The 110,450-nt window shown below is 32.2% G+C and overlaps 17 protein-coding genes and 1 pseudogene across 21 annotated transcripts; 9 read left to right on the top strand and 9 right to left on the bottom strand.

Annotated features, from left to right (window-relative positions):
• Positions 1–863: 863 nt before the first annotated feature.
• LOC128398012 (WD repeat and FYVE domain-containing protein 3-like) lies at positions 864–13,160 on the top strand. The gene is made up of 8 exons (XM_053358818.1): positions 864–1,404; positions 1,506–2,965; positions 3,030–3,816; positions 3,891–9,902; positions 9,967–10,522; positions 10,600–10,707; positions 10,812–12,783; positions 12,885–13,160. Exons 1-8 carry the CDS (start codon positions 1,225–1,227, stop codon positions 12,982–12,984), a joined length of 11,175 nt encoding a protein of 3,724 aa, XP_053214793.1. The 5' UTR covers positions 864–1,224; the 3' UTR covers positions 12,985–13,160.
• Positions 13,161–16,525: 3,365 nt separating this feature from the next.
• Positions 16,526–18,074, top strand: LOC128398014 (homeobox protein rough-like). The gene is made up of 4 exons (XM_053358821.1): positions 16,526–16,654; positions 16,955–17,422; positions 17,500–17,594; positions 17,936–18,074. Exons 1-4 carry the CDS (start codon positions 16,619–16,621, stop codon positions 18,042–18,044), a joined length of 708 nt encoding a protein of 235 aa, XP_053214796.1. The 5' UTR covers positions 16,526–16,618; the 3' UTR covers positions 18,045–18,074.
• A 2-nt stretch (positions 18,075–18,076) lies between these two features.
• Positions 18,077–20,560, bottom strand: LOC128398013 (coiled-coil domain-containing protein 22 homolog). Its single transcript, XM_053358819.1, has 4 exons — positions 20,383–20,560; positions 18,932–20,294; positions 18,461–18,595; positions 18,077–18,360 (listed from the first exon to the last, which is right to left on the bottom strand). The coding sequence occupies exons 1-4, from the start codon at positions 20,430–20,432 to the stop codon at positions 18,247–18,249; spliced, it is 1,662 nt and encodes a 553-aa protein (XP_053214794.1). The 5' UTR covers positions 20,433–20,560; the 3' UTR covers positions 18,077–18,246.
• Positions 20,561–21,573: 1,013 nt separating this feature from the next.
• LOC128397720 (ATP-binding cassette sub-family C member 2-like) lies at positions 21,574–27,299 on the top strand (annotated as a pseudogene).
• LOC128397723 (uncharacterized) lies at positions 26,974–28,033 on the bottom strand. The gene is made up of 5 exons (XM_053358469.1): positions 27,862–28,033; positions 27,593–27,802; positions 27,278–27,530; positions 27,176–27,218; positions 26,974–27,112 (listed from the first exon to the last, which is right to left on the bottom strand). The coding sequence occupies exons 1-5, from the start codon at positions 28,031–28,033 to the stop codon at positions 27,071–27,073; spliced, it is 720 nt and encodes a 239-aa protein (XP_053214444.1). The 3' UTR covers positions 26,974–27,070.
• Positions 28,034–28,146: 113 nt separating this feature from the next.
• Positions 28,147–31,782, bottom strand: LOC128397722 (leucine-rich PPR motif-containing protein, mitochondrial-like). Its single transcript, XM_053358468.1, has one exon. The coding sequence runs from the start codon at positions 31,653–31,655 to the stop codon at positions 28,311–28,313; it is 3,345 nt and encodes a 1,114-aa protein (XP_053214443.1). The 5' UTR covers positions 31,656–31,782; the 3' UTR covers positions 28,147–28,310.
• Positions 31,783–31,840: 58 nt separating this feature from the next.
• Positions 31,841–33,328, bottom strand: LOC128397907 (Ig-like V-type domain-containing protein FAM187A). The gene is made up of 6 exons (XM_053358681.1): positions 33,225–33,328; positions 32,864–33,156; positions 32,699–32,796; positions 32,294–32,628; positions 32,086–32,238; positions 31,841–32,018 (listed from the first exon to the last, which is right to left on the bottom strand). Exons 1-6 carry the CDS (start codon positions 33,326–33,328, stop codon positions 31,850–31,852), a joined length of 1,152 nt encoding a protein of 383 aa, XP_053214656.1. The 3' UTR covers positions 31,841–31,849.
• Positions 33,329–33,615: 287 nt separating this feature from the next.
• Positions 33,616–36,455, top strand: LOC128397947 (epidermal growth factor receptor substrate 15-like 1). Its single transcript, XM_053358744.1, is given in 7 exon segments — positions 33,616–33,773; positions 33,860–34,110; positions 34,210–34,534; positions 34,537–34,677; positions 34,748–34,887; positions 34,975–35,319; positions 36,002–36,455. Coding segments are annotated over 6 exon segments (1,281 nt in total). The 5' UTR covers positions 33,616–33,773; positions 33,860–33,921; the 3' UTR covers positions 36,143–36,455.
• On the top strand, positions 36,360–37,540 carry LOC128397946 (uncharacterized). Of its 2 annotated transcripts, XM_053358743.1 has the most exons (3): positions 36,360–36,485; positions 36,622–36,742; positions 36,967–37,540. In XM_053358743.1, the coding sequence occupies exons 2-3, from the start codon at positions 36,650–36,652 to the stop codon at positions 37,321–37,323; spliced, it is 450 nt and encodes a 149-aa protein (XP_053214718.1). In that variant the 5' UTR covers positions 36,360–36,485; positions 36,622–36,649; the 3' UTR covers positions 37,324–37,540. The 2 variants fall into 2 exon arrangements, with proteins under 2 accessions (XP_053214718.1, XP_053214717.1); XM_053358742.1 differs by lacking the exon at positions 36,360–36,485 and having other exon boundaries at positions 36,609–36,742.
• Positions 37,541–37,772: 232 nt separating this feature from the next.
• Positions 37,773–46,772, top strand: LOC128397945 (intersectin-1-like). 3 transcript variants are annotated; one of them, XM_053358738.1, is made up of 8 exons: positions 37,774–40,507; positions 40,571–40,633; positions 40,724–40,801; positions 41,218–41,497; positions 41,834–42,025; positions 44,620–45,894; positions 45,972–46,301; positions 46,380–46,772. In XM_053358738.1, exons 1-8 carry the CDS (start codon positions 37,952–37,954, stop codon positions 46,544–46,546), a joined length of 4,941 nt encoding a protein of 1,646 aa, XP_053214713.1. In that variant the 5' UTR covers positions 37,774–37,951; the 3' UTR covers positions 46,547–46,772. The 3 variants fall into 3 exon arrangements, with proteins under 3 accessions (XP_053214716.1, XP_053214713.1, XP_053214714.1); XM_053358741.1 differs by lacking the exon at positions 41,834–42,025 and having other exon boundaries at positions 37,773–40,507; XM_053358739.1 differs by lacking the exon at positions 40,724–40,801 and having other exon boundaries at positions 37,775–40,507.
• Positions 46,773–56,410: 9,638 nt separating this feature from the next.
• Positions 56,411–59,060, top strand: LOC128397735 (LIM domain only protein 3-like). The gene is made up of 3 exons (XM_053358483.1): positions 56,411–57,078; positions 57,167–57,292; positions 58,356–59,060. Exons 1-3 carry the CDS (start codon positions 56,846–56,848, stop codon positions 58,723–58,725), a joined length of 729 nt encoding a protein of 242 aa, XP_053214458.1. The 5' UTR covers positions 56,411–56,845; the 3' UTR covers positions 58,726–59,060.
• A 6,489-nt stretch (positions 59,061–65,549) lies between these two features.
• Positions 65,550–70,160, top strand: LOC128397734 (vitamin K-dependent gamma-carboxylase-like). The gene is given in 7 exon segments (XM_053358482.1): positions 65,550–67,781; positions 67,857–68,022; positions 68,092–68,283; positions 68,517–69,241; positions 69,244–69,558; positions 69,622–69,928; positions 70,009–70,160. Coding segments are annotated over 7 exon segments (2,079 nt in total). The 5' UTR covers positions 65,550–67,504; the 3' UTR covers positions 70,106–70,160.
• A 109-nt stretch (positions 70,161–70,269) lies between these two features.
• LOC128397736 (histone H2A.V) lies at positions 70,270–71,586 on the bottom strand. Its single transcript, XM_053358484.1, has 5 exons — positions 71,426–71,586; positions 71,042–71,119; positions 70,853–70,966; positions 70,641–70,770; positions 70,270–70,456 (listed from the first exon to the last, which is right to left on the bottom strand). Exons 1-5 carry the CDS (start codon positions 71,426–71,428, stop codon positions 70,389–70,391), a joined length of 393 nt encoding a protein of 130 aa, XP_053214459.1. The 5' UTR covers positions 71,429–71,586; the 3' UTR covers positions 70,270–70,388.
• A 5,156-nt stretch (positions 71,587–76,742) lies between these two features.
• Positions 76,743–77,667, bottom strand: LOC128397996 (ubiquitin-conjugating enzyme E2-17 kDa). The gene has a single exon (XM_053358799.1). The coding sequence runs from the start codon at positions 77,519–77,521 to the stop codon at positions 77,078–77,080; it is 444 nt and encodes a 147-aa protein (XP_053214774.1). The 5' UTR covers positions 77,522–77,667; the 3' UTR covers positions 76,743–77,077.
• A 346-nt stretch (positions 77,668–78,013) lies between these two features.
• On the bottom strand, positions 78,014–79,059 carry LOC128397997 (ubiquitin-conjugating enzyme E2-17 kDa). Its single transcript, XM_053358800.1, has one exon. The coding sequence runs from the start codon at positions 78,722–78,724 to the stop codon at positions 78,281–78,283; it is 444 nt and encodes a 147-aa protein (XP_053214775.1). The 5' UTR covers positions 78,725–79,059; the 3' UTR covers positions 78,014–78,280.
• Positions 79,060–79,179: 120 nt separating this feature from the next.
• LOC128397994 (beclin-1-like) lies at positions 79,180–82,700 on the top strand. Its single transcript, XM_053358796.1, has 6 exons — positions 79,180–79,897; positions 79,962–80,213; positions 80,287–80,511; positions 80,589–80,720; positions 80,839–80,892; positions 82,294–82,700. The coding sequence occupies exons 1-6, from the start codon at positions 79,344–79,346 to the stop codon at positions 82,382–82,384; spliced, it is 1,308 nt and encodes a 435-aa protein (XP_053214771.1). The 5' UTR covers positions 79,180–79,343; the 3' UTR covers positions 82,385–82,700.
• LOC128397995 (protein Wnt-1-like) lies at positions 82,455–93,771 on the bottom strand. 2 transcript variants are annotated; one of them, XM_053358798.1, is made up of 4 exons: positions 93,265–93,771; positions 92,711–92,984; positions 91,793–92,061; positions 82,455–83,263 (listed from the first exon to the last, which is right to left on the bottom strand). In XM_053358798.1, the coding sequence occupies exons 1-4, from the start codon at positions 93,307–93,309 to the stop codon at positions 82,802–82,804; spliced, it is 1,050 nt and encodes a 349-aa protein (XP_053214773.1). In that variant the 5' UTR covers positions 93,310–93,771; the 3' UTR covers positions 82,455–82,801. The 2 variants fall into 2 exon arrangements, with proteins under 2 accessions (XP_053214773.1, XP_053214772.1); XM_053358797.1 differs by lacking the exons at positions 91,793–92,061; positions 92,711–92,984; positions 93,265–93,771 and adding exons at positions 83,521–83,840; positions 84,372–84,589; positions 88,800–89,243.
• Positions 93,772–97,098: 3,327 nt separating this feature from the next.
• On the bottom strand, positions 97,099–103,089 carry LOC128397814 (uncharacterized). Its single transcript, XM_053358568.1, has 4 exons — positions 102,556–103,089; positions 101,112–101,267; positions 99,530–99,902; positions 97,099–99,410 (listed from the first exon to the last, which is right to left on the bottom strand). The coding sequence occupies exons 1-4, from the start codon at positions 102,598–102,600 to the stop codon at positions 97,960–97,962; spliced, it is 2,025 nt and encodes a 674-aa protein (XP_053214543.1). The 5' UTR covers positions 102,601–103,089; the 3' UTR covers positions 97,099–97,959.
• Positions 103,090–110,450: the final 7,361 nt, after the last annotated feature.

Below are 110,450 nucleotides of genomic sequence, written 5' to 3'. Positions count from 1 at the left end.
TGATGATAATGATGATAACCAAGGTCTGATTGCCTAATAGCAATACCATCATCTTCATCATCTTCATCATCACTTATGTAATTAGTTTTCAATTGAAAAACTAATAATTTCTGTTGATCAAATGGCGATTAATTTTGATTGGGTTAACAGGTTGATGACATTTGATAGACGAGAGAAACCAATTAGTTGAACCAGCAATTAAGATTGTTAATTGTTGTTATTTAGTATTGGTATCGACAAATAAGCTGCTTAATTAACCTTTAATTAACTTGATTATTAAAAGCACAAGGGTAAATCGAGAGGAAATTGTGTAATCATGTTGATAGGAATCGATAATAAATGAAACAGTTTCACAATCATGTTTCATATTGATAGTAACTTATTATGGAAATGGTGAAAATCAAATTAGTTAAATCACAAATCTAATTGTAATCAAAATTTTTAAAACATGATAAACTAATGAAATCAACAATTAAGCTCAAAAAAAGGTCATGATTATTTACTCTTCCTGAATGAAAATCTATTAATTGCACTATTTTGTCTATTTAGGATTTTTCTTCAGTTCTCTGATAACCAAATTCAGTCATTCAGTTAATTTCAATTCGAAAACCGTGAGGATTAATTGTTGATTGTTCTGTTTGTAAAAAAGAGCGAAAAATGAACAAGAAAATGATTAATCGAAACTCGGTTATCTTACTGATTAATGTGGCGCATTCTCACATTTCAGAACTTCATCACGAATTACTTGTGGAATTGTCGAACATCGAAAATGGCTTAGAACCATTTCGCGCGAACTCAGTAGACTTTGTTTATTCTCTTGGAGTAAAGTTTATGAATGAATCGATATTTGGGTTGATGCTTCGATGAAAAGACTACAAATGGTTTGTGTTCACCTTTTACTCAATGGAAAAATGGAATAATATCAATGTTTCGAATTTTAGTTAATTACAAACAGTTACAGAGATCAAATGATGAATTATAATGTGAAAAGAAATTTCAACTCATCAGTTTTAATTTATTCTTTTAATGTGATAAAAGTACAGTGTATATTTTTCACCATCGAATTTGCTTTTCAGTTGAATCGCTATTCTCAGTTTATTTTTAGAATTTATCTGATATTGTTTAAGTTATTATTTAAACAGAAAATGATACAATTTCAATGCTGAATTAAAGCAGTTACGTTGTTTAAATTATATAAATTTGGAGGTTTGTTACTCTAATGTGATGCAGTCTAGTGACCATAAATTATCATTATCTCATTTCCATAAACTATTCGATGAGATTAAGATTAATCAATATGCTTCTCGAGACACAACTCGACCATCTAAATATGACATCCGAGCTCATGAAGCAATTAATGAATATGAAGCGAAAATATATCGTTTATTACCTTTATTTCTCAAGGTAAGTTATAGTTATATTATCATGAGAGTTTAACTGACATGGTGATAATATTGCATCTTCAATATCCATGAATTAATGGACATTATTTTGCATATTCTTAGGTCTATGGTTCATCAACTACTCCTGTGTCACCCGCAGCCAAACCCTCCAGCGATCTGTTGAAATTTGATGATCTTAAAACACTGGCCAGTATTGTCTCTCGATTAATGGTCACTGAAATAAGACGCCGTGCGAGCAATAAAACGACAGAACAAGCAAGTGAAACGATTGTCAATTTCTTGGAGATTTCCTGTGAAGAGATGAATACCTCAGCTTTTTCTCAAGTTGCAGAAACACCAGACCAAGAGAAAGCATTTCAATCCGATTCGCAAAGTAACCAATCGAAAGATGACCACAAGGGATGGCTACTTTTGTCCACTCTCAATCTTTTGGTTTGTCATGGAGATGAATCATTAATATCCATCATGGCTGCTAATTCCCTACCTTCGACTTTAGTTAGATGTCTTTATCTTTTCTATGATTTACCTCAACCTTTACATACAACTACAACCCGAGAATGCTCAGCCACATATACAGTTGAATCTATCTCCAGGAAATTGACCCGAACACAATTCGCAGCGAAAGATTTATCCAATATATCTGAACCTATCGAATATTTGAATCACACTGAGAAAAGATTATTATTACATCGCACTTTTGGCTCTCTTTTAACTCGACTTTGCGCTCATCCAGCTTCGCTTCACGAACTCACTCGAAAAGACGATTTGGCTCTTCTATTCAACGCAGCCACTTCTTGGTGTATTTCACACAATTGTCTTTGGAGAGAAACAGCAGCCCAAGTTATTCTAATCATGGTCAAGCGTAATTGTATCAATACAAGTTATCTACACGAGAAATCGTGCCTATCAGTTTCCATAGAAAATATTTCCCGGATGTGTGAACTTTCAAAAGCTTCAGATGATGAAATTGCTGAAATGTTGGAAGTTATCATTAATTTCATAACTGAAGTTTACTATGCTCATCCGTCTTCCGTGAGCGTTTTGCTTGATGATTTCGCCAAAAATCATGGTTACACTTTAATTGTTGACTTTGTTCTTAAAATGGAACATGATATAAATCTTTATGGCAATAATATAAGGAAAATAATCTCATTGGTTACGTTGTTATGTAAAATTGGAACAGCGGAAATTAAACCAAGGCCACTTAGTGTTAATCAGCTGTTCATCATGGAGGAATTCACTTGGCCCAAACCTAATCCGAAACATTCAGTAAAAAATTTGAGTGCTTTCAATGTTGTACAATCTTTATGGTTCAAATGTAAATCAACTTTCGTCCAGGAATTGATTCTCGCTGGACTTTTTTCACTTTATCGTGATGACAGAGCAAATTATTTTATCCTTGATTCTCAAAATACTTTACCACAGTTTGCAGAGCGACTTCACCTACGAAGTGTCTCGGTTCAAGAGAGGTTCTTTACTATTCTGGAATACATTATATTCGAGATGAAATATGTACCCGTTAAAGAGCTGATAAGTGCGAGTCTAATTATCAAAGCGAAAATGTAAGTTTGTTGAACTTTAAACGCTCGAAAAATACTCATGATTTTATATTTTTTTCCTTTACAGATCAACCCAAAGTCTTTTATTGAGCTTGAAAAGTTTACTCTCGATAATCAAATTTAACACAATATTTCCCGATGTATTTCGAGAAGTTGGATTATTAGATATAATAACATATCTTTTCATTGAACAGAGTAAAAATATTTTGATGCCAACCAGTCCTATAGATGATTCTGATTTAACCGTTCTCGAAATCATTATGGATCTAATTTATAACATGTTGAACGGACCAAATAATCAGAATTGTGCTTTATTCAACGAAGCTTCGGGATTCAAGAACATATTATATTTTCTTCCAATAACCTCCTCCAGAATATCAAAACAAATTCGTAAATTTTGTTTCCAAATTATTCAACAGTTAATTTTATCAAATAATGGAGATGAAACTCTAGCGAATCTACTCTCTATGCTTCGAACCTCAGGAAGTGTTGATGGATTGCCCGATATTGATAAACCTGAGTTGACCTTGCAACAAGAAATATACTTGAAATCGTCAATTCTTAAAGGTTTACTTCAAGTGATTCGAGATAGTCATCGGTGTCGAGCACTTTTCAGGAAGGTCGGAGGCTTTATTTATGTCATGTCAGTGCTGGTCGATATGGAAGGGTGTCTTGCAGATAATCATCAGCTACCAGATGAGTGTGTGAAAAAAGCTCAGATGACCGAAAATAAGATCACTCGATGGTCAACGATTGAGAAGAGAAAGATTTGGAATCTGTTGAGACACGTGTTTACTATCTTAGCATCGGCAATGAGATATGAACCTGCGAATGCGCGTTTTTTTGCTAATGAGGTAATTAACTTATTCATTCAATACTTTCATGTATTAAGTAAATTGATTAACCTTTTTTGCCTTTCAATTCACAGATTTGTCCTGTCAGCCTTACTGATTCCTTGCGTCTTCTGGGCTGCTTTACACATGATGATCAGTTAAAGCCGAAAAAATCATTTTCTGAGTCCTCGAATAGTGATAATAACGAATGTGATGATTCAATCAATTCAATATCATCTGTTGCCAACTTTCAAGAAGTTTTCTATTGCTCTTTAAACACATTACCTCCTAAACAAAGTATGAACTGCCTTGAATCGTGTACGCTCATCATGAGGCTATTATTAGACATGGCCTTAGATTTAATCGACAAGTCTCCTAAACATCATCCACTAGCGGCCAATCATATCACAGAAAAAAATAATTTACTTGTTGAATCAGAGAGGAAACTGTCAACATATTCACAAAAAGTAACTACAAATCCAGAATCATCTAAAACAAAATCATCTTCACCAATGCAAACACAAGCAAATACCATTAAAAGGCCGCCAAAACAATTAACCTTGACTGGTGACAATTCAGTTAATAATCAACCTGTGATAATTCATTCTAGTGTAATAATTGTTATGTTTCATCTGATCCCCTCAATTCCCAGTGAGCCACTGCAACTTTTTATAACCCAAGTACTGAGTTTACTCATGAAATTGGAACGCAATCAGCAAGTTATGTGCGAAGCTAAATTGCTGAGTGAAATTTTGAGTAGCAAGTTGAACATTTCAATTACGAACCAATATCATCATCTCCATAGTCCAATGCAATACATTTTGGAGAGACTTTCGGCCCAAAGTATTTCGCCCAAGGAACTGAGAAGTTTTCTTCGTCTTAACAATCCATTTAACTGTTTATCTTCTGACGATAAATTATACAAAGCAAATGGTCAAGAAGATCATGATAGAGTTAAGGCCGGTGAACCGATAGCTTTATCCCAAGTTAAAACACTGGTATCAATGACCACTCCAAGAGATACTGAGGTCACCAACTTGTTGGAACCTCCATTCGTTGAATTTGACATGAGCCAGGAAGGTTTTAGCTGTTTATTTATCTCTTCAATCGCTCCTTTCTCTTCTGAAAGTGGGACATCCGCCGCGACGAACATCCTTACTGGGACCATAACAGCATCAAATGATAGCAATAATTCAAGTTCTACCTGTAATGGTGGTGTCAATGGTGGAATCGGAACTGGAGAGCGACCTTTTCCTCCTCAGGCTGGTCTTACATTTCTCACTTGGATTTGTGTCCAAAAGTTTTCTTCTTACGAAGATGAGTCTCATAATATCAGACTATTTACCGTTACTCGAGGTGTTACCTCAGGTAAAGAATATGCTTGCTTTCAGTTACAAATTTCGTCTCGAGATCGTGCCCTTATAATCTCAACCCAAGAGATTCCAATTTTTGGTGACGATGACACCGCATTCGACCCTTCTCATGTTAGTCTTGAGATGGATTATAATCTACGAGTTTGGTCACCTGAACTGTTGAGGGAAAATCAATGGCATCAGATTGTTGTCGTTATGAATAGAGGTTTGCTCAAGAATAGTTCAGTTACCGTTTACGTTGATGGTCAACTAATCACTAGTCAAAAGCTTCACTACATTAATACTACTTCTTCTGTCGGATCAGTTTCCAATAATTGTCAATGTTTTGTAAATGGTTTCATTGGTACTCCGCCACAGTGTAGGAAACAATCAAGACTTATCTGGAAACAAGGCCCTTGTCAATTTCTGGAAGAGCCGTTGACCGCTGCTCATGTAATGTTTATACACTCATTGGGACACAATTACATTGGATCATTTCAAGGGACATCGATCCAAAGTGAATTGGGCTCCATCAGCTCAAACATACAGCAAATACCCGAGGATAAGGTCGTTTTCGGGCTCTCTGCTCGTGCCATATCAATAATGACGCTTGCACAAATGAAAAGAGTTTACTCTCGATTTGATTGTCGCATGATTAGTAAGATAATTGGTCTTTCACTCAACGAAAATGCTACACCAATTTACGTGCTTCACAATTCAGCTGGTCATCTCTGTGGACCAAGTCGTAGTCTAGGAGCAATACTTATTGGTTACATTGGTGCTCGTTGCTTCATTCCTCAACCTGTTTCGGTAACGATACAATATATCGGAGGCTGTGCCATTTTACTTGGTCTTGTTGCCAATTCTCAAAACGCTGAGAGTCTTTATGCTTCAGTTAAAGTGCTCGTTTGTGTGCTCAAGGTAAACAAAGAGATGGTCAATGAGATGGATCGAATCAAAGGATATCAGACACTTGCGATGCTTTTAAGGCGAAAACGCAACTACTTAAATTCGCATACATTATCTTTAATTTTCGACTTTGTCGTTACTTTTGAAAATCGAATGAATGAAAATAGTTCACTAGAAATTAAACGAGAGAAAGCGTTTAAAGATCTATTGTGTAACCAAATTGACCTGTGGTCTCAAAGTGATCTACTTAAACCATTATTGGAACACTTTAGTGAACTTCTTCACGAATCAAAGCCCGAAAATAATCCAAAGGCAGAAAACAAGTTGAAAAACCTTCGAATCCTTAGAGATTTGAATCTATCATGTCATCTTCTTGAACTTCTCTGGAACCATCGAACATTGGAACCAAGAGTGGTCCAAGATATCGGTATTCTAATCACAGCACTTCTCAATCAAACTCATCGACACAATGATTTATTATACTTCGGTCAGTTCCTGGCCTCTTTGTTGCCCCACGTTGAATCTGAAAGGTCAACTGAAGTGATCGAGATTCGCAATCTATTGCTCAAGGTTGTTCTTAAATTGATGACTCGTTGTTCCAAAGTTCAGGTCAATCATCTTTTCCAAGAAGAAATTGTTCGAACTCTTGGATTCGACTGGTTCCTATTATTTCTACAGGGTGCAGAGCTTAATAAAGATACAGTTGCTATTGGACTTGTAAACTTAATGGTGCTACTGAGTAACCCGAATAATAATGTCAAATTCAAAGAAGGATCTCTCAACGGTGGTTGGATCAAAGATGCGAAGTCGGACTTCTTGAACCGATCTAATTTTCATCTTCTTGGTTTCAACATACCGTCACCATCGCCTACACCTTCAGCCTCTTCATCATCTGCACCAACCTTTTTTTCATCCGCACATAAACAGACCACTGCCGAGAAAGCGATTCGTGAAGATATACTTACCATTCCTGGTTTTCAGCATTTATCGTGGTTAATGAATAATCATCTCGATAAACCTCAAGTTTATCTCATTTTATTTCAAGGATTAGTGGGACAATTTGTACAACTTTCTCCTTCGGTGATTGGTGCGATTGAAGCTTTCGATGATCTTACATTGGATAGTTTATGGAATTGCCTTTTCGACAGTCGAAAAAACTCATCTCGAACCGTTAAAAGTAAATTAACTTGCCCTGATCTTACGTTGACCTTATTGGGTATGATTCATTCCCTTGTCTGGCTGGAAAATATTGAAAAACGCAGAGCGGAATCTTTTAGCGTTACATTGGTACAATTTCTGGTGCTTCTCTATCAAAATCGAAAAGATTTCCAAACTTATTGTCACACAAATATTGATTTCGTTAATAGTCTATGTCGTGTTGTAATTCGAGACAAAGAAAAAAGCACCAAAACCATGTTAACTTCCAACGAAGCGGTCAAGCACGTTATGGACTTCATCAGATTGATCATTGTTGACGCAATGATCTGTGCCTCAGGTCCAGACTCTAAAACAATCGCAGTAACCGAAGCTTTTCTTGCAGCACTGAGTAACTCCAAAATAGCCCAGACTGAATTGATTAAATCTCTGATGGATCATCTTGACTCCCTAACCACTGTCATGTCCCAGCAGCAGCATTTTGAAGGTTCATGTGACAGTAATCAAATCAATCAACTTCAACAACAAACAATCTCTAATATCGTTACATTTTCCAGCATTTTATCCGATAAAATTTGGCAGGAGTGTTATCTTCGTGATCGCAAAGAAATATTAAGTTTCCAGTTAAATCTACTGAACAAATTGTCCTTTACAAGTCAATCGAACAAAGGTTCACGAAGTGTTGTCAACAGCGAATTGGCTCTGCTTTATCGATCTATCAATAGAACTGTTCTATTTCTCCTTTCACGTCCAATCGATACAATACCCGATCGTATGATGGTACTAGAATCACTGCAACGGGTTCATAATTATCGACAGAACATTTTGTCTTCCCCGAACAATAATAATCCGTCTTTCTTTGCTTGTTTGACTTACTGTTTACTGAAACTTGTTGACGAGAAGAAAAATTGTTTAACCGCCAAGAAACGAGTACCATCATGGCATTCAGCTGAATCTTCCGAGAAAGACATGATAGTACAGCCTGATGAAGGTGCTCTGTTGATCGCTTCTGTGGCTCGAAAAATTTGGAACGAAATTTATTTAAGCAAGAAAATGCTTCTTGAAGAAACTCTGAAAATCAACTTAGCTCACAATCTCTCTAGTTTTGGAATAATTTCAGAAATACCTGATTTAGTTTCTCTTGGAGATTCTCTTTTAGATATAACTCAGAAATTTTGGAACGAATATCAAGAGTCGGAAAATTTGCGACAAAAAAGAAATAAAACCAATCTGATAAACATCTCGATAGATTCGCCGTTTTCACCGACAACCACAATGTTAATATCGGAGAAACTTGGTAACATCAATAAGTTGACGCAAGTTGTAAATTCTGGAGGTGGACTTATGTCAAAAATAGTTGTTGGCACCACGGGAGCGGTTTCTGGTGCTATATCAAACGCGGTTGGTTCAACAATCAAGAAAGAAATTTTCAAATCATCTCTCTCAACGGAATCAGTGTTGGCCAAATGCCAAGTTCCAACTTGGACATCGTTGTCTCAAGACGAAGTTACATCTTGCACCTTGGATCATATCTGGTTAATCTCTGATCTTGTTGATTCACAATTGAAACAAAAGATTCAAAGTGATATTCATCTGCAGAAATATGTTTACGATGATTGGATCGCCTCCGAAAATGAACTGTTTCTAAGAGAAAAGGCTATTTGGGGACCTGAACATGGATCGAAACGTTTAGATAAATGGAAACTTGATATGACTGAAGGTCCACATCGAGTGAGAAAGAAAATGGTCAAAAACAATCTTTTCTATGTCCATTATCCTTACCGACCTGAGATCGACTCATCGAAAAATAGTACGAGAAAAAAGGGCAAATACAATCCTCCGATCAGTTTTCACTCTTATGAATACTTTAAACGGAATAGCCAGGAAGTCCATATTCTACTCGAACGAGAATCAAACTCTTCAACGGAAGCGGAAAAAGATGATGAAAGTTTTTTAGAGGGCAGAATTTCAGAGGAAAGAGAAAACTCATTCGAAGGGATAAAAACATCATCTTATCTTTCGGTCAAAACTCCATCTACTGACCAAGACGATTCTGATATAGAAATGGCCTCAGATGCATCGGTACATGTCAGTGAAGGTTTGATCGAGAACGGTGATTGGGAACAAGTTGAAGCTCAGACAGTTCTTCGTTTACTCAATGACGGAGAAAAAATATCTCACATGTTTCGTTGTGCTCGAATTTTAGGTCTAGACACTTTCGAAGGCTTATTATTATTCGGCAAGGAGCATTTCTATTTGATCGACGGGTTCACTCTTCTCAAAACTCGAGAGATACGTGACATTGACTCACTTCCACCCGATATGCATGATCCAATTGTTCCGACAACATCAACACCTCGAAGCTCTATTGCATCAAGAGTAAAGAAAAGTTCAACTGAAAAGATTTGTATGAAATTCGCTTATGAGGATATCAAAGAAGTCCACAAAAGACGGTACCTTTTACAGCCTATCGCTCTCGAAATTTTCTCAATGGACGGACGCAATTCTTTAATCGTTTTCCCGAGAAAGTTACGAAACAAGGTTTTCTCCCGTTATATGTCCGTGGCCACACATATCACTGATAACGCTCAAGATTCACTTTCCGGTCAAAAAAGAAATGTTAATGTCGAGAGTGGAACTGGAATATTCAGTAGTCTTATTGGTGACACTTCCGTTACCCAGAGATGGGTTGTAAGTTATTCATCGAATAGCAATTTACATTTGAGATTAATTTGATTTCTTTTCATTTCATCAGAGAGACGAAATCAGTAATTTTCAATATCTAATGCATCTCAATACTCTTGCTGGGCGTTCATATAATGATCTTATGCAATATCCTGTCTTTCCCTGGATTTTGGCTGATTATTCATCACCAGAACTCGATCTCTCGGATCCTCTTTCATTTCGTGATTTATCAAAGCCAATGGGAGCACAAACACCCGATAGATTAGAACAATTTCGTAAGCGATACATTGAATGGGACGATTTGCACGGCGAAACACCACCTTACCATTATGGAACCTTTTACTCGTCGGCCATGATTGTAGCATCTTATTTAGTTCGAATGGAACCTTTCACACAACATTTCCTTCATCTTCAAGGAGGCCATTTTGATCTTGCCGACCGGATGTTCCATTCAATTGGCGATGCCTACATGTCAGCAGCTAAAAACAACATGGCTGATGTGAAAGAATTGATTCCAGAGTTTTTCAATCTACCCGAATTTCTTGTTAACCATAATGCTTATGATCTTGGTGTCAAACAGAATGGAGTCCGTTTAGGTGATGTTATCTTACCTCCTTGGGCGAAAGGTAATTATTACTTAATTTTGGTCAGTTTTTACTTGTCAATAATATCTTTTAATGTTGATGATATTTCATCATATTAGGCGATGCTCGTGAGTTCATACGTATGCACCGAGAAGCCTTAGAATGTGATTACGTTTCGGCAAATATTCACAAGTGGATAGATCTTATTTTTGGTTATAAGCAACAGGGTAAGAATTTAGAACAATTTGTATCAAACCTTATTGAGAATATCAATTTACTTGTGTGATAATCACAATCCATCTCGATGTAATTTATTCATATTCATTTGTAGGATCTGCTGCTGTTGAGGCCGTTAACGTTTTCCATCATTTGTTTTATGAGGGCAACGTTGATATTTATACAATTGAAGATCCGTTGAAGAAAAATGCAACCATTGGCTTTATCAACAATTTCGGGCAAATACCAAAACAGTTATTCAAGAAAGCGCACCCGGCGAAGAAAGTTCACCACTCGAGTGGTGCACCGTTAACGCCGATATTACCGACAGTTGGATTGCATAATGTTCTATTACATGGAGGTCAAGACAAGTTGATTATTCATAATCTCGAAAATTTGAGACCTTCTTTACATCCAGTTAAAGAATTGAAAGGGGCCGTGGGTCAGATTATTCAACAGGAAAAAACTTTACTTGCGGTCGAACAGAATAAAGTTCTGATTGCGCCAACATTCAGTCGGTATGTTGCTTGGGGATTTGCAGACCATTCCATTCGTATCGGACCCTATGAAAGTGATCGGGCTTTGTACATTTTTGAATCGGATTTTCTACCTTCCAATGGCGAAATACTTTGTGCAACTGTTCCCAATCCAAGGTTACTCATAACCGCAGGTACTAATTCAGTGATTACAGCGTGGAGGTTGAAGGGTAAAAACAATTCTCTCCAGCTAGTAACTCATCTCTATGGGCATAAAGAGGCCATTACATGCTTGACTTCGTCTGCTGCTTACGGTATTATCGTAAGTGGTTCCCGTGATCGCACTTGTATCATTTGGGACTTGAACCGGTTAATTAGCGTGAGACAACTTGGTAGCGGCTTCGAACCTGATTTACACCATCCTTCACCAATTGCTGCTGTTTCAATAAACGATTTGACCGGAGACATTGCTACATGCTCAGGTAATTGGCTATTTCTTTGGTCAATAAATGGTGATCTTTTAGCCAGTGTTAACACGAGTGCCGCTAGTCCAGCAATTGAAATAAATGGTCCAGAAGCTAAACAGCCTATTAATGCTTCATCAACTCAAATACTATGCGCAGCGTTTTCCCTCAATAACGAGTGGGATCTCGACAATATAATTATAACAGGATCGAGTGATGGAGTTGTTCGTATGTGGTCCGTTCAGTACTATCAAGTCCCAATTGACGAGCCAACTGTTGATAATGGTACATGCAGTTCATCCGATTCATCTAAAGCATCAACTCCACAAGAACTTGATAAAGCCGTTAGTCATTTAGTTGGTCCATCTTCTGGAGAGGAAATTGTTCGTCGGATGAGTATAGCATCAGTGAAAGCTGAAGAAAGTATCGCAGACGAAGATGATTTTCAAGATAAAGAGTATTGCAACTCATCGCGCTACGAATCAACTCCGAATAAGTTAGATTCCTGCATATCATCAAAACAAAAAACGTCCTTACAAAATAAACCAGAGCCGAGCCAGACCAATAATAACATATCAGTAGCCACGATAACTCATTCAAAATCAATCGCAACCGATCTTCCCCTGGTAAATATTGTTGGTAGTGACGAAAACAATGAAAATTGTAATCCTGGTGAATCGACTTTACAACTAGTTGAAAGCACAAGTAACACCGATAAAATGACTAGAAAGAAAATTCCGGCTCCGTTAGAAATACCGAAAATTAGGGCTTCGAAATCAGATACATCTCTGATCGATTCAACCCTTACAGGGTGTAATATGATTGATTCTATTTTAAAACCAGGTCATAAATGGTCCATGAAACTTTACTTTAGATGCAAGCTCACAATGCACACTGCATTTGAATGCAAAGATAACCCTGAACCCGCTGCGGTGACCGCAATTACTATTTCAAAGGATAACAAGACCATTTTCGTTGGAGATGCTCGAGGCAGAATATACAGTTGGAGTTTTTCTGATGGACGGGGTTTTGGTAACCATTGGGGAAAAGAGGAAAATGTCGATTATTGTTCCAAGTGTAACGTCAAATTTACAACCACAGGACATAAAAATCAATGTCGTTATTGTGACCTTTCATTCTGTTCAAAGTAAGTTTCTCGATATTGATAAATTATAATGATAAAAATGTAAATGTCATAAATTTTGAATCTGAAAATTTACTAATCAATTTTACTCTATTTTCCATCAGATGTATTAAAAATGTTGAAGCTATGAAAAGACCAAATGACCAGAACAAAAAACCAGTTCAAGTTTGTAATAATTGCTTCATGATTCTGCAAAAGAAATGATTTATAGCAATCATCATATTGGTAAATCGACACTAACTTTCAATGTAACGGATTGTATATGTATATTAAACTTGTAAAATGATGAATAATAGTTATCACTCGAATGATCATGTAGTGACTTAAGAAAAACCCTCAACTACCGTTTGTTAAATAAAGAAGATCTAAGATATATCAAATAAACAATCAAAAGCTGACGAGAATTGAATCGATCGACAATTAATCAAATGAAATTAGCATTCGCAATGGTAATTATTATGGAAATGATGAAAATCATTAGCAATTAAACTAATTGTTGAGAAAATAGAAACTAGACTAAAATGAAATGTACTGAAACCTAATCAAATTTCCTGGTGATTACTAAATTGCTTCATTAACTTGTCCTTGGATTAATAATCTTTGGATATGAATAATAAACTCCTTAGGCATTGGAAGACAAGATTGATGATAATGATGATAACCAAGGTCTGATTGCCTAATAGCAATACCATCATCTTCATCGTCTTCATCATCACTTATGTAATTAGTTTTCAATTGAAAAACTAATAATTTCTGTTGATCAAATGGTGATTAATTTTGATTGGGTTAACAGGTTGATGACATTTGATAGACGAGAGTAACCAATTAGTTGAACCAGCAATTAAGATTGTTAATTGTTGTTATTTAGTTTTGGTATCGACAAATAGGCTGTTTAATTAACCTTTAATTAACTTGATTATTAAAAGCACAAGGGTAAATCGAGAGGAAATTGTGTAATCATGTTGATAGGAATCGATAATAAATGAAATAGTTTCACAATCATGTTTCATATTGATAGTAACTTTTTATCATCATTTATCTTCCACTTTCTTTCTGTCTCTCTTTTTGGCATCCACATTTACTATCATTATGCTTTTGCAATACAATGATGATAAATACTTGAAATCATTCACATCATCAGCATGATCATCATACAGAATAATCTGAATCCATTTGGTTATTTATGCTGTCATGTTGCAATTAAGACTCACTCTTTCATCTTCCTCATCATCTTATCCCTCTTTTTTTCTTACTTTCTTCTCTTTCTTTATCTTCCATGTTCAATCATCGTCATCATCATTATCATCATGAATTTCGACATATTCTTACCTTATCTTTTTTTTTCTTCGTCTTTTTTTAGTAATTTTCCTTTTTTCTTTCTTCCTCCTTCATGTTATTATCTCTATTCAGATCTACCTGATAATTCATATTTATCGTCATTGGAATCAGATCATGAGTATCATCATCATGATCCAATGAACGATTGATTCCATTGGGTTTTTTCGTGTTCTCGTTTCGTTCATTGGTTTATTGCCTTTCAGATTATCATCTTTATCTGATTCCCTACATGTATGATTCAGTTAATCATTGATCACCTATTTTAATTATCTCTTGATTGTTATTGATTTTTTTCTGCAGCAGTTATTAGATATTAGTTATTAAATTTAATCGGATTATATTTACTTGGGTTAATTCAGTCAAATGTCAATTTTAATCTGATTTAACTGTTGATAGTGAATTACATGTATATTAATAGTTGTCTTATGTCTTTTTCTATGATCATGATTGTGATCAATTGATTGTTAAATGGTTATTATTGATTATGAGATTTTCAAATTTCTCTAGCAATTAAAATTAACATTTAACCAACTGAATTTTATTACAATCGATTTAAGTTTTTATCATCAACTTGATTAACTTTGGTTTATTTATACCATTGAATTGATTTTGAACAATTTACTCAGTGATCAATTTTGTGCTTAAATTGAAACGTTACAATTTAATTTATTATTACATAAACTCAGCAATTTAGGTAAACAGAAAGTGATTTAGAAAACTACAATTTATTGATTCAACAATTTGTATCCATTGATTATAATCCATAAAAATTTAACGGGATTAAATTCACTCGGATCAAATTATTTATTAATAATCCCAATAGGGATCAGTAAATCAATTTAAGTTTTGATTGTAAATTAATCAAAATTTTTTATGAATTTAATAAAATTTACAATTTAAATCGTGAGAATGATTTAATAATAATCAATCATTTAATTGAGACAAAATGGTAAAAAGGTTTTCATTTAAATCTTCAATTGATTTACTTGATTTTTCATGATTATGAAACTGATTAAGTATTAATTGCAAACATGACAAAGTTACAGTTTTTTACAATTAAAGTTTTAATTTAGTTTTTGTTCAGTGAATTGCATGAGAAGTGAAACTAACTGAATTAAATTAACATGACCAATCAATTGACAAATCATGAAAGTTTGGTTGATAAAAAATAACAAATCGTTACAAGTTAATTAGCGAGAAATGAAAAGAAAAACAATTAACTATTTGTGATGGAAATAGGAAAAGGAAATGAAGAGGAAAAGATGATGATGAAAGGGAAGATGATAAATTGATGATGAAGATGATGAAGATGTAATTGTTAATGGGTTGACATATGGAGCGATTCACAAAAGAGACAAAAATCAATCTGAAAGATGTTGATTGTAATCAAATGATCAACAATGTAACATAATTGTTTTGTAATGATTAAGTTATTAACTGAATAAGAAATAGTAATGATCAAGGTTAAAGATTAACAACTGATTTTATTGTTTTTATTTGATGATATATTAAAAAAGACATAGAGTAACAATCAACTTAATCGGTTAACTAATGGTAACAATTTACAAAGAAAACATTATAACTGAATAACATGAATTAAAAGGTTATTGTCTAATTTTTTTTCTCTCGTTTTCTTTGTTAATATTAAATTACTTGGTGTTAATTTATTGATTGCAATGATTAGAGTGATGATGATGATAATGGTTAACAATTGAATGACAATTTATTCATTGATTGTTTGTTAATGGTCACGATATTACCTCGAAAGTGAGTAAAACTTTCAGATTGAGTTGTAACCTTTTTCATTTTTGCTGCTTTGTTTTCACTTAATTTGATTGCGGTTAATCAATGATAATGTTGTTGATTGTTGGATGTACATTAAGATGGATAAAAATCATTGTTGGAAGCTGTTGATTTTCACACGAATTGATGAAGATGCTAAAGTATTGGGGCGGAGAGGAAGGTGATGAAGGAGGAGGAAGAGAGGGTGGAGATGATGATGACCATTCTCAAGACAATCATGTTAGTTAATTGTAACTCTTGACCATTATTATTATCGAAATTTTTCTTCTTCTTCTTCATCAGAATCATTCGTTTTTCTTTTTTTCTTTTTTCGCACTATCATCAGCTCTCTTTTATCTATTCCAATGGTCATCGCAATAAACTCGTTGCTGTTAGTTATCCATTTGGTGGTCAACATTTGATGATACAATCAAAGTTTATGTGTGAGAATGATGATGATAATGATGAGGAAGATAAAGGTAGGCCAATATTACATCTTTGTTACTTTAAATGTGTCTGGACACATGACTTGACCATAGATTAGTGAAACAATGTTGACTAGTCTTCGCGATCTATTAACTGTTAATATGATCGAATACAAATTTCACCAACAATTATAATCATTTTCTTAAAAGTTGATTAACTTCAACAGAATCTTTTGTATTATTGTGTCAATCGTTTTGCGTAAATTTTGTGTGTCCATCATATTAATCACCAAATGACCTCCTCGCTGACCATTGAAAATTCACTTAAGGTAATAATGAAATAACAGAGAAAAAGAGAATCAAATAATAACAATGATAATTAAGAGAAAAAGTAAACAAATCAAATCATGGAAACTTTTTCTTCGCAATTATTTGTGACTTTTTCTTTTTCTTTTGTTTTTGTTTAATTAATTTCATCATCATCATCATCATCTACCTTGCATCTTCCTCTTCCTCCTCCTACTCTTTCACAAAGTTTTAATCAAAACAAAGTGAAAAATAGTAAACAAAGTTTTCTTGTTTTTCCATTTTGTTTTTGTCAAACTTTTCTCAATTGTTTGATTGTTTAGTTTTCAATTGATCGCATCATTGGTGATCCCGAAGATGCTGAAATTAAATATGATAAAAAAGTTACTGAAAATGATGATAAAAACTCTGGTGACCCTAATTCATGGTACCATGTTAATCAAGTCTCATGGGAAACAACTTACCAAGCATATCGGAATATCCTTGAAACATATTCAACTTACCAACAGAATCAATGTTATCATCATAATAATAGTCACCACCTTCACAATCAACAACAATCAAGTCTCCTTGAGCCTGGGATAATTGGTTGTGGTCTTGTAATCAATGGAAATGATGAAACATCTTCATCTTCATTTGTTCATCATCACTCTTATCATCATCTTCATCATCATCATCATCCTGGTAGCAATTTAAATCAACCAAAGAAACACCGTAAACCAAGCACTGAGCGTCGACCAAGACAAGCTTATTCAGCGAAACAGTTAGAAAAACTTGAGAATGAATTTCAAGTAAGTAAATTAATCATCAATTCTAATTACAATTAATGTAAGTTTTTTCTCTTTTTTTCTCACAATTAACCAATCAGATTGATAAATATTTAAATGTTAGTAAACGTATGGAATTGGCGGTGACACTTAATTTAACTGAGGTGCAGATAAAAACTTGGTTTCAAAATAGAAGGTAGGAGATAAATTGTTCAATTAAATTAATTGAATTAATTTATTATCGCTGTTTTCATGTTATTTCACCATAACACAAATTGATTGATTTACTGTTTCATAAGTTAATTATATTTGATAAATATTTTCTCATGACATAAGAAACACATGATAATATTATTGCTTTATCGTCATAAGAAGATATTAAATTTGTGTCCAATCGTAATATTGAATTAAAAGTAATAACAATAATACTAATTGTGGATAAGTTTTCTTTATGTTTCCTCATCTTTTTTTATGTTATTTCCTTTTTCCTGTTTATCATTTTCAATTGATTCTTATTCATCTCTTATCATATTTCAGGACCAAGTGGAAGAAGCAAATATCAGCGGCTTGGCATTTAAATAATCACCACCATCAGAATTATCATCAATCAGGGGAATTGCAACTTGCAGTTAAAAGATATTCCTGATTAATCAGCTAATCAACAGGAAAATTGAAACGTACGATCAAAATGAAGAAAAATTTATTCTTCTAGATGGAAACAAATAATTTCCATGAGTTGATAGAAGTAAAAAAATAGTTGAAGGATTTTTGACTTTTTGCTTGGTCCTTTTGTTTCAACAATTAAGTTAATTACATAGTCAGAAAATTTCCTAATGATTGAGGGCTCGTTAATTTGATCCTCTATTGCTCATCCCCAGGTGATTCTCGATCTTTAATTGTTCCAAATCTTTCTGAATACGGTCCAAATTGGCGATGGATTCATTGTGTCTCTCATTTTCAATCTACAAGCAAAACAATTAAGGAAAAAGTGAACAATTAATTGTGACCAATTTTGATATACAACGATGAAAGAACAATAAATTATCTAAACAATCAAATTACCGTCTCTTCTAATTGCAATGTCTCTCTACGAATAGTTCCTATGGCGTTAACACAATCCAACAGTGTATCGTAATTTTTGTGCATCGTTGCGAGTAATTTGTAACATTTACGATTCCATTCACTGTTTTTTGCATCCTGTCATTAAGAAAGAGATAGAAAATATAATTAATCGTCAACACTAAATCATGTTTACCATTATGTTTGCCTGGGAAATATACACAGAGTAATTAAGCGATTAAATTGTAAACAAGAAAAGGCAGATTATGTTTTGGGAGCTTAAAGTTTACGCAATTCAGCAAATTGCGAAATAGTTAAATTGTAACACAATTTAACGAGTTTACGTTCATCAGATTAACTTGAACAATTTCACCTTGGATTCAATGTTGAGAAATATTGAATTAATTTCCCTCAAAGGAAAGGATTAAATCATAACAACGAGTTCGAGTTGGAAAAGAGGTCAAATCAGATTACCCTGAAAATTGTTTCGTCCGTTATTGTGTAAGCCCTTTGAACTTTTCCAGAGACAATGTTTATATCTTTTTGTAGTTTCCTCGTTTCGAGAAGGATTTTCTTGGTCTCTTCGTTTTGTTTCTTTACGTTATTTACAAGTTCCATGATCCGTTGGGTATATGATGATCTGTTCGGCGGTAAAGGTTTTCTACTTTTTTCTTGAAGTTCGCTAATCAATTCGTCCTTTCCAGATAATTCCTTCAATTTTATTCGACTTGTTTTCTTTAGTTTATGAATCTCTTTGATCATTTGATTCCTTCGTTGGCTGGCTATTGATTTCTCTTCCTTGATCGAATCTATTTTACCAGTTAATTGGTCGCTAATCACTTTCCATTGCTCTTGGAATGAAGCTAGTTCTTCTTTCACATAGGCCACTTCATCGGCTAAATCGGAAACTGTTTTATCACTTGTTCGCATGCTGATCAGTTTATCTGATTGATTTTTAAGCTTTTCTTCAGATTTTTCAATCGATTGGACTTGTTCATTCAAAATGGTTTCCATTTCAACTAAACGGCTTTTAGCTTCTTCTATGGCCTCTTCGAGTGTTGCGATTTCACTTTTTAATGCTTCTTCTTGATTCAATTCTTCCGTCACGTTAGCATGGAATGGCGACTCTGGTGATGAGACGAGATTATCTCTAACCGAATCTTCAGAAGAATCTTCATGACCAAAGAAACTTTTTCTCCCGATAAATTCAATATTCTCAATCATTTTTCTCCTTGAATTTGTTAGACGAATATAAGTTGGATCTAATGAGGCTGAATTCCATTCCAAAATCGATGCAATATCGTTGATCGGTATTCTGGCATAATTGTCGTAATAATTTCTTTTAGAAGGAGCAATTCGATTACCAGCAATACTCTGTGAGTTAAGAATACCGGTAAGAGGTTTCGTTTTCCAGGTAAGATTGGGCAATGATGATTCTAGATGTTGACATGAAGGAACCACAGGAGGTGTCCAGCTAATGGAAATTGGCTTTTTACAAATTTTCTCTACAAAAGTATCACCGGTCAAATTGATTGTCGTAATATCCTGAGTTTCGTCTTTAGGAATCTTTTCCAATAAGAATAGAAATAATCTCCTTAAATCAGCATCATTACAATAAAGAAAAGTCTGATAACCAAGATCCCCTTTGAATCCTAATTCAACACAAATATCAGCTAATGAAGTACAGAGTTTGTATTTAGAAGCCATATTGGATTGTGGAGCGATGGATAAACCATTGGTTAGTTCAGGATCAATCAGAGAAATACAACTAATTAAACACTTCATTATCGTATTGTAATCAAGCTCTCGCAAAGAGGTGTGTTCCTCATCGAAATCACTGCAAGAGAAAAAGTGAAAATTGAATTAGAGAAAAATGAAGAAAAAAATGAAAAATGAAAAAATCGAAATCGGATTAAATTTCTTACCCTTGGATCTGTTTCAGTTGGTGAATGATGATTGAATCTACTTCCTCCATGGTTAATCACTAATAAGAATTGATATTTACAATTAGTAAATTAAACTAATTGTCAACCAAATAGATTCTCAACGGAATCAAAGTGAAAGATAACTCATCATATGGAAAGAGGTGGATTCAGGTTTTGTTTACAATCGGCGAGCGAAAAGGCGGTAAAAAGAATCGATTCAAATTCAAATTACAAAATTTTCGAAATTTTTTTTTAATTATTAATTAATAATAAAATTAATAATAATTCTTAATAATTAAGAGAATTGTTTTACTGTTTCCGTTGGAATTTAATCAATTGTATAAATAGAAATGATAATTTTCTTACAGATTATATTTTCTTCCTATTGATACACGATAAACACTGTTTGGAATCGTTTCAAATCACAATCAACATCTAATCATCTTGAACACTTCACAATTGTAGACAATCAACTTGAATAGACAATTGTAATAAATTTTATGGAAACAATTAACTTGAACAAGTTTAAATATCAACAATTAAAGGTTAACAATCGTTGACTGTTTGATATTTTAAACATTTTTCCGTCATAAACAATCAGATTAATTTACAATCATAATAATAAAATGAGGTTTCCCTTAATTAGTAACATTAATAAGATCAAGTTTGAAACAATTAATAATTATCCGAACTGTACTAAATGATTAAGCTTATCAACCGCAAATTGAACAGTTAACTATTTGGACGTTATTAATTGTCTAGTTAAGATTGATGGTAATAAGATAATTAAAAATTTTCTAAATAATTTATTTCACATTTCTAATTACAAGGGTTGTATAGTTATATCAGAATAATTAAATTCATTGAATAATTTGTTTAAAAGGCCAAAGATTGAGAGTGGAAACAATTAATCATGAGTAGTTACAATTAAGAGACATTGACAGCAATAAAGTACAAGGGTCCAGTGGTTAATTGTCATAACAATTAACTGAAACATTGGGTAACAATCAACTTATCCAACGGTCCAGAGATCTAATTAAATGAATAGATAAAGTTAATTTGTTAGTTAACCCAAATAGAGAGGATAATTAAAATGTAGAGTTGTAAATTAATTGTGAACAGATTAGGATTCGTATTTAATCATGGTGTAAATTGTAGGCTGATTGTAAACATAACAGTAAATTGTGATTGAAAGCAAAGATAAAACTTTGATTATGATAAAATAACAATTGAAGTAGCAAGTGAAATCAATTAGTGTAACAATTACAACTAATTGAACAACGACAATTAAACCGACGTGAAAATTTAATTCAATGGATTTGGACAGTTTATGTGGTCATACATTTTGGGTTAGTACAATTAAATTTAATTTCTTTTCTATTTCTAATCAATGATAACTTTCAGATTGCTTTTGAAACTTTTTCTTTGTTAAACCGATAATTTAATCGTGATATCGTTTAATTGTTAATCACAATCAAGGATGAACAAATTTCTTGGAACAGTTCAACTCCAGTTCTGTCACCATGTTTCAGTGAAATCGGATTACTTTGGACTTCATCACTATTCTTGTGGATATTATCACCGATCGCAATTTACTTGACAATTAAAAGTCCAAAACCTGGTTTAATTTGGACATGGAGACTTTACTTGCGATTGGTAATCAACTGATTTGGCTCCTTAATTGTCCACTTGATTTTAATTGTTTCTCTTTTCACAGTTTCTATCCTTAATTCTGATCGGTGTCACAATCTACGAGGTGGTTAAATTGTTCATTGGAACCGATGATCAAATTATTTATCCTTATCAATATGTTTCACCAATCGTCCGATTGATTTCATTTGTAAGTACTGACTGGTTTCTAACAATTAACTGTTGACTAAATTAACTTTTATTTCCACAATTTAGTTGATTGCTACCAATTTATTGCTCTTGTACAAATCAAAAGGATCTCAAACTTCAGGATTACTTTCTGTTTATTGGTTATTAATGGTTATCCAATCAGCAATTAACTACTGGACTTTAATTGATTCATTAAAAAACCCGGTGTGTGTAACAATTAAGATAATTAACTAGACTTTTGATTAACTCTTTTATTTTTCGTTAATAGTATTATCGAGATTGGACTTTCAACCAAACTGATCTAATTGTTAAATCTTTTCAATTAACATCGATCGTGTTGATTTGTATTCTCAATTGTTTCGCTGACACAATAAGTGACGATGATTCAAGGAAAGTTAAAGTTAGTAAATCAATTGATTTTAAAGTAAACAATAGCAATGGAAAATCACAACAATTAACTGATTGTTCTTTTCTCCCTTTAATTGTTAGACTTCGGGAAACTTTGTATCATCTTCGTTTTTCTCTCGACTTTTCTTCCTTTGGTACGACTCGATGGCTTATCTCGGCTTTAAAAAGACACTTGTACAGTCCGATCTCTGGGATTTACCTGAAGAAAGTCAAACTTCAAAGGTTCATGACCAATTTTCAGCCCAGTTATCGAAGGCTCAAGAACGGATTAAATTAATTAACAGTAGAAAATCAAGTGGATCAAAGCCAAAGAGTAACTTGTTCAGTACGGTTCTCAAAGGCTTCTGGCCTTGGTTAACCGCTTGTCTTATTATGAAGTTGACCTCGAGTTTCTTAGCATTTGCAAGTCCACAGTTACTCGATTTGCTATTAACTTTCATTCGGTCTAATGATCCAATTTGGAAAGGATACATTTTGGCCTTTGGGATGTTCTCAGCGGCATTGATTCAATCGCTTGTTGATTCTCAACATGAATTCTGGATTCAGTCAACATCCATGAGAATGAGATCAGCTCTTATTTCAGCAATTTTTCATAAGGTAAATTTCTTACAATTAACTTTGGCAAACAATTTGTATGGATAGTTTATCAAAGATAAATTTCGATTTTGTATTAAAACTTTTTCAAGAGTTTACGACTTTCTGGTTTGGGTCGACGTGATTATACCAGTGGTGAGATTGTAAATTTAATGGCCGTTGATACTCAAAGGATTATTGATTATGTGAACACAATTAACGTTCTCTGGTCAGCACCAGTTCAAATCGCTCTTTCAGTGGTTCTTCTTTGGGTACAATTAGGAGCTGCTTCGATTGCTGGATTAATTTTCATGCTTACTTTGGTTCCACTTAATAGTTTGATTAGAACTGCGATCAAAAATTATCAAACCAAAGTAATGAAGGAAAAAGATAAACGAGCCAAGATGATGTCCGAAGTTCTCAACGGGATGAAAGTACTCAAACTTTATGCTTGGGAAGGTGCGTTCGAGGATATGATTATGTCCATTCGAGCCAATGAGATAAAATATCTGAAAAAACAAGCACTTTGGACTGCGGTCACGAACTTCATTGCCAATTTTGCACCTTTCGGGGTAAGTGGTCAACTTGATCAAATGATATCGTATTCTAATTGTTGTTGATTACTTGAAAACCTCAAAGGTCTCGTTGGTTTGTTTTGCCACTTACATTTTAATGGATCCAAACAATTCACTTGATGCTAACAAGGCTTTCGTTTCAATCTCGTTGATCAATTTGTTGAGAACTCCGCTGATTCAATTGCCAATGGTTGTTACTTATGGTGCTAATGTAAGTACGAAGTTAATGTAAATCGAAAATTTTGAAGAGATTTGACAAATGATATATTCGATTTTCAGTGCGCTATATCGATGAGACGAATCGATAAATATCTTCAAGGAGATGAAATTGATTCGAAGGCTGTTTCTCATCAAGTCAATGATAAAGTTCCGATAAAAATTTCCAACGCAACGTTCAGTTGGTCTCAAGATGAAGATGTTGTGTTGAAAGATATTAACATTAGCGTTGAACGGAATAAATTGATCGCGATTGTTGGAACTGTTGGAAGTGGTAAATCGTCCCTTTTATCTGCTCTTCTTGGTGACCTCTACAAACGATCGGGCTCTGTGAATGTTCATGGACGAGTGGCTTATGTACCTCAATCAGCTTGGCTTCAAAATGCCACAGTCCGTCAGAATATTGTGTTCGGTGAATTTTTCCGTAAAGAAAAATACGATCGAGTGATTGACTCTTGTGCTTTGACTCCTGATTTTAAAATACTTCCGGGTGGTGATTCAACTGAAATTGGAGAAAGAGGAATCAATCTAAGTGGAGGTCAAAAGCAACGGATCAGTATCGCTCGAGCTGTTTATTCAAATTCTGACGTTTATCTTATGGACGACCCGCTATCAGCTGTTGATGCTCATGTCGCTGCTCAACTTTTTGACAAAGTCATTGGTCCTAATGGACTTTTGAAAAATAAAACTAGACTTTTGGTGACACATCGAATCACATTTTTACCTCAAGTCGATGAAATTATCGTTATTAAAGATGGAAAAGTTCATGAAAGCGGAACTTACAATGAGCTGATGGCCAAAAAAGGTGAATTTTCCGACTTTATTATTCAATATTTGGCCGATGATGAGGCCGAAGATGAAATTACTGATGAAGATCCGATCATGATAGAAGCCATGAAAGCTTCAATCAAACCCGAATTGGAACTGAGAAGATCATTGAACAGAATGGATTCGATTGGTACTCTAAGTAGAAGACGAACTTTAAGTCGAATGGGCAGCAAAATGTCGACCACCAGCCTCACTAAAGATAATCAAAAAGCCGATAAAAGTAAAGACGACACAGCTGATTACAACATTGTCGCCATCGAAAAAGCCGAGACTGGTTCAGTTAAATTTAGCGTTTATCTTGAGTTTTTCCAAGCGATTGGAATACTGGCCTTTGTCGTGACGATGATCTTATACGTGGCTTCGAGTGCTTTAAGCTTTGGTTCTACTTTATGGCTAACCGAATGGTCGGAAGACGCTAATGATCCGAATACTAAAATGATACAGGTCTTCGTGTCTATCGACTTGTGGTCTACGGTGTCTTAGGTACTGGAAGTTCATTGATGATCTTAATCAACGCCGCAATCATAGCGATGGCGTTTTTAAATGGTGCCACTTGGATTCACAATCAAATGCTCAACAAAATTATTCGATCCCCAATGTCCTTTTTTGATACAACTCCAATGGGGCGAATACTTAATCGCTTTACAAAAGACATTGACAACGCCGATACAACGATAACTTTGAACTTTCGAGCTTTTTTCATCCAAGGTTTTCGAGCTGCTGTTTCAATCATTGGTATTTGTACCGAAACTGGTTACCTTGCATTTGGAATTTTGATTATTGGAGTTTTCTACGTTCTAATTCAAAAGTTTTATATCGCTTCGTCTCGACAATTACGAAGAATCGAATCAATCACCCGATCTCCAATTTACTCTCACTTCTCTGAGACCATTTCCGGAACAACCTCGATTCGAGCCTATGGTGCCACCGAACGTTTCATTCAGGATTGTTATCAAAAAGTTGATATTAACCATTCATCTTTCTTCCTGAACATTGGTGCCAATCGATGGCTTTCAATTCGCCTCGAATTCTTTGGTAACTTGATCGTTACTTGTGCCGCATTTACGGCTGTCGCTACACGAAGCTCGTCAACTTCTGGTTCCACTGGACTAGCGCTTAGTTATGCTCTTCAAATCACTCAAATTCTCAGCATGTGGATTCGATCTGTTTCGAATATCGAGAATAACATCGTTTCCATCGAACGTTGTTTGGAATATACAAAAATCGAATCAGAGGTAAGAAGTTCGAATGCGAACATATCAAAATTTTCTATTCTAATCGCAAATCTTTTCCTCAACCTGCGATCAATAGGCTCTTTGGGTGGATTATCACAATCGTCCTCGACCTAATTGGCCTGAATCAGGTAAAATTGTCCTGAAAAATTATTCTACTCGATATCGAGATGGTCTCGATTTGGTCTTGAAACATATATTTTGTACCATTCAGCCTAATGAGAAGGTCGGAATTGTGGGACGAACTGGAGCTGGTAAATCGTCTCTAACATTGGCCTTATTCCGTCTAATAGAACCAGCCCAAGGAATGATAACAATAGACGACCAAGATATTAGTAAATTTGGACTACATGATCTTCGTGAACGACTAACAATCATCCCACAAGATCCAGTTCTATTTTCCGCCTCTTTCCGTGCCAATTTTGATCCTTTCGGTAAATACTCTGACAACGAGATCTGGAGAGCACTAGAACAGGCCAATTTAAAAGAGTTCATGTCAAGTCTAGAATCAGGACTCGACTATCAAATCGCCGAAGGCGGAGAGAACCTAAGTGTAGGCCAACGTCAATTGGTCTGTTTGACTCGGGCACTTTTGCGAAAGACTAAAGTCCTAGTTCTAGATGAGGCCACGGCGGCCGTTGACGTCGAAACCGATGAGTTGATCCAACAAACAATTAGACGGGAATTCGCTGATTGTACAATCGTCACAATCGCTCATCGTCTAAACACAATCATGGATTACGACAAGATAATGGTTATGGATAAGGGAAAGATTGTTGAATATGATTCTCCAAACAATTTACTAATCAACGTTAATTCAATATTTTATTCAATGGCCAAAGAAGCGAAACTTGTTTAGATGAAGTTAGTTGATTAACTTTAATCATCACTTTTACAATTACAAAGATTTAATTGATTTACATTAATGGTTGTTAATCAGTTGATCAGTTGCGGTAATTAAAGCAGTAAAACCATTGCCAATGTTAATTAGTTAATTATCTTGTTTATTCATGACTTTCATTCTTGACTTTCATCTGAATCATAATTAATTCTGACAACCTGAATAAGAAAAAGAGATTGATTATTGACTAATTGTTGACAATTAAAATAAAACGAGTTTACCTTTGGTCCACTGACTGGATCAGAAGCAGCTGTAAATTTGAACCTAAATTAGAGGTAATTAAAGATTAGATTAAATTTTGATTATAATTTAAATCAACTCACTGATTGATTTGTCTTGAAACTCTGATTCGTCCTCCGATAATTGAATCGTTGATCGGAATTGAATCAATTGTTGTTGGAAATTTAAATACATCTTCATGTTTAGTTGAATCTGACTTTGTTTCTGATTGTAATAATCGCTCCTGTCGTAATTTAATTGTTGAATATAATTTAACTGAATGATGAACGATACAAAAATAATAAACACTTTCAAGAAAAGTCATTAAAATAACTCCATTAATCTCTTGGTCAAAATCTGAGGTGAAATTAATAAGAGAACCGATTAAGACTAATTAAAAATGGATCAAGTTAATTTACCTTTGGGGACATTGATAAATCTATCGATTAATTCATAACAATTGAAAGAAACTAATCCAAAGTTAATTAAAATGGTCACAATTAACAAAAACAAATAACCTCTTTCAACTGCTAATTGGGTAAGATAACCATTGATAATCATTACGATTCCCTCGAGAAAATTATTGAACAATGAAATTTGGTCAGGAACTGAGTTTCTCATTGATTCGTCTATTAAAATGTTCAATTAGTTAATTGCTGTAACCTGAGATTTTCCGTTCAATACTTACCACCCCTCAGAGTGACCAAAGCAAGAGTCGTAATTGCAACGTAAAGTGACCCGAGGCTAATTTGTAATGCGACCAATATATTAATCATTCTCCGAGAGGTTAAATCAATTCCTTTAGATGATTTTACCGTTGGTTTAACTATTGTTTTAGCAGTTGATTCACCGAGCTGCATGTTGACAATTTAACACAATGGATAATACAAAATGATTAGGAAAATTGGACCAATCAACTTTTTGACTATTAGAAATCACAAATTGTATTTGACAATCAATCGAAATGAGCTGATTAGGTTGACAATCATTAACTTTAATATAATATTAACTTTGATACATTTTTATGACAAAAAAAGTTGTTATCCTTACAATTAATCTAACTAATTAGATTTAAATTGATTTGTAAGCTAATAAACTATTACTATCAAAAAAGAGGATTTGAGAGGATATTGTAATTTAGAGATTTCCAATTGATTGATTATCTTCTCTATTGGATGATGTTGATGGTCGGAGATTTGTTGTCTTCTCGGGCAGTTCAAATTTGGGATTTTCGCCAATATTGTTTCTCACTGAATGGTAAAGTCGAACTATAATATCGTAATTTAGATCAGATAAAGTTAATTGATTCTCTTTATCTTTATTAACTTCTAATCCATCTAATAGTAATTGTTGGGCTTCTTTAACCATATTCCGTTCCAGGAGAGCGTAAATCATTGCATCGTAAACGGCACCTTTCGCTTTGGCATTAAGATCAGTTTTGTTTAATTGGTCGATCAAATTATATCCTAACATTAGATTCTTATTTCTTTTGATATCAAAGAGTAAAGTTTTGAAGACGAGGGTATCTTTAAAATCGGGTATAGAATGGAAAAGTTTCTTTGCCTCATCGAATCGATTTGTTTTCATCAATCGAAGCCAGATTATGTTTCGAGGACTGTTGGTTCCACGGGCTGCTGATAATTCTTCTAAAGTGTCGAAAATTTGATTCTCGAATTTAGGGAAAGCGTCGAGAAGCTCCAAAATACTAGCGAAAGGAAAAGGTTTAAGAGAAGGTAATAGTTTCAGTAGTGAACTAATGTCGGGACTTTTTGAATGCGAGTAGGCCAAAATAACGGTGTCAGAGAACCAGGAAGTCTCTTTTAATGGGATTGGCAGGGAGTCAATCATTTCACCGATTTCACGGAAAAGTCCGTCTTGGGCCATTTTCTCAAGAAGTGCTTTGTATACTCGAGGAGCTGGAAATCGACCTCCAGCCATCACATTTTTCGTTAGTCTTAGGGCTTTGTCAATCTGATTAGAACGAATAAATCGATCAATTAACAGACACTCATCTCCCAGTGTCAATGGAGATGAAGTGCTTGATTTGAATCGATTTTTAAGAGAAAATGCTTTGTCAAATTGTCCACTTCGAATTAAACCATGAAATTGATCTCGAACAAATTTCGCATCTTCACTGGCGACAATTTCTTCTCCTTCTTTGATTTCATCTTGGTACTTGAAAGGAACTTCCATATTTTTATCCTTCAAAAAACGGGAAAGTCGACTCATAATTCGAGGCGATGGGATAAGATTTTCTTCTTGCATTTGTGTCCAAAGTTCGAGAGCTTTGTGTGGCTTATCATTCTGTATAAATGAATCTAAAAGAGTGTAATACAATTTTTCTCTATCAACTCCAGGAATATCTTTGGTTATACCAATGAACCTTTCGAGGGAATCGATCTCATTTTGTCTTGAAAGTATAGAAATGATTCGTTGACTTCCCATCTCATAGCGTTGAAAATTTGGCCTGGTAAGAATCTTCAATGCCTGTTTGTCTTTCTTGGCTCGAATGAAGGCAAGAATTAGGTTAATCAGTGTTTCTTTTTCACCAATTCGGCTCATACAAATATCAGTGACTTTTTGTAGATTTTCAGTATCTTCAGCTTCGATTAACTTCTGTAACATGATTGATTTACAAGGAATTTGATCGTAAATCTTGACACAATCAAGCCATTCCTGTAGTGCTGTGTCTTTATCACTGTTTTGGATGATTTTTGTGTATACAGGAAGAAGTATTCTGTTAGTTACTGGTAATTGTGTTTCCTTTAAGATAAATTTTAACATTTCTTTGGCAAGAGATCCATTAGAGACGATGGCTACAATATTTTGAAGGAATCGAGCCACATCTTGGTCACTTATATTTCGAGGAAGTGATTTCTTGTTAAGGACATCGGTGAAATTGATAAAATTTCCTTCATTTTGAACACTATCGGCTAAGGTTGCTAGTAAAAGCTTTGAATCGAAACCCATCTTGACACATTTTGAAATAAAATCATGTTGGTCAGTCTTGATTCGAGGCCAAACATAATATTTAAAAGTTTCCAGCATCGCTTGGATTCCGAAGGCTTGTTGAAAAGGTAAAAGCTCTTCTTTCAAGATTTTCAGCATATCATCGTTGGTTTTCATTCGGCAAATCAATGGCCAAATGAAATGAGGTCGAGTCAATCCAGTTCGATCTTGAAAGTTTTTCAAATATTTGCGAACCAATTCAATATCTTCTAGATTATAGAGAGCAGCTTCGGTTGATCTCCAATAGGTCCATTCGTTGGCACCACTGGTTTCGAGAGCTTCACAAGCTCGTATCACTTCATCATAATCGGTTCCACTTTTGACAAGGTGATAGATGAAAAATCCTCCCATACTATTGAAATTATCACCAGCTCTGGACATTTTAGAGACTAGTTTCAATCCTAAATCAATTTTACGTTTGTAAGCAGATTTAATGACCAATTTGGATAGAGCTGAGTTATATCCTGCTTGTTTAGGTAAAAGTTCAATCAAATCATCAATTAGGGGGCTTTTATCATCACTATCAGCAATTGCTTCAATAGTATTGATAAACTGGTCAAAAGTGAAACTGATTTCATAGTTTTTCACCATTTGAATAATATTTTGAATCTTTTCTTGAATACCAGGCTTATCCAAATGAAGAGCATACGATTTAATTAAAGTTGCATATGTCTCAGCTGTTGGATCAATTTGATTGCTTCTCATTATCTCCAAGACACTTTCACCGGCTTCAATGTCACCCGATTTCATGTTACCATAAATCAAAGAATTGAAAACACCTTCATGAACCGGTAAATCATTAGACTTCATTTCAAGTAGAACCTTTTGAGCTCCTTCAAGATTACCAACTTGACAATAGAGATGAAGTAAACGATGATAGGTAACTCGATTCGGTTTGATTCCTCTTTGTGACATTAGCTCTAAAAATTTAGATGGATCTATTGAATATTCATTGTCGATATAAACATTGAGCAGAGCATTGTAGTGACTTATGTCCAATGGAGCTGATTTGGATTCCAACAAACTCCAAACTGTGTCAATTAATCGATTCCTATCTTCCTTTGTGGATTCCAAAAGGTAACTTCCACAGCATCTGATTGCCAGTAAACTCTCTGAACTTTTGATTGATCGGGAAGATTTCAGCTCATCAATGAATCTCGTCAGTTTATTTAGTGAAATCTTACGATCAGAAATGATATTTGCTTCTATCATTTGGTATGTACGATCTCGTCCATTTTGGATGGAATTTAGGTTTGAAGAAGATGAGGCTGATGATGATGGTTGGGAAGATGAATATTCGTAATTTGCTGCTGAAAGAGATGCTCCTCTAGTAACAATTAAGTCGGATTTGTGGACATTTAATTTTTTTGGTATTTTTGAACTGCAAACATTAGTTGGTCCATAGAAAGATCGACACGACGGTGACAATCCGAGACGAAAAGAGGTGACCAGTTTCCGGGCGTTGAACATCATCAAAAGAAGACGAATAATTGTAAAAATTACAAAATACTATTCACAACAATTAAGAATCAAGTTAAATCATTAATGAGAAAACAATTCAATCCAAACATGTGTTACTTTCCATTCACGTTTTGGAGAGAAAAAAGCGACATCTGTTGTCGAATGAAACAACTAAGAAGAAAAAAATTCTAATCGTTTTTTTGGAATCAGAATTTTCTGAATCGATTTTTATAAATGGAACTTGCAATTAGGAAAATTCCAATTGCTAGCACATAAAACTGAATATATTTGTATATTTTCGGAGAAATGACGTTAAGTTCAACAAGAACGACATTTAAAAAAACTGTTCCAATTTTTTTTCCATGACTTCGACAGCTAATGAAGAAAAAGTAATTAGCAAATGAAATTGTTCATCGAAATTGAATTAGAATAATTAATCTACCTGTAAACTTGAGAATCGTAAGTTTCAAGTCTCCTAATATGAAGACGATAATGAAAGTCAACCTTAACTCGGCCTAAAGTCCGTTCATTGACTCGAATGGGACTTAGAAAACGCGAATTGTTAAACCATTGGATTGGTTGATTTCCTCGCCGTCTATTGATTGTAAATTCACCAATTAGATTGATTAATGGATTGAAATGGTTCTTACCCTGGACAAACCATCAATATCGACGAGCCCGCATTTCGATTGATGGCCTTATGTGGTAAAGTTTCAGAGAACGAAGGTAAAGGTTGATTAACAGAGTAAATGTCGATCGACTTATCGATGAAATCGATAACTTTTCCACTCGAATGATCCTTGATCAGTTCAATTCCTTGCGAACAATTAGTTGAACACAAACGATAAATGATCTTATCTCCAAATTTCTTAACAACATCCGAGATAAAAGTTGGTACTAAAAAAGATCGACACGGGATCGAACCATTTTGATAAAATAAGAATTGCAAAATGGGGTTTTTGATCAAATCAGGAATATCAACGGGCTTTGGATAGAAATAATAAATGATCAGCAATCAGTTGATTATCATAGAACAATTAAGTTAAAATATTAACCTTAATATGACAGAATCCAATTTGTTTGGACAGTCCAACGGAACCACATCGATCACAAAGACTCCAATCAGTTTTTCGCCACCAAATCGAAAATGATTTTGGTTAATTTCTGACAAATTGAATTTGTAGTTTTAATTGTTGACGAACAAAATTAACTTGTGTTACCTTCATTTTCAAATCCCATTTTCGCAATTGAAATCTGTCGCTGTTGATTCTTGACAATCGTGATTGCAAACGCTGCAATTAACTCGGACTCGGACTTCTTTGGACGGAAACAATAATAAGTTCCAGTGTCGTTAACTGACCCTTCGAGAATAATAAAATTCAAATGGTTATCGATGTGATAACGACCGTCGGAAAAATCGATCTGTCTAATGAGTCCAGTTCCTTTTGGATTAAACCTCCAATGGTTCCTCAAATATGTTTCGGTTACTCGACCCTTTCGATCCAATCGAGGACTGAAAATCAAAGAGTTAATTTAGACGATGGAGTTAAAACAATTTCTAAATTGTTGACAATCGATTACCAAAGAGTCGGACAAATGAGTGTAATTGTATCTCCTTCGTTCGCTATGCCGATATGATAATTTTCTCGAGAATATTGACCTTCGCCGATGGAATCTTTTGACATGTGACAACCTGCAATCGTAGAATTTTGTATATTTTCTCTAATTTCCTCTAAATTAGCAAGACTAATTAAGTAAATTGTGAAATTAGTAAACTCATTTTCCAACCAAAATCAAAATCATTACCTATGGACATTAATGAAGTTACTTTTTCCAATTGGTAAAATCATTGAGATTACCAGAAGTATTTCAATCATCACCATGATAATTCAATCTTGAATAGTTAATTGTACTTTAAATTGATCGAATGATTAACAATTGATCAGTTGGTTTTATTTTTTTCCTTTCAGAAAATAATTAATTGGAAATTGCCGCTTACTTGGATAGTTATGGTTTCGCATGGTAACCAAGGCTCATTTTGTTCATTTGAGATCTGGAAATTGAGTTGTGATTGTCAATCGAAGACCAAATTGATTAAGGTGATTAACTAATTTGTTCACATTGTTTTAGGTAAGTTGATTGCTCTCAATATGTTGATTGTTTAATCGAAAATGTTAACTAACCTTAAATTTTGTCTCTTCTCTTTGTCCCCACAGAGTAGCGACAATTGTTACTCTCAGATTGTTTGTTTACATTTGTTGTCTATCAATAGGTTACCATGTATGCGATTTCCAATCCAACGGTTCCTGAGGAAATCTCAGTTAATCAATTGGAAATTAATATTCGTTTAAAGCAGAGTGAGATTAAAATTCTGCAAAATGAATTGGAAACACTTTACCAAATGATCAAACAATTAGAGAATCAAAAATTGGAGGCCAAGAAAAGGTTGGATGATATGAGTAACCAGGTTTGTCTTTTTCACTTTAATTTATCCTTTGAACTTGGGACAAACAATTTTGATTTATCAATTTCGATTTCAATTGATTTAATCCAATTTGACCTTTAGGTTGAATGTCTTAGAACCCAAATTGATGAGCTGAAGGATAAAATAGAGGTTCAGGAAACTGAACTTAGCACCAAAAAACGTGAATTGGATGAACTCAGATCAGAAGAACAGCAATTACAAAGCAAATTAACCGAAGCAAAAAAGACAGTTGATTCTTTATCTGGAAATTTAACCAACAATCAACTACAAATTAGTCAGTATAAAGTGAAACTTGTTCATCTTGAAGAGTACGAAAAACGCCTGGAGAATGGTAATAGCGAATTAGAATCCTCCATAAATGCCAAGGATATCGACAAGTTGAATGGTATCATTGGAGACCAATAACACCGAATGAAATTATCTCAGAATTTTCTGAAAACAAAGATGACTTTGAGTCGGGATCATTCATGGACAAAGATGCCGGTTTCATGTCACTTGGAAACGAATTTCAAACTGACCCATTCGCAGGAGAAGATCCTTTTAACGATGGTAAAGTTAAGACTCTAATCTCTGGGTAGAATTAATTTCTCACAATCATTTCTCTTGATTTCTATTTTAGATGATCCATTCAAAAAGGATAATTTAGCAAGTGACAATTTCTTTGCAAACGACAATTTTACTTCACCTCTTGATGCTTCCGGGATAAAATCCTCAGCTTTTGATTCCGCTTTCAACAATTCATCTTTCAACAATCGCAATGTATGTACAACACAAATGAACCAATTTGATTTCCATTTTAATTCCAACACAATTAATGTTTTCATTTTAATTTTCTCCCTGTAACAGATTTCGGTGACTGATCCTTTCGGAGCTGATCCATTTTCTAGCATCCATGCACCAACCTCACGATCTGAAAGTCCTGCACCCGAATTACCACCAAAGAAAAGCAAAGCACCACCACCAAGACCTGCGCCACCTAAACCCGGAAATAAAGCACCACCTCCAAGACCCGCACCACCATCGGGATTGATTGACCTTGCAGCCGATCCCTTCAAGAAATCAGGTGACCCTTGGGGCTCGGCGGTTGATGACCCATTCGCATCCAATGCCGATACAACCAATTCCTCGTCAACCAGTAATTTTGACGCTTTTGGCTCTAATAATTTCGCTGATTTTGCTAATTTTGATCAGGTACAGTAAATCATCTAGTAACTGAAGCGGTAAAAATATTACATTGATCTAATTGCTTCGGTTAATTGAGTCATTTACTTAATTCGAGGAGAGAAACAAACAAAAAATTCAACTTGAAATGTCAAATTGTAAACATCAATTTGCGACCTTTTTGTTTATTGTAATTAGTATATCAACCGATTGTGTATCGAGTGAAACTAATTCTTTGTGATTTAATTTTACCTCAAAATGTCCCAATTGAAATAGTTAATCCTAATCACCTCCATAATTTAAATCTTTCTGTTAGTGATTGTACAACTTTAGTCTATTCTAATTAATTGATTATTACTGTTGCTTTATTTCATTTCTATTTTCCCTTCTAATACTTTCTCTTAATTGTCTGCAATCAACCACCACCATCAATACTAATAAACTAATTACAATTGCTTACTCGCTAAACAAAAACCTTTGCTTAACCACCTTAATTGTCCCTATTTAATTATAATCATCTAACAAATGCTTTTACGCCTCCATTGTTGATCAATTGCTGTTAATCAAACGTGTTCAACTAATCATCTGCTTCACTCACCACCAACTTAATCATCTTGATCATCCGAGTATAATTCAGATAAGATGAATTAATTTTTCACTAATATGATTGAATAATTTATCCCAAATTAATTATTTTCTTGAAACAATTCAGGTCGAAATGCCGAAACCAGTGGATCCTTATGCAACCTTAGCATCAATTGCAAGAATGAGCTCATCATCAAGACAGGGAACTGATTTCGGACAATCAACTGGACAATCACCGTTTCATTCACAATTTGATGCCTTCAATTAAATTGCTGATCTCATCTGAACACTTTGACATCATTTACCTAATTGCCAAATCCTAAATTTACCACAAAAAGTTACAACAATTTATTATTTTTAACAAAAGTCAAGCCAATAATTATATTATTATTAATCCTTGTTGATTGAAATTATATCCAGACAATTAACTGTATCATGTTGACACTTTTAATCAATTGCACAGAAATTGCACTTTTGCCATAAAACAAAAACAAACGAAAATTATGTTTATTAACCAACTTGATTGTTGGAACAAATTACCGAACACAATTAAAGCTTCTTTCATTTTCAATCAACAATAACGACAATTAGCTTTTTCTAACCTGATTAAGGTGAACATTTAAAAGGAAAAGAAGAAGCTTTTTCTTTTTAATTTTAATCTTCGTTTTGTCCCAATCACTTGTTTCTGTTTTGTTTACATTTTAATTGTCAACAATATTTTTAAATTCTACTTTTAATTGTTAATAGTTTCAATTTATTCGTTAATTGTATCAACATGAACTTCATGGGAGGAGGACGAAGAGCAATGAAAGCAATGGAAAAGGAAAATGATCAAGATAAAGAGAAAGTGATTAACTACATTCAAAAGGTGAGAAGCTTTTTCTTCAAATAGTAATCGAAACAATTTCGTTAATTGGTTAACATGAAACAATTTAACTTTAAACATTCGATTGTTGATGTTTGACTGTCACCGACAATCACTCTTTAAGTTGTTTGTGTTAATTGTCTGCTAATTGTTTTGTTTTGTTATCACTTTTTGCTCATCTGATTTGTTTTGTTTTCGTTTCATTTTGTTTTGATTTTTGTTTACAGAAAATGGACGAAAAAACCGAATTGGAATCAAATGGACAATCAATTTTCAAAGCGAATGATAAAGAAGTTGTTTCTCGAAGCCAGGATGTAATTAAAGCCCAAGTGATTAAAAAAATTTACGCCAAACAAAAGCAAAATCAGCCGATTGTTGTTCGTCATGTTTTGATGGAAAAGCCTTCGTTTACCTTGGACGGAGTTGCGACCATTCATTCAAACCCTTTTTTCAAAGCTCATCGGAAATCCATGAATTGGGAAAATCGTCTCTTCAAGACAATTAAAATTGAAAAAAAAGGTCGATCAGAAAATGAAAATCAAATCAATCGAAAGCAATCAAAAAGCATCCCGATGAGCGTTTAAAAATGATCCATGAATGGATGACCAAAGGTGACAATCCTTTTGCCACAAGTCAAACTTACATTCGAACCTACGTTTAAATGAAACAATCAAATTCCCAAATATACTCACCCAATCAAATCAACAATGAAAATTGAAAAATTCAACTAATCATCAATCCAATTAACCAAATCAAAGCTAAAATGGTTCAATGAGCTTTTCTTATCCAAAATCAAATGTATCAATTATTTCCCATGAATTCCTAATCAATGAAACTGATGAGCTTTACCAAATTGTAATTTCACATGAAAAGAATAATTTTCATTCCATTAATCGTAATCAAAGAAGAGAAATTAAATTTTCCATTTAACTGTAAACTTAATTTTCTTTTTCAATTTGGCGCTTTTTTTGAAAGAAGTAAAAGAGAACAAAATTAAAGAAGTAAATTTGTCTCTTTCTTTTTCTGTCTCTCTTTATGTTCTCATCGTGATGAATCATCATTGATTGATTGTTGTTCAGTTTGATTATTAACCATTATCCCAGTTGATTTATCATCAATTAGGTTAATTCCTTTTATTGGTGAACCTTTTCTTTCATTTGAACCTTTTCTTTACTTTATTCTGTTATCCTAACAATTGTTATCTCATTTAGTATGATCATCGATTGGTCAATCCCTTTACCAACTCGTGCAAAATATACACAACTATTTAATAAAACTGACACAGGACGAACTGGTTTTATCTCCGGTGCTCAAGCGAGAGATATTTTACTTCAATCTGGTCTATCTCAGCAGTTATTAGCTAATATTTGGGGTTTAGCTGATGTAGATGTTGATGGACGTCTTACTCTTGAAGAATTTATCCTTGCAAATCATCTAATAGAATGTGTTCAGCGGGGTGAACAGTTGCCTATTACATTACCTCCTGATCTTGTTCCCCCAAGTCAAAGGAAACCCAGTGCTGTTACTACTCCAGTGCTTACCGAATGGGCCATTCCACAACCTTCAAAATTGAAGTATACCCAATTATTTAACTATCATGATCGTACTAGAACAGGCTACCTTACGGGAGCCCAAGCTAGAAATATCCTTCTTCAATCAGGTCTTCCGCAAGCAATGTTAGCTAATATTTGGGCCTTAGCGGATGTTGATGTTGATGGTAGATTAACATGTGATGAATTTGTCCTGGCGACGCATCTTATTGATATGGTTAAAGCCGGTACCCCATTGCCTAATGTACTACCTCCAGAGTTGATCCCACCCAGTTTACGAAGGCGATCATCTAGTGGGTCACAATCAACACTTGCTGCTGTTGGACCTGCTACGTCGGTTGATTTAATTGGAGCTCTCGACGAGGAGAGTTCTGCTCCCAATAGTCGAAAGGGTAGCATTACTACTTTTGAAGATAAAAGAAGAGAGAATTTTGAAAAAGGGCAAGCCGAGTTAGACAGACGTCGTCAAATGTTATTGGAACAGCAAAGGAGACAACAAGAGGAGAGAGAACGTAAAGAGAGAGAAGAGTTTGAGAAAAGGGAAAAAATTCGTTTGGAACAAGAGAAACGGAAACAGTTAGAGATGGAAAGACAACTGCAAAAACAAAGAGAAGTGGAAGCTGCAAAGGAGGAAGAGCGTCGTAAACAATTGGAACTAAGAGAAGCGGCAAGAAGAGAAATGGAACGTCAGAGAATGATTGAATGGGAGAATCAACGAAAACAAGAGATGCTTAATCAAGAACAAGAAACTGCTGCCCAATTAAAGAATAAGAAGAAGAGTTTGATGATAGATTATGAACAAGTTTGTAATCAATTTAACCAACTGCAAGAGCAAGTTAATGATACAAGGAAAAAAGTGACCGATTCAAAATCTGACATTGACAAAATGAGGACTGAACGAGATGTCAAATTGAAAGAGATTAATTTCCTTAAAGCACAAATGAAAACCTTACAAGATCGTCAACTTTTGATTGAACAAGATAAAATTACTCTTTCTGCTCAGTTGAAAGATTTAACCATGAACAATGTCACAGGTATCACTGACTCTGCTCAGTTTGCCCTACAAAATAAGAAGATCAAGATTTGTCAACTTAAAACACAGATTGAAGAATGTGAGAAGGAGAGAGAAGCCAAAATCCAGGACATGCAGCATAAAAGTGCTGAATTTAAGGAATTGAAGGAAAAATTTGAAGCGTTATTAAGCAAAGTGAAAATTTTACAAGAAGGTTATGATCGCAAACTGGAGACGGCGAAAGAAATTGTTGCGAAAGGTGTTCCAGAAAGAAAAGTTTTGGAAAATGCTTGGAATGACCAAGGAGACGCTTGGAATAGCGTCAGTGATAGTGCTTGGCCAACCACCGATACCAATTCTAATTTCGATGCTTTCCCGACCGACTTTTCTGCAAGTTTCCCTGCAACAACAACATCCACTACAAACTCAGACAGTGGTACAAAATATCGTGTAGTTTTTGCTTTCGAAGCTCGATCTCAAGATGAGTTGACAATTCAAGATGGTGACATAATCATTGTTAGACCAGATCCAAGTGCGGCACCAGGTTGGCTTCAAGGTGAATTAAATGGCAAAATTGGTTGGTTTCCTGAAGCTTATGTTGAACCTCTCGAATCTGGTTTTGTATCCACGTCTAATGATTTCCCAACCTCTCAACTGGCAACTGATAATGGATTCGGAAATCAATCTAATTTATTTGATACTACAAAACCGACAGATTTAACCACAGGCTTTGCTGATCTGACTCCACAAATTACCACAACCACAACTACAACCACAACCGCAACCACATCAGAACCTTACATTGACATTAGTGCACGAAGTTTCCCCGTAAATGCCGTTGTGTTGTATCAATGGTCTGCAACAGAACCTAATCACTTGACAATCAACAAAGGAGATATAATCAGTGTTAAACAGCATAAAGATGATTGGTTATTAGGAGAAATTGTTGACAGAAGGGGTTGGCTTCCTAAATCATTTGTTAAACCAATTACAGGAAATGTTGCATCGGAAACCGATTTAGAGCCTATTTATCATGTAGCAATGTATCCGTTCCAGTCACAAGAACCTGGTGATCTTGCATTCGAAGGTGGTGAGATAATCAAAGTAGTTAAAAAAGAAGGAGATTGGTGGACAGGAGAAATTATTCCTAATCGAATTGGAATATTTCCTTCTAATTATGTCCGAGAAGCTACGGTTGAAGAATTGGTAAGTTAATCTAATCACAATAGATGAAATTTAATAATCTCTCGTTAATTTCCTTCTCTTCAGCCTTTACCATCAGGATTTGCTCCTCAACTCGCCCCACCGATGACAAAGAACATGAGTTTAGAGGTAAAACAATTGATTAATTAATTTTCCATCGTCTTCTCGATTTACTAACCATTTAATTTTCAATTTCTTCAATTGCTTACCACAATTCAGAGGAAGGATTCAGATGCTCCTTCACGGTTTGATCTTGGGGCTAGTCCAGCTCGTTCAGTGGACAGTCCCAGACTAAAGGTCAATTCTAATCATTAACTTTCATGATTATGCTCAATTTTCAACTAATTAACCTAACCATTTGAATGCCATTTATTTTTCTTATTTACCTTTTAAACTTGAATGATTTGTTTTTAGAAGCCTTTTTCTCTTTCCAATGATGTTAATAGTATTTAATTTAAACAAGCTAAATAATCTAATAGTTGGATGCAGCCTTAAATGAAACCTTTCTATGCTATTGTAAATATCAGAAGGGCGTTAATGATAAACATTAATTTAATTGTTTGGTTTTTATTTACTAATTTAGATTGTATTTTATCTGAATGTAACTATTCACCATGTTAAAATTTGTTTAACTCCCTCTTATTGATAGTTTTTGTTTTTTCATTTAAATTAACATTACTTTTTATCGTCTCTTTTTACTCTCATATTTACAGAAGGGTAAACTGAAAAAGCCGGAAATCGTTCGTGTCATAGCTCCTTATAAAGCTACTGGTCCGGAGCAATTAAGTTTAGAAAAGGATCAATTGATTCAAGTTCGTAAAAAGAACACTTCTGGTTGGTGGGAAGGAGAAACTCAGGTTAAAGGTCAAAAACGTCAAGTTGGCTGGTTCCCTGCATCGTATGTCAAATCATTATCTGGTTCTGGTGCAGGTTCTGGAGGAAGTTCAGCTCGTTCAACACCGGATCCTAATAGAGCTGAAAATGAAGCAATTGGTATTTAATTTACCCCCTGTTACAATATCTATAGCTGCTAAAATTATGGCTTTTCCTACTTCTACTAAACTCTACTAACTGTCCGACTTTCACGTCTTAAATTCCCATCCTTAAATTATCCTAATTATCTCTACTAATTACCTTTAGCTAATCATTTAATTCACCATGTTTGTTCACCTTCCTTTCTATCTCATTGAATTTAAAGGTTTCTTTCACTATCTCTAGTCTAAAGTTCTCAATTCCTGTCATGTTTCATTTTAATCCTAATTTTATAATTTTATTCATTTAACCTAATTTTATGCTTTCCGATTCCCCTCCTTGAATTATCAACTTCAGAGAAAGTCATATCTTTGTACCCGTTCGCGGCTCAACAAGATGATGAACTTAGTTTTCAAGCTAACGAAGTGATTAAAGTACTTTCTAAAGACGATCCTACTTGGTGGAAAGGGCAATTAGAATCAACCAATACAATCGGAGTTTTCCCATCCAATTATGTTCAAAGCTTGGCTGATGCAAATTTTAGTAGATGTAAGTTAATTGTTGATAAATGTTATTCAATAATATTCAATTGGCATCTTTGTTTACATTTTAGTTTTCCATAGATTTTCGTTGATCAAGAATAATTAGTTTTCTCTTTTTAATTAAGTTTTATTTCTTAATTTGTCTATCTTAGCATCAACAGTTGAGTGTTTTCGTTTTCGTTTCTGTTTTGTTGTTTATTTGTTTGTCGTTCCCTTTAAACTGAATGCTAAGATAGTCATTACCTCTCTACCTTTCCCCTTAATAATTGCAATTAATTGCTGCTCTTCTAGAAGTTGATTAATATTCTAAAGCGGATTTTTTCCTTCTCCATATTTTAGGAGGATCTTTAGCGATTAAGAAAATTGACACACAATAGAGGCTCTAGAGGCAATAATTAACGGGAACGAGAGAGACCCACTAGTCACACAATTCATGGCCATAATCTTTGACTTCTTTGCTGGAAAAAAATATATGGACACAACCATTAATTATCACAACTTTTAATTTCATCTCTCCCAAAAACAATGATGATTATGAAGATGATTTATGAATCAACTACCAGATCTTTTATTCCCTTTTTTTTTGCTGATCGTTAAGTGATGTGTGTGCGAGTGTCTTGTATCCTCTCTGGAAAAGAAAACTAGATCATCACCTGTATTTATCAAATCCAATTCTGTCTATACATTTATATATACATATTTATCTCCCTCTCTCTCTCACACACACTCTATCTGTCATTTTCTATCTTTCTCTTGCATATCTTAGTTTTTCTTGTGTTTTGAATTTCGTTTTGCTTCCATTGACAAGAAGTTGTTTTGATTTTCTTGCCAAATTTTGAATAATAGTTTACCAGGAAGTTATACCTTACTTAACACACAATCCAACCATAAATCACCATCTTCTCTCTTCCCTGCCTCCTTCCACTCTCCCTATTCCCTATTGCTCTTTAAGCCCGTTTGCCACCGCTTCTAGTCTTCGTTTCTCTTGAGCTAAAATCTTTTTCTTTGCCATTAAGTTTTTGTAACTTTGTTTCTGTCATCAGTATATACAAGTATCTTCAAGTCAGTTGAGTATTTATTAGAAATATTTCCATCAAAAATTCAACTATTATTACTATTTGTTTATCAACAGAAAATGCATATAACTTTTAAATTACTTCTAACTTTAAGTTCACCTTGTAATACTTGTGATGTGCCATAGATGAAGGAAATGCAATCCTTTGTAATTTTTGTTTTCTGTTCTAGTGACAAAACAAACCATAGAGATTAATTTTATTTAGCCGTTTATTTCAACACAATCATCAACCTCCTCCAGTGTTAATTACCCCAAATGTTTATCTCCATAATTACCATCAATGGTGATAATAATGATTGAATTACACCATGTCTTTAGTTGTTTTATCCCTTCCATTCAAAGTTATCCCTGGTATTTCAATGCTCTTCTCATTGCCCCTACTTATGACCAAATTTGACCCTTTGTTATCCATTTCTATTGCTCTTTCCAAATATTTTTATTTTCTCATCTCCTTCCCGCTAATTGTTACACCTCAGGCTCACCTTGTTCTTTCTCTCTCAATTCGTCTCATATCATTTGTACGTCTACAATTTTCGTTTCCCGTAACACCCAAAGAATCACCTTATTTCTCAATCGCAATTTACCCTCCCTCATACAAATAATCCGAAAAAAAAACACCTCTGGAATTACAATTAACAGAAACACTTCAATGTGCTGGCTTGTTATTTAAAGTAATTATAATTAATGATTAGTTGTTTTCCCTTTTCTCCTTTTTTTTTTTGCTGATTCTAACTAATTTGATTGTTTGATTGTTGATCAGTGGGTCTCTCCTTCCTCATGTTTAATTGTTATTTTTGTTTTCTATCACTTTTAATTTACCTCTCAATCAAAACAACTCACCTTCCCAAAAACATTAACGTAATTTAGTCAATCATGAAAAAAGCAACTGTGGTAAAGTGAATCTCTGAATCCTCTCAATCACAATTAACACACACATACACACAATGATTAATATTAATAGAAAACAAATTTCAATGTTAAATTTGACTTTAAGTAATTAAGAATGAGAGAAAGAGGTTTTCATGACACTGTTTAGTTTAATTGTTCATAAAACAATTATCATCACTCATACAAGAAAATGTCAACATAATATATAAGATATGGTCCAAAATAATACTGGAACAATTAACTAATTAATCAACATCATCAACAACAATTTAACCTGCAAACAAAAATGAGCAACAAACCAAGTACTTCATCACTTAATTTCTTTTGAAAATCAATAGAGTTAATCAAGTTTCGTTTTCTCATTCCTGCTTCTTCATTCACACTCGATTCCATTTGAACTAAACAATTAACTAATTAATACCTTTTGTTGTGATAATAATAATAATAATTACTGGATTGAAACGCGACTACAATGTACTCACATCTAAATCTAAATCTTGAGCAATAACAAATTTGATTTATCTTACAAGAATACAAATTTTGTCCTTTTATTATCAAGCTTTTAATTGTTCACAATTAAAAATTGTCCATTGATTTTATCTTATTTTTTTCTTCTTGTTTTTGTTTACCTTTATTAGATGAAAGTCCAATAGACATTGGCAATCAATTGAACAATTTATTTATCAACAATGGAACCGAATCAACAACGACAGAAGATGCGAGACAAAAACCAATTCAAGAATTAATTGTAACCGAAGAGGCTTATGTTCATGATTTAAGAATTATTATCGACGTTTTCGAGAAGCCGTTACGACGGTCCAATGTAATTCCTGCTGAATCGTTGAATAAGATTTTCCTTAATTGGTCATCTCTTCTTGATTACAATTCAATCTTTCTGAAATCACTGATTGACCGCCGAGCTTATTATCTGCAAAACTGTGATGGTAACATTGAGATGATCGGTGATATAATTGTTAATCATATTCCTGGCATGGTTGATATTTACATCGGATTCTGTAGTCACCAATTAAAAGCCGCTAAATTGTTGCAGAAAATGTCGGAAACCGATGAAGCTTTTCGAGAAGTGGCAAAAAAATGTTCTATGAACAAGAAAACAAATGGCCTACCATTAGGTGCTTATCTACTCAAACCAATGCAAAGAATTACTAAATATCCTTTGGTGATAAAGAAAATTTTATCCAATACTCCGTCCGATCATCTTGACCGTGAATCTTGTGAACGAGCTTACGAATTGGCTCAGAGTTTATGTGACTCTGTTAACGAAGCATGTAGATCTCAAGAGAACGAGGAGCGACTCGATTGGATTCAAGGTCACGTCAAATGTGACGGCATCGATCAGATCATTCGTTTTAACTCAATGACCAAATTCATGGGACCTCGATTGATACTTAATTCGGGCTATCTAATCAAGGTGAACAGCGGCAAAGAGCTGGTCGCCTTTCTTTTCAATGATTTCTTATTACTCACTGTCCCGGTCAATCAATCGATTCGGTTCAATAATCTCTGGGCTTCGGACAAAGGACTATCCAACTCGTACCGAATGTACAAAAGGCCAATACTTTTGAATGACATGGAATTGGTTGATGACATTTCCTCGACACCCAATGGTTTACGTTCAACTTCATCGCCAATAGTTTTATCTTCATCATCATTTCCAGTACTTTCTCTTGCAACCTCATCTACAGCCACCAACACATCTTCATCTACTTTATCTTCAGCATCCTCATCATCTGAAAGTTTAACTTTCATCTTGAAACTTAAATCATCTGATCGCACATACACTTTCAAAGCAACATCTCACAATGATCGTAACAATTGGATTAGAATCATAAACTCAGCTAAACATGAGTACATTGAGAAACTTGGCCAACGGAAAAGTTACTTCGGTCCAAGTAAATTAATTGGAATAAAAACTTTAAACAATATAGTTTAACTAATTGTTTTCTCTCATTTCAATATTAAATTTCAGATGATTCTCCTGGAACTGGTATCGGAAGGCTACTTGTAACTGTCCTCGAAGCAGTTCAATTGTTCACTCGTAACGAGACCCTAAACAGTTACTGTCGGGTCAGTGTTGGTGACAAATTTTCCGACCAATCGTCCCATCGACAAATATCCGAAACCAAAGTGGCCCGATCATGTTTTCCAATGTCTAATGATAAGTTCAATTCGCACGGAAACAAGTTGACACTTTTCACCGCCAATTGGAATTACTCAATGCAATTCATCTTGAAAGAACCATTAAGAAATACTTGTCTCTCAATCAGTTGTTTCGATGAAGATCCTTTCGCTCCTGATTGTGAGTATTTACATCCAATCGTAATTACATCTTTTTAATTTGATTATTTCTTCTTCTTGTTTTCATTTCTTTCCTTAGTACTCATTGGACAAACTTCAATTGCGCTCGATGATTTAGCCGATGAAATAAGCCGAACATCAGCTCGACCCTTGACCAAAGCATACAAATTGAAAAGCATCGATAAAATGATCCAAGAAAATCTTAATCCGGTTGTTTATCTCAAACTGGATTTATTACTTTTCTAATTATCTTATAATAAGGTTTCCAAAAGAACAAGTCAATTGTAATTACAATTACAATTTTCACCTTTACAATCCAATTAATCAAAAACTCAATTATTTTCAATCTATTTATTTGTCAATGTAACATTCTCAACGATTTTTTATTTAATTATTGTGACATATCTGTGCAAACTCATACCAATTAAACACAATTAAAGTCTCAAACATCTCAATAAACCGCGAACCATAATTTTGATTACATGATTACAATATTAAACAATCAATCATCTAATCAAATTAAACTAATGGCAGGTTAAAAGTACAACAATTTATTGAATTTGTATTAAGTTTCTCTCTCCATTCTGATAACTGTTTCATCATCTTCGTGATGCAAAACATTTGATCCAATAATAATATACACATGATGATGATAAATAATGTAAAAAGAAAGTGAAAGTAACTGTATTTATCATCTTTCTCATCTTTCTCATCATCATCATCACCATATCATTTCATTTTCATTGATTTTATCAAAACAAGTGTATGGTTATATTAAGATATGCTCATGATAAAATCGATTCAACTTTTCATAGTCCAGATTCATATTGAATATAAAATATAATCTGTTTTTTGTTTATCACCAAAAATCTGATGCTTATCAACTGTAATAATAACGGTAAAAGTGATTGACAGTTTCATGATTATCATCAGCAGTCAGTGAAAAGCAATATATTGAAATGGATTTCAATTGTTTTCCTTTGTTTTTCCTTCCAGAATCAATTCAATTGAACAAACTGAATTGAAGTAACAAACAATAATATCAAAAATGCAATCAAAAAATCTCATATGAATATAATAATAATGATAGAATAAATTGAAAAAGTTCTGGACTCAAGTAATCGATTGAGAAAAAGTTTCTATAATTAGATTATGAATATTTGACCAATAAATCATATTAACATGAAGAAAGATAATTGTTTAGACAATCAAATTAAATCAAATGGCGTAAAATAGTTTTATTATATTATTAATGTGTCACATTGATTTCATCTTAATTCAATTTCCTCCTGAAAAATTGAAGCAAAAAATATTCACATGAAGGAGATTGGTGATTGTGATGCTTGATAATTTAATGTGAATTCATGGAGACAAAAAATGAGAGGAAAAACTTGAAGATCATCAATCATCAGCATCCGGTCTTTACCTTTCATCCCTCATCCCTACGTCCAAATATCATCATTATCCAGTTACTACTCACCCTCATTGTATCAACAGGAGCTCGATATCAGTTTAATCATATTCTCAAACTCATCATCTGAATCTTCATTACCATCATCATCATTATCCGAGAGTCGGAATATCATTTTTGAAATGAGAAACCAGGGGAAAAGTTGAATACAAAAGATGAACTTATAAGGTGATATTGTCATTAACCACCACAAGTTATCATCATTCAATGGTTTTTAAGATAAAATCACAAAGATAAAGTCTCTCTCTCTCTCTCCTGTATAAAAATGCTACAAGAAGATGATAATAATAATGAGGATGATGATAATGATACTCAATCATGGCTCATCCTTTTCATTGTAAACCTCATATCAGAATTATATCATTCCCTGAGTCTCATCATCATTTTCCTACTTTCAGTAAACTTTTCATCTTTTCATCATCATTATCATCATTTCCAATCTTAATGATATAAAAATAAACCTTCAACCAAATGATTAACTTTTCCCTGTAGTTACTTATTGACGAAACATTGAGAAGGAAACAGTTTCTTTAATCATCATAATACATTTGTTCCCATCAAATTAAATTAAATCACATTGATTATAATCACATTTCTCAAACTGAATCTGTTTCTTTCATATTAATACAAAATCTTCAGGTAATTGATACAAAAATAACAAACAAGGAAAACAAATACAAAACAATTAATCAACATTCACAACAAGAGTCAATCAATTACAATCATAATGCATAAGATTAAATCATTTACTTATGATATTTACAAAAGCAATGGATGAGGTGTCCAAATCACTTGCAGGTCTCATCCTCATCTTCACCCTAACCCACCCCACCCCACCACTATCATCATCATCTTCATCTTCATCTTCATCCTCTTTTTTTATCCAATACATGAACTTAATCAATATAATTGTTTCGTTACATAGGAAACCCATTTCAAGCATTACTTTGAACTCCTTTTTTCACTTAAGATCAATTTCATTATCATTTTTGCACTTTTATCATCATTCTATCTTCCTATCAACACAAGATATAACAAGAATCGAGTCCCACTCCCACCACCACCCACTCGACGTGCAAATAACAACATTAATAGTATCATTAAGAGCATTTAATTGAATGCAAAATGTTTGTTTCAGTTTTAGGTTGATAATAGTTACTCACATCTTGGGAATCACTTCTCGAGCATCTTAACACTAATGGTTTTGGGTTAAAGATAGACAACAATTAATATTATTGTAACACATTGTTACACCTTGACATTAAGTTAATTGATTAAAATGGTCTCTGACAATTTGCAGGGATTTAATCAACACACACACACAAATTGACTGTGTGAGTGTTAATATGTTTACGTGCTAAAAGAAACAATAATAAGTATTATCAAGAACAACAAGAAAAAACTAAAGGTAGAAAACAAAATAATCACTTTATCACCCAAATGATTTATCCTCGTTACTTGTTTTGTTTGTATACAACTGTAAGTGAAATATATCATTATCAATATAAGAATGGAATCTTCATTTTCTCACTCATCTTCTTCCTCATAATCATCATCCTGGTGTATTGCAAATACTATTAACTAACAACAACATGAAAAGCATTCTCTTGTTCATCATCATCATCGTCATCCTCATCTTCTAGGTACCTTTTAACTTGAGTTGTGTTGATGGGATGAATCCGCTTGGGTTAATGAAGATACATTTTGACATCGGTTTCCTTTTAATGCAACTCACTGTCTCTCTCTGTCTATTTATCTCTCTATCAATTTTTATCTTCCTTTTCTCACTCCCAGTTTTTTTTCCACCCCGAGGGTGGAGGAGGCTCACTTTACCATCATCTTCCTCTTTCTTTCTTCATCCAATAACTTTGATGATCACAAAAAAATGGCCTAAGATTTATAGTTAATAGTGAAGACGATAAAAGGATCTGTTAAGTCCTACAAAGGAATCCCATTCACCTCATAGAGCAACACACAAATACACTTAACCTATCATACGACAACACAATTTTCAAGTCTCTCTCTTTCATCTTCCTCATCCTCATCCTCCTAGTCATCATCATCATCATCACACTGTCTGAATTACTTGTGAGTCTTTGTAATTCAGAGTTAACCTTCCTTTCTCTCTCTCTCTCTCTCTGTTTATGAACATTATATTTCAAGATCACGTTATCCAATCATCTTAATTCAGTTAACAGGAACGTAATCATTTCTTTTAAAATGAATTGAGATATTGAATTGTTTCAAATATCACCTAACAGATTAATATCATATAATCATCTGAAAACTTAATAATAATGATAACAAGGTCTCGAATTATCTTTCTTATAGAACTTTGTTCAACTCGATAAAAAAAACTAAACTTTTCCAAAACACAATCAGTAGTAACATCAACAATAACAATACCAAATAATATGATAAATATAATAACATGTCTAAGAAAATGCAATGGAAATATTAATACAATTTAAACAACAATTAGATAACAACAATTGAACAAATATCAGGTGTAAGAAACAGATAAAGGATAAGAGAGAATAAGAAAATCAAGTTAATTGTTATTTAGCAAATTGTTTGATAGAAATTATTGCTTTTTAATATCTTAATAAACGATATTTTCATCGGAAAAAAAGTAATGATAATAATGTATTTAATCAAATATAAGTAATACACAGAATAAGATATTAAACTAATGTCCACAGGTCTCTGTATCTACTGTGTATGTTTGTTTATGTCTGAAGAACAAGAAAAAAAGAGGCTTCCTAATAGTAACAAATACATCTCAATTTACTAATGGATCCATCCAATCTAGTTAAGACAAAGTATTAGAAGAGGAAGATGAGGAAGAAAGAGAAAAAGAAAGAGTCAAAATGATGATAAGGAAGATAAGCAAGGGCAATTAAGGGGTAGGAACAATGAAAGTATCCACTTATAATATTACTTTGCTAGGGAATGATAAAAATAATATGTTATTGTTTAAAGAAATTGAATGAATACTTGAAATGGAGAGAGAGAGAGAAAATTGAACAATGATAATATTAGTTACTGAACTGGTCAAGAAGATGAGGATGCTAAAGGATGATTGGGGTGGACGATGAGTGAAGCTTGAGAAAATTTTATTCATTCCCTTGTTATTATTATATTTTAATAGGAAAATATTTCCTTTCAATTGAATGATTGTTGTAATGGAAACAAAATTGGCTTTTTAATCAGATTCATTGTTGATTATTTTGTTAGTATTTATATTAAATTGTTAATATTCAAGTTATAACGGTTAATATGAAATCTATGGTATTTTCACCTTACCAGTTTCATGATATCACGAAAATTAACTAGAAATGAAGCTGAGCTAATATATTATATTGTCGTCATTCATCCAATCGATTTAATTAAAGTATCTTCATCTCCCTGATTTGCTCAGTTTCGTAATAATAATGATGATAATATTATGATGATGGCGAAAGAATCAATTTAAGTGACGTTATTTTTTCTTCCTCTTTTTCATCTTCATCATCTTCTTGTTGTTACTTTTTTGCTCTTTCATATACTTTTTCCAATGTAATCCAAAGGAAAAGCAATTTTCGCCAATCATTTCAATCTTCCTCTTTTGTTTGTGGACGAGTGATGGACATGATGATGACCATGATGATGAGGATGATAAAATGGACGAGATTAAATCACTGCAAGCAAATAACAACAATCAAACAAAACCTTTTACTTCAGTAATACTTATGAGTTGTAATGTTTCAAGTCTAAACTTTCACTTTCTTGTTTCTCTTATTATATTTATAGTTTTTATAACCTGGACAAAAAAAAGTTAATTGTCTTTGATTGTTGTTATTTTTTCTGCTTCGTATTGATTGAAACAATCAACTTAATCATCATCATGATCAATATTGATTAATACACTCACTTACTTTATTGTATCTCAAAGTTTCATTAAGCTCCATCAGTTTATACAAGGAAATCTTTTAATATCGTTTTTTTTTCATCTCTCACATTACAATTTGATCAGTTAATTAGTTAGTTAGTTTTTGCTTTTCCTAGTTGATTAGTTTGATTATTATCCATTATGATTACAATTTATTTAACTGTTGTACTATTGCTACCCACTAATCATGGTTAATAAGAACGTGACTTTAATTTTTGATAATCAATGGTAATTGTTACTTTTTATTATTATAAGTTATACTTTCTGTTGATTAAATTGAAATTAGTTTTTACCTTTTTCCTTTCATTAATTAAGTTAATTAGTGGATGAGGTTGTGTGTGGAAGCAGTTAATTGATCATCTTTAATTGACCTTCTCAATCAAGTTAATTCCTTAACTATAATTGCAGACCGGAATTGCATGCAATTAATATTATCATCAACGTAATCATTGGTAAATTAATTTAATTTCATTCATTTAATCACAAAGAATAGGAAATAATAATAACAATCCCTTTTGATCAAATTAATTAACTTTCAATTGATCAGGTTGATTATCTAGTTGATTTTTTTTTCCTTTCTCATTTTCTCATTCAATTTAATTTCATTTTATTAATCATTAACTTAATTTGCTAGTTAATTTAACTATTTTCCCCTTTTCTATCTAATTAAATTTTTAGTATTGATTGTGATTATCAACTGATTTAATCATTTCCATTGGATTTAATTAAATTACTCTGATCATGATACGAGAGGGAGAGACACAACAATTGATTAATAATATACAATTAAAATGATGATCAACATTAATCAACAATAAATAGACAAACAAACTCGGGCAATTTAATAATAATAATAGTTGATAATAATTCAATTGTCAGTTGATTGGATTTGATTAAATTGTGAAGATTAATTGTTTAGTTGAAGAAAAGGAAAAAAAAGTGAAATTAAATCAGAAACAAATTAATTAATTTCCTCTCAACTGTTATCATTACTTACACTTTCACTCAGTTAATGACATATTTAATTAAATTGTTGACAATTAAAATTAAACAGCAATAAATATCCGTAAAGTTTTGGTTATGTTATTGTTGTTGTCATTTTAATTTTCTTGATAGATTTGATTTGATTAAAGTTAATTCTGATGGGCAGTCCAATTAAAATCATCTCAAGTGAAAATTAATCCGGTTTAATACTAATTGTGTCATTCAAATTAATCAATTAAACTTTGAGAAAAGTTTTCTCGTTAATTAAAAAAAGTAACTCTTTTTATTAGTTGATTAATTGATTACAATTAGCCAGTTGACAAAAACATAGAAATCAATAAATTTTAATTAAAGGGTCAATACAATTAACCATTTATATTAGATAAATCATCAAATGATCAATTGATTGTTAACCAATAGTGAAAATGGAAAAGTAAATTACAATTTATTTGATTTGATCAATGTATCTAATCATTATTATTATGGTTGATTAGTTAAACATGCAATTAGATGATTGAAAATGCTAAAACTATTAGTTGATTGTTGTTCAATTTGGTTAATTGAAAAGTGACCTTTTAAATTATTTCACTATTTACTCAATGATTAACATTATTTTATCATCAGATGATTAATATTGATTCACTAATTTGACAATCAACTGATTTAAGGTTAACTGGTCAAAGGATGATGCTTATTAAATTGTATGATTAACTGATTGTTGATTAAATCAGTCAACCTTGTATTACCTACACCCAATGGTTAACTAAATTGTTGTCTAATCATCTAATGTATGTAAACATTAATAAATTACATTCACTATTCAGTTGGTAATCTAATTTAAAGACCAGGCAACAAAATAGTTTCACTTGATTGTTGGGGGAGTTTTTTTTAATTTAGTTTAATGAAATGTTTGTGATTAAATTTTGTTTAATCAAACTAACACAGTTTCACAATTAAATGGTAAATGTTTAATTACTTATTGAATGGTTATAATTAATTGGATTGTTTTGTTATTATTTCAAAGTTAATTCAGTTTTGCAAATTACTTTTTTTCCTATTGTAGTGTTTCCCTGTTGATTGCTGTTGATTTGATTTGTTAAATCATTAAGCTTTCAAATTAAATGAGCAGAAAATTTAATCAACAAGGTTGAAGAAAAAATCTTTTTGATAACAATTAACTAAATTAATAGTAATTTATATAAATATAAATCTAAAAGTGATATTAATCGAGTATAAATTAACTCTAAATTTGATCAACATCATCATAGGAATTGAAGTTAATTGTTGTTTTATTTTGTGGAAACAAAAATGGAAAATTAAGTCAATTGTGAATTAACTGTTTACAATTAAATTGTTCGTAAGTTGTTAAGGTAAAGATTTCGGTCCGTAGTTCCTTATGAGAATTAACTAATTGTAATAACTATTGGACTCGATGAAACCATGAAATGAGATCTCATTAGGGAGTCAATTCAAATTAATGGTAACCAGATAAATGAAAATCTATGTCAAAGTGAGAGTGGAAAAGCAATTGAGCGTTTGGATGGAGAGAGATGAGGATGAGGATGAGGATGAGGATGAGAGATAGAAAATAAATTAGTAAAGACTTGAGAACGATGATGATAATGAAGATGATGAGGAAGACTGTTGTTACTGTATCGTAAATAAAACCAATTTAATTGAGTTAATTAAGTTTCCATTGACTTGAATGTAATAAGCAGAAAAGAGACTCGAATCAAGATTAGATGCAAATATCTTCCCTTGTCTTCCAAGTCTCTCTTTCTTTCCTATTACATTTTAATTCTGAGAACCATTAAGAGCAAAAGGGAGAGTCGATTCTCTCTCATCAAATGTAATCATCATTGTTATCATTAAATAGCATTAACATCTCGCACTTTCACTAATATATTATTTCCATCAAGAGAAAGAGAATTGAGAGAAAAAAACAGAAAATGGAGAAAAGAAACAAAACTCTGTCTAATCTCTCTCTCTCTCTCTCTCTGGTTTGTGGCTTAAATAATGAGCCCTTTAATATGATGGAGAAATAATGATGATGATACTTGTATCATCCATAGTTGATATATGAAAATATCCAAATAAAAACTCGATTAATTTAATTGTTCATAACAACAGCGCGTAAACAACAATAAGGATGAAGAGACTTCGTTAGTGTTACACTTTGGGAACAACAAAAGGGTCAACTTAATGGGTTCGGGTTCATTAATAAGCAAACAAATTGGAATCTCCAGTCTATATGAAACCATAATGTTCACCATTGTGGTCGAAAAGATGACCAGAAACAATTAAAACAACAATTAACTGGGAAAATCAAACGACCGAAAACGTTTTAGCCGAAACTCGTTCCAACGCCGCCTGGAGAGTAACGTGTTTACTAAACTGCGAATAGTTGGCAAAGTGAACTGATAATTATAATTTAGTTTTCATTAAAATTAATGAAATGCAATCAATTTTAATTTGAATAAACACACTCATTTATAGTTACAGAGTCACAGCAGCAGAAAAAAAAACAGTAGCAATTAATTGCAAGATAAGTTAAAAGGAAAAGTAACTCAACAATAACATATGAGGGAAAGAGGCAAACATTTTAATTGTTATTATAATAATTTATGGATAAGTTAATTTACTTGGAGCTTTAATTGTTACTGTTAATGGTAATTGTTTCTTCTACTGTGTTAGTTAATCTGTTGCCAATTAAATGTGATGAGAAAACAAAAGGCGACAACAAAAAATAAAAGGAAAAGATGAACATTTTCCTCCCTCTTTTTCACCAGAAACGGAAATGATGAGAAAACGGACCAACGTGAATCTCGAGTCCATTGTAAAGATTAAGATACTTTTATCATTATTATCACTGTATTAATGTAATTGGGTATTGGTGTCCTGGTCTCTCTCTCTCTCTCTCTCTCTCTCTCTCTCTTCATTAAGCTAATGAGGTTTGTTACCAGAAAATGTTAACAGAAAAAAGTTCATTTGGTTAATGAACTAACCTCTTTCTATTTTGCTTTCTATCTTCTCATCTTTTTATCTTCCTTTTTCTCTCTCACTTTAACCAATTTGTTGTTAACTTAATGCATTTTCTATCTTCCTTCTTATCATCCGCATCTTCATCATCTCTTTCTGTTTCCTTTTCTCTTTTCATTTGAAGAGAAAGAAAAAAAAACTAACAGATAAACAAGTGACCAACAATTTACCAAGATTTGCTCAGAATTAACGTCAAAATGAAATATAAAAAAAGTGTCGTTTCAAGTAAACATCTAGAATTATAAAGGTCGACATGATGAGAAAGAGAAGATGAAGAGAAATAGATAAAGGCTAAACAATATAATAAGAAGATGATGGAGAGAGAGAGAAACTTTGATAGGATTGATGGTGATGGTGAATTTATTGAAATGGCCTGTGGAGGACGAAGAAGAAAGAAACAGAAAAGGAATAAAGAAAGAGCAATTTTATTACAAATCGCAAAATTAGAGAAGAGAGAGAGAGAGAGAGAGAGAGAGAGAGAGTAAATTGGATTGATGTTGATGCACTCACACGCATCATTTTACCATTTATATACAAATTTCTTTATCTTCATCCTCCAGGAGGATGATAATGGTGATAGGGATGCTGAGGATGATGAGGGAGCTAAGGCAAAGTAGGTGAACATGCGTGATCTATGGGATTGATGATCAGGCCTGGGAAAGAGAGAGAGAGAGAGAGTTGAAATGCTGAGAGACTCAATATCCCGGTTCTGTTATTATTGTGTTTAAATCCCTTACACAGTTATCATTATCATCACCATCTTCTTCATCATCTTCTACTATTAATACTTGTTCATCTTCGTATTTATTATTATTTTCTCTTCTTCTCTCTCATCATCATCATCTCATTTTTATCATTTCTCTTTGTTATTGTTACTCTTTTTATATATTAATATCTGACTCTCAGATTCTCGCCTTCTGATTGATATTATTTTTCTGTTGTGAAGTGAATCTGTGCAACCTTAATAACATCATCTTCATCTTCATCTTTATCTTCCTCATCATCTGAATTGATTTTCAAATATTGATGGATATTGTTTAGTGTCTTTCATCCAATCTCTCAGTTTCTTTCGTGTCTCTCATCATCATCATCATCTTCACCTTTTCATTTATAATTAAAAATGATGGAGAGAAAAGTTTCTGGAAATTCAATTTCATCTTTAATCGGTGAACGATTACCTTTCTGTTCAGGATGTAATGAACTGATTAAAGAACAGTATCTTTTGGAAGCGGTCGAAAAGTTCTGGCACGAGAATTGTCTTAAATGTTCATTGTGTAAAGGTCCATTGGCCGAAATGTCCACAACGTTTTATGCCAAAGCCGATTTGTTACTTTGTAAACGAGATTATTTCAGGTAAGAATTTGAGTGGAAGAAAAATTCGAAATCGATAAATTAAATTGATAAATTGTTTCCATTTGAAAAAATCGTTGGAAATGTTCAGATTATTTGGTCGAACCGGAATTTGCTCAGCCTGTCACAAAGATATTCCCAGTTTCGAGTACGTTATGAGAGCTCGTGGTAATAGTTATCATCTTGATTGTTTCGCTTGTCAATCTTGTAATCAAAGGTATGTAATCAATCAATCAATCAATCAATCAAATTAATTCAATTCAACAATCGACAAAAATTAACCATCCAACTGAAAAATAACGAGAAAACTAAAAAACCATTTCCTTTTCCGCTCAACTTGTTAATCTAATTGTAAACAATTTCACCAGATTATCAACATAATCATGATGATAATGTTTCCAAAACTTGAAATCTCAATAATTAATTAATTGAAATACTTTAGATTCATTTGAAATTCATTTCTATCTCATTAATTATTTAATTAAAAGTTGATGGAACAAAAATTATTTTTTCATCTCTTCTTTTAATCATGTCACCATTATCATTAAATTGTTAATATATAAATTGTTATTAAATTTCATTCATATTAAATTATGATGATGATTATTATTATTATTATTATTAATAGATTAAATTGTTTATTCAATAATAATAATAAACTACATAGGAAACCCTAGAGATTGAATAGAGAATGAAAAAAGTAATAATATAATCAATACTAATATTAAATTAGATGAGAAGTAAATTGTTGATCATAAATCATTCTATCGACAATTAAATGAGGAATAGTATTAGTAGTGATTAATGATGATAAATTAATGGTTAGTTTATTGATTTAGCCAACAGAAAAAAAAACTTAATCAGCTAAACATGATTAAGAGAAAGAGTAATGAAAATTTATCTCCAACTGATTAAATTTGATTGTTACAATTGTCAAATAATTGAATTGAACTTAATCATAACTGTAATTGTTGTTGTTATTGTTATTGTTATTGTTATTATTAACATTGAAACCGGAACCGGGTAAAGGTTTTCCAATTTAATTTAATTTAATTTAATTTTAATTGTCAATCAAAATGAGAATGACAATAAACAATTTAACGAGTAGGTGGTGATTCAATTCTGCTTTTTATTAATAATAACAAAAATAGAACCAATGAAATTGGAAATTAAATCAATTCTAATTGTTTGGTTGTAATATTAATATGTTTTCATGGTAAATTGATTGTTTCACTAATCAGATTAATCTAATTAATTTGTATTTTAATTTCTTTGAGTAGGTTTTGTGTTGGTGATCGTTTCTATCTCTATGAAGAGAGGATTCTATGTGAAGAGGATTATAAAGATGTAATATCAGCCCGAGGTAATAACAATTCAAATAACGGTAATAACGTTAATCATCATCATCATCATGGCCTTGATCATCACCATCACCATCACCATCATACCGTTAATAACGTTAATCATCATCACCATTTAAACAACAATCAAGTGATTCCAACAAATACATCAAATAGTACCAATAATACCAATTCGAGTAATAAAAAAAGTGACCAACCAACTGGACATCATCCAGTAAATCACCATCCACCTAATCATCATCAGCCACCACCTCAATCGACTCGATTATACTCTTGTCATGATCATTGATTAATTAAAACAATTGCAACAATTAATCATTTTTCATTTGTCTCTTGTCGCGATTTTTTTTTCATCAATTAACGTCAAAACATTTACCAAAACAAAAAGGCCAACAATTAAGACGCACATTTAATTAATCTCATCAACACACATCAACAATTTACTGTGATTACCTGATTACTTATTTCAATGGTGACACTTTGATCCTTTACATAATTAACTAATCATCAAAAACTTCATCATCATCATCATCATCTTCCCATGTTTCATTTAATTGAAACTGTAATATAATATTATATATATAAATTAAATATATAAAATGATTAAATCTAATAATAACTTAATCTTGTTTAGTTAAATGTGTTGAACCTTTTTTTTCACATGATCAATTGAAACTGATTGGGTTAATCAATTGATTAGTCAAGCTTTACCCATCTTTTTAATTAGTTTCCAATCAAATAATACTAATCAAATATCAACAGCAACAAAGGTTCAGTCATCTGTTAATCAACTAATCATGATGATGATAATGTATTCCTATTGAAAATGATTCAAGCCTGATTAATTAACTAAGAATGTTAATTTGAATTAATTTGAACATAAAAAAAGCACAATGAACATCAACAGTAAACAGTTGATTATTGATTAAACAGTTAATATCGGCTCAAGTTAATTCATTTCAATTCCAACAAAAGTAATTGCAATTTAATGATAAAATGATGAAGATGATCAAGATGAAGAAATAATAGTGAGTGAGTGAGAGAGAGAGAGTATGATGAAAATCGGGATGAGAGATGATCAATTTAAGTGAAAGGAAAAATGTAATTTCATTGAAAAAATGGGTTTCAATTTAAAAATTTGAATAAGAAAACAAATGATAATATTACAAGGGAGGGAAATAAGTTATTGGCAAGGAATGGAAACAGAAAAATGATATAATAATAACATTTGAAGATGATGAAGATGAAGATGAAGAGAAAGAGAAAGAGGAAGATGATTGTTGGTTATTTTATGAAATTTTGATGATTACCAGTGAATATATTTGCTATTATATTGTATTAGAGTGGAGGCCATTTTGGTTATTAAATGGATTTTCATCCTCTCCCACTTTGAGAACGAGATGGAGAGAGAGAAAGAGAGAGAGAGAGAGATGGGAGAGCAGTGGGTGGATGAGAGATGAAGATGAGGGAGAAAGAGACCTTTAAGTTGATATGCAATTTTATATTCAAATAAATATGAGAGGGAGTGAGAAAAATATTATATAAGTTAAGGTGAGTTGGAGAGTGGGAGTTGGATTGGGAGGAGGAGAAGGTAAAAAATAATAAAATATTATTACAATAAAGATAATAATGATAATATCAGTGTTATCAGCATAAAAAGTGTATTAGATTGGCTTAGATTATAATAATATCATCATGTGAATTATTGTATCAATGAATTGTATCCATTTTAATGTTATTTGTTATTATCATTAAGAGATTGGAAAAACATTGAACAATTTAAATTGTTTAACTGATTGTGAGTGGGTTGGGTAATCTGTTCAAATAGTATTCTTCCCATACAATTAAAGTATCGGTGGGGAAAATTAGAGACCTTTTCAATTCAGTATCTTTTATTTATTGTGTTGGTGAAAACTGATTTGGAAGTTTCGAAAAAAAATTCGAAAATTTTTCAAGAATTTTATTATTTTTTTCTCGATATTCGAATCATTTTCTTCATGGTAACATGTTATATCGCTGGGAGGTTATCATATTTGTTTCTCTTTGATTCTGATTGTTAAGTTGATTTGATAATCAAAGGTAATTCTTGTATATAATAGTTTACCGTTTATGATTATGATTAAAAGACAAAAGTTTAATCACATCGAGAATCAAATTAAATAATAACCCATGATAAAAGTTCATGAAGAAAATGAATTATTAGAATCATTATCATGGAAAAGATTAGTTTTTTTCTTTCTTTTTTTTTCATCCTGTTCTGATTACGATTAATTGAGGATTAACTGAATTGAATATTAATGAATATGGATGAGAAGGTGAATTAATTAAATCAATTATCTGGTAACAAATTGTAATTGCAATTGTAATTGTAATTACTTATAGCAAAGTCTCTGGTATTATAATGTATTGGAAAAGTAAGTTTGGTGAATTTTTTTTCCTCTTTTGTATTAATAATCAATTGTAATTGATTCTTGAATTTTGATCCCAGATCAAGTAAATTTTTCTGATTATCATGATTATCATAAATTAATTAAATGGTTTTTATTTTCATTAATGATCATGATTAAAACAAATTCAATTGCACGTCCATTAGTTTAATAACAATAATATTATTCATGGTGAAACTATCATTTGTAATTACCATTAATTGTTACCATGATTATAGTAATGGAATCATAGTTAAACTAACTAATCAATGGAAAGGTAAAAAAAAAAGTAATTGTCTAATTTCATTTGCTAATCATTCAATCAATCATCCTAATTACTTTGCAACAATCAAAAGTAATAATAATAATCAAAAAGCTCAAACTAATTTGTCAATACTATTAATAGATATCAATTGAATTGAGTTACCATTATCATGATTACTATGGGATTTTTTTGTTCAAATTAATGCAAGATAATTATTACCATTATTAAAGTTGATTGTAAATTTAGTTGACGTGATTGTTGTTGATACACAATGCGAGGTGGGAGTGGGTGGCAAGGAGAGTGGGGTGATTATCAATACAATTTACCATCTAACAATTTGATAATAATACAATTTGATTCCCTTGGTGTTGCATTTTTATTGATAGTTTATTAAAAGGTAAGTAACTTGTTATTATTATATTTTGTATCTATTGTTTACCTTGTTGTTGTTGTGTTGATAAAAATGAGACTCACTGAATCACAGCATGATCATCATGATAGGATGATGATGATGAAATGCTCACGCAATTTCAATTGAATATACAAAAAGTATAACAAAGATTGAAGATGAATTAGATTGAATCTCATTTTTTTTTTCATTTACCTTTTATATTATAAAAGTAAAGGTCAATCGAAGGTGATTTAATAATAATAATTATATTATATTGTCTTCATTAATTTGATGGTTTATGAGGTGAATCAGGGTGGGAATGGGAGTGAGAGTGGGTGGTTAGTGTAAATTAACAATCTCCCTAATCATTAAATTGTTTTCCATTGTTTTTCATTTGATTCATGAAAATTGTAAAATTAAAGTTTCAATGAAGATAATGATTCATTGACTATGCACTTTTATTGATTGGTTTGTGTTAATTTAGTTAACAGGGAGAGAAGAAGATGATGATAATGATGATGATGAGGAAGATAAAGGTGAGTGCAAGTAAAGAAAGTGATTCAAGTGAGGGCGGGTTATGTTTTAATGAGACTTTACCTCGGTGTGGATAATATTATTTGCATTAACTTGATTGCTCTCCATTGGATCCATTTAATTTCATACATTTAACTAATAATTTATGGCCTCTTCATCATCCTAATCATCCTCATCTTCCTATTAATACAAAAGCATGATACATGGAGACTCTCACTCCCAATTCTCATCTTTTCAAGGATTCTTTTTACTCTCTCTCATCCCTGTAGCCTTCTCCTCCCACTCCCACCTCTTCCTCCTCTCACCCACCCTCAACTCCCTCCCTGATCCAATTCTCTAGCATTTTGCTTGAATAACTTGATAATAATTATAATTATAATAAAAGGATAATTTCCTCAATTTAGTATTTATTTATAGATTCACCTTCATATGAGATAATAATCATGATGATTATTTGAACAACAACAACAACAACACCATCATCATCATCAACAGAGGATCAACAAACAATTGGAAAACAATCAACTAATCATGAAAAATTGTGAACAATAAAAAACAAAACAAAAACAAAATGTAAACAACAAATTGCTTGAAAATTGGTTCATGAATTAAACTCAATTTTCAATCAACTTAATTAAATTACATTAATAGTAATTGAAAATTGTTATTAATCATCAACATGATCATAATCAAATGTAATCACTTTAAATGAGCAATCATTTTATTATCATTTTGATATTTAATCACAATCACAATCCAATTCCAATAACAGTTAACTTTCTCACTCCCTGTCTGTCAATCTCGGTCAATTTAATATATTATAACCTTCACTTTCCGCTTCTCCCTTCCGCCTCCACCCACTTTCCACCCTCTCCTTTTATTATTATTATTACTTTATTATCGATTTCCTAAATTGCTTCACTCACTCTCCCTCTCCCTCTCCTTCTCACTCTCTCTCACTCTCTCTCACTCTTTGGTAATAGTATCAGAAAAAAGCAAATTACTATTAAGCTTACGATTAAAAAGGTTCTCGAAATAATTACAACTACAGGGACGTGCTAGAGACCAACATTAATTAAATTAGATTATTATCATTAACCTTATCTCTTAACTGTGTTATTATTGCTTCTTGTTGTTAATAACAAAAAAGCTTTATGATTAACAACAATATAAAAGTAAATCGTTGATTACAATTAACAATTAATGTTTGGCTCTCTTTAGCCTTTTCTCGTATGTTGATTGTTGTTGATACTCTTTTAATTTATCAGATTGACAACGATGATAATAATTGTTTGCCCTTTTGTTTTTAAGTAATTAATGTGACTCTCATTAATTAACAGCCATTATAATGAATTAAAAAAAAAAGTTGATTACAATTTATGTTAATTTTTTGTTAATTTTGTTTGTTACCGTAATTACTAAATTGCTGTTGGAAGCATTTAAGTTTTTTTTTAGTTATTACCTTTACTTTGAAAAGTTAATTTAATTCATGTTATCATTTAATTGTTGCTCACTTATTTGATTGCTACTCTTTTCTGGTTAACTATTGATTTTTGTTTTATAATAATAATAATAATTAGTATTAACTTGGTGTTAGAACAATTTAGTAATTAATCATTAGAAAGGGAAATTGATTATCTTCTAATTTTGTGTCTCCTTCTTGTTGATTGTTAATCTTTAAGTTAGTTAGTTGTCAGTTTAACGGAAAAACTTTGATTTCCTTGATTAATATGATTTACTTGTTAGGTAACTAATCAACTTACTTTGATTGGAACCTGATCAATGTTATACTTATTTCCTGTTCCGTTTGTTACCTGATTTCGTTCACAGATTTGGGTTTACTGTTTTTCTCGTCATTTCCTGAATGATCAACATTGAATTTCCGTTGGGTAACATCCTAATTTTTTGGCTCCTCATTCAATTACCAATAATGGTAATAAGGATCAACAAGAATGACAACAAGTAACAATTAATCTAATAAAAGTTAATCAAGAAAATTGGTTAATTATTAATACAATTAGTCTATTGTTTATGAATATAAATTGTGTCCCTGTGATGGCTGAAAGCAATTGATCATTAATTTCAATTGTCTAATTGTGTTAATTAGTTTTCTTCACTAAATATGTTAGTTGCTATTGAAGAAGAAGAAGAAGAAGATGATTAGTTAGTTTTTGTTTCAACAATTAACTGGGAATCATTTGTTAATAATTCGTTTCTCAGGTAATAAGTTACAGTTTGTTGATTCCTTTTAGTTTAAGATGAAGACCCTTAAGGTTAAACAATGATGATAATCAACTATTATCATTGACAATTAGATTGTTTCTTCTTCTTCTTCTTGTCTACTTACCTGAGAGATATATGATTACAAATAACATTTGGTAAACAAATTAAATCGAAATGTAATCATCATCGCCATCATAATCATCACCATAATCATTATTATTACTCTAATAATAATAATCTCTTATTGTGTTATAGACTCTTTAAGTAATAATGATAATAATATTATTAATACCTTGGTACTATTATTACAGTTTTTTGGATTCTGTCATTTTTGCCTGAAATCAGCAGAAATTTAATTAACGAACACAACAAAAAGTTAATTACTCATTTTGTCTCCTTCTTCATTCACCACCATCACCAAATCTCATCATCATAACGTTTCCCTCTCATTATGATGTTGGTGATAACACAATATTTAAAGGATAAGTATATGTATCAATATGAAAGAAGCACTTTTGTTGATTCACTATAATTAATATTTTTTTTTTCTCTTCTCTCCTTAAAAACAATTACTTGGGCTTTTTATTGTCTTCCATCACAGTAAATAATAATTAACCTTAAGGCTTGGATATTAATTGTAATACATTTTTGGTTTTACAAAAATGATAAATAGTCAATTAAAAATGAAGAGAAAAGAAAACTAAGAAAAGAATAAAAAAATTAAACAAAGAAAAATATAAAAAAACAAAATGGAGATCGTTTTTCAATCTAATCAAACACAAAGAGAACAAATTTACTCTTCAATCCTTTGTAACTTTCACAATTTAAGGTTTTCAACAAATAAATCAAATCTATTGAGCACCAAACACTTAATTAAACACTGTAATTAAAAAAAGAAATCAAATCAACAATTAAAATCAATTCAATTAAGAACAAAACAATTAAATCAACAATTAACAATCGATGACGTTCATTGACCATTAGGTTAACTCTTTCTCTTTGGCGGTTAACCAGAAAACCCAAAAATCTCCTGGCGCCATCTAGCGAATGGAAAACTTTCTATTCTCCTGATTTTTAAAATTCTTTTTTTTATTCCATAGTTTGGTCTCAATTGATTATTGTTTTTTCGTCTCTGTTTATTTTGTTTAGCGTTCTGGTGATCGCTTTGTGACATATTAGTGTAAGGAGATAACGGACCTTAGGCCTTTCTATTTACCGGGAAACAGGTAATATAATTGCTACTGTGATAGTTGCCCAATGGCGACGATAAGTTCATCCGTTCAGTTGGTGTTCCTGATTCACTTGTTGTTTTTCAACGTAATCGGTCAACTTTAAGATCTTAAAAATGGTCGCCAATGGATTGGCCTGTTTAATTGTGGCAGTTGGAAATGTTGAGTAACTTGATGACCATTATTTTGAGAATTGTGTCCAGTTTGATGGTTTTCCTCCTGAATCGGAGTTTATTGTTGATGTGGATAAAATGTTCCCGGTGAAATTTTACCTCTAAATTGTTCAACTTGTTCTCGATTAACAAAACATTGATGGTTATTCTCTGATGCACTGACAGTCTTTTTCTCGATCTCAGAAATCTCAAAATTAAGATATTTGAACAATTCAATGTTCTCTAAGTAGCTAAGGAAATTGTTCACAGCCTCTGGTCATCGCCTCGCAAATTTCCTTTCATGGGCCATCATCATCTTACCGATTATCATGTTAAAATCCTAACTTGATACCATTTCAACATTCCTGACATAGTCAAGAAGGTAATTGTTACCGAAAACAAAAAATATTCTGAAAAAATGGCCAATCAATCAGAGAAACGGATTTTCCTCTTGATGTTGGTTCTTCATACATCTTTGTATTTCTTGATTCTGTAATTACATAGTCGAGTAATTAAACCGAGAAGATAGATTGAGAGGACAACATACAAGTATCATTAAATTGATTGAAATCAATATTCTGGCTGGAGATTGATTAGTTGGAATCTATTTAGATTTAATCGTGATTATTTTTGAAATTTGATAAATTAAGTGATCTAATTTGGAATGGAAAATCTTTCAACTGTGTTAACTTGACTCAAAATTAGTGAAAAATTAACCTAAGGATTATCAATATCAATCGATTTGATTGATATTCAATTAACAACTGAACATACAATTTGATTCCTGTTAAAATATATAAACTGAGTGAAGAAAAATAATCTGACCCTTTCAATCAGACTTAACAAGAATCAATGGTCAGTGGTCATTTCCAGGTGATGTCCATTGACGATAATCATCATTATTATCACAGAGACTTTAATCTCTGTTTTTATTACAATCTATCAATTGCCAAGAACAGTTGACTTTTAATCCTTGGACAACATTGGATAATCAATTGATTATAAACACAACACACATAAACAAGATCAACAACTAAAAACTCCCAAGAGGATTAAATGGTCAAGATGACAGTTTAATGAGAGAAAAATAAATCCCACTGACCAATGAGAAAAAAATGACCAATGGAGAAAAAAAAATCGATTCCAAAGCTTAAATTACCTTTTCAATTGCATGGACACACAAACAAACAATTAACCTAAAGAACAACCTAACATGAGAGACAATTAATCTAATTTCTCATCATCTGTGCATGATCATGATAAACTAATTGTGAACTGGATTAAATCACCTGATCACAATTTACTTGTTGATCGAGTTTGAAAGTTTCTGTTGATTGACAAACAAAAGTTCATCATTTGCCTTTTTGTTTGTTGTTTTCCATAGTTGATTCATCGTCATCTTCATCTTCATCTTCATCTCTCATCATCTTCATCAATCATCATGTAGAACAGGATGAAAGAAAGTGAATTAGGAAGATAATTTTTTCACTCTTTCGTCTATTTATCAATCTATTTCTGGAAACATCGAGTTCATCATTTACACCAAGGTTACTATGGTAATCTAATGGTTTACGACCAAATTGATGAAAAAATTGACTCCAAATTGACCACTTGATTATTAACAATTTCCACTATTCAAATCAATCAATCAACTCTAATCATCTAATCATCTTGTGTCCAGTCAATGTTACAGTTTTTCCTCCATGTTATTCAATTGTAATTCATGTTAACTATTGAATGCTGATCATTTTTGCTTCTTCGTCAAAACCAAAACTAACAATTTGACTTGGATTTTTTTTCTAATTAATTTGATTCTCTATTGTGATAAATAATTAGTTCACTTATTCAATGTCCAGTTTTCTTGATTGTTGTCGCCATCGACATCATGGTTCCCTTTTCAATCGTTTTGTCCAATTTATGTTTCGACCTGTTGATGGACATAGTTTAGCTGTTTTTCGGATTCTTTTTGGTCTTCTGATGGTCATCGATTTACAGGTCGAACGGGCTTTTCACAAGGCTGATGAGCGATGGTCACATTCGGATGAGTGTCGCTTTCCGTTAATTGATTGGATTAAACCTCTACCAGGACCTTACATGAACTTATTGTATCTCTTAATGACTTTCGGTTAGTCAACAATTGGACCAATAATTACTTAAGACCAAGGATTAATTATCGATTTTAATTGTTGCCATTCAACAGGTTCAATTGGAATAACGATCGGCTACAAATTCAAAGTATCGACAACAATTTACGCTCTAATCTATTGGTACATCTTTCTATTGGATAAAAGCTACTGGAATAATCATTCGTATCTATTTGGCCTAATCACAATTATCTTAGTCTTTTCTGATTCTCATAAAATTTGGTTAGTTGTTCATCGATTATATTGAAATTTTCAATCACCGAGTTAATTGACTTTCGTTTCCATTCACAGGTCAGTTGATTGTCGTGATTCCGACGCCGATAATTACGGCAAGGATAAAGTCCCTTTCTGGCAATACTTTATAATCCGATATCAGATCAGTTTGGTCTATTTCATGGCCGCAGTGAAAAAGGCCAATCTTGAATGGATCGGCGGATATTCAATGAGATATTTATCAAGTCATTGGGTTTTCTCACCTTTCAGGTAAAGTTTACAATCGTTTACAATCAGTTGGTTACATTGATTAACACAGTTGTTGATTCAACATTTGCTGTTAGTCAAACGATTGGTTGATTGTTAATTGTTTAGGTTAAATTGTTCAATCAAGTTTATCATTTGACTTGTGCATGTCAATCAGTTGAATTATGATCGATCAGATTGGACAATTTAGAAGAGAGAAAAAAATTGATTGTGTTTTTGTATTTGTCACAATTTAGGTTGATCCTTTCACCGGACTTGGTTGATTTAATTGTCATCCATTGGGGTGGTTTTCTAATTGATTCATCAGTCGGTTTCTTATTACTCTTTAAATTAACTCGACCATTAGGATATCTATTCACTGGACTATTCAATTCAATGAATTCGCAGATATTTTCAATCGGAATGTTTCCCTATGTGATGTTGTGTGTCCTTCCGATTTACAGTTCACCCGATTGGCCGAAATCTTTGATTCGATTGTTTAATCATCAAACTGATTCACCAATTGAAGTTGATTGTTTGGAAGATGAAGATGCGAAAAAGAAACAAGCAAAGGGAGAAGCAAATGAGAAGCTAGAAGATGAAGATAAGGTTAAAAAGAATGAAAGAGAAGGCGGGAAAAGAAGAGGAAAGAACGAAGTGAGAAAAGGAACCACACCCACGGAGAATAAGATGTTCTCATTGAGGCCAATTGGGTTGCAATCATCTTCCAAAGAAGAGATTAAGGTCACTAATCGACAAAGATTAACTTGTTCCTTGCTGTTAATCTACATGAGTCTCCAAGTGGGTTTACCCTTTTCTCATGATCTGACCCAAGGTTACAACACATGGACTCAGGGGGTTTATGGTTATTCGTGGGACATGATGGTCCACAATTGGAGGTTATTGGGCAAACGGGTGTTGATTGTGGACAAACGATCGGGACGCGAGGTTTATCTCAACGTGGAAAAGTATTCGCCCAATAACGGTGGACTCATCATGCTGATATGGCGAAACAATTTGCTGAATGTTTGGGTCATCGGATCAAAAAGATGACCAATCTGACGGATTTTGAGATTCGCATGGACGTTTGGATGTCGTTGAACAAACGGTTCGCTCAACGGGTTTTCGATCCAACTGTTGATCTACTTGCAGCCGAATGGTCACCATTCAAAAAACCCCCTTGGGTACTTCCGATGTTGACTCAGTTCACCGATTGGAGATCAATTCTCAAGGAATATGAAGAAAATATTTTGAATTCTAATCAATCACTTTACGTTGTTTTCATGGCTGATTTTCCAGGTAACTGATTGGGCAAAACAAATCAAATTTCATCAATTTAATCAATTTTGTTTCGTTGATTAGGTTTTGATTTTGTTAATTTTATCGATCCACAATTTGGTAATACAACATTCAAGGTTCTAAGTGGTTGGGTCAAGTTACAAGTCAAAGGGTCAATTGTCCGGTTGATGACCAAAGGTGACGAAAGTCATTTGCCTTCGGGTGAATTTCATTCGGTGATTCCGATCAAATCAGAACCCGCTTCTTACATGTACACGTTTACTAATAAAACTGCTGCTGAATCGATGTGGCAATCGAGTGGAGATAAAGAAGATAAATCAGACAAAAAGGATTATTGGATAATCCGATATTGTGGAAAATGGATTAGGAGGTAAGTGTTTTTATCTTTGGATTAGAGATTGTGACTCATAACCGATGATTTTGATTCTTATGCTTTCGTCTTTTATTCAGTTTCCAGATAGTAATTGAATCATTCACGATAATTGGAGGTCAGTTAATGAACGCGTTCGGAATTGGAACTGAGATTTTTCGAAAAACGAATCAATAGAATTGATTGATTCTGAAGACACAAATAAACAGAAATCCTTTTTTTTTGTTTTCAAGACAGAATAATGATGTTTATTTTAAATGTGTGTAATGTGTTGAGTGTGAACTTTCCAAATAAGATGTGAACTTTATGAAATGAATGTCTTAATGAACTTGGTCTCATGGATTTGATGATTGATTAATGGAAAAAGAGAAAAAAAATTATAAAAAGAGAAAGTAAAGAAGAAAATTCCTATCGTATCTGTCAGCTTACTTTCCCCTCATACATTGGTAATTAGTTAAAGTTAAGCTGGTTTCTGTCCAGTTGCTCCTTTCTTGCCGATCAGAGATTTGTGAATGTGAGGAATAACACCTAGAAAAAAATAGAATTAAAAAAATAAATTAATAAGGTGTTATTAGCAAAAGACCGCCAAAGAACGGGGGCGGGAAATGTTTTGGCGCCTAAAAGTTACAATAGCCTTTGGCCTAATGATGAGGGAACTTATGGTCTTTTTCTGGAGAATGAGATATAAGTGATGAAAAAATTTGACACTTACCACCACCCGCAATGGTTGCTTTGATCAGTGAGTCCAATTCTTCGTCACCACGAATGGCAAGTTGAAGATGACGGGGAGTAATTCTTTTCACCTTCAAATCTTTACTAGCATTACCTGCCAATTCAAGTACCTAGATGGTAAAAATTAGATCCAAAATGAGTTAATAATCAGGTGAATATAAAAGCCCGCCAAATAATTGATGATATACTTACTTCAGCAGTAAGGTATTCTAAAATAGCTGCTGAGTAGACTGCAGCAGTAGCACCAACTCGTCCATGACTTGTGGTTCTGTTTTTCAAATGACGATGGATACGTCCTACTGGGAACTAAAGAGGTACACGAGTGAGAAGAAAGTAGATTAATTAGAAACACCAATGACACAAGAGTTGACTAATTCTTACTTGAAGTCCAGCTCGAGCAGATCGTGAGACTGCTTTTGCCTTTGCTTTTCCAGAATCTTTACCAGCTTTACCTCCAGCCTGAAAGTGAATTTAAGAATCATACGTGAAAGTTAAAAAGAGAAACAAAAGGCACGTAGAGGTCATTGGAAAGAAAAAAAAACAATAAACGAACAAAAATAGAGTAAAAGTAACAAGGATATTGAAAGAGAGGGAAAAGAGGAAATAAAAAGATAGGCAAAGAAAAAGAAACCAGAGTAAGAGTGGAAGAAAGAAGGGCGAGAAAGAATAGAAAAGGTAAGACAGAGAAGAGAAAAAAGAGAGAAGTAGAAACAGAGAGCAAGAGAGAAACAGAGATGTTTCTCTAAAAAGAATTTAATTACTTACCATTTTAGTGAATTGATAAAAGTGATTTGATGAGATGAAAGTTAATTAAAACAAGGTGAATGTTAATTGTATTAAAATTAGTTATAAAAATGGCAAATATCAAAAAACCAAGTCAATTATTCAACAGAACGAGTGAATCTTTTGTTACTTATGTTGAAAACCTAGTGTTGCGCTGATACTTTTTTAGCGAGTAATATTATCGATACTTTCGTTTTCGATATTACTCGATACTTTTGTGAACGGTATCGAGTACTTTTTCCAGGCACTGAAAGTGAATTTTTGACTCAGAAAAATGAAAAATTGAGAATATGTAAAAATTTCACCAAATAGAATCAGAAAAAATCAAAAAATATTAGCAATACTGTTCAATACCCACGGTATTGTTGATACTTTTCGATATTTTTCAATATTAAGTATTGAAAATATTATCGATACTTTGCTTAACAATACCGATACGTTCAATCAATACTTTCTATCGGTATCGCGCAACACTATGAAAACCTAACATATTAACGGTCTGGAATTCACTCCAACCAATCAAAGGCCTTTGTCGATTTTTCTTTCCCCCTTTTCTTTTGTTGGTTGTGCCATCTGACGAGTGAATGGCGAGTCTCTATTTTTGGAACAAAATTCAAATTGAACATTTTGGTCTTTTCTTTTATTAATTGATAATAATTCGTTAATTCGTTTATGTTTAATTAGTTGATTTCGTTTATTTACAATCAATTGTTTTTTCGTTCATCGAGTTAGTTTTTTAAACCCACACCTTAAGTTAAACTTTTTGTTTTAGTAAATTTCGATTTTGTTGTTGTTTCTTTTAATTTTTACTCCTTTCAAGTGAATAGTTTTTGTTTAGCTGAAAATCTCTAAGATGATAATTGATCTACAGAGGTTGCTACACTTAGAGCAACTACACTTAGAGCAAAAAACAGCGCCGTCTACATAACTAAAAGGGTTAATCTCTTGATGAACTAATCCTTAGGCTAATCCAAGCTTAATGGTACTAATCCACTAGGTGGAGACTGTGAAAGTCAAGTTGCTCTAAGTGTAGCAACCTCTGTAATCTGTTTTTAATCTGAATTGTATATTGAATTGATAGTGATAAATACAGATAGACAGAGAGTTAACAGTAGTCTCAACTGATAAAATGATGGATGGACTAATGAGAATCATATTCACCACCCCGGGAGGTAGAGAACTTTTACGATCGGTCAATTGGTGTCTAAAAATAGGACCATTAAATCTACAAGTGGCCGATAATAACTGGATAGAGCAATGCCCCTTTTGTTGTAAAAGTTTATTACCTGGTGACCCTCATCCCTGCTGTAATGAGGCCAAATGTACCATATGCAATAAAACAAGATGCAGTCGCCTAAACAATAACAATTACTGCAAGGACAAAATCGAGTGTGTGGACTGCAAAAGCCGAGGTAATTACGAGCTAAACCATCCAAACTATCATCAATCCAAGTGCCCTATAATACCATTCCCAACACAATTTATGCTCAAGAACACTGACAATGAGTATGAAGAAATAAGAATAGCTTCATTTGCCGCTCCACTCGAAGGATTTCACTTCTCGAGACAATAAAACTAGAGGACCGACAAAGGCCAAAGGCACAAATGCGTCCATCATGCAGAAATAACCTTAATAACCTACAATAAAATAAACTACAACCTTAGTAAACAAAACAACAAGCAAGAAAGTATTTAGGTGAAACCAAGTTCAAAATAGTCCTCACTAGAAGTTTAAACCCTCAACATGAAGTATGAAAATCAAGATGTTCTTTTTCTGTGTGTTAAAGATGATGTTCAAATTGTTCAGCTTAAGATAAAGAAAGCGGAACAACTGCCAGAGGAAGAAAACAACGTATGGATAATAGATGATAAGGACACAAGAGAATATCTGGTAGCCATCGACAAAGACAGTGACCCAGAAAGATCGCTAGATGTCATCTCAATGCTCATCGGAATGGGAGCAAAAACTACCATATGGCACTGGAAAAAACCGAACAATTTGTGTAAATTGGATGAATCCCTGGACGAGTCACTAATTATGGCGATTTGCTCCTCCTTTCTATGGATCAAAAGTGGACAGAACCAAGATACTCTAATAATAGAGGATGAAGATGAATGTTTCAACTTTGAATACTTGATTGACATGATTGTAAAAACAAAAGCTGAAAGTCCTAACTAATGACTGTACGTTCTCCGAAAAAACAAAATTAAACAACTTTGAATAATACAATGTAATTAAACTGAATCTGTGAATCTCAATTCTTACTAAGAAATGAAAATCGAAATAGATATAATAAATGCTTATAAAAAGCAAAACATACAAAAAAATATGAACATAAGTGAAAATTCCTTTATATTTATAAGTGAATACAAATCATCGGTGATCTATGAAAGAGAAATAAGAGGTTACCAAACGTTCATGAGCTGGCCTAAGGACTGGTCCTTATGCTCTAGCACGCTAGTGGAAAGTGACATTATACATGCCGTTTTCAGAAAGAACAAATATTTACTCCAAATAGTGGGTATATACTCATCACCAAGGAAAACAATGACCATAAGTGCTCTCACCAATCTGTTGACAATCCTTGAAGACTACATTCCCATCTTTATCTGTGGAGATTTGAACATCGAGCTCGATATATGGACGGACAATGTGCGTGTCAATCATGGAATTAGCAAAGAAATAACAGATAGACTAAGAACAGAACTGAGGCAAAAATCGTTGGAATCAGTACTACCAAAGTTCAAACCTCAATCACTGACCAGAACAACGGACGACGAGGGTACGATAGGCTCGGCCATTGACATCCTTCTCACCAACGCAAAGTTTACTCAAAATCACTCATGGTTGGAGTATTGGAAGTTAACATGAATAAGAACGCGGACAAAATCCACAAAATACCAAAATATAATCATAAGATGAAAACAACAGGTAATACAATTGATGAAATAGTACATTCAATTATGGTATGATGGTCAACTATGATATTATCGACAGATCCTGATGTGAATCCTGCAGAATTTCCTTGAGTCTCGATTTTATCTGTAGACCATTTTCTTTGATGTTGTTGACTGTAGCATATACAAGAAGTACTGGCTTCAGTTGCATATCCTCAGTCTTGATCCAGTGATACGGTGGTGACCATGATCCTTAATAACGCAGTTTGATGTCCAGGTTATTGGCTGTTGCGGCTGATACCGAGTCTGCTTTGCTAAATATCTTCTTGCTTAGCTTCCTCTTTAATTGAGGTGTAAGCGCCAAGATAAATTTGTTAATGTCATGTTGTTCTGTATGGTCCACTGTGTTTCTGAGAGTGTCTAGTATTGTTTCAACGTCCTGAGAGCCAACCTTTGTCTTCACATATTCATACAGGTCTTCGCCATTGTTTTTTGTAGACACCGATTTCAAAAATAGTAACACTGATTCGATATCAAGAGCTTCGGTTGATTCTTCTACCTCGGTGGTGATCTTGGACCTTTTATTTGACATTGTTATTTATACACTGTTTATCAAAATGATACAAAGAAGGGATGGGAAGATCAGATAGGTTAGTATTTTGTGTTGTTTGTTCGTTGTTTGTTTGTTCACTTGTTTGTTTTACTCAAGTATAGTTAGTTCGGATTTGAAACTACTTTTATACCTATTTCTTCCTTCTACAGGGCTATTCAGCTATTTTCGCCGATGTTTTTTGCGATTTTCTCAGCAACTAAGAGTCAAAGAGACTCAAGACTTTAGTGGTATGAGTTTGAGCGATACTCAATTGTCATATACAAAGATCAAGGTCATTCAGGTCACGTGTAAAATAACGCGTTTCAAGGTCATTTGATGGTCATTCTATGATTTGCCACACTTATTCATCTTGGGTTAAGATTTTGAAGTTAGTTGTAACTGTCAATCAGAAGATATTGCAGTTTAATCAAAAAGGTACTGAGATTCTTTAATTAACAAAACTTATCATAACAGTTGACCCTAAAGACATAAGAGCCTGAAAATTTTATATTGGTGTTTTTACACATACTTTTTTATGGTAATGTCTTCAAATGACCTTGAAACGCGTTATTTTACACGTGACCTGAATGACCTTGATCTTTGTATATGACAATTGAGTATCGCTCAAACTCATACCACTCAAGTCTTGAGTCTCTTTGACTCTTAGGTGCTGAGAAAATCGCAAAAAACATCGGCGAAAATAGCTGAATAGCCCTGTATATTCTAGTATTATATCGTCATATTTGTGGGCTGTCCTACGAAGACAATTGATTAGTTGTTTTTGATAATTTTGACATAGGTAGTAGTATGCTGAGTGTCCATACTGTCCACTTGATGCGCATTTCCATGTCTTAGGGCGATGAGTTTTATTGCATTTGTTAGAGTGATGTTTTTCACAGCAATACGCACATCTTACCCCTCTTTTACAATCTTTGCTCGTGTGACTATAATCACAACAGATTTCACAAAACTTGATTTTGAAGTAATCTGTGAAGTCATAAACCTGGCCATCCATTGTGATCGTTTTGTTCAACCTTTGTCTTGCCGATGTGTCCAGCTCAATCAGGACCGTACTGAAATTGTTGCCATAAAAGATTTTGTGGATCTTTACGGATTTATTTTCCAGCTTGTTTTGTCGGCATATTTTTTCCCCAATCATATTGTCAGGCAGATGATTGTTATTCATTATTATTTTCACTAGTGGATTGTTGATAGTGATCCGTCTTCCTGTCTTATTCTAACGACAATTACTGGGGCAGGTATTATATTCGGTGCTTGGATCATAAATGATGACGCCGATGTCGGTTCATGCAGAGACATTTGGATTGGAACGTTGATTGTTTACCACTATAGAAGAAGAGAAAAACTTGATCAATTAATTAATTAGTTAATCACAAACAGAACGAGTGAATCTTTTGTTACTTATGTTGAAAACCTAACATATTAACGGTCTGGAATTCACTCCAACCAATCAAAGGCCTTTGTCGATTTTTCTTTCCCCCTTTTCTTTTGTTGGTTGTGCCATCTGACGAGTGAATGGCGAGTCTCTATTTTTGGAACAAAATTCAAATTGAACATTTTGGTCTTTTCTTTTATTAATTGATAATAATTCGTTAATTCGTTTATGTTTAATTAGTTGATTTCGTTTATTTACAATCAATTGTTTTTTCGTTCATCGAGTTAGTTTTTTAAACCCACACCTTAAGTTAAACTTTTTGTTTTAGTAAATTTCGATTTTGTTGTTGTTTCTTTTAATTTTTACTCCTTTCAAGTGAATAGTTTTTGTTTAGCTGAAAATCTCTAAGATGATAATTGATCTAATCTGTTTTTAATCTGAATTGTATATTGAATTGATAGTGATAAATACAGATAGAGAAGCAGAAATAATGAAGAACAAGAGAGTAAAGCGACGGTGAGAAAAAAGGGTTAGAAAGAAGCGTTTAAAGGGAAGATAGAGAAAGAAAAAGAAAAAAGAGAAAGAGAGAGAGAGAAAGAGAGGTAGAAAGAGATGAGGAAGAGAAGACCAGAAAAGAGAGAAAAAAAGAAAGATAGAATGAGAAGGAGAGACAAAAAAGAGGGTAGAAAGAGAGAAAGAAAGGAGAAAATTAAGACTGATCAGTGGTGTTCGTTTATCCTAATCAACATCACATGGCATATTTTCTTGTCCATTCTCGTCCCATCTCATTATACTTCTCCCTGTCTGTCTTATAAAGCTTGGCGATCTCAGGTACAAGCGGATCATCCGGGTTAGGGTCACATAATAAGGAGCATATTGATAGCAGTACTTTAGATATAGTTAAAGCAGGAGACCATTGTGACCTCAGTATATCCAGACAAATAGACCCATTACTGTTTATATTAGGATGATATATTCGCGTTGTGAAAGCTACTTTGGGTGGTTTAAAAGGATAATCCGTAGGGAAATGAATAGTTAGGAAGAAAACACCGCCTTGATAAGGACTATCAGGAGGACCCATTATAGTTGCTTGCCAATGAAACAAATCATCACCAACAGGTCCAGCACTACATTGGGCTGGTGGATCTCTTTTCAAGTCTTCCAATTCTTTCTTTATACGTTTTAAAGCCATGTCTTAAATTGATTTTATATATATAAACACCTAAATGTAAACAATTAAATAGATTAAGTTGAAAGAATAGTGAAAAAAAAGGGAAAACACAATTAGAAATATAATAAATTGTATAGTTATTGAGAATCCAACTCTTAGCTTGGAAATGACTAACTTGGGGATGGTTATAATATTACTTCTTGGCTGGCGCTTTATTAAATTCAATGGAATCTAAATTAATTCATTTCCACCATATTCGAAGATTAATCACAAATTAATTAATTCACTAATTTCAGTTGATATTCTTTTAACCTTTAGAAGTAATTTAATTACATTTTCTTCAGATTAATAAAGAATAATTATCGATCTGAGAATTTAAATTCGCATCAAAAGGTTACTTTTATTTTCGATAGATGGAGACACTTTTTTCTCTTTAAATTTTCTCTTTCTTTCTCTTTGTTGGAAGGTAAACAAAACCTATGCAATTGGGACTGAGAAATTGGATTTTCATAATTATGTTTACTGTCTTTATTTTTGAATTGAATTTTCAATTTTAGTGATAAATACAGAAATAGAGGCAGGAAAAAGAAACAGAACAAGAAACAGAGTAAGCAAGAAGACAGTGAGAAGAGAAAGATAAAGGAAGAGAAAGAGACAGAGAAAGAGAGAGAGAGAGAGAGATAGTAAAGAGAGAGAGAAAGAGAGTGAAAGAGAGATAGAAGGAAAAGAGAGAAGGGAAATTTAAGACTGATCAGTGGCGTTCGTTTATCCTAATCAACATCACATGGCATATTTTCTTGTCCATTCTCGTCCCATCTCATTATACTTCTCCCTGTCTGTCTTATAAAGCTTGGCGATCTCTGGTACAAGCGGATCATCCGGGTTAGGGTCACATAATAAGGAGCATATTGATAGCAGTACTTTAGATATAGTTAAAGCAGGAGACCATTGTGACCTCAGTATATCCAGACAAATAGACCCATTACTGTTTATATTAGGATGATAAATTCGCGTTGTGAAAGCTACTTTGGGTGGTTTAAAAGGATAATCCGTAGGGAAATGAATAGTTAGGAAGAAAACACCGCCTTGATAAGGACTATCAGGAGGACCCATTATAGTTGCTTGCCAATGAAACAAATCATCACCAACAGGTCCAGCACTACATTGGGCTGGAGGATCTCTTTTCAAGTCTTCCAATTCTTTCTTTATACGTTTTAAAGCCATTTCTTTAAATTGATTTATATAAACACCTACAGGGTTAAACAAAAGAATTGATTGAAAGAGAAAAGTGAAAAAGAAACAAGAACACAATTTAGAAAGGTATTAAATTGTATATTAGTGATCAATCCGAATTCACCATCAGCAGCAAAAACTGACTACTAACAGACTAGGGGATGGTTATAATATTACTTCTTGAAGGCGGCTAATTAAATTTATCTTAAATGGAAACATTTCTTGCACCGTGAGTCACAAATTAAGATAATTTTGAAGCAATCATAATCACTTATACTATTTAAATAAAGAATAACCTTTGACATTGATTTGATTCTTTGAAAGCCGAACAGTTAAATGATCAGTTTTCTCATTCAAAATTTTTCTTCTCTCCCAAGTTACTTTTCATTCTCACAGATGGCGACACTTGTAGTTCTTTTCTACAAAACAGAAAATTGTAAACAAAAAATTCTTTCAGCTGAAAATTTTTTCTGTTTTTTCTTGAACATTTTGTGATTCTATTTATTAATTGTTACCGATTAATTTTATATACCTTTTATCACTTGTTAATTATTGTATTCTTTTTGTCTTTACCCTTTTCTCTTGGTTGGTATCGTTGATTCAGTTTTGAATGATGGAAGCAAATTGTGGGTTTGCTTGTAAAAATTGTTCTTCTCCTTTGGTTATCCATTCTTCTATTGCTCAGATGAATGTGTCAACTCTAAGTGAATTATCAAACAATTTGGAGCTTGGCTGTCATAATTCTTCTTCTGGTTTGGATGTAAATGTTGAATCTGAATATGATGCTACCAGTTCCTCTTTGGATGAAGTGCAAAGCGCAAGTAATAGCTTTCTAATCATTGGTGATTCGATGTTGGAAAATAATTCTCATGAAGTTGATATGCACAGCGCTGCAATTCAAGGTCTAGGTCGGGAAATGAGAATTAGTGGTAAATTGTTCGATATCCTTTCAGAAAAATCTATTGTTGATCATCCCCTATGCGAGGAATGTGCCGATTCTCTAATTGACAAAATGGATCAGAAACTAAAGAACCTTGAAGAAGAATGTAAAGATTATCGTGAATGTTTAGATAAATTGGAAAAGAAGATGAAAAATACAGACCCAGAATCAAATATTAAAAAGTTACAAGATCGTATCAAGGAGCTTGAAAAGGAAGAAAGAAGGTAATGAATCTCAATGTTATGAAACAAAACGAAACGATCTAATTATAATTTTCTTTATTCACAGATTAATCGATGAATTGACCAGAGTCGAGAAAAGGAAAAAGGAAACAGATAAAAGACTCGCTAATCAAGAATTAGAGCTCCATCGTTTACGAAGCGACAAAGATGCTTTCAGAAAAGAACACAATTATTTAAAGAAAGTTCTCTTTGAGCTCGACGACGAACGTTTGAGTGTGGAAAACTCGAAGAAATATGTGATAAGACATCTTGACATCTTAAGAAAAACAAACATCTTCAATGCCACTTTCCATATCTGGTAATTGTTAATTTCGTTATGTACATGTAATGTTAAGAATTTCAATTACTAACTCATGATAATCGTTCTTCAGGTATAATGGTCATTTTGGAACTATAAATGGATTCCGTTTGGGTCGATTGCCTAATCATCCAGTGGACTGGACAGAGATAAATGCAGCTTGGGGTCAAACGGCTTTACTTTTGTTTTCTTTGGCTCGAAAAATTAACCTTACCTTCGTAAGGTACCGAGTTGTTCCTTTTGGTAACCACTCGTTCGTCGAGACATTAGAAGACTCGAAAGTTAAGGAACTCCCACTGTAAGATGAATATCTCTTATATTCTTTCATTATTTTTCTTATCTTCTAATCATTTCATCTTATATCTTCCTAAATAGCTATGGTTCTGGTGGCTTTAAATACTTACTCAACAGTAAATTTGACTTAGCGATGGTCGCATTCCTCGACTGTATGAATCAAGTTGTCACACAGATCCAACAACTGGACAAATCTTGGTATTGTCCATACAAGTAATTACGCTTCATTACTCACCAATTACCAGATTATCTTATAATCACTTGCATATACCTACAAGTAAAGGATGAAAATTAATCTAATCTTCATATTTTATATTCACTTCTCTTCCAGAATGACCAATGAAAAGATTGAAGATACAAAACTAAGCAACTGCTATTCTATAAGGTAATAATAATCTCCTCTTCTTTTTCCTCTCTCTCTCTCTCTCTCTTTCTCTTTCTCTCTCTCATTCTGTGATATTAGGGATAGAATTGAAATTGAGAGGGAGTATCGGGGGAGTGTGAGAAGAAGATGAAGGCGAATGATGAAAGAGCAAAAGAGAGATTGAAAGAGAAAAGAAGAAAAGAAACTTATGATGAGAAAATGAAGGTAAATCTGCCATTATATTTATTACTATTCACCTTAAGTCGTGTTCACCTCAACCACAAAATTTTATATTTAACCAGAGGCTTAAGAGGTAATGAAGAAAAAAAAAGAGAAGAAAAAGAAAGTGAAGAGAAGAAAAAAAGTAAGAGAATATGCATACATTTTTTTCTTCTCTTTTTGAATGAATCCATCAGAGCGTAAAATTGGATTAAATCGAGAGTGAAAAGATCACCACCACGTTGGTGGTTCCTTGTTCTATTTTACCCACCGTCTTTCTTTCCTCCTATGGTAATAGATTAAATCTCTATTACTGATGATAATAATGTTACTTGTAGACAATTTAAATGTGAAACTTTGCTTGTTGTTTGTTAATTTTATTTACCCCCGCGTGTTGTTGTTCTCAATCATGATGAACACTTTGAAAGAGTCGATTCCTCATTCGTAAGTGAGACTCGGTTGGTCACTAATTGACAGGAAATTCACCAATTAGGAAAAGCGTTGGTTTTATTACGTTTTTCGCTGTTGTTTTTTGTTTACGATTTCGTTGCTAGTAAATCGTTGGTTATGTGTATTCATTATAACGACAGAACTACTTATATGTTATTCATAGTAGTTCATCATCATCATCAACATCAACATCATCTCATCTCAATTGGTACATTTATGATTATGTTACTCGAAAAGTGAAGATGTAAAAAGAATATCTTCCTCTCTCTCTCTCACTCAAACATTTCGTTTTAAAATTAGATTATATTGCTATTAGTTATTAGTTTTCTCGTTTTTGATTAACGCCTAATTTTTGTTTCCTATTTTCTTATATTGATTTTCACTCGTATTGCTTATTGCACTTAACTTGCTATTCAGACAATATGTCAATAAATAGCTTTGACTTTGCTGCATCTTTTCATTACCTAAATTGTTTACATTTCAAATAACGATCTTAGTTTTACTTTAATTGCCTTCTCATTAGTTGATATTATTGACTCTTTTACACCAATGTGACAAGTATCCAGGAGAGAGAGAAGACAAAACAAAAGTATATCCATTTGGTTTACCTTTTTTTATTTGTTTCCATTGAGAATTGACCATTGAAAATGTTATTATTGTTTCTTAATGTTTAACAATTGTTTCAAACTATTGTTCAAATCATCACATTTTCACTTACCTTTTTTTTATCACATTTCATTTGTTTATTTCCAGAATCCAATATAACTCAGAGGAAGAATGGACAAAAGCATTGAAATACATGTTGACCAACCTCAAATGGATACTAACCTGGGTCGCTAAATGAAGTTGACCATCACCAACAAACTTTTTTTTTCATAAACAATATAAATCTATGTTTATTTTCAATTGATTGAAAAAGAAATGAATTCATGGATTTGCAAAAAATTTTCACTAAATGCAGGATGATGATGATATTGATACAGATGAATAGGATGACAAATATTAATATATATGGAGAAAAAGAAAGAGGAAAAGATTGACAGAAAGTGACAGAGAGCATTTTGTTGGTGATGTAAAAAAAAATGCAAATTGATAACATTAAATATCATCAAATACATTATAATATATACATTAAACATATTTACAATTACAATATAGAATTGATTTGTCTGTTTGTCAAGAGACATTGAAACAGCAAAGAAAATGAGAGGAACCGGAAGGAGTTTTTCGGTGGTATTAATTGATCACAACACTAGAAATTTCATTTGCATGTACTGATTGTCTTCTTGCTCGTACACACCTCGCAAACCACTTCACAGCACCAGTTGAATCGACATCTACAGGCCTCTTTGACCGTCTTCTTATTGGTCAGTGTCCCTCGACCACAACAAAGTAATTCACAACCATCGACACCCTTGGAGGTTATGTTACATTCCCGACCCTGAGTTCCCAATGAACCCGTTGATTTATCCGCTATACAGAAATCAGGCGATTCCTCTGAATAAACTAGATCTTCTGAACTTGGTAATTTAATTGTGGCCACTTCAGGTGTGAAACTACGGCCATCGTTGGTTGCGATCACTTTGGACGCTCCGTCAAATTTATCCTTTAAAACGACACCAACGTCACGAAATGATGGTAACTTGTGCCAACACGTTTGTAATGTACAAGAACCGGACATCCCGTGGCATTTACACGCTTTTTTCATATTCCTTTTCACCGACTAATTAGAGAGAGAGAGAGAGAGAGAGAAAACAAAAGAAACATGATTAACTTGATCAGGTTACAAATATCAAGATTAGAATGCGATTAATGATTAGTAACATTAAACCAAAATTTCGTCACTTTAGATAATCATGAAGATCGATTGTCAAATTTAATCGAAAGTTGTATGATCTTCACTGGCCCAATGTGACCAATAACGATGTTTATCATTGATTAACGTTCTACTTTGATTCAATGGAACCTTAATTGTCTTACCAATCGTCCGGCTTCATAATTGTGCATTAGTACCAATGATTGTACTTGATCTTTTTTTAATCTACTTTCCAAAATCTCTTTGGACTTTTGGTAACCGAAATCAACGTTGTTTCCACATCCACGAAAGTCAAATTCGTGGTTACTCATGATGTACGAAGTGGTGTTGGGTGGCAGTGGAACTAGTTGATTGTGGTAAGAAGGTGCGGTGACCATTTGGTGACACGAACAACCGAGCAAATTTCCCTGGCTACAAGCGCGAGCCAAGGAGTAGGTTATTCCCGCTGCGGTTATCGCATGAACGAAACCAGTTTCCCGAGTATCTGGACAATTAAAATCATATCATATTTAAGGAACATATAGAGAGATGATTAAAACGATTATCGTGATTAAAAAACAATTTGAAATCTTTAATCAATCAGTTTAATCATCGTCATCTCAAATTCACTTTTCAATCCAACAAACAAACTTAATTGTAAACAAATCATTAAAATAAAATTGTAAATTCAAGGACATATCGTAATTGTAAATAACTGTTTTAATTGTGAATTAATTGTTTAGTTGTTGATTGAAAAATTGACTCGCATGTCTAATCATTATTGTACTAAACAATTAAATTAATTATTAAATACTTGGATTGGTAAATGTTTACTTTTTTGTCAGACCTTCAACGCTTCAGATCAAATCTCATGTTCCCATTTGAATAAACTGCCAACAAGTAAACAAACAATTAACTTGATTGATTACATATATCAAGTAATAAGATAAATTGTTAATTGTGTTACTAATTATGCTCATCTAGTGGTTGAGATGATGATGATGGTGGTGATTGAATTTGAGAACATTTTGTTTACCTCTTTCAAGAACTTTTCTCATTGATCGACGGACTGTAGTACAGTTCCACTGGCGATTACGAAACTGAAATTCACACTCTTTAATGGCCATTTTAGCGCCTTTGCTCATTTCCCGTAACATTTCCGGCTCTTTTTCACAGATACCTGTTTGTTTACCTTTCAGTCGACCCGTTTTACGGCAAATCCCGTTTGGGTCTAAAACTAGTTTCATTCCCGAACTGATAAGTAAAAGTACAATCGAGACAAAGACAAACAGAGTAAATCAATTGACGATTAAAACAAAGATGATAATTGATGACGAGATGATAAGTATCTCTCTCTCTCTCTCTTTCTTTAAGTATTAGAAAGTGAATGTGTGATTTTTACAGGTAAGTTTTTTTTCTTCACCTTTTTTATCTTCTCTCTTCGTAATCATTTAATACCTGGATGATTATTTACTCGTATGAAATTGAATCAGATCAATGATCAATCAATTTGCTTCTAAATAAAACAATTTAAGTGCAATTTGTTTTTCTTTGGGTCAAAATTGAAAGGTGAATTCAATTGAATCCCTACAATTACCCTGGAAAAACTGATAACAATGTAATGGTTTCCAATTACACCGAGTGTTTAATATTTGAATCGGATGACAGGTTAAGTTAATTGGCCAATCAGAAAGTTAAAACATCTTAATTTTAGTTTGAAATTGAAGGTAAATCAATTTGTGTTACAAATCAACAATATAACAAAGGTAATCCTTTTGTTTGTACTCCAATCAACTTAATGTTATTATTATCATTTACCATTAAAGTAACAACAACAACGATTCATTATCATCATCAACTCTCATCCACTCCATCCAAGCCCCTTAGCCACCACCCCCACCCTCTCTCTCTCTCTCTCTCTCTTCTGTCAAAGGTTATCGCCACTTAGGTGCTTATATGTTATCCGTTGTTAAACAACAATAAGATATCAAAAAGCATCTCAAAAGTGCCAAACTTTTTTACGAAATAAAGATAACATCTTAAAGAGAAAAAAAGTTTTGTTTTTTACCTGAAAAAAAGGTAAGAAAGAAAGAGAAAAAAATTTGGTCTACAAATATAAGCAAAAGCATTCAAGGTAATGTCCTCAAGTGGGTTGGTAAGTGGTTCCTATAAGAAGACCACCACCACCTCCACCACCACCTCATCTTCCTCCTCCTCCTCCTCCTCCAGGCAACACAACAACAACAACACACACACAATAAGTTAACATGTAAGGTGTTCGTGTTCAAAACTACAGGTAAATGGGAGGAGAGGTTATAACCTGTTTCCAAAATAAGATTGACAGTTGTAAGTATTACCTGTTTTCTACCTTTACCAATGTGCCTTATGATTGTTTCATTCATCTAATTAATAGTTTCCTTGCAAAACTGTATCTTCCTTATTGGTTTTAAATAGACAATCAAGTGTACATGATGATCATGATTGTTGATTTAGTTTGTTGTTGTTTAATTTGATCATTTGAGTTGATCATCATCATAAAAAAAACAATAAAAAAACAAATCATGACAAAAATTGATAATAGAAAATAATAAATTGTTCCTAATCTAATTAACACTCAGAGTAAAACTTGAATCTTGATTGTTACTAATTTTCAATCGTAATGATTACTTGTTCACAGTTAATTTTAAATGATTAACTATTATGGTTAAGTGATTAAAGGGTTTTCGTGTTAATTAACATGATCAACTCATCACTTTTATCAGGAAAGATGATCAATGATCAATAATCAATAATCAATAATAATAATATGAGAAATGAATTAAGCTTTTGATTGATTTAATTTTTGTTTCTTGATTAGCGACAAGATTTTAATCACTAATCAGGATTAATAAAGATTTGTAACAATTAGAAATGAACATGAAACAAAACAATATATTGTAAATGATTAATGATAAGGAAAACAACAGTTTATGGAAACAGTTTATTACAATAGTTGATTACTATTATTGTTACGATGATAATTAATTAATCAATCAAGAAACAACAATCAGTTATCATAAATGTTATCAATCTATTGTCCTCGGAATTCATCAATTACAAGCACCACTTAAAGTCACACAATTAAAACAACAGAAAGTGATGAAAACTAAATTAATAGAAAAGGTAAAAGATGAACAAAATGATGACATCGACAATTAAGTTAATTGTTATAATGGAGAGTCAATGATAATCATGATCAAAAGTCTCCAAGTATTGAGAATCACAATTGGCCACTAAAAGACAATTGTGACAAACACAGTAACAAAATAATCTAAATTTAAAACAATTAACTAAACAATAATCACAATCAATTTGATATAAAGATGAAACTATTTGACAATTTACCTTCATTAGCAAGTTGATGATTAACTTGATTAATCAATAAGATGGTTGATTGATTGATTGATTAACAGATAGAGAAAAGAGTTGGCGCCATTAATAGTTAATTGTTCCCATTGTTTCAATAGCAATTAATAGATTTAGTTAATTATTATTTAAGAAATGATCATTAGCATTTCCATTGAAATTTATAATCTAACAAAACAAACAAACGGAAACCGGAAACAAATAGTGAAATATTAGATTGTAAAAGTATCTTGTAACTTTTTGTTCATTGGTTGTTGTTGATTGTTGCTAATTGCAATTCGTTAATTGAATGAAATCAAGAGTTGCAATAGTTAATTTGACCGAAAATTTTTCTCTCTCTTAAAAACAAATTCTAATACGAAAGTTGATTAATTTTAATTTTAAATGAATTGCAATTAATTTACAATCAGATAGTCAACTTAAATTGCGAATGGAATAACAAAAGTTTCCTCTCTCTCTCTCGCGTGATATCAACTCGAATCACGCAATTCGTTGATTGACCATAGTAACATTATCATTAGACTGACCATCTCTCATTCAATGTATCAATAGATTTACAATGATTTATGATTGATTGGTCAGTTTTTTTGTTTCTCGTTCGTTTTTACCTTTACCTTGATGGACAAGCATATCAATATGAACATCAAAATATCATCAACAGTAATCGTTCATTACGATTCTCTGACAAGATTTATCATCATTATATTCAAATCGTTACTTGGAGTATAATTTGATTGTTAACTATGTCATTACGAATCATTGACATTCAATTTCTCACTCAACAGTGGACATGAAACTGGAAAAAGTTATAAAACTTTGCTCGTTTTTTACACCGGCGGGTAAAAAGTATTTCAATTATTTCCTCTTCTTTCAGGTGAAAATATTTCTAATCAAACATGAATACCTGGTTAGTATTATTATAACAATTAATTTGGACAAACAGACAATTATGATTAGTCTAAATGATGCACATACACATACACACACACCTTAGGCTAACGTTGACCAACAGACTCTCATTATGATGTTATGTCCAGTAAGTGAAACGAATCAGTGAATCAATAACTTTAATGATAATGATATTTACTTATTGAAACAATTTAATGTTGAAAATTTTAGTTTCCTCCAACCGTTGATTAAACAATGGGAAGAAGAAATTTTCTAAATTGTTACAACAATAATGATCATTTGGTTAATGTAAATTGAATACAATGACTGACCAACAAGTGAGAAACTGGACTAAAGTTACTGATGATTTATATTGATTCGCTTTGTTTGTGTTAAACCATTGAATCTAATTGTAAACTCAGGTAAAAAAAGCCACTCAGGTAATTGAGCTATCACAATCCTTTATGATTATTTTGTTTCTCATCTTCATCTTCTTATGATGATGATGATGATGACGATGAAAATGTTTCCAAAAATATCGACAACAATATAATAGGAAAAGAAAGGAGAAAACAAAAAGGTAACAAGAAGAAGATGATAAAGGGCATCTTCATCTTAATCTTCCTTTTCTCTCTCTCTCTCTTTACCTGTGTATCTTCATTCAAGTGTAACTAATCATCTTCCTTTGTAGTTTTCTTATGTTAATAATACATGATAATAATGATGATGATAATAGAGGAATCGGCGATCTCACTGGACATCAGAAAACCCCCTTTTGTGTCTGTTTGTGGGTTAAACATGTTACAAAAATGTGATATGCAAACTGTTATATTCACAAATGATAATCAAATGAGTGATAATCTCAGGTTGATGCGTAACACAGGATTAACTTGAAGGAGGAGGAGGAAGATGAGGATGATAAAAATGCTCGTTGGACAATCATCATTTCAGTTGAGAGAGAAAGAGGAGGAGAAGGTGGAAGATGAAGATGAGAAAGAAGAAAGGAAAAGGTGGGTGGTAAGGGGTTAGTTCTGGTGGGGAGATGATGGTGTTGATGTGTTGGTGGTAAAAGGGAGGATTAAGGATCTTAAATGAGAGAGAGAGAGAGATCGATACCAATACTCGTCAATTAGGTTTCACTTTTGTCTAAATTGTTGGTGATTTAACTTACCCCCAAATAGAATCACTATAACGACAATCGATGATCGATATTAATATAAATATTATCACGAGTAACTTAATCAGTTCCATTGATCACAACGGATCACGATCACAATTAAAATCAAAATAAGGCATAAATATGATTGACTGTTGATGATGATGAGGATGATTTGTTTATGTGTTGATTATCCTGTCAATTTGATGTTGATAAAAGGTAACGGTGAAAATATTGTTGATGATTGTTGATGGTAACGAAATGAGATCAATAATTGACAGAGAAAGTGATCAAGTCAAAATGTTGAGAAAACATTCACAATCAAATGATTTACTAGAAAGTCAATAAGATGATTAATTATTCAGCTAATTAATTGTTAATTGTTGATTGGAAAGTAAAAGGCAAATGAGTGAGAATTAGAGAGAGGGAGATGTAGAGGAGAAATGGGAGAAAGATGATCAATAGATGATAAAGAGATGATGATGAGAGTGAGTGAACTTTCTCCTTAGATTATGATAGAAGATGATAATTACAATTGTTACCATCACAATTAACTTTAATTCGAGCGCCACCTAACTACCATTGATAAGTTAATTGTTGATAAGTGATTAATTGTTTGCGATGGAGAGATGATGAAAACAACATTAATCCACAAGTCAAGTTAAGTGAAGGCAAAAAAAAAACAAAACAAAGAAACAAAATCTATTAATCAGATCAACGATTCAGTGGTAATCAATTGATCATCTAATTGTTATTATTGAATAACTAGACAAGTTTTAAATTACAATTACAGTGATTATCACCCAGGAAAGTGAAATATTGAAACAATTGTGTTGCTAATTAATGTTAATTAAGTACAAAACTGAGATGAAAACACAATGATAATTAATGAATAATCAACATAGATTAAAATCTTGGCAAGTTAATTAAATAGTCCAGATGAAAAGATAATCAAGTTAATAATAATATTTCTCATCTTCCATCATGATTATATAAATAAGATAATCAAAAAGATGATTACAATTTAAATAGTTTCACAATTAACCAGCACAAACCAACAATTAAAATGAAATCATAAGGAAAAAAAAAGTTATTAAGACTTTTCAACTTTTCGGTTAACATTATCATCGGATTTTTTTACCTTAAAAATTGCGAAAAGAAAAAAAGTTTTTACAACTTAGAACTTTTTTCTTCCCCCTAATCTCCATTTCTTTGGGCCATATTCAGAATCTACAGTCAGCACGCCTTTTCAGCTAACGTTTTTCACGTTGAAACGTGCAACTTATTTACCTGGGCAATGAGATGAACACACAATTTAATTAACAGCTAACAAACCATCATTAAGAATTGTTTCCTTTTAGAAATCATATTCATTCAACAAAAAACTATTCATTCCCTTTCATCTTCATCATACCCTCTTTCTCATCATCATCATCATCTTCATCTTCATCTTCATCATCATCTCTCACCTAATACAATTACAATTACTTTCTAACTGAATGACGCCCACTATCAAATAGCTACAATTGACCAACAATCAAAGACACTAAATATTACCTTTACCTCCCCATTATCACATCCAAACCTCATCTTTTATCATTAGATTGTTAAATTGTTGTTGAAGTAAGTTAATTTTGTTTTGCCATCATAATTACGATGATGATAATATGATTGAATAATATAATTCACACAAAATTAAAGTTAATTTAGTTTAAATTTAATTTTTTACCTTCTCCAAAGAAACTCAATTTTTCACACTTTACCTGTAATGATAAAGGTAATACAACAACAACAACAATAGGATGTAAACATACAATCAACAATTGTATTAGTATTGTTGCCATTATATTGTGATTAATACAAAATTAACATTTAACTTACAAACAATTGGAGATGATTTTTCATTCAAATTTAATTGTTGAGTCTTAATTATCCAGAAAAAAAGTTCCCATTCATGTTTACTTGGTTGAAATATTGATTCAATTAACTTATTACTTTTGGTACTGATTAACACATCAACCATTTAGATTGATATTAATGTCTAATTATCAATCGTTAATTGTATTAATATCTTAATGGTAATGGCGATGAAACAATTAAAAGATTGTATTAGTTTAATCTAATCTGTTAATATTAACTTCCTTCATTGCCACTGTTACTTTTCAACCTAATTAGAGGTTTTTATTAATGTGATTGAGTTGGAAGCTTTTAATTATGATCAACTAATTATGATGAACTTTAGCAAGTTAAATATTAATTTAAGTGAATGTTTAATTCCCGGTAGCAAGGGCAGTTAATTACCAAGGTAAATAACAATGTCAATGATCCTTATCACCAGTAATCATAATCATAATCAACAATTAAACCATAATCAATAGCAATTAGTAACATAAATTGTCAATTATCTTTCAACCAGTATGATAATTATGCCTACAGTTTTAGTTAAATTAAATTGTGAATTGGGTGATAAATCAACCAATTAATAACAATTAAATCAATCGTAAGCCAATATTATGAAAGCAATTAAATTTATTTGCAACAATCATGATTAATAAACATTTAAAACTTTTTTTGGCAATGTTATTTTTTGATTGTTGCGCTTGATTATTATCATTACCATCATCATTTAGTAATGATTAGTTAATTATGCAAAGTAAAATAACAAAACAATGTTAATTAGTTAACTAATGGATTAGTTTCACCAACTTTTTTCCAACCAATTGTGTAAATGATTAACAATTAATGTTAAAAACTCATAACAACAACCAAAGTGAATTTAATAATAACGTTAATCATAATTAAATTGTAATGATCCGAGAAAATTATTCAATGTGAATATCAATAAATGTTTGAGAGAAGAGCAGAAAAAAAACAAAATTGACCAAACTAATACTGGACACTGGTCATTGGTACAACGAAAGCACAATTATCATGACGATTGGTAAGCCTAATGGTTAATAAACTTGAACCAAAATATGATTAGTTAATTATTCTAATTATCTACTCACCAATCGTCCAGCTTCATTGTTGTGTAAATTGATTAGATACTTTAAATCTCGACCTCGTTCAGCGATATCGACAAACTTTTTTGCAAATCGATAACCGAAATCAATGTTATCGGAACAGCCTTCCCATTGCATATCCACCGAGTTTGAATAACGGGCTCGTCGATAGTTACACGAGCATTTACGTATCGTGCCCTCGCCACAGGCCGAGGCCACAGCGTGAGCGACACCCGCTGCAGTGATGGCATAAACAAAGGCCGATTCACGACAACCTTTGAAAACAACAAGAAACAACAAAAATCAATAACATATACCAAATATACTATTAATATGATGATAATAATAATTAAAGGATAATAATAATAATATAGTGATGATGAAAGAAATGAGAGAGAGAGAGAGAGAGAGAGAAAGGGAAATGATGATCATCATCATCCTCTACCTTGCGGGAATAAACTTATAGGGTCATACATCAGAGGCTTAAGATGATAATGATGATAAAAGATGATGAAGATAAGTTAAGGTGTGGATCGTCAGAGACATGGTGTTGTTATCATGTGTGTGGTATTATGGTCTTAGGAGGAGTTAAGGAAAGCCACCCAGAGAGAAGAAAAGACGAGAGATGATGAAGATAAGGATGATAATGATGATGATGATATTGACTCTTAATGAAGACATTAGTTTGAAGACGGCGGACGAAAATTATAGGCTTACGAACTTACGTTTTCTTACCTTTCTCCTGAAAGATAACACTTAAGGAGTTAATAGACACACAAAAGGATAACATGTTAATATAATAACAAAAAACCATAATAATAACAATTATGATCAACGATTATAATCATTAACTTGTTGATAGAACTTTTTTCTTTCTTCTCTCTCTTTTTCCATATTTTCTAGCCTCTTGGTTCCCTCTCTTACCTTTACGACTTATTTTGCCAAATATCCAATTGCCTTCTGAATCAATTAGTGGACAATTCCAGTGTCTTTCCTTGAATTGGTGTTGACACTCTTTGATTGCCATTCGCAATCCTCGTTTGATTGCATTCAACAATTTACGATCTCCTTTGATTAGTGAAAGTTGCTTCTTGTGAAATGAACGGATCGGTGAACCGGAATTGTGATTAAATGGTGATGACGATGAGGAAAATAGTCCAATTAATTCACGATTAGATATTGACTGGGTTGATGTTGCCTTTGGAAGGTAAAAGATGAAAGATGACGAGAGACAATTAGATGATAATAATTAAGATGATGATGAAATTTGATTGAAAAAGATCAATTTTGTTTCATCCCTTTCAAAATATCATCATGAACATTTTAATCTTCATGGGTTAATCTTGATTAGTAATTACAATTAAATTGGTGAACATTTCTGACTGAATGAAATGTTGCAATCAAAGTGATCGTATTCATATTGATTGTTGTCTTTTGTTTGTTGATTGTCAATTGATTGTTGGATTATTGTAACTTACCAAGAGTAATAATGTGAATATAACAAGTAAATTAATCCGAATCATTTTTGGTTTTGATTTGTTATCGTAATAATTAATCACACAAAATATATTTAATCTATTAAATAATCACAATTGATGATAAAACAATTAATGACACCAATCAGTTAATTATCCGGAAAACTAAACTATCCGGACAATTGTTGATTCTCCTGTGAATTTAAATATTAATCAATTGATTATTTTAAATCAATAATTGAGAGACACACAAAGTTACAAGAGTTGACAATTTGTTTGTTATTGTTTAGCAATAGTGTTGACACTTGTGACAAAGATGAGGACGACAATGACAATTGTTGATGGTGATGCTATTGATGATAATGATGTTGATGTTGATGATTATACGGATGTTGGTTAGTTAGTTAATCAGTTACACAATTGAATATAAAATAACATTGATGATTAAGAAAATTGATTTAATTGGGAATTGAACCAACACCGAGAGACGACGATTCTTAACTGGAGATGAGTTTGAATGAATGTTTAACTGGAAGAAGATGCTGAAGATGATGGAGATGATGAAGATCAGCAAACGAAAGAAAGAAAGAGAGAGAGAGAGAGAGAGAGAGAGAGAGAGAAGAGGAAGAAAGAGAAAGGTAGAAAGGTAGAAAGGGGCGGGAGAAAAGCGGACTGGCCGGATAACCGAAACTTGGACCGTGATTTGTTGTTAATGTTTTTCTGCTTAATTGCTTGGAGTTAATTCCTCGCAGGGTCAGTGTTTTAATCCGCTTTGTATCTAATTAGTGATTTAATTGCATAAACAATAAAATTTCCATTGATTCTTTTCAATATTTACTATTTTCAATTAGTCGAATTGATCTTTTTATTTGAAATACAATTTTGTTTGTCCTAATTCACAAATTACTCAATAATTGTTATAACTCTTTGAGATATCAAGTTAAAACGGAAACGGAAATGATAACTTATATGTTCTTATGTTTATTGATTTTGGTTTAACAATTGCTTGTGATTACATGAGTCATAATAGTTAATAATAGTTTTGTTTAATCAAATCATTCAATCAAAGTTTCTAATTGTAATTTGAGTAATTAAATGGAAAAGTTTAATTTAGTTTCTATTGAAAAAAGCCAATTGTTGCCATCATGAAGTTGATACTTGAGTAGTTTCAAGTGATTAAGTTAATAATTAAATCAGTTATTACATAAGTATTATCATTTTGTTAAATTGTATTAATCCGATTAACCTTTAAACTTGTTGATATTTAGACATTGACCATGACTAAGGGCAAAGATTGACCAATATTTTGACTTTATCATGTCAAATGGTGAATCGATTGGCTCAATTTGTGTCATTCGCACCACATTAATATTAATAGTTGCGTTTTCTAATAAGCATGTCGACCTTTTGTTGGTTCGACCTTGAATGTCCATCATTGCTTGACCAATCTCAAGATTATTGATTTCTCATGTTCATCCAGATCTTTTATAATCATAATTATATCACTTCGGTTGGAGGCTAAACTATCAGAAATGTCACTTTCTCCCAACGATAATAAATAAACTCCACGTTGATTCGGAGGCCACAAGGACGACACTAAACGACTCGATCAGTTGATAGAATTCAAACTAGTATTTTTTCTCTCGATTTTCGCCCATTTAGCAGCAGATATTCCATTTTAAGGTCACATTAGTTGATCGATCGGTCAATTTTCCTTTGCTAAGATTGATTCGTTCGTTACTAATATAATTCAATTTGATCGTTTGTTGCTATCGTTGATCCTCGTAGATTGACCAAATCGATGAGGTCAAACGACGACACCTCAGACATTTTCAAAGTTAATCAAAGCGTTTCATCGAGAGGAACAAGAATTAAATATAAAATTAACCATCTAATTGCTGATTAACTATTCATTTAATCACAGAAAATAAAAGTCATATCATTTTCTATCCACTAGATGGAAGCAAAGTTGCTTACATGTTTACCATTAAAGCGTCAGAGAGCAGCACAAACATTGATTGTTGAATTAATCGCAATTAACTTTGATTAAACTAATTACATAACATTTTATTCATATCACGACTAAGACTAGTGACAATTATAGTATTGAGGGTGATAATTAAAGATATGGCTAATTAGCGACTTGAAGATAACTTTCCAAGAATAAAGTTAGGAAAGAAAAAGTTTAATTCTTAATTTCTCCATAATATTTGATTAATTAATCGTAATTAATTAATCTCTCTGATTTCGTCAATTTTAATCAGATTGCTTGGTTCATCAATTAATCCATTTTCTGTTTTATTTCTCACTCGAGCTTAATTGTAATCACTTTCTACTGATTATCCACGAATTAAGTACCTTTGGTTACTTTTTTTGCGCGATTTTGATTATTACAATTGATTTAATTGTGATTTTAAAATTTCTTGATTACGGTTATCATTTTAATCACAGTTTTCTGCTGATTTGTTTCATTTGGTGCATTGGAGGTCAAGGTCTGGTCTCCGCTCCTTAAAATACTTGAACCCTCAAAGGTAATTAATCATTTAATGTTTATTATTGTGATTGAAATTATTAAATATTTAATCAAAAAGCTTCCGTGTTTATAATCAAGATTATAGACCAATCGGTTTTAAATTCACAATCAATTTAATCATCCAAACTGTTATTTCACCATTAGACCTAAAATATACAACATGTATTCATGATTAGCTATCAGCAGTTGAATCAAAAAATTGAAATAAACTAATTGGTAGTTGATCAGATCCATTGAAAATTGTTAATTATCTCAGATTAATTGTTAAATTGATTCTCAAGCTAATCTTTTGAGATACAAATTGTCAAAATATCAGTTAATTATATCATTTCAAATTCACTGTTGACAGAATATAAAAAGTTAATCTTGATTCTCAAACCTAAATACAAGTAAATAATTAACTTTAAAATGAAAATCCATTGATTAAACCAGTTGATCAATTAATTATTTAACTTATTTAGGTCACACTAATTCACTTTGTAATTTGATTACAATTACAATTTAATTTTGCGTCAACATTTTCATCTTAAATTGTATTACCTTCAAGCTCTTCTCATCATCATTACATTACATTTGATAACAATTATCATCATCGTGATGAGAGAGTGATAAAAGTGATGAAGATGAAGATGAAGATGAAGATGAAGATGATCATCTCTCACTTTAAATCCTTTCGATAATATCTAATGTCTTCCGTTGTGAACGGGTTCAGTATATCGGCCTTTTCTGGGTCTAAAATGACCTAAATCCGGTTTATCATCATCTCAATCATTTGCTATAATATGATTATCATTTAATTCAGTAGTCAATTAAGTTACCTGATTCCATATTGATTGTAACTGTAAATAAACTTGTTAAATCAACAGGTTACTTCAACCTATTCCCAATTATTGTCTAATCATGATTATAAACATTGTGATTACAATTAACTTAATCTAAAAATAAAGTGTTAACCTTAATTTTGTTGTTTTTGTTAAATTATGATTTAGATTTAATCAAATACAAAACCATTTTGATTGTTGTTAATAAACTTGAAACTTTTGTTATAATAACAACAATTAAACCGGAAACTTTTACATTCAATTTAATTTCAATTGAGACAAATTAAACTTTTCTTTCAGTGTATCTTAATTGTTGGTCATTTAAGTTTAATTGTTAAGGTCAATTTACTGAGCCATTGTTATTTAGGAAGCGTTAATTTGCTAATTAATTAATTAGCAACAGAAAACAATGTTATTATTATCTTAGATTGTTTCATAATTGATTAATTGTTTGGTGTGAAAATAAATTGAAACTTTGGTTAATTTAAATTGTTTAATTTTAAATTGTGTCTTTAATTTATATAAATTTCATTTAATCCACAAATTGTTATTTAATTGTTTTTATTGCAAATGTTGCATACTGTTAATTAAGAATACAAAAAAGTTGATTACTTTTGATTGTGTATGTTTAGGTTTAATTGTTGTTGAATTTAGATTAAGTAAAAGATGTTGAAAACTAAATTGTTGATGATTGAATTTTTCATTTGATTGATTTGATTGATTCTAATCATCAGAGTTGATTGACAGTGTTTAATTCCTTATATTATTAACTGATGATCGTTCAAATTGATTAACTCGCTGTTGATTCTTTATCCTTAATCTTAATTCATTTTCGCAATAAAATTTATATTGATGATATTTCCCAACCGAAAACATTGTCTATTTAATTCAATTGATTGATGAAGATGATTTAATATTTGATGATGATGATGATGATAGTAAATGACTAAAGGATGACGATGAGAATTTATGAGAAAATATGATCAAGATGAGATGAAAGAGAGTAATTGATTTATCTCTCTTTCTTTCTCTTTCTTATCATAAAAGAAAAGAAATAAGAATGGAAAACGGAAACGGAAATGATGCGTTTTCTGTTTTTCTTCTTATTGGTTTACTTTTCTTTTGATATCGATATTGGCACCAATGAATCTGGCCTTCAAATACCTCGGCGCAATTATATTTCATGAGTAATTTAGGTGGGTGGGTGGGTCGTTGTGTCCAAGACAATTGTAAAAAGTTTATCTAAAGATGAGATGATCATGGTGAAGATGAAGATGAAGAAGATGATGGTGATGATGTAGGTGTTGTTTTAATAATATTTATAACAATTAATTTTGATTTTAATTATCGACCAGTTAATGTTGAACATTTTGAACTGGGATAGGTTCGGATCTCATAGGGCATTGAAAGTTCAGCTAATTTAGATGATGAGGATGATTTTTCAGCTGACCGTTGATAGAGACAAAGGAAAACACTGATTAAACATGAGATGATTAGGATGGCAATTAAGACGATTACAGAGGTGGCAAAGGATATTGTTGACATGCAAATTTGATCGATTGGTTGAAGATCGGAAATATCGAGAACTGGAACTGATTCATTTGATGCTAAACTGAAGGCAAGATCACCGGAAGAAACAACTTGAATGATTTTATTCAAACCGATTTCAGTCGCTGAATCCATGGTGTATTCCGCTTTGATCATGTCCTCGAGTCGCCTTGAGACATCACGCTCTTCACGAGGTTTACCAATAGCATGATATGAACTGGCAGAGGCATAGTTTTCTTGTTGTTGACCACCGCGTCCTTCAGCTGGACCGCCAAGTGAGGAGCTGACAACTGAACCAGGAAGTTGATCTGGTGGTCCGCTTGAGGCTGAACATTGTTCTGGACATTGGTGCCTACAGATTTGAATGGTACATTGGAAGTGAACTTCCATTGAATCAGGGAATTTAAAGGCTTGGAAGTGAGCGTAGCTAAGGACAGTCGCTGACGAGCCAAAGTTCTTGATCTTGGTGAATCGGGACATGAGTTTTGGTCGGACGATACAACCTTGAGAATCGACGAGTTCAATTGGTGCACGTTTACCATCGTGAGCAATACAGTTACGAACAAGCATATCGAATTTGTTTTCTTCGTCCTTAATGGCCAACACCATGGTCATTGTTTGACCAATTTTAACGATACCTGCAACCTCAGAGGCCCAAGGTCCTTTTCCGACTTGAATTTGCATCCAACAACCAACATTGTCTCCAGCGAAATCAGCACGAACTACATCCAACATGTCAACTGGGAATGGACGGAATGTGACGGACTTTTCATATTGATCGTGCCAAGTACAACGTAACTTTCTGGCCTGATCCCAGACCTCTTGAACTTGAGGATCGTATTGAATGACGATTGTATTTTCAAAAAAGGTACCACTTCCGGAAGAAGCACCATTACCATAAAGACCATTTTGTGTATTACCTGTTGTACCACAAGTGGTTATACCGATGTCAAAGTAAACAGAGTTTCGACCTGAAGCAGCGGGAAGATGGACACAATTACCATGTGAATAGTGACCCTTTGAGAAGATGATTCCGTTGAAAGGTTTGTCAAATTCAATTGCAACTTTCATTAAATTTTTCTCGCACTTTACATCGAGATGAGATATTTTTGGCATTTCGGGTGCGGGTAAAGGCCAGTTTTCATTGTGTTGCGATTGTTGTTGACCAGAACCTGAACCATGGTGAGGAGCAGGGGCAACAGCAACTTGACCAACAGGTCCATTTGAAGGACCATTACCTTCATAACCTACAATTTAAATGCAACATCAAAAAGAGATTAGTTTTATCCGTGTTATTTATCATGATAATAATAACGAAACAAGAGCAAAATGATTAAGGTTAATAGCATTAACAATAAAAACAAACCTTGATAAGCATGATTGGCTTCGGGACCATATTCAATTTGATTTTCCACTGGATGACCTGGAGGTGGAGGTGGTGGAGGTGGAAGACCATGGCCGGAGTAGACTGGTGAACCAGAGCCAACTTGAGGTGGTACTGGACCCATGGGACCAGGACCATAGGATCCAACTGGACCATGGCCATGATGACCTTTTGGTGGAGGTAAATTGGACAACATGTAACCGGGTCGGTTAATCATTGGATGGTGTGGTGGTGGAGGTGGTGGTGGTGGTCCTGGTGGTCCTAATTCACTGTGATTAGGGGGACCTGGAGGTGGTGGTGGGCCCATTGAGTGATGATAATTGTGATTAGGGGCTGAACCTGTTTCAAATTGACCCTGAAATTAAGGCAAATAAATCACAAAAATTGAAATTTACATTAAATTAACATGTTATTATTATCCCAGTAAATGATATTATAATTATATCATAGATATTAGATCAATCTGATTAAATGGTTTAATCTAATTGAACAGGATCACAATTGTTTAATTTAAATCATGATCAGAGTTTCATTTCACAATTTATCATAATTGTTCATCTTTCTAATCATATTTTCCCAAGTAATTCATCAGATTAAATTAATAACAATTCAGCTAAGAAGCTAAATCAACTTGAGAATCGTGATCACGATTTTCATGACTAAATATTGAAATTTAAAACTCTGACAATCAAATTGTTACTGTTTGAAATCATTTTAATTTACACACTAACCCCTAAAGTTAATCACAATTAACTAAATCACAGACACATAATTGATTGCGAAAAAAAGTTTAACCAAAATTTACAATTTTACAATTACTATGAAAATGGTTAATCAATTCAAACTAATTTAAATAATAAACTGAAAACTTGTCCAAAATCAGCTATTGAATAAAATTGAACATTCAGATTAGGTCATTGATATTAAGTTAATTACAATTAATATTCACTAATATTGATTCTGCCAATTTATTAGCTTTTAAATTGTTATCACTGAAAATCTGAAACTAATCCAGTAGTAATAGTAGGAAATTAACTACCTTACAATTAGTTGAAATGCTACAAAAATTTACTAATAATATGATATATTAATAAACAATAAGAATTGAAAGAAATACTAAAAAAAGAAAACAAATTAACTATTCTAAGGTCAGTTAAGTGCCTAAGGGAGGTTAACAGATTCCGGTAACAGATTCAATTGCGTGAGCTCAAACCAGGCCACTTTAGCAACGGCAACGGTAATACTGGTCTTTCATCTTTATCATCATCTCTCTCTTTCTTTCGTCTCTTTCTTTTCTCTTTCTCATCTTCCTTCCATCTCTTAACATTGTTGCTTTTTTTAGGCCAAACTTGAAATCCAAATGAGGCCAACAATTTGGTTAAATTGGTTTTGTTTTGTATTTATCTCAATATTTTATGGTTTTTAATTCACTTGCTTAATGACTGTGTTAATTTCTGGGTTAATTAAACAATCGATTGAAAGTTTAATTTATATATATATATTAATATAATCATTTCTCTAAATCAAAAGTTAATTGTCATTGAATGAAGATTTAATTTCTTACCTGGTGGATTGGTGGATAAGCCTTATGGTCAAGAATATCCTGACTTTCGGCCTTAATCATTTCGTCGTCGTCGGTAATTTCAGCTGAACTTGGATTCTTATCTGCACCATTGGATTGATCACCTTTCTCATGAATTTCATCAGCTAAGCTTGATGACTATTCATTAGTTAATCAGTTAGTTAATTAGTTTAATGATAGATGATAATTGGGAAAAAGAGGGATAGATGATTAGAAGAAGAGAAAAAATCATCATTAGTGAAATAGTTTGTTAATTGTTACAAGTTTATTATCTTTAGATTGGAAAATTGCTCAAGTTAATGAATTGCAATTAGATTGTTGAAATTGTTTAATCAAAATTTTCACAATTGATGAACAATTAACAATTGTCACAACGTTTGCAAAAGAAATTATATTGAATTGTATTCACATGAGAAAAAGTTTTACCTTTTTTTTTCATTAGAATTTAATGTTTCAGAGAAGGTGAAAAATTCTGAACATTTTTCAGGATAGAAAAAAAAAGAAAAAGTTGATTCTAAATTGTGACCAACAAGATGATTAACTAATTGCAAGAGCTTTGGGAATCAAATCAAGAGGGAATCGCAATTCAAATGAACCAGAAAAAGAATCACAATTATAAAAACAAAAAGAAATTGAATAAAATTTGAAGCTAATTTAGATATTGGAAAATGTTACAACTGTTAATTGGAGTTAATTAACTCAATGAAAGTTGTAAGAAGCAGATGAGTTAATACATTAATTGCTAATTAGCTTTATTGTTGAAAATAAAGGTCAAGATAAAGGTTAGTTACTATTTTAATCATTTGCAGATGATGAGGATGCTTTTGATCTGGATGATGCCTTAAAGGTAAGCGGGAAAGATGAGACAATGATGATGAGGATGATGAGGATGATGAGGATGCTGAGGATGCTGAGAGTTACTCAGAAAAGCAAAGATTAATGAGTTTCCCTTTATATAAATCGTGATGAAACATAAAATGTTATTATGATCAAAATGGGTGCTCATCATGTTATTAATGCTCTTGCTTGATTGTTGTTGTTGTTTTTTACTCCTTGTTCACATAATCATATCAACAATAATCTAGATTTAATGTTAATTACAATTAACGGTTAACAATTTTACCTTAACATGTGACTGGATTTGGAAAGGGTCAAAGGGGAAACAATATGATTCTAATCAAAAAATTAAATCTAATTATGAGCTAAATTGTTGTTCTATTGTTATTTAAAGTTAAAGAGACTCTCACAATTAAATGGACTAATATTTTAACGATGATAGATTATCTTTCATTGTAATCTGAATATCAAAACTATTCAAACTTTTATCGATTGCAATTCATTAACTATACAATTAGTTAATTGGATAAATGATACATATTTTCAATTGATTAGATTGGTTATTAATTGTTTGGTTATTGTAACTTACCAAGAGTAATAATGTGAATATAACAAGTAAATTAATCCGAATCATTTTTGGTTTTGATTTGTTATCGTAATAATTAATCACACAAAATATATTTAATCTATTAAATAATCACAATTGATGATAAAACAATTAATGACACCAATCAGTTAATTATCCGGAAAACTAAACTATCCGGACAATTGTTGATTCTCCTGTGAATTTAAATATTAATCAATTGATTATTTTAAATCAATAATTGAGAGACACACAAAGTTACAAGAGTTGACAATTTGTTTGTTATTGTTTAGCAATAGTGTTGACACTTGTGACAAAGATGAGGACGACAATGACAATTGTTGATGATAATGATGCTGATGGTGATATTGATGTTGATGATTATACGGATGTTGGTTAGTTAGTTAATCAGTTACACAATTGAATATAAAATAACATTGATGATTAAGAAAATTGATTTAATTGGGAATTGAACCAACACCGAGAGACGACGATTCTTAACTGGAGATGAGTTTGAATGAATGTTTAACTGGAAGAAGATGCTGAAGATGATGGAGATGATGAAGATCAGCAAACGAAAGAAAGAAAGAGAGAGAGAGAGAGAGAGAGAGAGAGAGAGAGAGAGAGAGAGAGAGGAAGGTCTGAATATGAGAAAGAGAGAGAAGGAGCAAAGGGGCGGGAGAATAGCGGACGGGCCGGGTAACCGGGGCTTGGACCGTGATTTGTTGTTGGTAAATGAAACTGGATTGAAAGTTGATTATTTAACTTACTAATAATAATACATAACATTTGAGGTGTACCTGGTACTTGACATCGTCTCTTGAGGCGATCATCATGAAGAAGATGATCATCGCCAGATAATAAACCTGATTTGTTCGAGTTCTAAGATAGATGTTTATTTGTGACCGGTTCTCGCCCTTTTTTCAGTTAATTTGATTCCCCCAACAAAAGACCGTTACTTGTACTTGATTCATTCTTAATTGTAAACTAGGTTTCCGGGCATTTAGCTTGATTCTCGTAGAATTCAAATTTGGTTAAGTGAAAGAGAGAGAGAGAGAGAAAGAGAAGATGATCATGTGGGTTGGAATATAAGATGAAGCGATTTATCGATTCTCAATTTTTCTTTTATTTTCTTTTTTTCCAACGAAATCGCCGTTGAAAAATTCTCATCCTTTTGCTATTACATTTGATTCTAAGGAAAAGTTATAATATCATAGAATTCCGATAATCATTGATGGAGATGATTCTGTTACCCTTCAGGCCACCCTTGACCTTTCAGTGACTTCCGTAAGATTTTATCATGATGATAATCATCTTTAGCTAAATAATATCCCCGATTAGTTATCAAATTGTCATAAATTGTGTTATTAAATTAGTATCATTATCATGACATTGTTATGTGTTTTTAATTCAGTTTATCACAATCGATTATCAAATTAGTATGATATACCTTTCAATTGATTACTGATTGTTACCACAATTATCAGATCCAATTACATACATTAAATTGTTACGTTTAATTTTCGTAAACTTTTCTTACCATTAAATTAAAAATTGATCAACATGATAATTGTGACTCTCTATTAGATTTGTTTACCTTTCCTTTTATTTGATTGTAAATTGATTCTTTCATCATGATATTGACCATGAATTTGATTCTCTTTCATCGTAATTAATTTCAATTGTTAAATGGGAAGAAAAAGTTTCATCTTAATCATCATTATCCATCCAGACATCAACTTATAATCGTAATGATGACAAGAATTGAAAAGATAACTTAATTATCTATGGTTGTTGTTAAGAATCAATTGTAACAATTTGAACGGCCATTGATTGTAATCAAATTGTTTATTGTTTACCTAATAAATTATTTTCTCAGTCTACCTTGTCTTTTAAATTGTGGGTCTCAATCAAAGGTAACAATCAATTGAATAGAAATGGATTTGCAATGGATTAATGATGGATCACAATTGACCTGATTATTATGAGAAGATGAAGAGAAAGTCATCTTATCATCTCTATTATATTAATCAGAAAAAGAAATGATAATCTTTAAATTGTTCAGGTTGAGTGATAGAGTTAATCATGTTTACAATCAAAGTTAATCAATAGATTCCAATGAATATTTTTTTCCTTCCTATTTTGTTCATATTGGGATAACAATCAGGTAACAATAAAAAAAATCATGGATCATATTTAACCCTGAAAGTTGAGTTAATTTCTCAAATATTTTGATTGTTGTAGCAAATTGATTGAATTAGTTAACTGATTACGATTAAAAGTTTGTTCATTAAATGTCAACTTTTTCTCAGTTATTAATCAACATGTACACTAATCCCAAAGCTCTTAAATCATAATCCATTGAAAGATGTATCATGTTACTCAAATTACCCACCTTCAAGTTTCAATGTTAATTCATGATTATTCATGAATTTGTAATCAAATTGTTGCTTATTAATTGTGTTGATACATTAAAATTTGAGGTGTGATCAGTTACGGAAACAATCAGTGATCGTAATCAAGTTAATTCACTTGTGTTGTTTTCTTGTATTCACCAAACAATTGAATGAAAATTTTTCATGAATCTTTAATTTGAACCATTGAAACGATCAGATTTTCATGATAACATAATATTAGATTTGTAAATGATTAAGATATCAAATTTATCTTTCGATTATTTTTTTCTTAATCATTATAATTAAAACTACAATTGGAATACAATTTGAATTCTATATGATAGTTTTACTTGCTTGAGGTTTCATTTGTTTTTTAATCATCGCAATCAGTTGTGATCAAAGTAAATTAAATTAATGGATACAATTTGATCATATTAATTTCCTTAAGGTCAAACACAATGATTTTTATCATCAACTTAATCATGATGATTAAAACAGGAATTAGTAATACGGAAATGTAACTGACCTTGGGTTTAAATTTAGTGAAAAAAAGTTGACAGTTTTAAATTTAATTACCAATCAATATATCACTTGGAAATTTAGTAAATTAGTTTATGTAAATCATTTGATAATCAGCTAATCTGATTACTATTATAAAGATGTACCAGTTTCTAATTTAGTTATTAATAGTCAATTGGGTCTAATATGTTTACAATTAACAGTAAACTTTTACTCTCATGGTGATGATTTAATAAACAAGACAATGATTTAAGGTTGATTGTGATTACGATTGGCTAACTAACTTAATCATCATCCTAAATCTCACCATGATTAACATTATTATCACAATATAATATTTTACTTTCAATCTCACGTAATTAAATGTCAATCTTAATATTATCGTGACAATTAAGGTAACGATAATAATAAACTCGTTATGGGAATCGTGTCTATTTGTTGATATAATATAACAATTAGTTAATTGTTTATGTTTCCATTGTCTCAATGTGACTGTTGTTGTTTTATATCAACAATTAAGGATATGATAAAAAGGTTGACAACAATTTACATGGATTAAAATAACTGTTACGTTGATTAAATTAACTCACTAACATAATTTGCCGATTGATTAACTTTTTCAACTAATACTATTAATAGACAAGAATCAGTGTAAGTTATGACAATTAACTAATTGTTAACAATAATGAAGAGATTAAATTTTTGAGCTACTTTTTTCTTCATACAATTTTGATGTGTCTTAATTCAATTGCTTTGATTAGATTGAACAATCAAAATTGATTGTTAGTCAATAATAAGGGAATAAGTGGAAAAGTGATTCTCACTTTTTACATGATCACAATTAAGAAAAAGAAAAATTTTTTCAAACAAAAAGTTAGTTAATCATTTATTCAGGTCAATCAAAGGATTTTGTTGTTAAATTGGGAACTAGATTAGTTTCAACAATTAAGTTAATTGAAAAGGAGGAATATGATTTAATTAGGTTCTCTCTTTTTCCTCTCTTTTGATTGTGATTTACAAATGAATGATGATTAACTATCCACGCGCAATTTATTAAAATGGATTCAATTTTTTTTTCACTCTTCTTTATATTCATCGTTACAATTTACAATCACAATTGTTAAATTTAATTGTGATTAAAGCAAACGGGATGATGACAATTTGATTAGTCTCTCTGACTTTCTCCATCATCTCCATCATCTTTTCAATGATCAATCACATTGAAATAATGCCTTTAGAATCGTAATTGTTTTTAGTGACCAAAGAATCTGTTGGCCCATTTTTAGTGGTCAGTTTCAGGTCACTTTCCCGTTACAACTTGGGATTCACTTTTTGTGTTCCCACAATAACATTGGTCATTAAGTATAATAAAGGATGAAGATGATGAGGATAATAATGATAATAATGAGTGTCACTGTATCTTTCAACTGAACAATTAAGGTGATAATGTAGTTGGAACTTTTTTTTCTTGCTAACAATTTAGATCTCATTCTGTTAATTTGTTTTCCTTTAAGATAATATTACTAATCATTTGGTATCTTTAATTGTCTTGAAATTTAAATTGTTATTCAAATTAGAGGGAAAAACAAACGCTGTAAGTTAATCACTTGTTGAATTATTCAGTTAATACTAATACAATTGAAGATCAACTCAAATATTGGATTAATTTGATTACGTCTTATAAATTGTAACAATTTAAATCCAATAAGCATCAACATTAATCAATCATCACTAAACTAATCATTTACAGTTATGTTTACTTTTCAATTAACTGGTTACTATGTTTAAGTTAATTGATTCAGTTTCAATTTTAATTGTCCACCATTGTTACGCTAATCATTTTCTGATTCGTATTTGTAATTAGATTTAATTTTAAACCTAATTAGACTAAAATTAAATGATAATTTACAAAACTTACAATCGGATTTATTTTTAACTAACAAAAGTAACAGATTATGATTAACTGATTGTTTCAATTTACCTGTTGAATTGAAATCTCAGCGTGAATGACACTCACCATTTGATGATTAACTTATTGGTAATCATTTAATTAAATGATATAACGTAATGATCAGATTTAATTATTCTGAGTGGGCTACAATTAAAGTAACATATGGAAAAGTAAAGGAAAAAATTAAAAGCAAAAAATGTTAATTAACTACAATCAAGATATTATAACAATACAGACGTTGAAGGGAGGATGTTAATGATTGAAACTCAGCTTGAGAGTTAATAACAATTTAGTAATCACAATTAACTCTGAATGTCCAAGGGTTATCATTAATTTCAATATATAATATTGATTAAGAGTGTAACTTTGATTAATGAATCAAATCGCAATGTTAACTTTTTCAAGATTAATCAGCAAAAGTTTCAATTAATCAACCAACAATCAACAAAAAAATTCAGCAAAATAATCAATACATTTAATGAGAAACTTTATCAAATTAAAGTTTAATTGTTGCTTTTCCGTTTCCTAGAAAAACAAAATCAACTAAATTAACATAACAACAAGTTTATTAATAAATTAAAATACTTTTCAACCAGCAATTAAAAGCCTTAAATCATTATCAAAAACGTTAATTATGTTAATCATATTGAAACGAGTAACTAATCATTATTATTATTATTACTCCAAACTGATAATCAAGTAAAAGATTTGATCAGAATTTTGAACAATTAACAAATTGATCCAAATCATTAGCTAAATGATTACAATTATTAATATTATTTGTCGGAAACAAAATTTAACGTATATTTAAATTGTTGATTTAATTGTGACCCTGATTGTTATGATGATAACAATTCGTGACCAATTTAACTTGCACAAAATTTAGGCCAAAATAATGGGAAAAGTTTCGGATTAAAAATAACAGATTAAGCTAATCATTTGACAATAACAGATGATTAAAGTAATCAAAAGGATTCCCTGATGATTATCATCATCAACGGGGTAATGATTATCTTAATCATCATTATCATTCATAATCTTGACCCTTCTTGTTCAGTAGATATGATTTAATATAATCCTGTCAAAATGATCAGTAATCTGTTATCATGTAACTTATTCAGGGTAATTCAGTAACGATTTGAAACTTTAACAATCAACCGGATTAACGGACTTTTAAATTTACACCTTTTAGTTAAACAATGAGCTCAATTGTTGTACGAGTAAAAATATCGGATAACAATTATGTTAATTGTTACCGTTTTCATTTACCAGTTCAATCAATTAGACGCAATTTTCAATTACAAATTGGTTTGAGAAATGTAAATACAATTCACAATTGTCAGTTAATTGTAATCAAAATTACATTAAACAATCAAAATTAAGGTAATCAAATGTTTGATGATTGTAATTGAGTCTTTCAAGAAGATTTGATTTATGCTTAATTGTTAATTGGGATGATTAAATTGAATGAGATTAAACTGTATAAATAGTTGGTTAGTTGGTTGAGTGAATTATGTTTTCTGATAAACTGGTAACAATTAATCAATTGAATTGTGCTAGTTAAGGGTAAGCAAAATTAAATCTCAGTGTTTTAATCAGCCAACGTTGTTTAATTATAACTGATTGTGGACTAGGTCATAGTTTTTTTTACTTAATTTCTGTTTCTTTAATCAACTATTATCATGATTTTAATTAACTGATTGTTGTTGTGTATCAGTAGGTCTCACATACAATATAACTTTCCTATCTTGATGATAATAAAAAAATCATCATAATAATGATAATAAATTGTTGACTTAATGAACTATTGGCCAATTTAGGCTTTTACCTGCTTCTAATCAACATTGATACCTTCAAGGGATTAAGACGATTATGATGATGATGATGATAATCATGATGATGATGAGGATGAGGATGAAGAAGTAACTTGATTTTCAACCAGATTCTTTGATCATCAATTAATTAACTCTAATCTTTTTGCTTATGTTTACAAGTGAACAAGAAACTGGCTTCCTTTCCCCTTGATCATCTTCATCTTTTTATCATCATAGCCCGAGGCTATTTTATCACGAATCCATGTTCACCCACATCCGGGCAAATGGGATGAGGATCATGAAAACTGAAATACCAGTTACAGAGTATCCGGATCCAGTTCAAACTGCAGACGTATCATCTTCATCTTCATCTCCATCTTCATCATCCTCATCATCATCTTCATCAATACATAAACAGTTAACCTTTTGTTTTTGTTTGAATATTGAGACTGAAAATTCAGTAACAGTTGAAAGGTTAATTGTAATCAGTGAATAACAATTATCGTTTGAAACCATCATTTTCAAGCTCTTAACTGTTCATGACACAATGGGATGAGAACAACAATTATCATAAATAATTTAAATTCAATTAATTGTAATTAAATATCAATGGATACTAAGAATATATTATTCATCAATTAACCAGAATAAGAAATGAAAATCAGTTGAAATTTAAACAGTTTCCAAGAATTGAGAAAATAAAAAATCAAATCAATTTACTGTTACGATTTTCACAGATTATCATTTATCACAATTAGACACTAATCTAGATTTAAATTGAATAGATTGTTGAAAGTTAATTGCTAAATTGTAATAAAATAAAGGACAGAGATTAAGATTCCAAGCAAGTTAACAAAGTATCAAAAAGATGGAAAAGTTTTCCCATTTCTGTGTAATCAAAATGAAGAGAAACTTTAAAATGTTATCCTAATCCTCATTGGATTAAGAGCAACAATTTAACCCAAAGATAAATCAATATCATCTGATTTAATTAACTAATCATCAGAAAATGTTATCAATGATGAAACGATCATCATGATCATCATTAAGATCCGGTGTTAACGGGTTATGTTATTATTTGCAATAGGATTTAAAGTAGCAACAATTATTTAGCTGATTGTCAGTTAACATGATTCCGGCTACTTTCATCATCCATTTTCATCCTCATCCTCATCCTCATCCTTATCTTCATCATCTTGGCCTCAACCTGTTCCCTTGTTG

This window comes from Panonychus citri, unplaced genomic scaffold (genome assembly GCF_014898815.1).
Source record: "Panonychus citri isolate SS breed McGregor unplaced genomic scaffold, ASM1489881v1 Contig00040, whole genome shotgun sequence".
Lineage (NCBI taxonomy): Eukaryota > Metazoa > Arthropoda > Arachnida > Trombidiformes > Tetranychidae > Panonychus > Panonychus citri.
This window is presented reverse-complemented; position numbering and strand designations above follow the sequence as displayed.

Excerpts from the sequence above, each read along its gene's own strand:
- LOC128398012 (XM_053358818.1), top strand. The coding sequence starts at position 1,225 with ATGCAGTCTAGTGACCATAAATTATCATTATCTCATTTCCATAAACTA. Across the intron at positions 1,405-1,505 it reads TATTACCTTTATTTCTCAAG|GTCTATGGTTCATCAACTAC; the intron begins GTAAGTTATAGT and ends GCATATTCTTAG. Across the intron at positions 10,708-10,811 it reads TTTTGGTTATAAGCAACAGG|GATCTGCTGCTGTTGAGGCC; the intron begins GTAAGAATTTAG and ends ATTCATTTGTAG.
- LOC128398014 (XM_053358821.1), top strand. The coding sequence starts at position 16,619 with ATGACCTCCTCGCTGACCATTGAAAATTCACTTAAG. Across the intron at positions 16,655-16,954 it reads CCATTGAAAATTCACTTAAG|TTTTCAATTGATCGCATCAT; the intron begins GTAATAATGAAA and ends TTGATTGTTTAG. Across the intron at positions 17,595-17,935 it reads ACTTGGTTTCAAAATAGAAG|GACCAAGTGGAAGAAGCAAA; the intron begins GTAGGAGATAAA and ends ATCATATTTCAG.
- LOC128398013 (XM_053358819.1), bottom strand. The coding sequence starts at position 20,432 with ATGGAGGAAGTAGATTCAATCATCATTCACCAACTGAAACAGATCCAA. Across the intron at positions 20,295-20,382 it reads CAACTGAAACAGATCCAAGG|TGATTTCGATGAGGAACACA; the intron begins GTAAGAAATTTA and ends TTTCTCTTGCAG. Across the intron at positions 18,361-18,460 it reads CATTGCAATTAGAAGAGACG|ATTGAAAATGAGAGACACAA; the intron begins GTAATTTGATTG and ends TTTTGCTTGTAG.
- LOC128397723 (XM_053358469.1), bottom strand. The coding sequence starts at position 28,033 with ATGCAGCTCGGTGAATCAACTGCTAAAACAATAGTTAAACCAACGGTA. Across the intron at positions 27,531-27,592 it reads ATTTATCAATGTCCCCAAAG|ATTTTGACCAAGAGATTAAT; the intron begins GTAAATTAACTT and ends ATTTCACCTCAG. Across the intron at positions 27,113-27,175 it reads ATCCAGTCAGTGGACCAAAG|GTTGTCAGAATTAATTATGA; the intron begins GTAAACTCGTTT and ends TTTCTTATTCAG.
- LOC128397722 (XM_053358468.1), bottom strand. The coding sequence starts at position 31,655 with ATGATGTTCAACGCCCGGAAACTGGTCACCTCTTTTCGTCTCGGATTG.
- LOC128397907 (XM_053358681.1), bottom strand. The coding sequence starts at position 33,328 with ATGTCAAAAGATTCCATCGGCGAAGGTCAATATTCTCGAGAAAATTAT. Across the intron at positions 33,157-33,224 it reads CTCATTTGTCCGACTCTTTG|TCCTCGATTGGATCGAAAGG; the intron begins GTAATCGATTGT and ends TTTGATTTTCAG. Across the intron at positions 32,797-32,863 it reads AATGGGATTTGAAAATGAAG|AATCATTTTCGATTTGGTGG; the intron begins GTAACACAAGTT and ends GAAATTAACCAA.
- LOC128397946 (XM_053358743.1), top strand. The coding sequence starts at position 36,650 with ATGAACTTCATGGGAGGAGGACGAAGAGCAATGAAAGCAATGGAAAAG. Across the intron at positions 36,743-36,966 it reads TGATTAACTACATTCAAAAG|AAAATGGACGAAAAAACCGA; the intron begins GTGAGAAGCTTT and ends TTTTGTTTACAG.
- LOC128397945 (XM_053358738.1), top strand. The coding sequence starts at position 37,952 with ATGATCATCGATTGGTCAATCCCTTTACCAACTCGTGCAAAATATACA. Across the intron at positions 40,508-40,570 it reads AAGCTACGGTTGAAGAATTG|CCTTTACCATCAGGATTTGC; the intron begins GTAAGTTAATCT and ends CCTTCTCTTCAG. Across the intron at positions 46,302-46,379 it reads AGATCCTTTCGCTCCTGATT|TACTCATTGGACAAACTTCA; the intron begins GTGAGTATTTAC and ends TTCTTTCCTTAG.
- LOC128397735 (XM_053358483.1), top strand. The coding sequence starts at position 56,846 with ATGATGGAGAGAAAAGTTTCTGGAAATTCAATTTCATCTTTAATCGGT. Across the intron at positions 57,079-57,166 it reads TGTAAACGAGATTATTTCAG|ATTATTTGGTCGAACCGGAA; the intron begins GTAAGAATTTGA and ends GGAAATGTTCAG. Across the intron at positions 57,293-58,355 it reads TGTCAATCTTGTAATCAAAG|GTTTTGTGTTGGTGATCGTT; the intron begins GTATGTAATCAA and ends TTCTTTGAGTAG.
- LOC128397736 (XM_053358484.1), bottom strand. Across the intron at positions 70,967-71,041 it reads CTGCTCGAGCTGGACTTCAA|TTCCCAGTAGGACGTATCCA; the intron begins GTAAGAATTAGT and ends GTACCTCTTTAG. Across the intron at positions 70,771-70,852 it reads TAGAATACCTTACTGCTGAA|GTACTTGAATTGGCAGGTAA; the intron begins GTAAGTATATCA and ends TTTACCATCTAG.
- LOC128397996 (XM_053358799.1), bottom strand. The coding sequence starts at position 77,521 with ATGGCTTTAAAACGTATAAAGAAAGAATTGGAAGACTTGAAAAGAGAT.
- LOC128397997 (XM_053358800.1), bottom strand. The coding sequence starts at position 78,724 with ATGGCTTTAAAACGTATAAAGAAAGAATTGGAAGACTTGAAAAGAGAT.
- LOC128397994 (XM_053358796.1), top strand. The coding sequence starts at position 79,344 with ATGATGGAAGCAAATTGTGGGTTTGCTTGTAAAAATTGTTCTTCTCCT. Across the intron at positions 79,898-79,961 it reads CTTGAAAAGGAAGAAAGAAG|ATTAATCGATGAATTGACCA; the intron begins GTAATGAATCTC and ends CTTTATTCACAG. Across the intron at positions 80,721-80,838 it reads TCTTGGTATTGTCCATACAA|AATGACCAATGAAAAGATTG; the intron begins GTAATTACGCTT and ends CTTCTCTTCCAG.
- LOC128397995 (XM_053358797.1), bottom strand. The coding sequence starts at position 88,879 with ATGGAACTGATTAAGTTACTCGTGATAATATTTATATTAATATCGATC. Across the intron at positions 83,841-84,371 it reads GAGAAAAGTTCTTGAAAGAG|ATACTCGGGAAACTGGTTTC; the intron begins GTAAACAAAATG and ends TTAATTGTCCAG. Across the intron at positions 83,264-83,520 it reads ATTATGAAGCCGGACGATTG|TCGGTGAAAAGGAATATGAA; the intron begins GTAAGACAATTA and ends CTCTCTAATTAG.
- LOC128397814 (XM_053358568.1), bottom strand. The coding sequence starts at position 102,600 with ATGATTCGGATTAATTTACTTGTTATATTCACATTATTACTCTTG. Across the intron at positions 99,903-101,111 it reads CTTATCCACCAATCCACCAG|GGTCAATTTGAAACAGGTTC; the intron begins GTAAGAAATTAA and ends CCTTAATTTCAG. Across the intron at positions 99,411-99,529 it reads AGCCAATCATGCTTATCAAG|GTTATGAAGGTAATGGTCCT; the intron begins GTTTGTTTTTAT and ends TTTAAATTGTAG.